At 54.4% G+C, this 118,567-nt stretch overlaps 3 protein-coding genes and 1 long non-coding RNA gene across 12 annotated transcripts; 1 reads left to right on the forward strand and 3 right to left on the reverse strand.

The window, feature by feature from the left end:
- The first annotated feature begins 624 nt into the window (after window positions 1-624).
- Window positions 625-71,439, forward strand: CPAMD8 (C3 and PZP like alpha-2-macroglobulin domain containing 8). 7 transcript variants are annotated; one of them, XR_014305015.1, is made up of 42 exons: window positions 625-896; window positions 4,963-5,114; window positions 6,439-6,461; window positions 8,364-8,529; window positions 8,612-8,664; window positions 8,971-8,988; window positions 9,416-9,470; window positions 11,278-11,391; window positions 12,708-12,792; window positions 14,039-14,147; window positions 16,809-17,036; window positions 20,133-20,303; window positions 22,784-22,912; window positions 27,119-27,302; window positions 27,738-27,913; window positions 28,485-28,634; window positions 29,024-29,182; window positions 30,580-30,722; window positions 34,583-34,645; window positions 39,746-39,977; window positions 40,881-41,034; window positions 41,404-41,534; window positions 43,023-43,074; window positions 48,528-48,826; window positions 49,400-49,625; window positions 51,198-51,374; window positions 55,663-55,744; window positions 58,055-58,211; window positions 58,335-58,409; window positions 60,901-61,066; window positions 62,182-62,268; window positions 62,353-62,489; window positions 62,903-63,058; window positions 63,155-63,217; window positions 63,869-64,053; window positions 65,710-65,797; window positions 66,666-66,740; window positions 67,336-67,441; window positions 67,530-67,640; window positions 68,426-68,635; window positions 69,254-69,372; window positions 70,408-71,439. XR_014305015.1 is itself a non-coding variant. In XM_082707932.1 (42 exons), the coding sequence occupies exons 1-42, from the start codon at window positions 667-669 to the stop codon at window positions 70,427-70,429; spliced, it is 5,523 nt and encodes a 1,840-aa protein (XP_082564058.1). In that variant the 5' UTR covers window positions 625-666; the 3' UTR covers window positions 70,430-71,439. The 7 variants fall into 7 exon arrangements, 5 of the variants coding, with proteins under 5 accessions (XP_082564058.1, XP_082564060.1, XP_082564061.1 ...); XM_082707932.1 differs by having other exon boundaries at window positions 69,249-69,372; XM_082707934.1 differs by having other exon boundaries at window positions 49,400-49,508; window positions 69,249-69,372.
- Window positions 71,440-72,556: 1,117 nt separating this feature from the next.
- On the reverse strand, window positions 72,557-74,632 carry F2RL3 (F2R like thrombin or trypsin receptor 3). Of its 2 annotated transcripts, XM_082691604.1 has the most exons (3): window positions 74,327-74,625; window positions 73,088-74,058; window positions 72,557-72,768 (listed from the first exon to the last, which is right to left on the reverse strand). In XM_082691604.1, exons 1-3 carry the CDS (start codon window positions 74,433-74,435, stop codon window positions 72,694-72,696), a joined length of 1,155 nt encoding a protein of 384 aa, XP_082547730.1. In that variant the 5' UTR covers window positions 74,436-74,625; the 3' UTR covers window positions 72,557-72,693. The 2 variants fall into 2 exon arrangements, with proteins under 2 accessions (XP_082547730.1, XP_082547729.1); XM_082691603.1 differs by lacking the exon at window positions 72,557-72,768 and having other exon boundaries at window positions 72,860-74,058; window positions 74,327-74,632.
- A 4,417-nt stretch (window positions 74,633-79,049) lies between these two features.
- On the reverse strand, window positions 79,050-113,971 carry SIN3B (SIN3 transcription regulator family member B). Of its 2 annotated transcripts, XM_082744990.1 has the most exons (19): window positions 113,821-113,971; window positions 113,471-113,577; window positions 112,025-112,178; window positions 105,361-105,561; window positions 103,329-103,472; window positions 97,787-97,909; window positions 97,060-97,149; window positions 96,383-96,501; window positions 91,870-92,077; window positions 90,927-91,043; window positions 89,402-89,640; window positions 88,495-88,678; window positions 85,932-86,541; window positions 85,567-85,736; window positions 83,002-83,175; window positions 82,695-82,787; window positions 81,563-81,657; window positions 81,120-81,324; window positions 79,050-80,942 (listed from the first exon to the last, which is right to left on the reverse strand). In XM_082744990.1, exons 1-19 carry the CDS (start codon window positions 113,950-113,952, stop codon window positions 80,712-80,714), a joined length of 3,396 nt encoding a protein of 1,131 aa, XP_082601116.1. In that variant the 5' UTR covers window positions 113,953-113,971; the 3' UTR covers window positions 79,050-80,711. The 2 variants fall into 2 exon arrangements, with proteins under 2 accessions (XP_082601116.1, XP_082601117.1); XM_082744991.1 differs by lacking the exons at window positions 79,050-80,942; window positions 81,120-81,324; window positions 81,563-81,657; window positions 82,695-82,787; window positions 83,002-83,175 and adding an exon at window positions 83,183-84,618.
- Window positions 108,111-110,921, reverse strand: LOC309871710. The gene is made up of 2 exons (XR_014315455.1): window positions 109,330-110,921; window positions 108,111-109,201 (listed from the first exon to the last, which is right to left on the reverse strand). It is a non-coding gene; the product is annotated as an uncharacterized lncRNA (long non-coding RNA).
- Window positions 113,972-118,567: the final 4,596 nt, after the last annotated feature.

Here is a 118,567-nt window from a genome sequence, read left to right on the forward strand (position 1 = left end):
GGGCGGCGGGGGCGGGGGCGGGGCGAGTCCGCAGAGGGGGCCTTGCGGGGGCGACTGGGGAGGCGGCTGGAGAGGAGACAGGGGAGGTCCGGTGAGGCGGCAGCCCCGAGAGGAAATGGGTCCCCGGAGGATGACGACCTGGGCTAAGAGGAGAGCGGAGGCTGGGGGGAAGGAGAAGGAAAGGACAGCTCGGGTCCGAGGAACCGGGAGAACTTGGGCCTGGTTTGGGGGTGGGTCCAGGGTGGGTCAGGCCCGGGCAGGGGGCGGGGTGAATCCGGAGAGAGTCCTCGGAGGCGCCGAGTCCCGAGAAGGGAACGGGGGTGGGTCGGGGTCCGGAAAGGGGGCGGGGCGGGCGGCCTGGCCGGGAGGATGGGAGGGGAGCGGTGCCGGGAGTGGGCGGGGGGAATAGGGGCCGGGTAGGGTCGGAGGAGCCGGGAGGGCGTGGGCAGGGTCTGGGGGTGATCCGCCCAGGGGTCCGGGAAGGGGGCGGGGCGGGCGTCCCGGCTGGGGTTGGGGGAAAGTGCTTGGAGGGGATGAGTCCCGGGAGAAGCGCGGGGCGGGGCGGGCGGGACCGGGAGGGGGCGGGGCGGGCCCGGGGACAGGGCGGGTCCGGGGAGGGGGCTGGTCCGGGGCTGCCCCAGCTCGGCCGGCCTCGGAGCGGGGCGCATGGCGCCGAGCGCACGGCGCGGGGGCTGCGAACAAAGGGCCCCCGGCGGCTCAGGGGGCACTGCCGAGCTCGGATCCCGACCCTGGCCCAGCCCCGGCCCGGCCCCCTCCCTGGGCGCGGCACCCCCGCGGAGCCGAAAAATGTGGGGCGCCCTGCTCGTCCCGCTGCTGTGGCGCTTGCTTCTGCTGCTATCGCCGCGGGACGGCGTGTGCGCTGCGCCCCAGGCCCCGTGAGTTGCTCTGGGCGACGGAGGAGGTTGGCTGTCTTCTCGGGGAGGGGGTCCCGGGGATCCGCGCAGAGAGGTGCAGCGACCTGGCCAAGGCTACATAGCCTCCGCGCGCCGGGCGGGACCTAGAGTCGTGTCCGCTGACTCCCAGGGGTCGGACCGGGAAGGGGGCACTGCGAACCTTCAGAGGTGGCCACACGGAGGTGCAGGGAGTCCCCACAGCTAAGGCTGCGAGGCTAGCGCCTCCTCCTAATTCACCACCTTGGTGTGACGCGGGGGGGGGGGGGCTGTCGTCTTGGGTGGCGATTTCAAGTTGTCCGAGGCGTGGAGGCAAGAGGTGCGTGTCTTGGCTGGGAAACAGGAGAGACCCACCGTTCCGTTTTCCTTGGGAGGGCGTGGTGGCAGGGAGGAAGTGTTTGTTTTGCTTCCACATTTTTCTTGAAGTTTGACTACAGAGCTTCTGGTGAGTTGACACAGTGAGGAGGTGAACTAACTAGCTGCCAGGGAGAATTTCCCATGAGCTGGCTTCACCGGGAATATTTCCAGACCTGCCAAGTTGGGGTGAGCCCTGCAAGGCTGTTGGATTCGGGGTGGCCTCCTGGAGCTGCCCAAGCTCAGTAGGGTAGTCTGGCCTTGGCCTTGTTGAGGAGGCTTGTTCAGGAGGCCCTTGCTTAGCAGTTTCCAGAAAACATACCCACCGTGGGACCAGGTGGGTGGGGTCGCTTTGGGAATCACAGTTTGAAAAGTAAGACCCTCTTCGCTTTAAGCAGTGGGATTTACCTCCCCTGGGCCTTGTGAAATTGGAATCCAGAAAATTTTTGTCCTGATCTTTCCAAGTAGGCATCCTTTAAAATGGAGGTTTTCGTCCAGGTGGGGGGGTGGGCTTGTTTCCCTGGGCTCATTGGGCAATTCTAGGGACATTTTTGGTCTAGATCGAGGGGGAGTCAGTGCTGCTGAAATATACAGAGTCGAGGCCAGGGATGCTGCGAAACATCTGAGCATCTGCAGGTCCACCCCCGCCACAAAGCTTGACTGGGCCCTAAATTACAGACCCACCTTATAAAGACCAAGTTTAGTTAGAGTCTCTGGGTTGCAGAGTTTCCAACGGTTCTCAAGAGTGTTTGCCTCTGACTAAAGTCATCCTGGGATATTACCTTCTGCCAAGGGAAATGGAATCCTTGTGTTGGGGGAGATGTGCTGGGAAGGGAAGTTGCAAAATTACTAACCTGGGTTTCTAGATTAGCCTGCCTCTAAGCCAGACATAGACCACCCACTAGAGGGATTCCAGTTTAGGAATAGCCCCTATTTCTATAGGATACCCACTTCTGTGACCCTTATGATTAAAAAAAAGAAGATTAAGAGAGCGCGCGCGCACGAGCTGGGGGAGAGGCAGAGGGAGAGGTAGAAGCAGGCTCCCCACTGAGCAGGAGCCTGATTTGGGGGGCTCCATCTCAGGACCCTGGCATCATGACCTGAGACAAAGGCAGACGCTTAACTGACTGAGGCACCCAGGCGCCCCGACCCATGTGATTTTTGCGTGAGGAATCCCTGACCCCAGAAAGCAACATGGATTTGCACATTATCATAAAACCAGTACTGTCTGGGGCTCCTGGGTGACATGGTCAGTTGGGCATCTGCCTTCGGCTGAGGTCATGATCCCAGAGTCTGGAATTGGGTCCCACATCGGGCTCCCTCCTGCATGGGGAGTCTGCCTCTCCCTCTGGTTGGTGCCGGGGCCAGCAGACACTACACATCACGGACAAAGCACGGAACGTGCTTGAGGCAGTATGTGTTTCTCCCCACTGTCGCTGAGTGACACCCCATTTGCATGAGAAGCTGAGAGAAGGCATAAGACCCAGGATCAGTATATATTCTGGTCAGTGCTGGATCTGGACAGTGCATTCATGAACCCCAGGGTCACTGTGTGCTCCAGATGTTGCTGTCACATGCCCAGGATGAATGCATGCTCTGTGCATGGCCGAGGCCGGGAGCTGCGCGCAGAAACTCTGTCATTGCGGGTGGTTGTTGGTGCTGGCGTTACCGGTTCCGGTCATTGCTAGATCTGGGCTGCATACCTATAAAACAAGGGTCTTTGCACATTCCCATTGGTGCTGGAGTTACCTAGGAAGTACACGGTATGTCCTGAGGTCCTGGCAGGCTCTGGGCAGTCCTGAAGTAGGGCAGTCCACGTAGAAAACCAGAGTGTGTGAACTTTGGCCACTGTTCAAGCTGGACAGAGCACAGCGGGCTCCCAGGGTCAGTGCTGTGGCTGGACAGTATCCAACAGGAGCCCAGTGTGTCTTCTGAAATGTCAGATTTTTCATGGGTTGTTTTTTTTTTTTAAGATTTTATTGATTTATTTTACAGAGATCACAAGTAGGCAGAGAGGCAGGCAGAGAGACAGGGGGGTATCAGGCTCCCTGCCAAGCAGAGAGCCCGGTGCGGGGCTCGATTCCAGGACCCTGAGATCATGACCTGAGCCGAAGGCAGAGGCTTAACCACTGAGCCACCCAGGTGCCCCTTTCATGAGGTTTTAATGAAGTCCACTTTATCAATGATTTCTTTGATGGGTTGTCCTTTTGCTATCTCATGCATGAAATGTTTGCCTAACCCCAGCTCCCAAAGCCTTTCTCCTGTTTTCTTCCAGGGTTTTTAGAGTTTTATACTTATTAGATCTCTGACCCAGTTTGAGTTCACCTCAGTGCACAGTGTTCAGTCAGGGTCTAAATTTGTCTGTTTGTGTGGGGATGTCCGAGTGTCCTGGAGAGAATTTTTGAGACACGAAAATCTCCCCTACTCTCATTGCCTGGCCTGGCTTCTCTTTCGCCTGTTTCTTTCTGGTGCCTGTAGTTCTCCGCACGGCTGGGTTTTTGCTGCCTTTGCTATCTGGGCTCTTGGTTCTTTGCTGTTGCACTGTGAGCGGTTTTCATCGTTAAAGTTGAATGAGACTTTCTGACGATCCATGGAAGGTTGTAGAATACCAGAGGCAGAAGCCCAGGTGGAGAGGACCCGTGCCTTAGGTCAGCTGCCCTAAGGGCACCCCAAAGCTTTCCCCGGTGTGACTGTGGGACCTGTGGCATGTTCCTTCTTCTTCTGGAGCGACACCCTGCCCATCTGGAAAGTAAGAAATTGTTCTCTATCTTCCAGGAGAGGCCCGTTTGGGTGCCACTGTTCACAGAGTTTTCTTGTTTCAGGCCATTTCAGGTTCATTTTCAGGGTTTTGTTCGTAAGATTAGTTCTTAAGATTTGATTTTTTTTCTTTTCTTTTCTTTTTTTTTTTAAGATTTTGTTTATTTATTTGACAGAGAGAGAGAGAGAGATAGATATCACAAGTAGGTAGAGAGGCAGGCAGAGAGAGAGGAGGAAGCAGGTTCCCTGCTAAGCAGAGAGCCCGATGCGGGGCTGGATCCCAGGACCCTGAGACCATGACCTGAGACGAAGGCAGAGGCTTAACCCACTGAGCCACGCAGGCGCCCCTTAAGATTTGTTCTTAAGAATGAATTTAGGTCTTAGATTTGTTCTTAAGAACAAATTTAGTTCTTAGATTTGTTCTTAAGATTAATGCTGCAGGAAGCTCCTTGTTTTTTTCCACTGGGTTTTGGAGTCTGGCTGCCTGGGTTTGAATCCTGGTCTCTTACTGGCTTGGGCACGTGACTTGGCTTTCCAGCGCTTAATCTCTGACTCTGTAAATGGCTTTTTGGCACTTGTCACAGAGTGGCTGTGAGGATGAAGTGGGATCCTGCCAGTTATTCAGGAGAGTGGTTCAGTGTTGGTGTGGCACTTACAAAGGTCCTGTGGCAGAATGCACTGACTACAAAGGCCAGAGGCCAGAACATGGATGTTGGAAGGGGTGTGGTGCTGGATAGATCCAGAAGGGGCTTCAGAGATGAATGAGCTAGCCCCTGGTCACAGGGAGCTCACAGGTCGGTGGGGGACACACAGACACAAAATGACAGTGTCTTCACGGTGTGGGCAGGCGTAGGTGGAAGACCACACAGGGAGCACTGTGACGCGGCCAGAGGTGGGTCAGACAGCCTTTGGCCTTCACTGAGGTTTTCCTCTCCTACAGGGCCTACTTGATTGCTGCACCCTCTGTCTTCCGCTCGGGAGTGGAGGAAGTCATCAGTGTGACCATCTTTAATTCCCCCCGGGAAGTCATGGTCCAGGCTCAGCTGGTGGCCCAGGGCGAGGCGGTGGCATGGAGCCAGGGAGCTATCCTGGGTAGGTCCCTGGGGTGCCTGACCAGGGCTTCCTCTCCCTCGGCAAAGTGGTCTTTGGGGCTCAGGCCCCCAGCCAGCTTCTACCCTGCTGTCCTTGGACAGCAGATAACAACAGGGCGGGCCTCCTGGACACAGGTGGTGAGAGCAGAGGGCTGCCTCAGGGCCTGTAGTCCAGCAGGGCAGACACCTGATTCCTCACGAAGAGTGGGATTTGGCCACAGGAGGCACAGAGAGAGAAGTCGGGACTCTAAGGCCAGCAAGTCAGCTCCTATCCCCCAGAGAGAAGAGGGAGAGGCTGGCCTTGAATGGAAACCAGAAGAGGGCTTGGGTAGGCAAGAGTGCAGGCCGTCCTGACTCTGGGGCTACCCCAAAACCCACATCAGGTTGGCTTCAGCAACAGTGTCTATGGGCTGTCATAACTGGGAAAGTCCACTGGCATCACTGGCTGTTGATTCCCAGCGCCACTTCTGAATGGGACTGTGTCTCCCCCAAGCTGATGGAGTGACAGGTTCACCAGACCAATGAGAAATGTCCCAGCATCCTCTGATTGGCCTAACTTGGGTCATGTGCTCAATCCTGACCCAACCCCTCTGAGCAGGGGAGAGGCCTATGCTGATTGGCCCACTTTGGGTCATGTGCTCAGATCTGAACCAATCACTGCGGTGGGGGAGGGCCTATGTAGATGTGCATAGAGCAGAAGAGAGATGGGTGGAGCCACACCAAACCTCCCGATATGGGATCTGGGCAGGTGACTTTCCTGAGGAATTTGGGGTTTTGCCAGTAAAAAATGGGGAATGGATACTGGGAAGCAAAAACAGTAGATGCTAAATCAAGTCTTAGAGGCTGGAAAGCCAGAGAGGTGTTACTATGGTAAATGATTCAGCTTGGGTCAAGAGAGAGGTGATGGGAAAGCAGTTAGATTACTGGAGGGAGGTCCACTGGGGACCTCAATCTCCTCTTTTTTCTCTTTACCCCCTTCTTGTTCCACTCCCAAAGAGAATTTTCTTTGCTCCCTTCACAGCTTACCTTGGGTTTAGGGCTAGGAATGAAGGGAATTATTAAGTGCGCAGGCTGGCCAACTTTCCCCTGAGTAGCTTGGCTTCGTCTATCCCCTCTGGCCTTCAGGCTCTCACCAGCTTGGAGGAAACCTCTCACTTTTCCCAATCCCAACCCAGCCCAGGCCAGATCAGAATGACCCAGTGTGTGTGTTTGTCCACAGACAATCCCTCTAGGTTGAGAAGGCCCCAGTTATATGGCGGCAACTCAGGGAGGCAGGCAAACTCAGCTCCCAATTTAACTGTTTTCATTTAATTTTTATTTTTTAGACAAAGGGACAATCAAACTGAAGGTAAGCTTTGAATTTTTAACATCTTCATGAACCCTACCTTGGCAGTAATTGATTTGGAATGGAATAAGAGAAGTTTCATGTGTGGTGGTAAAAATCATTAACAGTGATGTCAACAGTGAATAACGAAGAAAAAATTGAGAAAGGGAGAAGATTGACTTGTAATCCCATCTCTTCATACTTTTCGCTCTCTCCTGTTTCCCCATAAATCCTCATCCACGTAAAGACATTTCTTTCAAGTTGCAATTAGATGGTAGACCCCTTTGTGCCATTTTTTCTTAGCACACTGTGTAAACATGCTTCCATGTGTTGAAATCTCTATAATTGTCTTTTGCCTTCTATTGTTAACCACAGCCCATTTCGTCTCTTTTATGTACTAGTTTACTAACCCTTTCCACCTCGTACATGCTTAGATTTTTTCAAAGATTGTTTTCAGGGTTTTGATAACGTAATCCAAACATCGCTAGCATCTCTGTGCATAAAGATGACTTAGCATTCTCTTTTGCTGAAGACTTTATCTATCTGTTTGAGAGAGTGGGAGAGAGTGCGTGCATGCCTGAGTGGGGGTGGGGGGAAAGAGGGAGAGCCCGTTGTGGGGCTCGATCCTGGGACTCCAAGATCATGACCTGAGCCAGTGGCAGACGCTTCACCGTTTGAGCCATCCAGGCACCCCAAAGATGTCTTAGCATTCTGAAAGCTTGCCTTAGACTGAACACCACAAAAGAAGATTGACCAGGTTAGGAACCAAGCCTCTTCCTTGGTCCTGCTTTGTCTTTGAAGACACAGCAGTGCCCCTTCACAGCACCACCTGTGACATGGTAGAGACCCAATTTCCCACAGCTTCACCGGCATTGAATATTACTACTTTAAAATTATTTTATGAACCAAACCACATCATAGACAATTCTCTCATGTGGGTTTTTAAACTGGAGTCCTTGGATTTCAAGGGGCTCACCAGCCCTGAAATTGTAGGCGTTTTCTGAGTTAGCTGTTCCTTAACTTTTCTCAGACACTCCAAGGAGTCCTGGAATGAATGGGCGACATGGAGAGTCATCCTGAATGACAGCATGTCCTCCCCCAGTGATCCGTACAAAGTCCCAGAAGCGGTTCCTCTCCCCTGCAGGGTGTCCCTAGTGCCTGAGAGCTGTGGGACAGAGGCTTTCCTGCCTTATCGATGATGGGAGAACCTTTTCTCTAAGGCAGCAGCTCTCACCTGGTGGAGAGGTTTGCCTTCTCCCCAGACCGCAGCCCTAGGACATCGGGCAGTGTCTGAAGACCTGTTTGGTTGTCACAACTGGGGAAGGCACCTCATGGGTGCTGAGCACCCCACAGTGCTCAGGACAGGCCCCATGACCAGGAGAGAGCCAGTCCCAGCTGTCCGTAGTTGGGAAGCCCTTGGTAAGTCCCCTAGAGCTGCCCTTAGAGCAGGTCGGCTTGCTTGCGAATCAGAAAGCAGGGCCGCGCTGGACAGGGGTTAAGATTACGCCGGATCCCTGGCGGCTGCACGTCGGAAGCACTCTTTCCGGGATCAGTGCCGTGGATTTGCAGACCAGACCCAGGAAGGGCTGTATAATTCTAGGAGAGGGAGCCGGGGGGTCTTCAAACTAGATGAGAGACTCCAAGAAAGGTCTTGGGATCCTTAACTCTTAGAATAGCTCCTGATGAGCAGTTCTCAGCTTGGGTAAGGGGGCATTCTGGCCCCTCAGGGAACACTGGCAGTGGCTGGAGACATTTGGTGTTGGGGGGAGTCCTACCGGCATCTGGTGGGTGGAGGCCAGGAATGCCACTCAACACGATGCAATGAGGGGGTGCCCCCACCGCAAAGAATGATCCGGTCCTAAGTGTCCATGGTGCCAACGTTGAGAAACACTCTGTTGCTCGCAAGGCTCTGTGGTCTGCCTGCAGGTGCCCACGGGCCTCCGGGGCCAGGCCCTCCTGCAGGTGTGGGGCCGCAGCGGGTGGGCGGAGGAGCGCCCCCTCTTCCACAACCAGACCTCCGTGACGGTGGACAGCCGGGGTGCCTCCGTGTTCATCCAGACCGACAAGCCGGTGTACAAGCCGCGACACCGAGGTGGGCGGCTCACGCGGGAGTGGGGGGAGGGGAGGGCCAGCCGTGGCCGGGGCTGCCGTGCGATTGTCTCCTTCCTTTCCAGTGCTCATAAGCATCTTCACTGTCACTCCGAACCTGAGGCCCGTCAGCCAGAAGGTGAGATCGGCTTCTCAAACCCTGGGAAACCCTGGGCCTGGAACACACCTGCCCGGGGCCACCTGGCCTGGGGCTCTGCCACCAACTGGTCTTCCTTCCCGCACCCAGTCTCCTGCTGATCTCATTCCTTCCAGTTTTGACCTCTGGTCTGGGTTTTGGCCTGTGGCTCTGAGTCCCCTGGGGGACCAGGGGGAGGTCTGTGGGACAGAGGGAGGCTAGAGCACTGGTGGTGGGCGGGTGGCGTGTGCTCGCAGGGCTGAGGACCCGCAGGGGGCCGTGCTCACTGCCTGTCTGTCTGTGTTGCAGCTGGAAGCATACATTCTGGTAAGTGGCCTGTAACCCCCTCTGCTCTGACTCGGGGGCCCGTTTGCCTGCTCTCCGTCTTCCCCCACCGTCTGCTGCCAAGGTAGCCTGTGCCTGTCCCAGCCCCTCACGAGGCTTGGGCTAGGTGCATCCCAGGCCCTGGGACTGGGTGCATTACCCTGGGACAGGCTAAGTGCATGTCTGTCTATCTCTGTAGATTTGCACACAGCTCCCTAAAGGAGGAGCAGATCTGGCCCCTTTTGTCCCCATGTCCTCAGACCAGTCCCTTCTGTGCCCCAGCTCTCATTTGCTCCCGTGTACATGGCTCATCTGGGGGGGCATGCCCTCCACGCTTGTCCCACCGTAGAGAGAGGGCTCGGAGCGTGCACACATGTGCCGGGCATATACTGGGTGGCCTGAGTTGACTATGGGGGTTCGTCCCCCGCAGGACCCCAGGGGCTCGAGGATGATGGAGTGGAGACACTTGGAGCCATTCTGCTGTGGTAAGCCTCTTCCCAGCCCCTCCCCTTTCTCCTTTTGCAGTTTTGGGGGCTGCACCTTTGGGTGGCAGACGCAGTAAAGCTTCCAGGAGACTAGAATGTGCTCCGGATGCACCCCTTCCCTACAGCATCACACCCCACCCAGGGTTCTCTAGTCCCGGCGTCCGGCTGAGGCTCCTGCGTATGACAGGAGGCCTTTTGGGGGAACATTGGGTTTTGTTTGCCGGCACCCCCGTCATCTTCCTCCCACTGAAGATCTTCTGCCCCATCACCCACTTGGGGGCTCCTGGACCCCGAGTGCCTATGTGAGTTCAGGGCCACTAGGAGGCAGGTGGATCATGCGGGTTTGTGCGATGTCACACTTCCGGGTCCCCTGGCCCGGCCTTGAACCCTCTTTCTGGTTCTGAGATGCTCAGGGGGGCTGACAAGCAGGGACAGGGCTTGTGTGCGTGACTGTCCTTCCTGGAGTTCTGAGCCCGGGGCTGTGGGGCCTCCGGTGGAGCCAAGGACAGTACTCTGACTCTCTTGGCGATCCATCCCACATTCTTGCTGGGCACTCAGCCTGCTTTCCCCTTCTCCACCCTTCCCATCAGCCCCTTTCCCTCCCTCTCACTAACTCCTATCTCCTGGGCACCGAAGTAGATGCTGACAAAGGGGGAACTTTCCGCCCAGTGTGGGAAACAGACTTTAAACCACATGATAACATCTGCTGTGATGAGAGCTAAGAAGGAGAAGTACAGACTCAGAGAGGGCAAAATGGAGTTCTTGCCCAGCCTGGGACAGCAGAGGCAATCCTAGAAGGCTGCCTGGAGGAAAAGGCCTTTCCAGCAACGAAGTGGAGAAAGAGCAGACATTAGCGGGGCCAAGTGAGGGGCCAGGGAACGTGTTCCAGAGAAAGGCCCAGCATGCAGGAGGCCCAGTGGATGGCAGGGAGAGTCAGGTTGGGCTCAGGAAGGAGGCCCCATGTGTCAGGAATGCTGATACGAGAAGCAACAGTGAGACCCGAGGGCCTCTCAGGCTCCAGGGAGGTGCATGGACTTGATCTTCAGAACACAGAGGAAGGGAATGAGCAGTCCCCCATTTAAAAAACTTGGAATATGTGTGGACCAGAGGTTCTCAACTGGTGCGATTTTGCTCCCGGGCTGGGGGTGGGTGGTGTCTGGTAATGTTAGCCACGGGCTAATGAGGCCCCATAGAAAATGTATGTTGGTGACAGCCCCCCCCCCAAACCTCTTCTGACCATCAAAGGCTCTGAATATGTGAGGGAAGAGACAGTTGGCCAGCATGTTTTCCAATTCCTTAGTGACGGAGAGAAGCGGTGGGGACTGTTGTAGTCTCTGGGTGTTCTCCGGAGTCCTGCTGAGCTGCTCGCACGATGTCCCTGTTGGGGACAGGCACAGCAAGTCCCACTCGGGACTGACAGATCCCCAACTCTTCTCCCAGCATGAAAACAGTTCCTGCGGGGTTCTGACGAATGGACCCAAAGCCAAGGCTTCCTCCTCTCTCTGCCTGAGACTGGTGCATTTCCTGGTGCCCAACGGCAGGGAGAGTGGTGTTTTGTCTCGAAGCCTGTTCGGGATCTGTGCTGGATTTGGGCAGCCGTTAGGGTTCTGCCCCGAGGTCCCAGCATTATATGGGAATATTTGGGGTTGCCATGACTTGTGGGGGAGGAGCTAGAGGCATCGAGTGGGTGTGGGCTCAGTGTCCTGGGATGCACAGGGCAGCCCACAGCCAAGGAGTAGGATCAGGCCTGGCTGACTCTCCACACACGCTCTTGCCCCAGGATGACCGGGTGTCTCTCTGCACACAGGTGTGGCCAACATGACCTTCCCCCTGTCTGACCAGCCGGTGCTGGGAGAGTGGTTCATTTTTGTCGAAATGCAAGGCCACGTGTACAACAAGTCCTTCGAAGTTCAGAAGTATGGTAAGCCAGAGACTCTTAGGGGTTCACCTCTGGGCGAGACCACAGACCCGGCGACGACACTTGATGATGGGAGAGGTTGGCGGCAGCCCCATTTGCTGGACACTTCGTTGTTTCTCTTTTATGAGAATTGTCATAAAACACACATAACAAATTTGGCCAGCTTTGTTATTTGTAAGTCTACAGTTGTGCAGCATTAAGGGCTTTTGGGTTGTTGGGTAGACACACCATCGCCCATTTCCAGAATTTTTGCATCTTCCTAGACTGAAACTCAGTCCCCACTAAACTCCAACTCCCTGCCCCCTCCCCAGCCCTGGGCCAGCCTGCCGGCCTACTTCCTGTTTCTAGGACTCTGACTCGGCCAGGTGCTTCGTGGAAGTGGGACTGTACAGTGTTTGTTCTTTTGCGTCTGGTGTATTTCACTCAGGATGATGTCCTCCAGGTTCATCCGGGTCATAGCCTGGGTCAGAATTCCCTTCCTTTTTATTATTTTTATTGTTTTTTTTTTTTTTTAAGATTTTATTTATTTATTTGACAGAGAGTGTGCACAAGGAGGAGAGCAGCCAGTAGAGGGAGAGGGAGAAGCAGGCTTCCTGCTGAGCAGGGAGCCCAATGCGGGGCTTGATCCTAGGACCCCAGGATCATGACCTGAACCGAAGGCAGACACTTAACTGACAGAGCCACCCGGGCACCCCCTTCCCTTCCTTTTTAAGTCCATTTCTTTCAACCTCATCCCAACCCTGTGCAAAGATGGGGGAGCTGAGAAGTTGAGAGGCATTTAGGAAATAGCTCAAGTAACAGAAGCTGGGGAGCAAACGGACCAGAGGAGGAAAGGCTGTAGAGGACAGGGATGTTGGTCGCAAGTGACAAGCCCAGTGCAAACTCTGGAAGTAAAAGGAAGGGAATTTATGGCCTTGCGTTGCAAACTCGAAGGACCGGCTTCTTCGCGTTTCCTCCGTGCAGCTTCTGGGTGTCGGTGTCCATCCCTCCTCCCCAAGCTGCCCGGCATGGTCAGATGGCTGGAGCACCTCTGGGCCGGCCTGCACTCAGAGCGCGTGGCCTAAAAGTGATGAAATGTGGGACTCTGGGGAGAAAAAGAGTGTGCTTCCCCCCCCAAATAGGAAATAATTGTGGGCCAGCAAAATCCCCAGAAAGCTGCCCGCGATCAACGAAGGATGGGGTTGTGGATTCCTGTGGTGTTGCCTCCGGGTGGCCCTGGGCTGCGGCCTTGCTGGTATCCCTCCCACAGTGCCAAGACCTTCTGAGGCCACCCCAGCGGTGCAAGTTGCCTCTCCCGCCTCTTCCCTCTCTCCTTTCAGCGCTGCCGAAATTTGAGCTCCTTATTGACCCGCCCCAGTATATCCGGGACCTGGACGCTTGTGAGAAGGGCACTGTGCAGGCCAGGTGAGAAAAAAGTGGTCAGCATGGGCGAGCCCCGCCCCTTGCAGACACGCCCCTCCCCTTGCGGACACGCCCCTCCCCGGACACACCCTCCTGGGGCACGCCCTCCCCCATGGGCCTGCGCTTCCTCCCTCGGACTCGTCCCCTTGGTGGGATATCCCCCTCTTCCCACATTGTTTTCCCCCTGGGTGGGGGGGGACACCCGTCTCGCTCCCCTTCCTGTGTCACCCTCTTCCTTGCAAACACCCCCCACAGGGAATGGGGTGACCCGCAAGGGATTTCTTGAAGGGGTTGCCTGTCTCATGACCAGGCTTATCACCAGCTCCAAAGTGAGGGTTGACCAGAGGGCGTCCAGAGACACTGTCCCTTTCTGGGGTCCCCCAGGGAGAGTGCTCCAAGGCCTGTGTTCCCGCTCAGCTCTCTCACCTGGAGCTTGTGGTTGAGGCCGTTCGCTTGCCCTCTGCTCCTCCAGCTGTGTGGGTTCTTTTTTGTTTTTTTTCTTCTTTTAAGTAATCTGTACCCCTAACGTGGGGCTGAGATCAAGAGTGCCCCACTCTATGACCGAGCCATCCAGGTGCCCCTGCCACGTGTGTTTTAAAATCCAAGGATGTTGTCAACTATACTCAAATTAAAAAAAAAAAAAAAAATCCACACACCTTTTCTATAGTCTAGAAAATATTATCGAAACGGCTGGTGTTATTTTTTTATTCACTGTGATCTGCCGTCTTGCTCCTGGGCCCCTGTAAGCAGGTGTCTCCTCTGCCCAAGGCTTGACAAACATACATTTAAGTCTTACCGGCACCTCTGAAAGGATAATTTTATTTCCATTCTCTGGGTGACGAAACCAAGCAGTATGATCCCTGATTCAAAGTTGAATTCATCAGAGCACTTAGGCCCAGGCTTCCCTGATGCCCACAGTTGTTCAATCCTCTGCTGTCCTGCTTCAACAAGTGCCAGGACCAGTGGTGGTCTCACATACCCTCCTGCTCTGGGGTCCAGAGTTCCTCTCTGACCCTTGGTCTCTTTTTCTGTCAAATACAAGTTCCAGTGCAGAGGATTGCAGGTGCCGATGCTGGTCTGTCTGTGCTGACTCTGGGCTGTGGGAAGGGCTGTAAGCTCAGCATGTAGGATGGGGGAAGTATTCTGAGATCAGCTGGTCACATCCCACAGGGGCTTGGCCTTCCTGAGACCGGCCCCTCCCGTCCCCTGCTGCTCCTGTGTGAAATTAACCCCCTTTGTTTTGTTCCAGGTATACCTTTGGAAAACCTGTCTCAGGGACCTTAACGATCAATATGACTGTAAATGGCGTGGGGTACTACAGCCAGGAGGTGGGGCGCCCCGTCCTCAGGACCACAAAGGTGAGGAGCAGGGACTTCCATGCTGCTCTTCCAGTGGATCCCTTCCTGCCGGGCCTGCTCCGTGATCATTTACCTTATTTTACTTTCTAAAACAGTTTATACGGTGAGGATTTTCCCAGTGATAAAATTCTTGCAGGCTGATCATGGAGATTTTTAAAAATATTAAAAAAAAAAGAAGAAGAAGAAATAAAGGTGATTTCTTCTCTGACAGACAAAACCACTATTGATAGGTTGATATATGTCCTCCCCGGATAGTATGTGCAAAGTCTTTTAAAGAAATCGTTTTATTAAGATATAATTCACAGGGGCGCCTGGGTGGCTCAGTGGGTTAAGCTGCTGCCTTCGGCTCAGGTCATGATCTCACGGTCCTGGGATCGAGTCCCGCATCGGGCTCTCTGCTCAGCAGGGAGCCTGCTTTCCTCTCTCTCTCTCTGCCTGCCTCTCCATCTACTTGTGATTTCTCTCTGTCAAATAAATACATAAAATCTTAAAAAAAAAAAGATATAATTCACAGACCATGCAATTCAAATACACACATAGAACCTAGGATTTGGGGTTCATAGGATTCAGCCATCACAGGCCAGAGTTTGGGTATTTCCACCATCCTCCCCAAGTCCCTCACATCCTTTTGTAATCTGTCTATTACCATCTCCAGCCCCAGGCGACCACTGATCGATCTGCTTTCTGTCTCTATGAATGTGCCCGGTTTAGATGTTCTATATACATGGAATCGTATGCTATAGGGTCTTTTGTGTCCGGCTTCTTTCGCCCAGCACGATGTCTCAAAGCTCATCCCCCTCATAGCAGGTGTCCGAGCTTGGTTCCTTTTTTACAGCCGAGTAATAGTCCATTGTATGGACGGACCACATTTGGTTTTTCCGTTTACCCATCGATGGATATTTGAGTTTTTCCCACTTTTTGGGCATTCTAGATACTGCTGCTCTGAACATTTCACATACAGGTTTGTGTGAGGCCAGACGTGTTCGTTTCTCTTGGATGTGGCATCCCTGGGTTGTGTGGTGTGGAATTAAATAGACTGCCCGCATAAGAATGAGCAAAGGGTATTTTTTCGGAGCTCGCTGTAGTAAAGGGAGTCAGCCACCGTCACCCCCAGTTGGCAGACTTGAAGCTTTATTGTGAGATAGACGGAAGGCTTCAGGCGTGTCCCTGCTGGAGCCTGTTGGCACCTAGAAGGGAAGCATTCCATAAGATCGGTTAGGGATGCGTTCTTGGTTTTCTCAGTCGGTTCTAAGAAGTAAGGGCAAAATGGGACACCTGGTTGGCTCAGTAGGTAGAGCGTGAGACTCTTGTTCTTGGAGTCATGAGTTTGAGCCCCACCTTGGAGGTAGAGTTTACTTAAATTTTTTTTTTCTTAAAAAGGGGTGCCTAGGGGTACCTGGGTGGCACAGTCGGTTGGGCATCTGACTCTTGTTTTTTTTTTTTTAAGATTTTATTTATTTACTTGAGAGAGAGACAGTGAGAGAGAGCATGAGCGAGGAGAAGGTCAGAGAGCGAAACAGACTCCCCATGGAGCTGGGAGCCTGATGTGGGACTCGATCCCGGGATTCCGGGATCATGACCTGAGCCGAAGGCAGTTGTCCAACCAACTGAGCCACCCAGGTGTCCCTTGACTCTTGGTTTTGACTCAAGTTGGGATCTTGTGGTCATGGGATTGAGCCCCGCATCAGGCTCTGCACTCAGCCCAGAGTCTGCTTGAGAGGCTCTCTCTCTCTCTCCCCCTCTGCTCCTCCTGCTAGTGTGCACATGCTCTCTCTCTGTCTTTCTGAAATAAATAAATAAATCTTTAATAAAATAAAATAAAAAGCGGTGCCTGGCTGGCTCAGTCAATAGAGTAAGCGACTCTTGATTTTGGGCTCGTGAGGTGGAACCCCACGTTGGGCATAACGAAGACTTAAATCTTGAAAAGAAAAAGAAGTAGGGACGAAAATCAGAGAAACTGTCTATTATTAACCCAGTTCTAGCCATTTGGGTTTGGTTGTTATGGGGCTGACTTCCTACTAGCTGCTGGACCTCGGGGTCAGACTTCCTTTGCGGCTCGTTGATCATGGGTTGGCCATTTTTCTATATGGTCCTGCCATGGTCTGTTTAGGGGTAACTGAGTTTAGCCATTTGAGAAATTCCCAGACTGTTTTCCCAAGCGGCTGCATGACTTCACAGTCCTGTGTCTGTAAAGCCTAGAGGTCCTCTGCCTCTGTGGCCTCCAGCCCTGGACCCTGTCATCCCTTCCACTGGCGGCGGCCCTTGCCTTGATTCTCTGGCTTACTGAGTAGTGGTCTCCAAAGCGGTTTCTGGAAGGGGCTTGTTTGCCAGGCCTCTCTCTGGCTGGGTCCTGAGATAGGGGTCAAATGGGGGCGTTCTGTGCCCTGGGAGTGGGAGTGGAGTGAGTGCGCCAAAGGGGGGAGGGTGATGGTTCAAATTCCTGCCCCGCTGCCTGCTGAGGGCCAACATCTTAGTCCCCGGAACATGCTGTATCTCCAGCCAGGGATGCAGTGACCCACGACGCAGGTTGGCCGTGTCCCCGCGTGTCCCCCCAGCCCTCCCACAGCTGGAACGTCCTGCGCTTCACATGGGGTTTGGAGACTCGTGCCTTGAAGCCCTTCCAACCCCAAGTGAGCACATTGTGTGCGCTTCTGCCTCCAGATCCACGGCTCCCAGGACTTTGACATCTGTGTGAAGGACATGATCCCTGCCGATGTCCCCGAACACTTCCGGGGCACCGTCAGCATCTGGGCCACAGTGACCAGTGTGGACGGGATCCAGCAGGTAGTGTTTGATGCCTCCACCCCCGTCCAGAGGCAGCTGGTGGACGTCCGCTACTCCAAGGACACCAGGAAGCAGTTCAAGCCAGGCCTGTCCTACGTGGGGAAGGTAAGCACTGGGGGGACAGCGCCCGGTGGGGGGCCATTGGAGCACGCGGGCTCTGCACTGCCTGCCCCCCAGCTCCGCTCAAGGACCACGGTGAAGCCTCTGTGGAGACACAGTGGGTCCACAGTGGGTACACCGCCGAAGACGGGGTCCTTTAATTACACTGTGTAACTTTGGCTTTTGGTGTCCGAGGGCTGCATTGCAGAGAGTGGCAAGAGCCGGTACTCCAGAGTGAGGGACTCTGGACATTTTGTTCTGCCTGAAAGGATATTCTCCAGACCAAGACTTGGCATAGCCATTTATTAAGTCAGTTTCTCGAAGACAGTGCCTTTCTTACTTGGGTTGACCTTTTTTCTGGAGGAACTAGCATCCAAAAGAATGCTCCCCGCCCAAAGCAGATCTTCTGCCCCTGAGACAACTGACTCAGATCCCCGGGGGGAAAGTGACATTCTGAATAGACTCCCACGTCCTACCCACCCACCATGCCATGCTTAGACACCATTAGGTTTTAGGTGACCAGAAACCCAAGATCCTTATCCTAACTGTTGCACTGGGCATTTGTGTCCTGTGGAGGCAAGGCCATTGGCGCCTAGTGTCACCCCAGAGGGAGGGAAGCTGGTGGCACCCCTGACCTCAGCCTTGCCCACTGCCTGCATCTCTGGCCCCTTTTGCCCTCTGTGGGTTACTCACAGGATCCTGCTGGTCTGTCCCCATGCTGTGTCCTGCTACTCCCGCTCTGTTCTGAGATCTCCTTCCTCTCTGTGCCCGGATCCCAGTCCCTCCTGTCTGCACACAGAGACATGCCTGTGTGCCCCTGGCTTTGAGGGTCCCGGCTCGTAAAGAAGCTAAAGCCCAAAGAGCAGGGTCAGAATGTGCATGAAGGAAGGGCTTGGGGGGCGCCTGGGTGGCTCAGTGGGTTAAGCCGCTGCCTTCAGCTCAGGTCATGATCTCAGGGTCCTGGGATCGAGTCCCACATCAGGCTCTCTGCTCAGCAGGGAGCCTGTTTCCCTCTCTCTCTCTGCCTGCCTCTCCATCTACTTGTGATTTCTCTCTGTCAAATAAATAAATAAAATCTTTAAAAAAAAAAAAAAGAAAAGAAAAGAAAGGGTTTGGGCTGTCAGATCAATGAAGGGGAGCATTTCACGTACAGCCGGGAGATCCTCCACCATCGGCATTAAAGACCAGAGCTGTAAGTGGGGATCATGCAGGCAGAAGCCCCTGTCACTCTGTCACCAAGTATCTAGACAAGTGAGGGACCAATATAGGGTCCTTTGGGGCCCACGGACTATATTTCTTTCACACCATTCCTGTCTTTTTTTCTTTAAAGGCTTTATTTATTTGAGAGAGAGGGAGAGCACGCACATGTGCAGAGGGGAGGAGTTGAGGGAGAGGGAAAAGCAGGCTTCCCGCTGAGCGGAGAGCCCAACTGGGAGCTCGATCCCAGAGACCCGGGATCATGACCTGAGCCAAAGGCAGACGCTTCATCCACTGAGCCCCCCAGGCATCCAATCCACTGAGCCCCCCAGGCACCCAATCCACTGAGCCCCCAAGGCACCCCACCATCCCAGTCTTTGAACCCCTTGTTCTGACTCCCTTAACTGCCTGTCTGAACGAGGTCTGAGCATCACATGGAACGTTCGTAGCATTGCCCGTGCTGTTCCTACCCCGGCGTGGCCCCAGGCCAATGGCCAGCACGTGGTGATTCCTACACTGTGATTTGAACACGGAGACCAGTGGGCTAGAATTCAGAGTGCAGAAATAAATCCACACCCCAGATGGATACGGAGCCCCCAGATGCTCCCCTCACCGAGTGCCTGGGATACCCTGCTTCTGGTTAGCTGTCTACAGCTTCTCCACACCAGTAGCCTCCAATTGGGACACACCTGAAGCCTTCCCTCTTTCTCGCTCTAAGGCTTTCCCACTTCACCTGCTTTTCAGCCTCAGCCAACACCAGCGGTGTTGGCTGTGACTCTCTTCCTGCAGCAGGCTCCGAGTAAATAGCCTTTACCCATTCTGTGTCAGGTGGTCTTCATTTAATTCCACATCACGTGGCCCAGGAGGTCTACTTCACCACGTGGCCCCGGGGCTAGCAGCCAGCACATGGTGGCTTCTACCTTGTGACTCATTTGCCAAGTCCAAGGTTGTGATGGTCCTCCCACCCCGCCCACCCATCTCTAAGTGATTCAAAGTTCTAGTTCTTCATGTTAGGTCTATGATCCATTTTTAACTTTTGTAGATGGGGTGAGGTGGGGGTTCACTTTCATTCTTTCACAAGTGGGTTTCCAGTCGTCCCAGCCCAATTTGCTGAGGAAACTGTTCTTTCCCCACTGGATGGTCTTGGCACCCCTGTTGAAAACCAATTTACCATGGATGTGTGGGTTTGTGTCTAGAATCTCAGTTCTGTCCCATTGATTGCTATGTCTCTTCTATGCCAATACCACGTTGTCTTGATTATTGTACCTTCCTAGTGAGTTTTGAAAATTGAGACACAAGGGCTCCTGGGTGGCTCAGTCAGTTAAGTGACTGCCTTCAGCTCAGATCATGATCCCGGGGTCCTGGGATTGAGCCCCACATAAGGCTCCCTGCTCGGTGGACAGCTTGCTTCTCCCTCTCTGCCTGCCGCTCTGCCTAGTTGTGATCTCTCTATCTCTCTGTCAAATAAGTAAATAAAATCTTAAAAAATAAAAAAATAAAAAAATACAATTTAAAAAAAGGAGGCGCCTGGGTAGCTCAGTGGGTAAAGCCTCTGCCTTCGGCTCAGGTCATGGTCTCAGGGTCCTGGGATCGAGTCCCACATCGGGCTCTCTGCTCAGCAAAGAGCCTGCTTCCCCCTCCCTCTCTGCCAGCCTCTGCCTACTTGTGGTCTCTCTCTTAAATAAATAAATAAAATCTCAGGAAAAAAAAAAAGAAGAAAATTGGGACATGTGAGTTCTCCTTGGTTCCTCTTTTGCTTGATTATTTTGGTTATCTGGGGACCCGTGCAATTCCCTGTGAGTTTTAGTGTCAGCTTGACTTCTCAGGGGAAGTTGGCTGGGGGATTAGATCAGTTTGGGGAGCAGAGCTGCCTTGACCGTGTTGAATCTTTGGTGACCCTTCCAGGTGGAGCTGTCCTACCCAGATGGCAGCCCAGCCGAGGGGGTGACGGTCCAAATCAGAGCAGAGCTGACACCAAAGGACAACATCTACACCGTCGAATCTGTGTCCCGGGGAGGTCTGGTGGGGTTTGAAATCCCCTTTATCCCCATGTCAGCGCAACACGTGTGGCTGGAGGTGGGTGAGTTGCTTGGACCTGTGTCATTCAGCCACTAGACACAGCCTTGGTGCGTTCCCCAGTCCATGCTTGGGCACCATCTTGGTGGACCTGTGGCCTACAGTTGCCCTGAGGGAGTTTACAGCCTTTGAGGGGAGTCTGGAGGATGGATAACCAGCCCATCCCAGGGCAAGACGGGAGGTCAAGGACAGGTGAGTGCTCCTGGCTCTGTCATGCTGAAGGTGGCTGGATCTCATCCTGTGGACTCCTGACCTTGAGCCTGGAGGGTGGGATGGCATGCAGAAGCCAGAGGCCAGGCTGAGTCCTTTGGGAAGTTTTGGAGGAGGAGGGAGCTGGCAGGGTGCCCCTGACCTCACCAGGGTACTTGGGATTTACTCAGAAGGCAGCATCAGGGGGACAGAGTGATCTGACTTTGAATACCCAGTGGTTGCTCTGGTAACCATCCTGGGAGGGTACCTGGGAGTAGCACAGGTAGGCGGACAGGACACAATGACAGAGAGGCCACCAAGCCTGGAGCTGTGAAGGTAGAATGGGCAGAACAGGAGGTCGCATTGTCAGGGGAGGGAGGAGCAGGAGTGCTAGAAGATGGTGTCCCAGTACCTCCCGCCCTGGCTCTGTGGCGGCCTCACGGGCTCTGGGTGGCAGGGAAGGGGTGGGAGGCAGCCTGGAGTAAATGTGTAGGTGGCAGCCGAGGACACTTGGGGTGACTGTGTCCTCTGTGGGGCGGCATGTCCTTACAGACTTTTAACCATCCAAGTTGCACATTCAGGGGTCTCCAGGCTACAGCTCTCCAATGGGCTACAAATTCGTTACTACAATTACAGCTTTTTTTGTTCAGTGATCAAAAGACACCCCTTTGTTTCCATTAGTCCCCTAGCAATTAAGTTGCAGCAAAGCCCCAAAATACTACAAATACCAGGATTAGCTGAATAATTTTCTGTCTCATAGATACATGTCTAAAAATTAGCTTTTCCCCCAAATGGCACTTTAATAGAAAGGTTAATGTTATTAAATACTGCTTAGGAAAAGGTCTTTAATTCTTTTAGACAGAAAACGAATGGTAACTGTTAATGATTTTTACTTTCTTTGTTTTTTAAAAGATGTATTGATTTATTTAGCATGAGTGGAGGGGAGGGGCAGAGGGAGAGGAACAAGCTGATGTGGGGCTCTATCCCAGGACCTTGAGATCACGACCTGAGCCAAAATCAATTCGGACGCTTAAGGGACAGCGCCACCCAGGTGCCGCTAATTACTTTTTAACTGAGTGTAACTGACACATCGCTCTATGTTGGTTTCGGGTGGACGCCTGAGTCCGTCCATATTCCCTCCTGCCATGAAACAGTCACCACGGTAGGTGTGCTCCACAGCCCATGTCACACATCGTTATACACTTTCTTTTCTCCTTGTGAGAAATTTGGAGATCTACTCTTTGCAACTTTCCAAATATATAGTACGATATTGTTAACTATGGTCACCACGCTGGACATGGGATCCCCGAGGCTTATTTTTTCACTGGAGATTTGTGTCTTTGGCAATCACAGTTTTATTACAGTGAAGTGACAAATTAGGACCAAAGAGAGTGAGGCAAGGGCCCCTGGGTGCCTCAGTGGGTTAAGCGTCTGCCTTTGGCTCAGGTCATGATCCCAGAGTTCTGGCATCAAGCCCTGTGTCAGGTTCCCTGCTAGTGGGGAGCCTGTTTCTCCTTCTCCCTCTACTCTCCCTGCTTCTGCCCTGTCAAATAAATAAGTAAAACCTTTAAGAAAACACAGCTCTCATCAGTTGGGAGACCCCGGGGCCTTTAAAGTCTACCTCCTAGAAACTAGAGACAAAGTGAACCAACTTCTTTATTCCTGATCCCACAGAAATCTTCGACTTCTGTCCTCTCCCTATGTTGCTCTCTAGTCTTTCAGCAGCACGTGAAGGGAACAGGCTCAAAGCCCACGGGAACAAGAGCCATGTAACCACAGGGCTTAGCGGGGTGGAGGGTTGGGTGGGGGTGGAGGGGAAGGGCTTGAGCTCAGGGAGCATCAGGGTCCAGAGCCCCGGGGCTGCTGTCCCACAAGGCTGCTCCTTCTGTCTACCTTCTCTGTGGTCCCTTTCCAGGCCTGTTATCCCCTCTGAGAAGCCACCAGGGCCACCAGCAAGTCAGAGAAGGGGTAGGGGATGGGGAGGGCTTCCTAATATGCCCGTGATGAAACTGGCTCTTGGTGGCCTCACGAGTGACCTGAGTCTGCCTGAGCGCCCTCTCCCCACCCCAACACCCTGGGACCAGTCTTGGTCACTTGCTTCCTGGAGCTGAGAAACAGCACATTAAAGCACATTGGACCCTAGTCTCTGAGAACTGGGGAGAGGGGGTCCCCAAAGGCAAATGGGAACATGAGAGGGTCTTGCTGCAGGCCAGAGCAGGCAGAGGCATTCCCCAAGACCCTCTTCCTCCACCAAGCCCCCAGGCCTTGACCAAGTACCCTTGTTTCTTCAGACCAAGGTGACGGCACTCCATGGAAAGCCCGTGGGGGCCCACTACCTGCCCAGCTACTTGTCTCTCAGCAGTTGGTACTCCCCCAGCCAGTGCTACCTGCAGCTGCAGCCGCCTTCGCGCCCCCTGCAGGTAAGGCTTGCAGGTGTGTCCTCCCCCAGCCCTGCCCCCCCAGAGCGGGAAGCGGGGGGGGGGGGGGGGGGGGGGGGGGCAATGAGCAGGGCCCTGGGACTGATGCCGAAGCCCCGCCTCCTTCCAGCAAGGGCGGAATTCCTCGGGATGAATGCCCGCCCGTCATTTCATTATGGTGAACACTTAGGCTGTGGCCCGGGGTTTACCGTGATAAACCTGGCCCTCGGGGTGCTGTCCCTGAAGATTAGCAGCTTGCCTTATGGGGTGGCACGCCTGTTACAGTCAATGAGCCACTGTCCACACGTCCATTGGATTCACGGCAGTCTGCAGGGCACGTTAGGAACCTCTCCTGGCATTGTAGGTTCCGTGGGTTTGGACAAATGTAGAATGACACGCATCCAGCATTATAGTATCATACAGAATGGACTCAGTGCCCTGAAAATCCTCTGGACTCCCCCTCCCCCCACCTGTTCATTCATCCCTCCCTCCCCGCCAGCCCCTGGCAACCTCCCGTCTTTTCACCGTCTTGATCTTTCTGCCTCTTCCAGAATGTCATATCATGTTGGGAGAAGTGAAACCCCCTGGGGTTGTGTTTGGGTTGGAGGCACAGTTTCGATACACACGCACATAGGAAGTCAGGTCACGAGATTTATATACAGATCGCAGAGTGGGGTGGGTGGGTGTGCAGTGAGCTCGGCGGGTTGGGGGAGGGTAGGCCTTTGCCCCAGGTCCCAAGTGAGCAGGAGACGGACAGCAGGGCAGCAAAGCGCCTGTGTCTCATAGGTGGCTGAGGAGGAGGTCACTAACATTTTGGGCATCAGTGCTAAGTGGTTATTGCGGGGAAAATGATGGGGCCAGAATCCCAAGCTCGGGTCCTCATCCGAATGTCCAGACTCAGCGTGTGAGCAGCTGGTCAGGCCATCAGATGCTCAGGCAGCAACTCAGAACAGCTGTTTTCCATCCGACGTAGACAGTCATCTCCCCCTTATCCGTGGGGATACATCCCTACATTCCCAGTGGCTCCCCGATACGGCGCATAGTACCAAACCCTAGCTGTATGTTCTTTCCTATACATACGTGACTACGACACAGATTGACTTACAAATCAGGCACAGTGAGATGATTACCAACAATAATTCATGATAAAACAGAACCACCGTAATAATATACTGTAATAAGAGTCACAGGACTGTGGCTTCTGTCTCCCAAAATACACTGTACTGTGCCCAGCCTGCTTGTGATCCCACCGTGGTGTAAGGTCTACACCAGGGGATGAAGGAGGGCGTTGTGACGTGGCGTTCAGCAGCCCCTGACCTTCCCATGACATGTCAGAAGGAGCATCTACTTCCAGACCCCCGTGGATGGCGGGTAACCGAAACCATGGATAAGGGGAGTGGCTGTAGTCGGAACCATACAGCACGCAGCTTTCTGCTTTCTGATGAAAGCATTGCTGCTTTCACTTAACAACATGCATAGAGGGTTCTGCCCTGTCTGTCTGTTGTATGGTATGGACGAATGGTGGTTGGTTTACGCCCTCTTCTCTTTGAGGGTAGATGGGTCATAAAGCACCCTCTGAGCTCCCTTAGCTGAGAGTCCTCTCGACCTTGCTCCCAGGCCTCGCCAGCCCCGTAGACCTCTGGCGCTCCCTTTCCGAGAGTCGCTGCCCGGAGCTGAGGCAGCTGGGATACAGCTCAGAGGAATCATGGCACCAGGGCTGCCCATTTTGGGGGCTTAATGGTCCTCTGCAGGGGTTATGAGAATGAGAAACTCGGATGAGATTGTGCCTGGCTGGGCTGGACATGCTGTTCTTGTTGTAACGCTATTTAAGCAGCAGCGCGTTGTGGGGGTGCTGACCTTGGCGGCTGTCCTGCGGGGGCGGGGATTAGCCTGTCCCCAGGTGCCAGGACTGCAGTTCCTGCTAAGCAGGGACTTGGCTGGGCCACTCAGACTTTCCTCTCGGAGGGACATCTTCGTCCTGCCTGAGTGGGGTCAGCAGGCTTCGGCCCCCTCACCCCCACGACTGTCACCAAGGGGCCCTGGGCACAACTGCAAGGCATTGAGACAAGAGTGGCCCTGCTGGGTCCCGCCTGGGCTCTGGTTTCCCCTTCCTTCAGCTCCGAAGCGCAAGCCAGTCTTTCAGGATTACTGTGATGCCATGCTTTTTTTCTCTTTTCCGACATCTGAAACCCAAGGGGACTTTTGTTGAGGTGTCCTTTTATAAAGTGGATATATACAAACTTAGAAATAATAAAAAATGGTATAACCACATGCCTTTCACCTAGATTTATGAATTAACATTTTGCCTCTGTCATCCATCCTCCCACTCACCACTCACTTGTCCACCTACCCACCCACCCAGCCGTCCACCTGTCCGTCCATCCACACCTCCCCCCACTCAGCCCCCTACCCATCCACCCGCCATCCATCTATTCCCTTAGACTTTTTTTTTTTTTTTTTTTTTGCTGCAACATTGGAAAATAAGTTAGATATCATGATGCTTCACTCTGAAATACTTGAGCATAACATGTCCTAAAAGTGACATTCTTCAGCATGATCTCAAGGCTCTTGTCGTATCTAAGAAAATTATGTTAACTCATGATGCGGTTTAATTGACAGGCAATATTCCCATTTTCGAAGATGTCCCCAAGATGTAACTTATAGCTTGCGTGTGAACACTCGTGCACGACTACACAGTCTTGTGCACACATGTGTAAGTGTGCCACTATTTGCATGTGCCTCTGGGAATGAGCGTGTGTGTGTGTGCGTGTGTGTGCGTGTGCGTGCGTGTGTGCGTGTATGTGTGTGCATGTGTGCACGTGTATGTGCATGCATTTTAGGATCCATTGACGTGTTGCGTTGGGCTCTCCTGTGTCCATAGTTGCTCTTGATCGGGAACAGTCCCTGCCTCTGCTTTTTCATTGCCTTGACTTTTGTGAAGAATTCAGGCCCGTGGTCTTGTAGAGGATCCCACATTCTGCATTAGAATCAGGCAGAATGGCTACATCTGTGCTGCTCTCGTGGGGTCCCGGCAAGAGGCACAGATTGAGAACGCACCACCGTTGCTGGAGCTGATTTTCCTCCGGGGTGTGGTCTGATTCCTCCCGCTCTTTCCCCTTGCGGGGGAGACTGCTGAGTAATCGGGGTGACCATCTGAGATCCGAGCCACAATGTCCTGAGGCCCCAGCAAACTCCTTCTCACCCCCCTGCTGTGCCTTTAGCGTCACTGACAATTCATTGCTATAGTCCATTATCGCCAGAGGCGCTGCGTGATGGCGGCTCTGAATTCTGTCCTTCCTTCTGCGTTTATTAGCCGGTGTTCCTCTGTACAAAGAAAGAACTTTCTGTCCCTCCTCCCTACGGTTGTTTTTGTTGCTGTGCAGTGGTTCAGGGTATGTTATTGACTTAGGGACTTAAAAAAAAATTGCTCAATATGTTCTAATTTGTTACCCTACTTTCTTTATTTTAAATTTTGGAATAATTTAAGGTTTTTAGAAGAGTTGCTCAGACAGTGCAGGGAGATCCTGCATATCCTACTGTCAGCTTCCCTGCTGATTTTAAGTTTTAGGAAATTGTCTTTTCACTGTTGCATTGTGAGAGTTTTTTTATGTGTTCTGGACCCTAGATCCTTAGCAGATCTGTGAGCAGGGATGCTCAGGGTCTGGGGTTTTTATTGGGGGGCAGGGATGGGCCGTTGCAAAGCCCTGGCTGACCACCTGCATAGCTGACCTCAGTCCTAGTCCCTCCAGACGTGACACTGATACAATGTGATGTAGCACCCCTGCCCCAGCTCTCATAAATTATATTATCAGTATCTGGTGTGGCCTTAGGCCTTGGGTAGACAAAGATGCTTACCAGGCAGGGCATTTCAGAGACTTAGAGATCTCCTCTGGGGGGTGAGGGGATGGGTTGGGGGACAAAGGCCAGACCTCTCTTTGGGCCAGGTTCACTTCTTTGCTGCACCCCACCCCGTCGAGAGCTTCCACACTGGTGGTATGCTCCGTCCTTCTACAGCCCTGGTCGCAGAGCCACGGCTAAGGCTGCCACGGGGGCACGGCCACTGCCCACTGCCACGATGCCCCATTCTCGGCTCGGAGGCCAGAGCCCCTGCCCCAGCCATGTCCTGGCCTCCCCGTGGCCCCAGAGCAGCTATCTGTCCCAGGCTGTGGGGTGCCAGGCAGGGCTCCCCATGCTGCGTGTCTCCCCCAGGTCGGAGAGGAAGCGCATTTCGCCGTGAAGTCCACGTGTCCCTGCAACTTCACCCTGTACTACGAGGTGGCTGCGCGGGGCAACATCGTGCTCTCGGGCCAGCAGCCCGCCCCCATCACTCTGCAGAGAAGCCGGCGTGCGGCCCCAGGGGCCCCCATTCGCGTAATGCACCTTTCTGAGACAGGTGAGCCCGGACCCCGGCAGGAGTTTCTCGTTCCTTCTGAACCACTGAGACAGGGGCAGGTCACCCCAGAAAGGAGGGATAAGCGGGGCTCAGCTGGATCACTCTCCCGGCGCTCTGCAGGGGGCTGAGTAGCACCTGGCCCCGCCCACTAGATGCACTCCCAAATCGTGACAGCCCAAAGTGTCCCCTGGGGCGGCAGCACGGCCCTGGCTGAGAACTGGTGACCAGCGGAATCCTATCCGCCCCCATCCTTGTAGGTTTCCATTCCCTTCTAGGTGAAGTAATGGGGGTGTGAGTATCCATGGAGCTCTTGCCCGGGGGCCAGCCCCTCCCCCTGCGGTGCCCCATGTCCCCTTCAGGGCAGCCTGGGGCATTGGTGGTCCCATCATGGGCTGCTGGATTCTCATGCCTCTCCCCACCTTTGACTGGTCCTAGAGCCTCCTCCTGCTGCCCCTGCAGCCGAGGTCAACGTGTGTGTGACCTCCCTCCGGCTGGCCGTGAGCCCCAGCATGGTCCCCCTGGGCCGCCTGCTCGTCTTCTACGTCAGGGAGAATGGAGAAGGGGTTGCCGACAGCCTCCAGTTTGCCGTTGAGACCTTCTTTGAAAACCGGGTAGAGCATGGGGAACTAGCCAGGGAAGCAGGGGGGGCGGGGACAGGGAAGCGCTGTCCGGGGGTGTCTGTGCCCAGTTGGGCTGCATATGGCTGCCTTTGGGATCCCAGAGGGTGTCCGAGGCGGGATTGCAAGGGCTGCCCTGCCTTCAGGAGTAATTATGACACAAGTTGCCATAAGTTGAGGAAAGTTCCCCAGAGGGGGATTGCATTAAACCCACAAAGGGAAAGCGGTCCACTGTTCTCTGTCCCCACTGGGTTCCAAACCTAAGGGACACTGCTCCAGTCCCCAGCAATGGGCTCAGCCTTCTGCCCCACCTCTCTGCATCCTTTGAGAATGGCTGCCCTAAGCCCTCAGCCAGCACCTGTCTCCCCCACCTCTCCCCTCCTCTCCCATCCTCTGCATAGAATGTTCCAGTTCCACCTGCCTTGTTCCTAGCACTCTGCCACCTGGCCTTGTCCTTGCCTGGGCAGCAAGGCCATGGTCCCCACTGAGCTGGTGAGGGCCAGCGCTCATTGGCAGGTGGAGAGGTTGGCCAAGTTCTGGATTTCTCTGCTATGTTTGGGTCCAGGTTTCACTGACGTATTCGGCAAACGAGACCCAGCCTGGGGAGGTTGTGGACCTGAGGGTCAGGGCTGCGAGGGGCAGCTGTGTGTGTGTCACTGTGGTGGACAAGAGCGTCTATCTGCTCAGGTCTGGATTCCAGCTGACTCCGGCGCAGGTGCGTGGGGGCCCTCGAGCATGGGTCTAGCACCCCCACAGCGGGGTGGGGGGGCGGTTCTCCCTTTCCAGTAAATGAAGGGCCTCAGATGAGTCTAGATTCTTTCTTTCACTGGGGAGCCCAGTCCCTGATGGATTCTTTGTGAGTTGAAAGATCTCGGAGTTAAATTCATCAGATTCTTGCGATGTAACATCGTCCAGGCTTTACCTCTCCAGCCCCTCTGCCCGTCTTTAGAAGGGGCCGGTGACACCAGTGCCCAACACCTAAGATGGTCTCCGAGTGATATTCGTGGAAGGAGGTTGAGATAGGAACACACCAGACCCCCGAGACCCGGTTGGGGTTGACAAGAAACCTCCAGTCAACCAGGCCCTCTCTCCCTTTGCCTGTAGGTCTTCCGGGACTTGGAAGAGTATGATGTTTCTGATGCCTTCGGGGCATCCCAGGATGATGGGTCTTTCTGGTGGGCCGGACTGGCGGCCCGACGCCGGCGCTCCTCCATCTTCCCATGGCCCTGGGGCAGCACCAAGGACTCCGGGTCTGCCTTCGCTGTAAGGACAGGTGGTTTTAGATCCACCACCCCCTTCCAAGTGCCTCTCACTATGGAACACAGAAGGGACACAGAGATCGTCAGGGGGGGTGTTTCCAAATTTTTATTGGGGCAGCACTAATGTTTGACTTTCCTAGATGGAGCCTCCCAGTTTGCACAGCAGACGGGGTGCAGAACGGTATGAGTGTTGACCGATAACTTGAACTTGGGAAGGAGCAAAGACCTTAGGGTGCTTTGCTGGAAGGAAAACCTTCACCCTGGGAGCAGACAGGCGCCTACCCCAACATTTGTAGCTCACATCCGTCCTCCTCCTTCTGAGCTGTGGGGGCTGGGGACCCCAAGGGTTGCAAGCATCATTCTTGATCATGCCGGGAGCCCGCTGGCCGTCTCCACTCGAATGCACGGCCCATTGCGGCTGCTTTTCATCCCAGTTTTACAATCATTTAAAATGCATCCTTTTTCTCCTGTTTTTATTATGGAAGATACTCAGAGAAAAGTTTGAACAAATTAACAACACCTGTATGCCCACCACCCAGATTCCACAATTAACATTTTGCTACTGTAGCTAGAAAGTGCATTCCACATCTCTGTATCTGTATTGACATGCGTATCAGCCACACATTTGATGAAAGCTGGCAGCTTTTGGAATTAACAGATGATGCCTCAGACTTTACATTCCCTGTTCCCGAAGGAGAGCTGGCCAGCAATTGAGTTGCTCTCAGTATTTTTTTTAAAGATTTTATTTATTTGAGACAGAGATAAAAAGAGAGAGAGAGAGAGAAAACATGTGTGCACAAGTAAGGGGAGGGGCGGAGGGAGAAGCAGTTTCCCCGCTGAGCAGGGAGTCCCACGCAGGACTCGATCCCAGGACAGGGCTGGATCCCAGAACCCTGGGATTGTGACCTGAGCTGAAGGCAGACGCTTAATGACTGAGCCACCCATGTGCCCCCAAATGAACCATTTTAAAGTGGGCAATTGGGTGGCATTTAGGACACTTACAATGTTGTGCAAGCAGCACCTCTGTCTAATTCCAGAACATTTTCATCCCCTCAAGAGGAAACTCCATCCCCACGAGCGGTCACTCCCTGCCCCCGGCAACCACGAATATGCTTTTTGTCTCTATGGATTTGCCTGTTCTGGATGTCTCCGGTAAACGGAGTCCTATATGTGGCTCTTTGTCTGGGTCGTGGATGTGCTGGACTCCCTGCTGCTCTGCTCTGCACAGTCGCTGGGTCCCATGATCCCTTCAGCCTGGTCACCAAGCCCAGAGCAGAGCCCTGACTCCCCCAGAGCCACAATGCAGTGGTGATGTTGGGCTGGGAGCCCCAAATGGATGGAACCGTTGGGGCCGTCCTGTCCGCTTGCCCACCTGGGTTCTGGGCATTGTCTGTTGCTTAGGAAACAGGCCTGGTGGTGATGACCGACCTGGTGAGCCTGAACCACCGCCAGGATGGCGGCCTGTACACCGACGAGGCTGTCCCTGCCTTCCAGCCCCACACAGGGAGCCTGGGGGCTGCAGGCTCCTCTAGGCAACCCCCCAGGTAATTGCCACCTCACGCAGGGCTGTCTGACCTCGTCCTGTGGACCTCGGGGGCTGGATGGTTATAGCACCCCTTTCCCTTGGTTGTTATAATGGAAAATGTCTTCAGAGAATGCTTGCTGTCCCCTGGGGGCAAAGTCACTACTGACCATACCTGGCCACACCTGACTATGTAGGGGGTGGGGGTGCAGAGGAAGGTGCATCAGGAGCAGAGCTCCCTGGGACAGAGGGTTTGGGGTGGAGAGGTAAGGTGGGGTTTGACCCTCCCTCTCCCAGGGATTCTGCTTAGAAAATTCTTTCTATTTACCTCTTTCCTCCACCTAGTCCCCCCTCTCCCTTCTCCTCCTCTCTCTTCCCTTTTTTCCTTCAAGTTTCTGCTTTTTTGAGTTGGACACCAAGTAATGCTTTTCAGTGTCTTGTTTTAACTCAACACATTTAAGCCTTTCGAAGGTTATGAATTTCCCTCAGAGTGCCGCTGTAGCAGCACCCAAGTTGTGCTGTGAAGCATTTCCATTCCGGCTTGGTTCCAAAGAGGTGCTAACTTTTTTTGCACAGGGACTTATCCAGAAGTGGATCTGTTTTAAACTTTCAGAGTGATATTTAAATTATTTTTAATTTGTTTTATAAATTTGTGTCAATCATGCATTATGGCCGGTGAATGTGGTCTTTGTTATCCACTGTCTGGTTCTTCCTTTGGAGGCTTTTTGTGTGGCCAGATTTTGTAAAGACTTGTGTCTTCTTGAAAAGAAGACCCCAGGCCCCATCCACTCTGCACAAGGCTCCTCATGCATACTTGAGTCAAGCCTACAGATGGGGAAGCCCAGATCTTTCATGTTCTTCTTACTTCTCATTTGTCTGTTTGCTGACTTCTCGATGACAGAGAGAGGGGTTCACATCTCCCCTTAAGATTTGTGGCTTTGTCCTTGAAGTCCTGGAAAGCTTTGTTTTGCAGGTGGTGGTGTGTTTCTCCTCTCTCCTGTCTCATCTTTCTCCCTCCCTTCTCTCCCACCCCCTTCTTCGGCTGCCTCTCTCACTCCCTTCTCAAGCCCAGCTGTCAGCCAGCGAGCTGGGGAAGGGGGAGTGTTCTGAAGACATTGACTCCACACTGTCGCTGGCTTTAGGGACTGGCATGGGGGAGGCAGGGCTTGGCTTTACTCCTTCCTGCCCACTCCTGCAAGAGGGATGCAGAACCAAGGGGCTGGGGCTGGGGTCTGTGTGGACAGTAGTGCCACAGGATCTGGTATCTCTGGAGACCCTGAGGTTAGGCCCCACATTCCTCAGTCCTTGTTCTGAGCCAGAAGTGGCCTGGGGACCCCCCACCCTGGCAGGCCTGTCCACAAAAGCCCTCTCCATCTTTCACACCCTCTCCATCTAGACTGAGGTCCTGGATACTTTGTTCTCCTGGGTTCTTCCTGCCTGGGCTTCACACTTAGCAAGAGTGTGGCAGGCCTATGAGGGTCCTAGTTTCTAAACTCCACATCATGGCATGGGCAGGCCAGTCTCCCCATTGGGTACTTGGGATACATATGGAGGCATTTCTAGTACGTAGTTGGGTGAGGGCCTTCACCCTCCAGACACCGCCTCGGGGTCCCTGCCCTCTTATGGCAGGTACCCCAAGAGCTTGGCCTAGAGTGGGCATGAAAGTAATTTTCTGAAACCTCAAACCACGAAGGCAATTGTAAATCCCAGTGCAGAAAGGCATAAGATATGCCTTTAAAAGGAAGTGTCCATGCATTTTTGTAATTGGTTTACACATCCATACATCCGTATTCTGAGGACAAGATATTTTTCTTAACCACGTGCATTGGTTGAAACTTTTTAAGCAGTGTGAAGTTTACATAATTAAATATAAGTCTCTCTCCTGCCTCTGGATCCTCCATTCCCTTGTTTAGAGACAACCATGGTCAATAATTTCTTAGATTTCTAGAAATTTTCTGTGCATACACAAGGATATTTTTAAAGATTTATTTATTTATTTTAGAAAGAGAGAGAGCGAGAGAGTGTGCATGAGCAGGAGGGGCAGAGGGAGAGGGAGGGAGAATCCCAAGCAGACTCAGAGCTCAGTGTGGGGCCTGATGCAGGGCTTGATCCCAGGACCCTGAGATCATGGCCTGAGCCAAAACTAAGAGTCTGATGCTTAACTATGTCACCCAAGTGCCCCTATATGAGGATTTTTAAAAAAGATTTTATTTATTTATTTGACAAAGATCACAAGTTGGCAGAAAGGCAGGTGGGAGGAGGGGGAGGCAGGTTTCTTGCTGAGCAGAGATCCTGATTTGGGGCTCTATCCCAGGACCCTGGGATCATGACCTGAGCCAAAGGCAGAGGCTTAACCCACTGAGCCAACCAAGCATCCCAGGATTTTTTTTTAAGGCAATGAGAGATGGGACGCCTGGGTGGTTCAGTTGATTATGTGTCTGCCTTTGGCTTGAGTCATGGTCCCAGGGTCTTGGGCTCAAGCCCCACATTTGGCTCCCCGCTTAGTGGGGAGCCTGCTTCTTCCTCTCCCTCTACCCGCTGCTCCCCTGCTGTTCTCTCTCTGTGTCAAATAAATAAATAAAGTCTTTAAAAAAAAAACAAAAGCAATGAGAGAACACTATAGGACTGTTCTGAGCCTTCCTTTTCAAAGTCAATGATAAGTCTTGGAAATGGATCCATCTCAGTGCACCTCCGCTGACCTCACTCCCTTAGACTGACATGTAGCATTCTGCAGCATGAACGTACTACCAGCCAATTAACCTGGTCACCCTCCTGATGGAGATTTTTGGCTGCTTGCCGCCACAAACCAGCCCTTTGTCCTGCAGCCTGTGTCCATGAGTATTTCCAGGGCGCAGTCCTTGGAGAGATCCTGCAGGTTGAAAGGATGTGGAGCATTTTTAATTTTGAGAAGTTCTGCCAAATTTCAAGTAAGGCTCGGTTTTATTATTGTTTTTATTTTTAAAGATTTTATTTATTTGCCAGAGAGAGAGCACAAGCAGGGGAGTGGCAGGCAGAGGGAGAAGGAGAAGCAGGCTCCCCACTGATCAGGGAGCCCAATGCGGGATTTGATCCCAGGACTCTGGGATCATCACCTGAGCTGGAGACAGATGCTTAACCAACCGAGACACCTGGGCATCCTATTATTATTTTTTTCTAATTATTATTTTAAAGAAGAAGACAGTGCTTGAGGAAGGTGGGCTGTGAGGCTCCTGTGAATGAACCCAGGTGCTCTTTAGGAAACAGGGAGGGGCTGGGGGCTCAAAGTGAGATATGGAAAAACATGGCAAACCCGGGGCAGGGGGGAATTTAGCAAAGGGGAGGATGCTGGCAGGGGGGTCCCTGTGACTCTTCTTACCTTCTAAACTCAGGATGTGAAGTGCCACTGTTGAGTAAGGGTGATTCTGTCAAACCTTTGATGCACCACTTGTTCAAATCCTTATCAAGTAGAATGTTAACCCTGCCAGGTAAAAGAATTAGTGGGTTTGGGGCACCTGGGTGATTCAGTGGGTTAAGCCTCTGCCTTCGGCCCAGGTCATGATTTCAGAGTCCTGGGATTGACCCCCGCATTGGGCTCTCTGCTTAGCAGGGAGCCTGCTTTCCCCTCTCTCTTTGCCTGCCTTTCTGCCTACTTGTGATCTCTGTCAAATAAACTAACAAAATCTTAAAAAAAAAAAAAAGAACTGGCAGGTTCTGTCCTAATCAACTAGAGTGTTAATTGACAACCAAGAGAATTAAGCCACGACTCTGTAACCAAGTCCAGTGTTAACCTTTCCAGGTAAGACTTCCTGTGTTATCTTTTACTTGGGTAGAAGTTTACCTGTCCGGTATGGAATTAAGGTAGGTCCCACGACACTTTCTCATTTCTTTTCTAATTTTTCATAGAGCAGAGAAGAGGAAAAGGACCTTCTTCCCCGAAACATGGATTTGGCATTGTCTGAACATCAGGTACAGTGAGCTTTTCTTTTTTCTTACAGTAAGATGCCGTTTCTTCGCTGTGTTTGCGGGCTGACTCAGAGGCACTCAGGCAAGTCCAGATCATTCCCAATGGGTTTGCTTTCAGATCTGACATCAGCATCTGAGTCAGACTTTGGGCATCCTTTTCCAACACATAAAACTCAACGCCATGAAGTCAGCCCCAAATCCCGCTGTGGCCTTGGACATCTGCTCAGGAAATATGAAATGCAGGGTCTTTGTGCCTCTTACAACTCCCACTTGGGGTAACTCTATCTGCTCTGTTTGCATAACGAGCTCATTAGAACGATTACAGTTCCCTGGAACATGAATTTGACCCCCCCCAACACCCCGCTCACTCCTCAGGGAACTCGGGCTCCTGCCCACTAAACAGGCTGCTTTTCTCAGCATATTTCCTTTCCACTTTTCCCCCCCATTTCAGTCCTTTCTGAAGACGCCCTGCTGTGTCAAATTCCTGCCAGATGCCGTTGGCTTATTTTTTTCTTTCAATGCTCATGATTCGTGTCAGAACACCAATGTACCAGTAGAAGGTCATGGTAGCTTGCCCTGGGAAACTGGTTAGGCGGGAAGGTCAGAGGCCCTTCTGGTCCGTGGGTGGGCTTACTGCTGAGCTGGGCCCCCTTTCTAGGCACCATGGCATGAGGGCATCACAGAACTGAGCTCCCAGTGGGGGGCTCCTGAGTCTGCTTTCAAAAAGATGTGTGTGTCGCCATTATGGGAAGACTTCTCATGGTCAGAACAGATCCAGAGGACGGAGTTCCATTCTAGGGGTCTAAATCTAAGACGGGCTGTCCATTACCTTTCAGAGGTATCAGATGTATCTACGTTTTCTGGGGGCCGATGTTTTTGGTGCTGGGTGATGTTTTTGGTACCAGGGTTGACACCTGGAACAAGGTGGACACTCGGGTTGCTTCCACCTTTTGGCGCAGATAAATAACCCTGCTGTGAACACAGGTGTGCAAGGATTTCTTTGAGACCCTGCTTGCAGTTCTTTGGGGTGGATACACAGAAGTGAAATTGTTGGCTCATATGGTAATTCTATGTGTAATTGTTTGAGGAACCACCATCCCGTTTTCCACAATGGGTGCACTGTTTTACACTCCCACTAACAGTGCACTAGGGTTCTTCTTTGAATATTTGATAGGTTTTGGGGCACCTGGGTAGCTCATTTGGTTAAGCGTCCAACTCTTGGTTTTGGCGCAGGTCGTGATCTCAGAGTTATGGGATCAAGTTCCACATTTGGCTCCAAGCTTGGCTTGGAGTCTGCTTGGGACTCTCTCTTTCTCTCTCTCTCTCTGCCCATCCCCCTCACCACTAAAATAAAATAAAGATTAAAAAAATTTTTTTTAAATGTTTGGTAGAATTCACCAGTGAAGCCATCAGGTGCAGGGCTTTTTTTAGTAAAGAGATTTTTGGTTATTGATTCAGTCTCCTCACAGGTCTGTTCAGCTCTAGGTCTGTTCAGATTTTCTGTTTTCTTTGTAATTTGGCCTTGATTGGTTTTTGCATTTCTAGGAATTTGCCCATTTCAACTAGTTTATCCAAGTTCTTGGTGTACAGTTGTTCATGTACTTTTTAATAATCTTTTTATTTCTGAGAATGGGTAGTAATGTCTCCACCTTCATATTTTAGTAATGTGAGTCTTCTTTTTATCCTTTGTCTAATTAAAAGTTGGTCAGTTCCATTGATCTTTTCAAAGAACCAACTTTTGGTTTTGCTGATGCTCTATTTTTTTATATGTTCTTCATTTATCTCTGCTCCAATCTTTGTTACTTCCTTCTGTTAGCTTTGGGTTTAGTTTGTTTTTCTTTTTCTAGTTCTCTAAACTGTGAAATAAGGTTGTATATTTGAGATCTTTCTTCTTTTTTAATGACCATATAACTATAAATTTCCCACTTTAACATGGCTTTTGCTGCATCCCATAAGTTTTGAGATGTTATGTTTTGTTTTCATTCATCTCTGGGTATTTTACAATTTCTTTTGTGATCTTTTCTTGGATCCATTGGTGAATTAAGAATATATTATTTAGTTTTCACAAATTTGTAAATTTTCCAGCTTTCCTTTTCTTACTGACTACTGAGACTTCATTTGTGGCCTAATACACGGTCTGTCTTGAAGACTGTCCCTTGTGCACTTGAGAAGAACGTGTGTACTGTTGTTGGGTAGACTGTTGTGTGAATGTCTGCTGGATCTAGTTACTTTATTGTGTTAAGTCTTCTACTTGCTTACTTATCTTCTGTCTGGTTGTTCTGTCTGTTCAGAACGAGATGTTGAAGTCTCCCATTTATTACTGGAGAGCTATTTATTTCTTGTTGAGTTCCATTTACGTTTACTTCATATATCTCAGTGGTCTCTTATTAGGTGCATACATGTTCATAATTGTTATATTTTTTCACTGTACTGAAGCTTTAATTAATTAATATATTATGTTCTTCTTGGTCTCTTTTAGCCCTTTTTGACTTAATATCCATTATGTCTGATATCAGGCTAGCCGTACCTGCTCATGTTTGGTTACTATTGACCTGGCATATTTTTTCCATCCTTTCACTTTCAACCTACTTTTGTCTTTACACTTTCAACCTACTTTTGCCTTTGAGCTAAAGTGAGTCTCTTGTGGACAGCAGATAGTCAGGTCATGTTTTTTAACCCACTCTGTTGATCTCTGCTTTTTGATTGGAAAGTTTAATCCATTTACATTTAATGTAATTACTCATAAGGAGGGCCTCACATCTGTCATTGTGCTGTTTGTTTTCTCTGTGATTTATGGCAGTTTTGAGATGACAACACAGTGCAGGGGACCTAGCTCAGTCTACACCGAGGGGATCAGGGATGGCATTCTGGTTCCAGCACCCAGGATGTTCTGTCCTCTGCTCTGCCCACCTCCCCTCTGTGAGTTTTTGGGGGTAGTCATAGTGCACCTTGTAGCTCCCTGTCCATAGCAAGAGCCCAGCCAGGCTGGCAGGCAGCTCCCATTCTTGTGGTTGTTTCTTGGTTATTTCCAGCAGAGGGAATAGCCAGAGCTTGGTGGGCAGAGCCAGGTGTGGTGTGGGTGAGAAAGCAGTGGGTAACCCTGAGCAGTTGGGCTAGGCTCAAGGGTCAGGATGCCATAAAGTGGGATAGGCTGGAGCTTTCAAGAGCTCAGCTGAGCTGGAGAGAGGGAGAGCTGAGCTGTCAGGTGTCAGAGTGGCCAATTCAAGCAAGACAAGGAGTTGCAGTGAGTGTAATGGTGAAATCTTTCATGATGGCCATGAGAGTATAGCCAGACTCCTCCTGTTCTGCTTTCCCTACAGAATGTCACACCTCACAGGTGGGTCAGACATGGGGTTGTCTTGCTGCAGAGGGAGCCTTGGGCAAAAGGCAGTTTTATGGACCCTGGCATCGGAGGAATGGAGGGAGGAGGGCGGGCTCAGAGTGGGAAAGTACTGGGTGCTGAGCCAAAGAGGCAAGAAATGCCTTCAAGATTTCCTCCCACTGATAAGGAGACCTTGGCCATGGTCTTCAGACCTAATGACCTTGGGGCCTAGGCAGGTCCCTTCAGAGGCCACAGTTCACTGGCTGTGCCACGAGCCTTCGATGGGGAAGGCAGCGTCCCCTGGTGGCTGCCAGAGAAAAGCCTTTGTAATGGCCTGTGGTCAGGCCTCAAAGAATCAAAGTGTTTTTAACTGGGAGTTGAGCTCCATTGGGGCTGTGGGACAGGGAGGCTGGAACAGGGTGAGTGGGTGTCCCCTGGGTGGGGGGTGGGCGGGGGTAGGGTGGTAGCATCCAGTGTCCACAGAGAAGTGAGCTGTGACCATATGAAACTTAAAAATGTCCTTCCTTAAGGACCAAAAAACAATAGCGGGTGATCTTCATAGAGGGGAGGATGGAGGCCCTAGGCTCTGGGGGTTGCTGTGTGCCTTGGGCTGGGGGTGGGGTCTGGCCACCCAATGAGGGCCACCTGGGTCAGGCTCCTGGGAAGCAGACGGAGGCCAGGCAGGTGAGTAAGAGACAGCCGGACCCCTGCTAGGCCGGGAGCTGTCTGGGCTTTACGTCTCCCCCCAAGGACTCTTATACCAAATACTAAGATAAGTCTCAAAAGGCCGTTCTGGAAATGCAAAGGAGACCACAGAGTTTGTCCTCCTGAGCCATTCCGGAGTGATCAGGGGTGCCCCTGGCGGGGGGTAGGGGGATCCTTGGGCCATGAGTGCTAAGAAAAAGAGGCCACGAGCCGCATATGGAATTTCTGATCCCTCGTGCCCCGTGACAAAGGGTGAAAAGAAACAGGCAGAGTGCACTCGGATCATGTATGTTACTTAACCCGATAGGTAGCCGCAAACGTTATCGTTTCCACGGGCGATCGATCTAAAAATTCTTGATAATTTTGCCTTTGTTTTGTGCGGCGTGAGTTTCTGATAGCTGCTGTCACTAAGAGCCGCGGACTGGGTGACTCAGAACAGAGACTGATTCTCTCACTGTTCTGGAGGCCAGACGTCTGAGATGCAGCTGTGGGCAGGGCTGTGCGCCCTCCGAAAGCTCGAGGGGAGAATCCCTCCGGGCCTCTTCTGGCTTCCGGGGGCTCTGGCATCCCCCCAGCTTGTAGCTACATCCCTCGCCTCTCCGCCTCCGTCTTCTCCTCTGCCATTGCCTTCTGAGAAGGATACCCATCATGAGATTGGGGCCCCCCTTCCTCCAGCCTGATCTTCCAACTAATTTCATGTGCAAAGGCCCTATTTGCAAATAAGTTCACGTTCTCAAGTACTGGGGGTTAGGGCTTGGACGCATCTTTCTAGGAGACACAAGCATGTCTCAAATGACCGGTCCCCTCAATTCAGTGTCTTTTTCCTCCTGAACCGGGTGGGGCGTGCACTACCAGAGTCGCCACAGCTGAACCCCCGTGGCCCGTGGTCTTGTGTCTCCAGCTGTCCTGAGGGCCATTCGTGTTTCTGATTCTATGAGTGGTGCATAAATGCTTTTTTCCCAGTTCCCCGGCCACCTCCCGCCCCCCCTCCCCCGGCCTTGCTATAGACCCCAGCCCCTCCTGGCTGCCTCGGCCTGGCCCTAGAGAAGGGCCCATGGTTGTTCATCCTTCTGCAGTGACCCATCCGGCGAGGAGACGCTCAGCGTGCAGGTCCCAGACTCCATCACCAGCTGGGTGGGTGAGGCCGTGGGTCTGTCCGAGGCCTGGGGTCTGGGGGTCGCCGCACCTGCCCTGCTGAAGACCTTCAAGCCCTTCTTTGTCGACTTCACGCTGCCCCTCCACGTGGTCCGCGGGGAGCAGGCCAAGATCCCGCTCAGCGTCTACAACTACATGGGCACCTGTGCCGAGGTACTAAACCCGCCCTTCCCCCCACAGCCTTCCCTGTGCCTGGGGGTCTGGGTGGGGGGCGGGGCACCCATGATGTCAGGAGGCCAGGATCCGGGGGGCTCAGCCTCAGCGGCTTGGAAGGGGACAGAGCATCTCTGTAACTGGGGAGGGGACCGTGGGAGGGGCAGCAGCTGCGTTTTCGGGGAGGCAGGGGCCAGAAACCCCGGAGGTCCGCAAAGCAGGCACTCACCATCCCCGTTTGCACACGCACACTTGCCGATACTGCCACGTTCCACCTGTTGGTGTTTCGGTGTCCACAAACATCAGGGACAGTGGAGTCACAGCGGTTACGGGTTGAATGGGTCAGCACATGCCAAGAACAGTGTCCACAGAAGCGCCACCGCCCTTGCTGATGCTGTGGGGGCTGGGGGAACCAAGCAGGGACCCCAGGCTTCTCCCGAAGGAAGTGGAAAAGGCCACTCTCTCCGCCTCTTGGAGCTGCCGTAACAAAGCGGCGTGATCTGGGAGGCTGAGAACCATAGACATGGATTCACTCACAGGTCTGGAGGCCAGAGTCCCAGGCCTCGGCATGGGTAGGGCGCGTTCCTCCCCGCGGCTCTGCGGGAGCTCCCTCCCGGGCCTCCCACTGCCCAGCTCCAGTCTGTCTGCGTGTGGCCTTCCCTCACGTGTCTTCCCTCCGTGGACATCTTGTCTGTGGGTCCTCTTCGAAAGATCCCAGTCCTGTTGGAGTAGGTAGAGCCTAACCTCACTGTGCAGAGACCCTGTTTACAAGTAGGATCACGTCGACAGGTGCCCGGAGTTTAGGACTTCAAAATACCTTCTGGGAGCCACCCTTGAACCCATAACAGCTACCCTGAGGGGATGGGCTCAGGGCTGACCTTGAAGGGCTGTACACCCCTGCAGGTGTACGTGAAGATCTCGGTTCCCAAGGGCATCCGGTTTGTTGGGCATCCTGGCAAACGCCACCTGACCAAGAAGATGTGTGTGGCCTCTGGGGAGATGGAGCCCACCTGGGTGGTTCTGTCCTTCAGTGACCTGGGATCCAGCAATGTCACAGGTGAGGCCCCGTGCTGCGTCACGCCTCTCCCGCTCCGGGCCACCAAGGCGTCCGCGAGCTGAGCCCAGGCACAGGTGAGGGGTGGGCAGGGCAGCAGACGAGCTCAGGAAGGCAGCTGGGGAAGCAGGCTGGGGGGCAGGTACTGGTCAGGGCAGTCAGGGCACAGGGTGGGGCGGTCCCCCGGGTGGGACCCGAAGCTTCACCTGGGGGGAGCTGAGCTTAGGTGCCACACCAGCTAGTGCGCATATATGCACACAACATGCCTGCACATGCAATCACGTGGCCTGAGGGGGAGGGACGATACGGTTCCCTGGGACGGGGGTGGGCGCCTGTTCTGACCGCACGCCCTGAGCGCTCCGATCTCCACAGCCAAAGCCCTAGCTTACGGAGAGGTGAGCTGCTGCCGGGAAGGGAAGGCCCTCAGACACCTGGAGGAGAGCTTCGGTGACAGGCGGGTCCCTGCTGGGAGGGATCACATCAAGCGCAGTGTGATGGTTGAGGTAAGTCCATGTCCTTGCTGAGGACCCTTCGCCAGGGCCTGATTCCATCAACCATGGTGTGTCGGCTTCACTGGGGTGTATGGTCCCCGCCCAGGGCTGGGGCAGCCCCCGTGGGTCCTGCTCTCAGTCTGGGGGTGGGTGAGGGGTCTCTGCATCTCCTCGCTGGGGGGCTGCAGCGTCTGGCCCTCCTCCCGTGTGGAGTGGGGCTTGGCAGAGCGGCCTGGGACTGGCAAGGGCTGTGGGGAAATGTCCTCTGACCCCCACGTTGACCATCTTAGAGGACAGTGTGCCTCAGTCTCCGACTTCCTGTTTGTCACAGTCAATTATGGGGGTTGTGACCTGGTATCTGGAGGGCTGTCACTGGAACGCCCGTGCAGAAAGGACACAGAGCCTAGAGCGGAGGGGCCCAGGGATTGGGGTCTTACTGACACCCCCCACCCCGGCTGGGAATCTAGGATCTGCCACTTAGTGTGGGCTGGGCACCTGTCTTGATATTCCAGCGCCGCTCCCGAAGTCGGGGGTGCTCACACTCAGCCCGCAGCGTGGCGGGGGGTCGGGGGCTCGGGGAGAACGCATATGATCCCTCGCAGTGCTGGGTGTGCGGTAGCAGCGATGCGCCGTATTTTGGGTGCTGCTTGGACACATCGGGACTCTCTCGCTACACCGAGAGTGCCCAGCAGTGCCAATAAAGCTCCTCAGCATGTCTGCCCCTCCCCTGTGGCCCAGCTGCAAACAGCTGCCCTCCCTTCTGCCTGTGGTCCGGGCAGCACGCAGCACACGCCATTTCGGCACACGCCCTTTCCCTCGGCCCTTCCTCCCGTTCACGCCGCTGGGCAGCCTGCTTTCTCTGCAGCATCTGCTGGTACAACCTGTGCAGGCCGTTCTGGGCACAGGAGGTGACATTGAAGCATCAGAAGACCTGAGAGGTCAATGCCAATAACTGAAGCGTGAACCGGAAAAATGGATTTCTGAAGCAGGAGGTGGCCGATGTGTGGCTCGATAAAGCGGCAAAAACCCTTCTCCCGCCCCTCCCCGCAGGAGAGCTCCGGGTGCATGGGTGGTTTGCTGGATCGGTTATTTGGCGGACACTCGTGCGACACTGCCTGCCATCTGCCGGGGAGGAAAGTGCAGATGACAGCAGCGTACAGTGGGGGAGCAGGTGACAGTTGGGACCTACGGGATGGAGGAGGAGCCAGGCTCCGCAGTTAGCCCGGGAGACGGGGAGGGCCAGGTCCGAGTGTGCGGCAAGCATGATGAATTTAGGAGCAATTGGCACATTGGTTTGACTGGAGCCTAGAGAAGGAGAATGAGACTCAGTTTCCCCACCTGGGCCTGGGAGGTAGGCAGCCTGATACCTGGTACCGTGTACATGTGACATCAGCATCACCTTGCAGGGTCCAGACTTGGAGCCGCTGGCGTGGGAAGGCGGCCGCTCCCCTGTGCCAACCACCCCTCCAGCACTCAGTTCTCCCCGTCTCTCTGTTACAGCCGGAAGGAGCCCCCCGTGTGTACACCTACAGTGCTTTCTTCTGTCCCAACGGTGAGTCCCTGCACCCGCCCTGCCGAGGACTTTGGCCCTTATCCCCACACTGTCACAGCTCTCCCCTTATTCAGCAGATGCCCGCCCTTCCTGGGCTCAGAAGACACAGCAGTGGAGAACTGAGATGTCCGGGCTGGTGACAAGCACGAGCCAGAGTGAGGGCTGGGCATCCCCCCGCAGAAAGTCCATGAATGTGGACTGGAGGCACCAGTGAGAAGATAGCAGGCAGGAATAAGGCTGTCTGTAGGGCCCTGGGTGAGGGGCCTAGGATCCAGGCAAGGGAGGTCTTAAAGTCACATCACGGGAGAGCTATGGGAAGCAAGGCTGACCCAGAATCCGGGGCCTTAGAGAAAATAGGAAATTAAAGCGGGTTCTAGAAGGTGTGGGATTTGGAGTCTGCTTCATTCCCCTGAAATCAACATTGTACTTGCACCTGATCCATGAAAAGGAAATGGTAACAGAGTGCCCAGTGCACTCCCCTGCCTTGGTGGAGTCAGGGAAATGCTAAGCAGAACGTGATCCCAGGCTGCCAGTGGGAGGGCCTGCCCTCTCCCTGTCCAGTCCCTCCCAGAGGAACCATTTAGCTTGGAGCTCAGGCTTGGCCTGGCACGGGGCAGTCACCCAGCAGGCTTTGGCAGGGGACAGAGCTGAGGATGTGAGCTGGAGTCTCTGGGGGTCACCATTGCCAAAGTTATTTAGCACAACAGGTCCGGCGACCACCCACTCTGGACACAGACTTCCTCCTTGACCTGTTCCCCTTTTTTTATATTAAATAACAATATGATACATATATGCTCAAATGATTTTTGACAGAGGTGCAAAGGCGATTTAATGAAGGAAGGATAGCCTTTTCCACAAACAGTGCTGGAGTAGTTGGACATCTATCGGCAAAACCATGAACTTTGACCTCAAGGTCCCACTTTATAAAAGAATTAACTCAAATGGATTGTGGACTTAAATGTCAAACTATACAATTTTTAGGGAAAGAATTGGGAGAAAATCTTTGGGCTCTAAGGCTAGGCATAGGGTTTTTAGATATGATATCAAAAAGCATGACCCATAAAAGGAAACTGATGAATGACCCTCATCAGAATTAAAAACTGCTTTGCAAGGGGCACCTGGATGACTCAGTCGGTTAAGCATCTGACTCTTGATCTCAGCTCAGGTCTTGATCTCAGGGTCATGAGTCCAAGCCCTCTGGTGGGCTCCATGCTGGGTGTGGAGCCTACTTAAAAGGAAAAAAACTACTTAGCGAAAGATGCTGTTAAGAGGAAGAAGATACAAGCTACAGACTTGTAGGAGAAAATCTTTCCAAACCCAGATCTGACAAAGGACTAGTATTTCGAATATATAAAGAACACAATCCAATTAGAAAGTGGGAGTTGGCTCAGTCAGTGGAGCATGTGACTCTTAATCTCAGGGTTGTCAGTTTGAACCCCATGTTGGGTGTAGAGATTATTTAAGAATAAAATCTTTTTTTTTTTCATTGTTGACAAGGTTTACTTGAGTTGTAGAAATTTCCCTCATTTTAGCCTGTACTCCCCTATTCAATCTTGACTTCCACAGTGACACAGACAGAAAGTGTGAGGATTTTTTTTCTTGCATCTCTAGTGGAAACCTTAGCAGCAAAGAATAAAATCTTAAAAAAAAGAAAGGGGGGAAAAGAAATAAACAGTTCACCCAAGAAGATATATCGGTGGCAAATAAGCACATGGAAAGGTGTTCAAATCGTTAATCATTAGCAAAATGCAAAGTAAAGCACCATGAGTTATCAATGCACACTTACCTTAAAATTTACTTAAAATTTTAAAAGGTGACCACAGTAAATGATGGCTGGGATGTGGAGAAAAGGGACCATTCATACTTTGCTGGTGGGAATTGTAAAATGGTATGGCTACTGCCAGTAGTTTCTTAAAAAGCTAGACATGCTCCAAGCGTTGCACTCAGACATTGCACTACTAGGCATTTTTCCCAGAGAAATGAAGATTTCTGTTCACATAAAACCAGTACACAGACATTCATGTCAGCTTTATTTGTAATAGCCCCAAACTGGAAATAGCCTAGGTATCCTTCAGCAGATGAATGGTTATACAAATTATGGTTCATTCATACCTTGGAGTGCTAGTCACTGGTAAAAAGAAATAAACTAATGATTTATGCAGCAACTTAGATGAAGGGGATTGAGGGAAAAAAAAAAACCTTCAATCCCCAAAGAGTCCATAAATGATTCCATTTATGATATTTTTGAAATGACAAAATTTTAGAAATAGAGGTCATATTAGTCTTTGCTGAGATGGGGAGGAAGGTTGGGGATATGGTGATCAAGGACAACAGGAGGGACTCTGTACAAATAAAATTGGGGAAATCTGAAGAAGATTGGATGATGGATTGTATCAAGGTCAATATCCCAGTTGTGATACTGTGGTAGAATTTTGTGAGATACCACTGAGGGAAACTGGCTCAGGAAGACACAGATCTTTCCATATTATTTCTTACAATTGTCTGTGAATCTATAATTAAAATTTAAATTAAAAACATTTTTTAAAGTGATACTGGTGTGGGGCACCTGGGTGACTCAGTCTGTTAAGCATCCAGCTCTTGATTTTGGCTCAGGTCATGATCTCAGGGTTGTGAGATTGAGCCCTAAATCAGGATTCTCTCCCCCCATATGCCCCTTCCCACATCGCTCTCTAAAACAACAACAACAACTATGACAAAAAGTGATACATGTGTACAATTACTTTATGATTGCACTCTTATGAGGTTTTTAGAGAAGTCAGAATCATAGAGACAGAAAATGGAATGGTGGGAGCTGGGGCTTTGGGGAGGAGTTGGCAACTTAGTGTTTAATGGGGACAGAGTTTCGTTTTGCAAGATGAAAAGAGTTCTGGAGGTGGACAGTGCTGACATTTGCACAACATGACTGTAATTGATATCACTGAATTGTACACTTAAAAAATGGTTAAGATGACAAACTTTAAATTATGTATATTTTACCACAATTTAAAAAATTGGGAAAAGACAAAGCAATACCTTTGTAATACAGGGAACTTAGACAGAAGGAAAAAATATCTCTTCTTGTGACATTTTGTTGTATTTGGTTTCATAGGGTTGATTGTTGTTTGTTGTAACATAGTTGTAACTCATGAACTATATAATTCTGTGTTCTGCCTTGTTCATTTAACACATCCCAAGCCCTTTCCCTTGTTATTATAGAGTCTTTATAAACAGCATTTCAAAACAGTTTCAGTATGTTCTATCAAACAACTGCTCCCAGGGCACTTGGGTGACCCAGTCAGTTAATCGTTTGCCTTGGACTCAGGTCATGATCCCGGGGTCCTGAGATCGAGTCTCGCATCAGGCTCCCTGCTCAGTGGGGAGCCTGCTTCTCCCTCTGTGTGCTGCTCCCCCTGCTTGTGCACTCTTTCTCTGTCAAGTAAATATATAAAAATCTTAAAACAAAACAAAACAACAACAATAACAAAAGACTGCTTGATAATTTGATCATTATGGAATATTTTGAAATGTTGGACACTTATATATATGGTTTCTATTTTCACATCATAATTTATGCTAGGCTGAATATATATTTGTATTTGAAGTAAAGTCGGCAGTATTTTTAACATCTTTATGGAGGTATAATTGACTACAATAACTCACACGTATTTTAAGTGTACAGCTGGTAATTGTTAGCATGTGTGTACATCTGGGAAACCATCACAACTAAGTTAAACCCAAAGTTATGCTCCCTTGTCATCATTCACCCCTGTCTACACTTGTCACTAAGGAACTACTGACCTGCCTTCTGTCTCTATAGGTTACTTTGCTCTTTCTAGACTTTTATATAAATGGAATCATATGAATGTACTCTTTTTATCTGGTTCCTTTCACTGAGCATAAAAATTTTGAGAGGCAACCATGTTGTGTGTATCAATAATTCAGTCATTTTAAGGCTAAGTGGGACTCCGAAGAATGGATGCTTTGCACTTTCTTTATTCATTGACCTGTTGGTGGACATTTGAGCTATTTCCAGTTTGGGGCTGTTTCCAATAAAGCTGCTATGAATATTTGTGGACAAGTTTTTGTATGAGTAATATGTTTTTCTTTCTCTTAAATCAGTATCTGTGAGTGGAATAGTGAAATCAAACAGTAGGTATGCATTCAACCTTTTAAGAAACTGTTGCAGTTTTCCAAAGTGGTAGTACCATTTTGCATTCTCGCCAGCAGTGTGTGAGAATCACTTCCTCATTCTCCTCACCCACACTTGGGGTTGTCCGTCTGATTAATTTTAGCCCTTCTAATAGGTGTCTGATGGTATCTCGTTGTGGTTTTAATGTGCATTTCCATCATTCAAGCATCTTTTCATGTGCCTGTTTACTATTGGTGTATAGATATATTTTTTTCAGTATAGTGCCTGTTCAGATCTTTTAACATTTATTTCAATGAGTCTTGGAAGTTTTAAAAAAATATATTCTGGATACAAGTCCTTTCCCAGATAAACGCTTCACAAAGACATTTCTCCCAGTGTGTGGCTTGTCTTTTCTTTCACTTAATAGTGTCCTTCAAAGAACAGAAGTTTCTCATGTTGATGTGGTCCAGTTGATTAATCTGTCTTTTTATAGATTATGCTTTTGTTGTACCTAAGAAATCTCCAAGTCCTACGTTCTCTCCTCAGAGTTTGTAGTATTAGGTTTTATGCTTATAAAATGGCTCTGATCCATTTTGAGTTGATATTTGGGGACCATGCAAGGTATGGATTGGAGTTCCCTTTTCTGCTTCTGGGTAACTAGCTGTTCCAGCACCATTCGATGGAAAGATTTTTGCTATTGAATTGCCTTCATGCCTTTGTTGTGGATCAATTGTTCATGCACATGTGGGTCCCATTCTGGACTCCCTACTCTGTCCTGTTGAGCACCTGCTGTGTTAACACCAGTACCACACTGTAGTGATTTCTGCAGCTTTCCATCAAGTTTCAATGTCAGAGGTGTGAGTCCTTCGACTTGGTTCTTTATCAGAGTTGTTTTGACTCTTCTAGATTCCTGAAGTTTTCATATAAATTGTGGAATCAGCTTTGTGATTTCCCCCAAAAGACCCTGCTGTGTTTTGATTGGGATTGCAGTGAATCTGAACATTAGTTTGGCGAGTAATGAATGCATTTGCTGTGTCTTCTGACCCACAGACGTGGTCTAACTCTCCTCCGATTTAGGTCTTCATCAGTTTCAAGAGTCTTTTGCAGTCTCCTCCTGCATACAGTCTTTGCACATCTTTTGTAGGATTTAACCCTGTGAGCATTTCATCTTTTGCATGTTGTTGGCAGAGCTGTCATTAAGCCAACTCTGTTTGCTGTTCCTCAGGCCCCCTGTGGTCCTGATTCTAAGCTCTGGGCACAGACAGGGAGAAGCAGGATGCCTCCAGGGGCGCCCTCAAACCCCTCTCTCCTTCCCTCCATCCAGAGAGAGTCCACATCTCCACACCCAACAAGTACGAGTTCCAGTACGTGCAGCGGCCATTGTGTCTCACCCATTTTGATGTGGCTGTGCGAGCCCACAATGATGCCCGCGTGGCCTTGTCTGCTGGGCCCCAGGACACAGCAGGCATGATAGAGATCGTCCTGGGGGGGCACCAGAATACCAGATCCTGGATCTCCACCAGCAAGATGGGCGACCCTGTGGCCAGCACACATACGGCAAAGATCCTCTCCTGGGATGAATTCAGAACATTCTGGATCAGCTGGCATGGCGGGTTCATCCAGGCACGGCTGGGCTCACGGGGGTGGACGTGGGAACCTCATGCTCCCATTTGCTGCCTCCTGCTCTGTCCAGCTGTGACAGGGGGTGGAGAGGAAGCAGGGTAAACACAGGGCACCACCTCAGGCTGCTCACAGTCTGCCTGGAGTCACTTATAGGAATGTAGGGATCTGGGATCTGGGGGATGATGGGTGGTCATGGAGAAGGAAAGTGGATATAAGCAGGTAAAACGGGGGCTGGTGTATTTTAGGGGCCAAGCAAAGGCGACATAAAGAAGGAGCAGCTCACACAGCTTCCTAGAGGAGGGACATAGTCAGACGGGGTTTTGAAACATGAATAGTTCACCAGGCAAATTGGGGATTGGAGGATGTTCCAGGCAGAGAGAATAGCATGTACTAAGGCCCAGAGATTCCTGGGAGCCCGAGGACTTTGGAACCTATAGATGCCATAGTTGTGTCTCTGTTGTTCATTGAATGTGTGAAGTGACCTTCAGTTTCCCTGTAGCCCGTGTCCCTGCTGCCTGAGCACCACTGTGTGCTTCCTTCCAGCAATCCAGCAGCCTTGGCCTCTTTTTCCAGGTTGGCCATGGTCCAGAGCCTTCCAATGAGTCTGTCATCATGGCCTGGACCCTCCCCAGGCCACCAGAGGTCCGATTCATCGGCTTTTCCACTGGCTGGGGCTCCGTGGGTGAGTTCCGCATCTGGAAGAAGGTGGAGGTGGACGAGAGCTACAGTGAGGCCTTTACCCTGGGAGTCCCGCACAGCGCCATCCCTGGGTCTGAGCGGGCAGTGGCCTCCGTCATAGGTGCGTCTGCCCTATAGCCTGGCTGGGGGAGAATGGGGGCAAGGACTCAGGCCATGGGGCAAGGTGTCCACTCCAAACTTGGCTTCGCCATCAGCCTCTACAGGGGATCTGCTTCCAGCCCCATACCCACTCACCCGATAAGCAGCTTCTGGTGCTTTCTCCATGCTGGGGCAGATGCAGAGATGACGCCAGCCCTGTCTTTGAGGCCTTGTCAGTCTGCCTGAGGCTGGTCCAGACCCAGCCTGACCAAAGCCTGTGTGAGGCAACCCCAAGGGGTGGGTAGTGGATTCTGTGAGGACAGTGAGTGTGGGTGATGGGTGAGAAAGCAGAAAGTCTGGGTGAAGTCAGTGAGGTGCATGGTGGAAAGTGGGGGTCCTGGTGAGGGGGCAGATATCCAGAATGTTTGCTGAGCAGGAATAAGTGGCTATGACTGGGAGTCTGTAGGGTGTGGTTGTCTCCTGTACCCCAGGAATGGAAAGTGGGGACTGCGTGGTCAAAACAGTGCTGGGTATTGGAAGAGTGAAGAGAGGGCAAGAGGCCGGGAGGGGCACACATACCTGAATGTGGGGGTCTTGGGTCTCTCTGAGATCAGAGGACAGAAGCCCTGGGGCTCAGACAGGTTGGTGGTTGTAGCCAGATTAGAGGCTGTGGGAGTTTGTGATTTCTGAGGTAGGAGATCAAGTAAGAGATGGCTTCAGGGGTCAGTGGCCTGAGTAGTGGCATAGAAGAGCAAGCAGATGGGCAGGGATGGAGATCGGGCAAAGGCCAGGACCCCTGTGCTAGTGCTTTCAGCACAGTGGGATGGAAGGTGGAAAATAAGCTGGGAAGCCCAGAGGAAAGTGATGAGAAAGTAGGCAGGATCTGCCATGGATGGAGGCTGCAGGAGCAGTGGAAGCCTTGGTGGGGCAGGAGGAAAAGCCAAGGAAGGAAGAGAGGTGTGATCAGGGAACAGCAGTTCTGGAGAGCCCATCAGCCATGTAGGGTGCAGAGAAGCCAAGAAGAGGAACACAGAGTGCTGAAGGGAGGAAAGCACAGGAGAAATAAAAAAGAAAAAAGGAACTGAAAAATATACCAACAATGTAATTTGTATGGAAACTTAAAAAAAAATCTAAATACTCGTGGTTGAAGAGAAAATCACATTTCCTGTTGGAAATTAGATTAAAAAAATATTTAAAATGGAACCATAATGGCTGGGTTGATCTATCAATATTTGTGGGATGCAACCAAAGTTGTACTTAGAGGAGAATGTATAGCTTTAAATGCACCTGTTTTAAAAGCCACAAAGAAATGAGCATTCAGCATAATGAAGCAGTAGAGAAAGAACACCAAGTTGAGACTAAAGAACAGAGAGGGAGGTGTGTAGGAGAGTTCCAGGGGATGGCTGCCAAAGCCAGGGTCCCCTGTGGGCTTAGTGGGCACGGGGAACGGTCTGGTCCCGAAGGCAGCACCCGCGGTCAGAGAGTGGGTGGCCGGTGTTGGGCGTTAGGCCGCCCTGGGGAAAGCTGTCGCCAGGGCAGCCAGGGCCCCAGCTGAGGCTGGCCCACAGTCCAGCTCTTGTTTCCTCCCCTCCAGGAGATGTCATGGGGCCAACCCTGAACCACCTCAGCAACCTCCTGCGCCTGCCCTTTGGCTGCGGAGAGCAAAACATGATTCACTTTGCACCCAACATCTTTGTCCTAAAGTATCTGCAGAAAACCCGGCAGCTCAGCCCCGAGGTGGAGCAAGAGACCACGGACTACCTGGTACAAGGTACCAGGGGTTGGGTGGGGGGGGTGCTGCCGGGGTGGGGGGGGGGGCATGGGGAGGGAGGCAGCCCACGTGCCCGGCACAGCAGATGTGGAAGGGACCCAAGTGGGTGAAAGACGCCACTCGGGGTGGCCCTGTCTGGTCACTGTTAGCAGGAACCCAGTGTCTGCCCCGGTTGGGACACAGCTCTGAGTGCCAGGAGTCAGCAATGGAGAGAGAAATGGCGTCTATTAGAAATGCAGATTTTTTTTTTTTTTTAAACAAGAAGAGCAGCATAGGATGCCTCAGTGGCTCGGTTGGTGAAAGGGGTGCCTTTGGCTCAGGTCATGATCCTGGGATCCTGGGATCAAGCCCCATGTCGGGCTCCCTGCTTAGCGGTGAGCTTGCTTCTCCCTCTCCCTCTGCCACTCCCCCTGCTTGTGCTCTCTCTTTCTCTGTGTGTGTCAAAGAAATAAATTAAAAAATCTTTAAACAAAAAAGCAATATAAGCACTATAAAAAACATTTAGAAAAGAAAAATAATTTCCTATAATTGCATCCTGTCCCTGTGCCTGGTGAAAACATCTGAATTTCTGTGGCGTGGGGGTCCAGAGGTGAAATCGCTGGGTCAGGATGTGCTCACAGTCATTTTCCAGGCTACACTCTTTGTCCATCACTTACATTTACGGAAAACTTTTCTCTTGAAGGTGGAGGGGGTATTACTAGTTTTTCTCCCCTACAAAATGCACCATTGAAAATCTTCAGCGATCAACAATACAGCACCGAACCTCTTCAGAAATAAATAAGACAGCACGGAACATCCTCAGAAATCATGCAGCATCAAATATCTTCCATCACCAGGAATCAGAGCCTTAAGATGGGGTACAGCTACAAGTGTGTGGTGTAAGACCTCTTGAGTGCCCTGACCTGTCCCCTCTGCCATGTCTTGGCCCCATAGGAGGGGCACCCGGGAGGCTGTGGCCTCACCTCTGTCATGGACACCTGTTGTACGTCCTCAGGTAGAGCCTGTTCTCAGGGCCTCGGTTTCCTATCTGTGTAGCAAGGGAATTCATCAGTTCATGCCAAGGTCCTGAGGCCTCCAGAGGTTTGCTTCTGGCCTTGGGCAGGAGCTGGAGCAAAGGGGAGGAAGGCGAGTGTTTGATCCAGCTGTGAAGCTGGTGGTCACAGCAGGCACATGCATCTCCACCGTGTGGCCCCAAGACGTCCTCCCAACAACCCCCAGGCTAATAGTTCTCATTTCCCACAGGAGCCAAGTGAGGCTCCTGGAAGCAGCCAGCCTGGGGTCCTGCAGGGGCGAGTGGTGGGGTCTTCTGGGACCCCAGGCTTGCCTGGATGGGATTGGCTGGCCAGGGCACTAGGTCCCAGCCAGAGTGAGAGGAGAGCCTACAGGCACCACCTTGGAAATTTTTGCCTTCAAGAAGGACCAGAGTGTGCCCGACTCAGAGGATGTCAGGTCCTTCCCAGATGGGGAAACTGAGGCAAGCGAGAGCCTTGATACCTGAGGCGAGTCTGGAGTTCCTCCCTCCTGGCCTGTCAAGATACCCTGTAGAAGATCTCCAAAAGCAGTCCTGATGATCCAGAACCATCCGTTCTCAATGGGGAAAGGAAAGCGCAAGAGCTCATGGGGAATGTGGAAACTCTTGGATGGAAAGGCAAAGGCAGGGGTTGCCATGGGCCCCAAATCTGACTTGATAAAGGCTCACCAGAGACTGCTAGGAACCCCAAGAAGCCCACGTGGTCTGTGGCTGGGGACGCTCAGGTTGCTGAACCCATCTGGGCTCCGGCCTTGAACGCCGCCCCCAGTCTGATGACTCCCTAGTCGTCCATGGCAGCCAGGCGCTCCCTCAACAGCCAGATGCTGTGCCCTTCAGCCAGTGGGCATTTCAGATTCTACAAGTTTCCCATCAAGCCTCCTTTCCCGGTTTTCTGCCAGGCTTGCTAGTGTTCGTTTCCTGGGGTTGCGGTAACAAACACAGGCATGGCTTCTTGGAGTGCACTTCGCAGACGGGGCTTTTTTTTTTTTTTTTTCTTCCCCAAATTTGAGGTCTCTGGCAACCCTGCGTGCAAGCCTATCAGCTTCATGTTCCAAACAGCATTTGCTCACTTCCTGTTTCTATTGTCACATTTTGGTAATTTCCTCAATATTCCAAGCTTTGAAATTCTTTTTTTTTTAAGATTTTATTTATTTATTTGACAGAGAGAGATCACAAGCAGGCAGAGAGGCAGGCACAAAGAGAGGGAGAAGCGGGCTTCCCGCTGAGCAGAGAGCCCTACGTGGGGCTCAATCCCAGGACCCTGAGATCAAGACCTGAGCCTAAAGCAGAGGTTTAACCCACGGAGCCACCCAGACACCCCCCAAGCTTTGAAATTCTTACTTTATTTGAATTGTTGTGATCTCATGCTAGAACTTGAACAAAGGGGCCATTGCTTCTTATGCATGAACAAAAAAAGGTGGTTTCTTGAGCTGGAATCTCCTCCTGGTGAAGATGCTCTGAAGATTGTTGAAATGACCACCAAGGGTTTAGAATATTCCAGAAATGGAGCTGATAAGGCAGCCTCAGGGTGTGAGAGGCCTGAGTCTTATTTTATAAGAAACTGCCACAGTGGCCAGCCCCCTAGTGGGTCAGCAGACAGCATGTGGAGCCGGGACCCTCCACCAGTTAAAAAAAAAAAAAAAAAATCAATGATTCAGGGAGTCGCAGTGGCTCAGTGGGTTAAGCCTCTGCCTTCAGCTCAGGTCATGATCTCAGGGTCCTGGAACTGAGCCCTGCATCAGGCTTTCTGCTCAGTGAGGAGCCTGCTTCCTCCTCTCCCTCTACCTGCCTCTCTGCCTACTTGTGATCTCTCTCTCTCTGTGTGTCAAATAAATAAATAAATAATACAAAAAAAAAAAAAAGATCAGGACTCACTGAAAGCTGCTATGATGATTAGCAATTTTTAACCATAATATTTTCAAGTGAATTAAGGTGCCTAGATTGTTATTTTAGATGTGATGCTTTTGCAAACGTAACAGACCACAGTATAGCGTGAGCGTAACTTTACACATACTGGAAAACCCAGACGTTTGTTCGGCACAATTTATCGCAAGTTGACCTGGACCCAGACCCACAGCATTTCCCATGTTATGTCAGTACCACAAACTGCGTGGCTTAGAACAACGAGACTGTACCTGCTCATAGCTCTGGAGGCCAGAAGTCCACAATCAAGGCTCCAGGGTTGGTTCCATCTGGAGGCTCTGAGGGACACGGTCCTGGGCCTCTGTCTCTCCTGAATTCTGGGGCTCCAGGCATTCCTCCGCTTGGAGATGTGTCCCTCCCACCCTTCCCTGCCTCCACCTTCATGGGACTTCCTCCCGCATCCGCTTCTGCGCTTCTGCGCTTCTGCGCTTCTGCGCTTTTGCGGTCTCCTCTCTTCTAAGGACCCTGGTCATTGGATTTAGGCCCCACCTCATTTCAGGATGAACTCATCTGGAAGTCTTCAGCATGATCACAAGTGCAAAGACCCTTATTCCCATAAGGTCCCATTTTGAGGTTTCAGGTGGACATGAACTTGCGGGGGTGGGGGGGTCACTGTCCACCTACCACCTACACAGAGCTCCTTCAGCTGCTTTTGCCATCTCCGGGGGCAGAGCACCATCCATCCAGCAGGTAAGTTGCAAACCTTGGTGCCCTCTGGATCTTTCTTTCCTCCTAGACCTGGCCCAGCTAAGCAGCTCTGCCCATACTGCAGAAAACCTCCCTACCCGTTACCGCTCTGCCATACAGGCCCATCGTCGTTGCTTGTCTAGACGGTGCCCACCTCCCATTTACCCTGCTTCCTCCCCAGACCCTACAGACCACCCACTACATATGTCCCCTCACAGCCCTCCCCAACTTACCCAGCCCATGCTCCCTGCTGGCCTCACAATAAGGCTGAACACCCAGTGTGGCCTGGGTGGGCGCCTCACCTCTCTCCCCTGCCCCCTGGTTCTTCTGCTCTGGCCTTTCTGGTGCCCTCTGTTTTCAGAGCACACCAGGCTCTCGTGGAGTAGTCCCCACTTGTGGGGACAGAGGGTGCTGCCTCGAGATGGTGCAGGTCACTGACCCCCGTGACTGAGGGCCTGTGTGTGACCAGGAGTTACAGAGAGGCCAGGTCAGGAAATGAGAGGAACAAAGTAGAGGTTTCATCCACACTCTTGGTGGAGCGCACTTTCCAAACTCCAGATGTGGGCGACCCGGGATATGAGTATTGCGTCACGGGGTGGGGGTCACAGGGACAGCCCCAGATCACTGATCCCTCTGCCTCCCCCACAGGCTACCAGCGGCAGCTGACCTACAGGCACCCAGACGGCTCCTACAGCGCATTCGGGGAGCGGGACGCCTCGGGGAGCATGTGGTGAGTCCCCATCCAGGGCCACGGCCACGGCCACGGCGGCTCTCCAACCTGAAGCCGCAGCCTCCCATGATGCACCACATGGCCAAGAAGCTGGGGGCCAGATCCCTAGGGTGACCAGGAGACTGCCATAGTCCCAGCCCCGCCCCCGGAATTCAGAGGGCTGGATGTGGGCAGCTCTGCTGGGCTCTGAGGGTGGCAATGGGGGGAGTAGGGGTGGCCGGGACAGTGACGATTTCTCATAGTTGTCTTTCTGGTGCTGTTGCTACACTGCCCCAAATAGAAGCTTTGCTCTCCTTCCTCTCGGGAGCCGGTCCTGGGTGCCTTGGGGCCTCTTCAAAGCTCAATGGATCTAGAAACAGGGGTGACCGCAAGTAGGAGGAGACGGGAAAGGCCGTACCACTGCCCGGAGGCTGAGGTCTGGGGAGCGTGTGGGCAGAGCAGCCCGGAGTCTGGTTTCTCTTGCAAGTGGCTCCCTTTGGCTTTTGGGGTGACCAGGCCAGGGAGGGCCCGGTGTGGGGCTGCATGCCCCTGGGTCTTGTTCCCTGGGATCCTCAGAGGCCGGCAGTTCGCGTGATAGTGGATTTGCCATATCCATGTTGGGGCCTGCAGATACTGTGGGGGCACCCCAACTCCTGTCCCCAGATGGGGTTTTTCTTCCCTTGTGCCATCCCGGGAGCTCCTGCGGGGTCTGTGGGCCTGCAAACTGCCCTCCCCATCGTGAAGCTGACGCAGTGTCCACCGCACAGCAGCAGCGACACAGCTGGCTGAGCCCCGACGTGTGCCGTGATGCTCACCAGGATCTAGAAAGCCGAACTGCCCAGAGACAGCATAGACACAGCGTGGGGATTCCACGGTCCCCGCGCTCCGTCGCGGGCCCCCCCCATCCCCCCGCCCGCTCCGTCGTGGCCTCCCCGCCCTGGGCTGCCTGCGCTTGCGCACGGTGTTTGGCCCCGCCCTCTGGCTGAGGGGCTGGGCGTGCTCGGGAGGTGGGAGCCAGTGCTCTGGCAGATGCAGGTGCCCCAAGGGCAAGAGAAAGGATGGGTTTGGGGATCCGGGATGGAAGTGCCCGGGATGAGCAGACCCTTGGGATAGGTGCATGCAGCCTCGGGGTTATGGGCTGTTTCACATTTTGGCAATTCACTGAAACAGAGCCTTGATTTTCATTCTCTTAACTTCTTTGTTGTTTTGGGGTTTTTTGTTGTTGGTGTTGAAGTAAGTATAACATAAGGTTTATCATTTTCACCACTTTTTAAAGTTTTTAAAATCTATGAGAGAGAGGAAGCACAAGCAGGGGGAGGAGCAGAGGGAGAGGGAGAAGGAGGATCCCTGCTGAGCTCCGTCCCAGGACCCTGGGGTCATGACCTGAGCACAAGGCAGACGCTTAACTGACAGCCACCCAGGTGCCCTCATCTTCACCATTTTCAAGTGTCCATTCTGGTGGCATTCAGCACATTCACGCGGTTGGGCAGGTGTCACCACTGTATGTCCCCAGAACTCTTTTTAATGTCGTAAATCTGAAACTCTGTCTATTACACGCATGGACTCCCCACCTCTAGCTCCACCCCCACCCCCACCCCACCCCCCCCCCCCCCGCCCAGGCACCCCTGTTCTAGTTTCTGTCCCTTTGAGTTTCGGGACCTCACGTGAGTGCTGAGTGCGATCCTAGCATTCTTTCCTGCCCAGCGTGCTTCTCCGCTCACAGTGCGCTCAAGGTTCGCGCCTGCCGGAGCAGGGGTCAGTGTTTCTCCCCCTTAAGGCTGAATGATATCCCAGTGTGTGGAGGCACCCCGTCTTGTGAAGTTCTTCATCAGTCTAGACACTCGGGTCGGCTCACTCTGTCCAGTTAGGACCACAGAAGGGTCCAAGGATCTAAACATCTGGCTGCAGGGTCCCAGGAAAGACTGGAGATCTGCAAGGCAGAGGATCCCTTGGGTATTGGCAGTGGAGAGGCGACAAGGAACGTCTTCTGCACGAGGCAGGGGAGGCAGAGCTGGACCAGCTCCCAGGAAGGCCTTGAGCTCCAGACAGGGGCGCTGCCAGGGAACGGGGAGGGTCCAGGCAGGGAGGCTGGTCTCTGCCATTGGGTCCTGCTGGGTGCCCAGACACTTCCCTGGAGCACTCACAGCAGCCCTTCGAGGACATGCTGACCCCTCCCGTGTCACAGGTGAGGAGGCGGAGACTCGGGGCCCTGTAGGGAGCAGGCACAACTCCTCAGGGGGCAGGCGGGAGGTGACCTTCTCCGCACAACCTCTCCAGCCCCTGGCCCTCCCAGCCCCTGGCCCTCCCAGCCCCTGCCTCGTCCCATTTCAGGCTCACAGCCTTTGTCCTGAAGTCCTTTGCGCAGGCGCGCAGCTTCATCTTCATCGACCCGCAGGAGCTGGCGGCCGCCAAGGGCTGGATCGTCAGGCAGCAGCGGGTGGACGGCTCCTTCCCGGCCGTGGGCAGGATTCTGAACAAGGACATCCAGGTGAGTGGCTCCTCGGCCCTGCTTGTGGCACCTTAGCCCTGCTCCCCGCTGCTGTCTGGGGCCCGTGGGGGGCCGGGGGCGGTCCCCTCTGGCTCAGGGTGAGGCTCAAGCGTCCTCTCGCAGGGTGGGGTTCATGGCACCGTCCCGCTGACCGCCTACGTGGTGGCTGCGCTCCTGGAGACTGGCCCGGCCTCGGAGGTGAGCACACCGCGGCTGGGGAGCGGTAGGCGGCTTTCCCCTGCAGGCTGGGCTTTATTTCTTCCTTGATGCCCTCCTGCTTCTCCTTCTCTTGCTTTTCCATGGTTCCTGAATGTCTCCCTCCCTGCAGCCTGAGCACTGAGAGATTCCTGTGGTAATTGTAGGGGATTTGGGGGAGCCGTACCCTGAGATCTCCCAGGACGATCTGATGCCTCCATCCCTGTTTGGGCAGTCATCTGGGGCTTGAGCGGGGTCCTGGCTGGTCAGGGAGTCCTATATAAAAACTTGGGAAAGTTTTTGGGAGAAGGGTTCTAGAACCTTCATTTTCAGTTGGTACTGGAGCCAGTCAAGGTTTAGGTGTCCCGGGGGACTTGGGAGCCATTGTTGCTTCTGTGAAGCAGGGGTGTGGGAAGCATGTTCCGCCTGCTGTAGGGGTGTCCATGGTGGACTTCAGCCCTGGGGGTAAGGACCCTAGCATTCCTAACAGCAGTGTCAGTTCTGCATCCTATGATGATGAATTATGAGTAATAACATTTCTCAGCCATTCTTGGCTTCCCAATCCAGATTTAATCCCTGGGTCTGGGGTTTGCCGAGGATCCCAAGATCCTCCATGCCCCATGCACTTTGCCTAGAGGGCCCCTTGCCCTGTGGTTAAAGGACTCAATTGTGTCTTCCTTTCCTATCCTATCCTGTCCTATCCTATCCTATCCTATCCTATCCTATCCCTATCCTATCCTCAAATCCTAATCCTTATCTTAGCTCAGATCAGCTTGGGCCACCATAATGAAACATTACAGTCTGGGTGGCTTACACAACAGACATTTAATTCTCATGGTTCTAGAAACTGGGAAATCCAAGTCCACGTTCTGTTTGATTCAGTTCTTGGGGAGGACTCTCTTCCTGGCTTGAAGACCGCCACCTTCCTGCTGTGTCCACACAAGGCCTTTTCCTTGGTACATACATGTGGAGAGAGAGCGAGTTCTGGTGTGTCTCTTCTTCAAGGAAGGACCGTAATCCCATGTGGGGACTTCACCTCACCTAAACCCGATCACATCCCCAAGGCCCCACCTCCTAATATCACACTGGGGTTAGGGCTTCAACATATTGTGGGGGGGGGGGCGCTGGCATTCAGTCCATAGGACCCCAGTACCTTGGAATGTGAGCATATATGGAAATAGGACCTTTAAAGAGATAATCAAGTTAAAATGAGGCCGTTAGGATGGGTTCTAATCCAGTATGACTAGTGTCCATATAAAAGGGGGCCGTTGGACACAGGTACACACAGAGGGAAGACAGCCAGACACAAGCCCAGGGGAAAGGCCCGGAAAAGGGCCCTTGGAAGGAGCCAACGCTGCCCACACCTTGATCTCGGATTTCCATAAGACAATACGTTTTTACTTTTTAAGCCTCCCTCTTTGTGGAACTTTGTTACACAGCCCAAGCAAACCCATATACCCTGCCTCTGAGATGACCAGCTGCTCTGGTTGGCCGGGTCAGAGGGGGTCCCAGGATGTGGGGCCAGTGGGGTCCTGCCCCTCTGAGCTTCAGGGACCTGGGTCCCTCAACATTCCTGAGGCGGCCCTCTCCTCCATGCTCTGGTAGTGGTTTTTATTTCAATGATATGGACATTCTGGTCATTCTGACCCTGTCACATGTTTAGAGCTGGGCCATGCTTGTCTTCGTTCACTCAAGAATTTGAAGGCTCCTGGATTCAGGTCCGGGGCTGCTGTCACCAGAACCACAAACAACGGCTTACGACCACGGTTTATTCTGTCCCAGTTTGGGAAGCCAGGGGTCTGAAGTCAAGGTGCCAGCAAGGCTTAGAGCTCTCAAGGCTCGAAGGGAAAATCCTTCTAGGCCTCTTCAGTTCCTGGGGAGCTCCTGGCGTTTCTCATCTCCTGGCCGTGTTGCTCCAGCCTCTCCATGACCTCGTGCCTGCGTCTCTGTGTTCACTCTTCTTAGGGGGACCTCAGTCCTTACTGCAACGGTGCGGCCCCGTGCCGGGGCTGGGCTTGTGTGGGCCCAGCCAGGGATCTGCTGGACCTGCTCTGTCATGTCTGGTTTCTGTCCTCCAGTGGGTCACAGGGGGTTGGGGGAAAGTGTGGTCAGAGTTGGTGGACTTCCTGGAGGTGGTGACCATCGAGGTGAGGCCTAGAGGGTGAGGTGGGAATGGGCAGGGGGTCTCAGAAGCCAACTCAGTGATGGAGTAGTTGGAACAGGGCGGTCAGGGCTCTGCCAACTTCCCCCGGAACTCCTCTGAGCTGATCTGCTGTTCTCAGACCCCATTTGGAAAAAGTTGGCCCCAACACGAAGGGGATGGTCTTTTGAAAGCCAGGTCTAAGGCTGTGGGAGCCCCCGAGGGACGCAAAATGAGAGTCTGTGAGCCAGGCAGCCTCACCCTTGGTGTGCCCTGGGAATCTGTGGGTGGGCGGGTGGGGGGGGGGAACAGAGCAGCCTCCCAGGGCTCCACTACCCCCCCTCCATCCTGCAGGAGGAGAGGAGCGCCATTGCCAGAGCGCAGCATTTCCTGGAGTCCAGTGCGCCCCTGGCCACGGACCCCTACAGCAGCGCCCTCACCACCTACGCGCTGACCCTGCTCCGCAGCCCAGCAGCCCCCGCGGCCCTGCGGAAGCTCCGCAGCCTGGCCATCACGCAGGGTAGGGCCCCCCACCGCCACCCCGGAGGCCACTATGGGGCCGGCCCACGGTGCACCCAGGAGGCAGCTCACGGACACATGCTTGGTTCTAAGGAGGCACACTTTGCTCACTCTGTTCGGTTTGTTACTCGTCACATCTCCTTAGTGGCTCCGTTTGATGAAATGACTTGAGCCCGAATGTCATTTTTCTCCCTTGTAAAATAAGGGGTGGCAACCCCCGCCCCAGGGAGGGCCCCCGCCCTCCACCGTTGGGTGAGCCTTGAGAAACCTTTTCCATCTTCAAGATGTCAGTCTCCCCATCGACCAAATGACTACCCACTATGTTTGGGGAGCCCCGGGTCGCAGAGACTTCTCAGACGGAGCCTCTTCCCTCCCACCTCCGGCCCTCATCACACTCCCCACCTTCCCCAGCAGCTTCTCGGCTTATGATGTCACCTGAAGAATGCTTGCATTGCCAGGAAGAAAAAAAAATTAAGCAAAATTCTAAAACCACCCAATTGGATGACAGTGCCTAGGAGTCCCTGCTCGGCCAGGGGAGCGCTGATCTCTCTGGGGTCTCAGGGACTTCTACACTCACATGAGCTCAGAATCCTTGGAGCCTTTGCAAGTAGCAAGTGGCTTCCTCGGTCCTGAGTAAGGACAGCTGGAGCCCCATCAGGGCCCGTCAGGAGAGAGGCCGCTGATGTCTGCCAGCAATGCGGGAGGGATGGGGTCTGTCATGGAATTGCAGATGGGAGACAGCCCTAAGGCCCTTCTCTAATTTCATTTATTTATTTGACAGAGAGAACGAGAGAGGGAATGCACATGGGAGGAGTGGGAGAGGGAGAAACAGGCTTCCTGCTGAGCAGGGAGCCAGACTCGGGGCTCGATCCCAGGACCCTGGGATCATGACCTGAGCTGAAGGCAGACGATTAACGACTGAGCCACCCAGGCGCCCCAACCCTAAGGCCCTTCTTGCCCCAGGCCTCTGCCCCTGGCACCCTCCTCCCCTGGTGTCCATCCCACCTGCGCCCCCGAGGTCTCTTCTTGAGGCCATATGCACTGACCCTCCCCAAGGGATGCCAGGACGCAAGCTGAACTGAGTCGTGGCCCCTGACCAGTCCTGGCCCCCTACAGATGGGGTCACCCACTGGAGCCTGACGGGTTCCCGGGACACGGACAAGGATGCATTCCTGAGCTTCAGCGATGGGGTCTCTCGGTCAGGTACCAGCTCACTGCTTTGGGTACTGGGTGCTGGGTCCCGGGTCCCAGCACTGAGAGGGCCCCAGGCAGCCTCGTCTGTTGCAGTGGTCTCGGCTGAGGTGGAAATGACAGCTTACGCGCTGCTGACTTACACCCTCCTGGGTGATGTGGCCACCGCCCTGCCCGTGGTGAAGTGGCTGTCCCAGCAGCGGAATGCGCTTGGGGGCTTCTCCTCCACTCAGGTAAGTTGAGCAGGGCCCAAGGATGGGGCTCAGCTCCCAGCGGGGTCACTGAGGTTCAGGCTCGAGGCTCAGAGCTCACCAGGAAGCCACTGCCTGCTTTAGGTCCCAGGGTGACTCCTGGGGGACATGGAGTCCAGGGGAAGGCAGAGGATGGAGCCTGAGGGTCTGATGCACTGGCGTTGGGACGGGGACCCAGCTTCTGCCTCTGCGGAGTTGCCAACCCATCATTAGGACCCCCAGTCCACGGATGTCTGCACCAGACTCACCCTCCATTCCAGCCACAAGGGTCTCTGGCTGTCAGAGAGGGTCCACGCCTGGTGCCTCCAGTTTGGGCCAGATGTCCCAGGATGGGGCCAGGGGGCCGCGGGCTGACCTGTCCCCGGGGCTGTCAGCACCTCCTTGTCTACCCCCAGGACACCTGCGTGGCTCTGCAGGCCCTGGCGGAGTATGCCATCTTGTCCCATGCTGGCAGTGTCAACCTCACCATCTCCCTGGCCTCCACCAACCTGGACTACCAGGAGACCTTCGAGCTTCATAGGGCCAACCAGAAGGTTCTGCAGACGGCGGCGGTGTGTATTCCTGGACCGGACGTTGGGGGCCCCTCCCCACTGCCCTCCCTCTCCGGTGTGTCTGCGGAGGGCATCATGATGTCCTCGCTCTTACAGATCCCCAGCCTCCCCACGGGGCTGTTCGTGAGCGCCAGGGGAGAAGGCTGCTGCCTGATGCAGGTGAGTCTGTGGGGACACTGGTGCTCGTGGGGACATCTGGAACCTGGGGGTTCCAGGCTCAGACTGTGCCCCCCGCCATGCAGCTGTGGCTGTACCTCCTCTTGGGTGTGGCCCCCCCACAAAAATCCACCTGACCGGCACTTGATCCAGGGGTCTCCGACCATAAGCAGACACCCTCCCCCACCCCCGGAATTGGCCCATGTTTACTCTCCCTGCTGCTGCCCCGACCAGGACGCCTCCCCCAGGCACCCTCCCTCAGTCCCTGGTCCAGGATGCCTGAGCCTCGCCCTCCCTGCAGCCACCCAGTCGCCAGGCCCTGGGACTTAAGCTGCATTCTGGTCTTGTGGGCTCCGGCTAGAGGGCAGAGGGCAAGTCGGCTTGGAGACCCCGGAAGCCTCAGCTTCTCCATCTCGAAAACAGGAGCCAAGACAACACGGTGGCTAGGTGGTGCGTGACCTGGGCTTGACAAGCGTGCAAAGGGGATGGCAGTCAGATCTACACTTGCTTGGGCAGTTGTAGGGCAAAATGAAGTGAACAGTAGTCCCCATGTCTGTCGCGGATACCGCTTCCATCTTTATTCTGGCCATGCTGCTGCCTCTCCCCTCCCCCCACCCCGGGTTCCCTAAGCCTCGGTCCTCGCACACTCCCCAGATTGATGTCACCTACCACGTGCCGGACCCAGTGACCAAGCCAGCCTTCCAGCTGTTCGTGAGCCTGCAGGAGCCTGAGGCTGAACCGCGACGGACCCCCGCTCCCGCCTCCTCCGCTGATGATGATGACCCGGCAGCCGATCAGCATCAGCAGGAGTACCAGGTGACCCTGGAGGTGTGCACCAGGTAAGGCCGCCTCCCCACTGGCCAACACCACTGCCTGGGCCTCTAAGGAGGGCCATGTTTGAGGAACATGGCCTCCAGGGACCGAGGCGCTGAGCAGATGCTCAGTCTGAGCCTGTGGATTGTGATGCTGTCAGCTAGAATGTCCGCGGCACGGCTCTGGCCCACTGTGGTGGCTGGACCAGCCCTGGTGGTTCCTGCTGTGGTTGCAAGATATGTCAGCAAGAGCCATCAGGGGACCTTGAGGGACGGGGTTCCATATCCACTGCTCCTGGAGGATACCGGGCACACCCGGGGCTACACAGCGAGGTCACAGGCAGAAAGTCTGGACCTGGGTGGGGCTTTGCCTTTTATTGGGGCAGAGAGTGGGGGCCTAGGGTTTCACCAGTCCCCTCTTATTGGCAAAATTTTAAAAAGATATACACAGGAATGAGGGAGCGGGAAGGGAAAAGCGGGTCAGTTATCTCGGGACCCAGGGTTTTCTAAAAGGGGAACTTCATGGCGGCAGCGGGCGGGGGCACCTGGCTCCCTTGTCTAGGTGCTTATCTGTAGCTGGATCACACAGCTGGCAATATGTTGACCAAGATGGATGTGTTTGGGATGCATACTTTTGCAATCAAATGCTTACTGTCAGGCACTTAGATCGTAGATGGGTTTTGAAATGAGGAGGGAGATGGAAACTTCCAGATTGATGCAGCAGACCCCAGTGACAGGTGAGGCAGGTGGCCCAGGCGGGGACCGCTGTTTGTGGCCTCTGCCTGATATGCCAGACCAAGGCTCCTGGGTTCCCTGACGGTGACCCAGGGACGAGGCCACAGAGGGTCTTAGGGGAGGGCACGGGCAGCTGCCCTTAGAGGATGCTTGTTACCTTGGTGACGATTTGGGAGCCCAGAGGTGGATGGTTGTCATGGCATCCAAAGCCCATTGGAGCTGCCAAGGCTGCCCTCCTTTGCCATGACCTTCAACCTGCCATCAACTGGGGTAGGGGGAGCAGGAAGCAGCCGGGCTGGCCCCAGCTCTCTGGCCCCATCAGGCCTGCTGGGGACGTCTTTATCCCTCTCTCAGATGTTTCAGAAAGAACCCCTGTGTGCCATCCAGTTATGGGCGTGCTCAGGCCACACCCCCACAGGAAGCCTCCCGAGGGGCTGTGGCTGCCATGGCCCTTGGGCCCACAGTCTGGAAGTCCCTCTGTGAAGGTCAGCCACCCTCCTTGTCACCAGCACCTGGCACCAGGAGGGCCTGGCCCGGAGCAAGCCCCAGAGGCCGTTATGCACACCCCATGCCACAGAAGGGGACATGGAGGGCTGTCCCTGGGCAGTGACGGGGGATCCCCGTTCACCGCGGCTCCCGTGGCCCCACAGAGCCGCTTCCTGTGCTGGGGACATAGCGTAGGGTTCGGGGCAAGCACAGCCCAGAGTCAGCAGGCCTCGGTCAGGCTCAGAGCCCTCCGCAAAGCCCTCTCCTTACGGTCTTAGGGTCTCGGGTGTGAAATGGGCTGACCGGTCACCCAGCCAGCTGTGTTTGTACTGATGGGCCACATGGCCAGGCCCAGGGTGTGCTCCCTAGGACTTCAGCTGTGGGGATTATGAGTGTCAGAGGGGACTGTGAGTTCCATCTCGGGGCTTGAGCTCCAGGGCCTGTCTCTCCTCTCATTGGAAGGTGGCTGCATGCGGGGTCCTCCAATATGGCCGTCCTGGAGGTGCCCCTACTCTCGGGCTTCCGGGTGGACCGCGAGAGCCTGGAGCAGGTGAGGTGGCGCCGGTAGGCGGGAGCCCGGCAGTCTCTAGCTGATTGCCCTGTCCAGGTTGCAAATTCCCAGCCCTTCATAATTTTTTTTTTTTGGCCTTTCTGGGCAGAGTTGGTTCTTTGAGGCCAGTCACCCGCTGAGGGGTAGGTGGGGAGGAATGGGATGCAGGTGGAGGAGGGGGGATTCAGCAAACATGGGTGAGCTGTAGGGACAACACCCTGGTTCTCCAGAAACCTGCCACTGCCCTCAAATTCCAGGGAGACCAGTCCCATGTCCCCTTTTGTGTGTGGGAGGCACAAAGAGGGCGGTGCTGTCTTGCCCCAGGCCGGAGGAGGTCTGCAGTGTGGGGAGGATGGAGAAGGAAAGGCTGCTCCTGGGGGCTGGGGGTGATCAGGGAGGCTGGGCAGAGCACCAGGGTAAGGAGAGGGGCCCGCACAGAGGACTTGGGTTTTTACATCAAAAATGGGGATGTCCCAGGCTGGATGGTGGCTGAATGTCGCGGCTGAGGTCAAAGCAGGTGGCCTGGCTCAGCCAGGCACTAGAGCTGGGGATGGCCACAGGGAGGCTGCAGGAAGGGAAGGGGAGGGGAGGGGAGGCAGGAGCTCGGGGAAGGGTAACCAGCCTCACATCCCCTCTCCCCGGCCCTGGGTGGGCTGTCAAGTTCTGGGGAGCTTTGACCGCCATCCCTTGGCCCCGGCCCCGACCCCCATGGGGACTTGCTGGATGACCACAGGCAAGTCGCCAGCCTCTGGGGCCTTGGCCTACCTCCCACTGACCAGTGCAGGCCCCGCAGAGGCGGGGGGGGGGGGGAGGAAGCTGGCCCTGGGGGAGGGCCTGGGTGCACCCTGACCTCTGGCTTCCTTGCCAGCTGCTCTTTGACAAGCATTTCACGCTGAAAAGGTACGAGGTGGCCGGACGCAGAGTGCTCTTCTACTTTGATGAGGTACTGTTCTGGGGTGGGGGCGCAGGCAGGGGTGGAGGCTTCTACAGTACCCACGTGGGTGAGGGTAGAGAGCTGTCAGGGCGGTTCTGGCAACCATCTCATAGCGTGAAAAAGAAACGGGGACAATCCATCCAGGTAGAGATGGCGCAGCTGGTGGCTTAGTGCCCCAGCCAGCTCACCTGGGTGGAAAAAGTTGGGAGGGGAGGGGATAGTGTTCAGACACAAAGAAGGAATGCAGAGCGGATGCATATAGATGAACCTGGAAAACATGTGGAGTGAAAGAAGCCAGACGCAAAAGGCTTCGTGTATATGAAATGTCCAGAACAGGTAAATCCATAGAGACACACCGCAAATTGGTGGGGGGAGGGGACGGAAGTGGGGAGTCCAAGACCAGCAGAGATGTTTTCCCAGGTAGGATGGAAGGACCCACGGGATTGAGTGGAATCAGGTTTCTGTGTTTCACGCCTCCTGGGTACCCCGAAATCGGCCAGTTCTGGGGGCCCGTGCTTTGATGCATAGCAGAGCATAGGGGCTGTAGCTTATCCCTGAACCCAGTGGCCCCAGCCAGGTCCGAGCCGGTCTGCTAACCCCGCAGATCCCCAGCCGGTGCCTGACCTGCGTGCGGTTCCGGGCGCTGCGTGAACATGTGGTGGGCAGGATATCCGCGCTGCCCGTCTCTGTGTACGACTACTATGAGCCTGGTAGGCCCGCGCTCACCCGCACCCCCAGCTCGGTTCCTCATCTTGTCACCCCATCACTTGGTCGCTCATCCCCTGCCTCGTCCCGCAGCCTTCGAAGCCACGCGCTTCTACAACGTCAGTGCCCGAAGTCCGCTTGCCCAGGAGCTGTGCGCGGGACCGGCGTGCAACGAGGTGGAGCGCGCTCCGGCCCAGGGCCCGGGTGAGTGCGCGGGCCACTGCCTCCCCTACCACCAGCCACCTCGACCGTCCTCTTGGAGCTCAGATCAGAGCGGGGAAGCAGGGTCCCCAAGCCGAGGAGGACAGCTTGGTAAAGGCAGGAGGACAGACCTCCGTCAAGGGAGCACACTTTGGGGGCGGGGCCGAGAGGGGCGGGGTCGGGAGGTGGGCAGGGGCGGGCCGAGAGGGCTGTGGGCGGATAGTGGGAGGGGGCGGGGCCAGGAAGGGGCAGGGGGCGGACCGAACGGACTGTGGGAGAACAGCGGGAAGGGGCGGGGCCGAGTAAGATGTGGGCGGGCAGTGGGAAGGGGCGTGGTCGAGCGGGCTGTGGGCGGGCGGTGAGGAGGGACAGGGCAGAGCCCGGGGGCACGTGAGACTGGGAGAGGGTGGGGCCGATTGGGGTGGGAGCACTTCCAGAGCAGAACCCGTGGTGCCCCTTCTTCCACGAACCAGAGGTGTAGGAACTGCAGGTCCCTGGCCATGAAGTGAGTGAGTGGCCACAGCAAAGTTCTGGGTGGGACTGGGGCCCTATTCTTTATTTTTTAAACATTTGAAATAAGTTTAGACTGCCTTCGTTGATAACTTTTATTTGTTTTCGCAAATAGTAGGCAAATACTTTGCATGAAATTCCACCAGATCAGGGCTCAGGGACTCCAGTAACTGTCGCGCCCCAGTCCCCACCCTGTGAAAGGTGGTAATCCCTGCTCCAGCGCCGACCAGCTGGGGGTTGGGGTCCCGAAGACCCTGCCGACTTCGCTTCGCCCCTAGGCTGGTCCCCGCTTGAGCGGGGTCCTGTGGCCTCCCCAGAGGAGGGGGCGAAGATTACGCGCTGTGGCTGCGCCCGTGACTGTAGCGCCGGTGGGGACCCGGTGTGCGGCTCCAATGGAGTCGTCTACACCAGCGCCTGCCACCTGCAGGAGGCTGCCTGCCTAGGCCGCGCCAGATTGGAGCCCGTGTCCCCTAGCCACTGTGCCCTCGGTGAGGACCCACCTTGGGTCTGGCCTCTGGGACCCCAGCTCCCCCTGGACATAGTGCACTGCCCTATCTTCTTCATCACCTCTCCCTCCTGCCTATGGCCTCCTCCCCATCACCTCCTCCTCCTCTTCTCTAACACCTTCTCCCCTTCCTCCCCATCACCTCCTCCCTCCTGTCTAGCATCACTCTCTCCTTTCTCTCCTCTCCCCTTACCCCCACCCCTCCCTCTCTCACAGCCCTAGATTCCCTTTCCCTGGTCCTCCCAGCTTTCCCCACAACGGTGGCCCCAGCATCTCTCCTCCAGGCTCTGTCTTTCTGTCTCTGTTCCTTAAGCTTTGTGTCCTCCCCCATCTCTGGTTCCTTGTGTCTGCGTTTCTGTGGCTCCTCAGTCTTGCTGAGTCTCTCCCCTCCCCCACCCAAAGTTTGTGCCTTTCTGCATCTACCCCCATCTCTGAGCTCTGTGTCCCCTTCCCTCACTCTTGTGACCTCCCACTTCCTGTCTGTTGCTCTGGGACACGTCATCTCCTTTTCACAGTCTCTCCCCGTCCCCCCCCCCCCCCACCAGGCTGTGTCCCTCCAGGGCGCTCCTACCGACCTAGCCCCACCTTCCTTCCAGAGCAGCTGACACCAGCCTCTGCCTCCTACAGCTATGACTATGACCCAGCTCTCCCAGATGCTGGGCACCTGGCAGCCGGCCATGGCCATGAGGTGATGGACTTGGAAGGGGAGGCAGAGGACAGGTGAGAACCAAGCCCCCCCACCAGCGCCTTCCCCCTGCTTGCCCTGGACCTAACAGGGAGTGACAGTGACCATTAGGTCAGCCTGCAGGTTTCCAGGAACAACCAATGGGGGATCCATTCTCTCTTCTCCCCACAGTCCAACACACATCAGAGAACAGCCTGTATGAGCATGGTGAGGCTGAGTCTCCCGAGGACACAACCCCAGGACACACCTTCCCAAGGGACCCTGGGACCCCGTTAAAGAAAAATTATTCGCGATGCTTGTTAAGATGGCAGGGAAGACTGTTCAAGGGAGGGGACTGGAGATAGGAAGCAGGATCCTGCGGTGGGGTCTAGCAATAGAGAGGAAGACAGGACCCAGCTCTGAATACTACAAGAAAACGTGGGGGTTTATAGCCAAGGGCCAGGGGAGGGGGTGTCCGGCACTTGGTCCGTGTGTATTTAAGATAATTACGGGTAGAACTGGGCTGATGGCTATTGTTTCAGTATTTGTACCATTTTTTCTTTCACGTGCCCCTTTTGCACTTATGGAATACTTTTGTAGCATTTCGTTTTGATTCAGTTCCGGGGATTAGAATATACACCCTTCACGTTTGCAGTTTACTTTGTTCATTTCCCCGCTGTCACAACTGAGTCTGCAGCTTCCCCCCACGGAGAGCTTTGGGTCATCACCACCATAGACAAGATATGCAACAGCTGCCCTTTGAAAGCCGCACCCCCCCTTCCCCAACCCTACCAGAGAGTCTGTCGTTCTGAGAATGCTGTGTAAAGGGAATCCTCTTGAGATTGGCTTTTCTTACTTAGCGTTCCCGTGCCATCCACGCACGTTGTGCGGGTCAGAAGTGAATAAGCTGTCCCAGCACTGTGACCCGGTAGGGGTGGGCAGGGTCCTGAGTGTCCTCTCCAGGGCGGATGCATCTGTTCCAATGGGCAAAGGCAGCCAGGCTGGGCCACTGACGTGGAGTTTAGCAGAGGGCATGTCGGTGCCCCGCAGGCCTGACAGCCCACGCTGTCTTTCTCTTTTCCTCTCTCCAGTCAGAGCGGCTTCTCTTCCTAACGCTCTGAGCAGGAGGACTTGACCTGGCTGCATCCTGTCCCTGTCGGCACTCCCAGAAGGGGGCCACTGATGGAAGAACTCCCTTGACTCTGCCCCTGGTGACCCTGGCTTCCAAATGAACCTGATGCCCAGAACGCAAAGACCTGCCTCGATGGATGACGGGTCTCCTCCGGCCCTCTGTCAACAGCAGGGTCGGCCTCAACCCTCCCCCCACCCGCCTCCCCAGCTGCACTTGGGGCTGGGCAACCCCCTTCTCGGGCCAGAGCAGCTCCCGCTCCAGGAGATGGGATGTTCCTGAGAAGGACCCGTGGCCAAAGGCCTCTGATGGAAGAGACACGATGACATTTAACCAAATCAGGAACATAGATGGCATCCATCCCCTTATCACCAACTTCGAAGTGAAACAGGCCACCTTTCTCCAAAATGCAAAGCTTAGGCTCCCTTTGGGGCACCTGGGCTGATGAGCCCCTGGACCTAGACCTCGAATTGTCCCCTAATGATCACAGTCCCCACACCCCTCCATCTTACCCCAGGGGTCCCCGAATGTTTGATGCTGACAGCACCAGGCCCTCAGGGAAAGCCTCAGGGCCTCAACCCCTGAGCCCCTGACTTCCTGGCGTCCCACATGGGGACTGCTCTCTCCCAGCATCCCGGAGGGGGAGCCCAGCTCTGCAACCAGACCTGCCTTCTGCCGGGGGTGGGGGGTGGGGGTGGGGGGGGTTGTGCCTCTCAGCTGTGGTCCATTCCTCTTTGTGATCCTCAGGGGATGACTGTTTCTGGTCCCGCAATGGCATGGCCTGTCTTCTCCCCTGTGCGGTGGTATTTATTGCTGCCAACGCTGCTCATCTCTGACCTCCAGCAGGGACAGCACAGAAACCCTGAGGGCACTACCCAGCCACTGGGTCCCTGGTGTGCCACCCCGGCCACTTCCCGCTTCCCTTACCCCCACCCGCACCCCTGCTCCCTGTGGAGGCCACTCCCGTAATAAAAGCTCCCGTAATAAAAGCTCACTCCCAGAGTCACAGACAGGCTTCGGCCTGGGGGAGGGGCAGCCCAGAGGGTGGGAGCCCCAGCTCCCATCAGGCCCCTCAGCACCTCTGTTCTCCAGTCTCCAGCTCAGCCTTTCGGAGCGGGTGGAGAGGAGTGTTTCAAATACCTGCACTCCAACATAATCGTAGGCTCCTATGCATTTGTAAGAAATTATGCCAGTACAGAGAGGTCCCGGGTACTGTTCACCCAGCCGCCCCCCCACCTGCGGTGACATCTTGGAAAACTCCGACTTGGTCAACCACGCTGTTGACATGGATACACTGCGCTGATCTTACACTTCCCCAGGCTCGCCGGCACGTGCGTGTGTCCTAGGGCTCCCTGCCCACTGGCTCATTTTTTCCCTAAGCCAGATACATATGGGCCCTGATGGGGAGCCCAAGAATGGCCCCCACTTCCCTCTGTCTTGGGGAAGCCTGCTTACTCCCACAGTTGATGCCTCCATGACTCTGGACACAGTGCTCAATGCTGTTCTCCAGGGTGGGGTCAGTGGCTCCCCTTCCCCACGTGGTAGGTACCCTTCCCCTGCATTCAGAACAGCTCAGACCCAGGGTAAACAGCTCGGGGTGGGGGGCGCGGGGCTGTAGCCCTCTCTCCCACCAGGCCCACCCATCCACTCTGCAGTTGCCCACCCACCTGGTCCTGGGGTGGTGGGGGACATTAACATAAAGAAGAGTCAGACCTTGGGTTAGGAGGAAGAGGTACTGTCCTGCCGCCAGGGTGACAGAGGGTGACAGTCCTGTGTGTCCCAATGACAGGCCACACCAGGCCTTGGGGAGAAGAATGAGGGCTTCTACAGTGATTGTCCAGGAGATGCCCCACGCCCTGAAGCCCATCCCAGAGCTAGACCCTGGGCTATGGGGAAGGAGGACTGCCAACCAGCCTCCTGGTCACCTGGGCCATGAGGGAGTGGGGGCCCAAGCCTTCTCCTGAGAGGGGTCCTGCACCTGGTGCACACGAGCATCAGCCCTGCCTCCACCCCACCTCCGACGCAAGGGAGCAGGCTGGTCCTGGGAATATGCATTTCACCCCCATATTAATTTTTTTTTGCACTGCTCTAACCAAAAAACACAAAACAGGTGACTTAAAACAACAAATTTATTCTCTGACAGTTCTGGAGGCCATAAGCTTGAGATCAAGGTGTGAGCAGGGTTCGCTTCTGCGGGGGGACTCCGAGGGAGGGTGTCTCAGGCTGCCCACCTGGCTTCTGGTGGCTGCTAGCAGTCGTCCTGTTTCCTGGCTGCGGCTGCGTCACCCCCATGTCTGCCTTCGGATTCAGATGACCTCCTTCCCTGTGTGTATGTGTGGCCTCTCCTTATAAGGACACTGGTCACAGGGGATTTAGGGTCTCCCCCTACGCCAGTGTGACCAAATTGTAATAACACCTGCAAAGGGACCCTATTTCCAGATAAGCTCCCATTCAAGGGTTCCCCATAGATGTGAATTGGGAGGGAGATCCCCCGCTCCACCCCCTGCAACCCACCTCTCCATTTGCCCCGCCTTCTGGAGGGGGGGGCGTCACACGAGTGAGGTGGACCGTGTGCCCTGGGTTCCCCCCTCCCTGGAGGCTGTGGAGGCGCCCTGAGCCCCGCAGAGCAGCCCCTCCCGCACCTTGTCCCTGAACTCCACAGACACGTAGTAGTAGATGAAGGGGTCCACGCAGCTGTTGAGGGTGCTGAGAGCCAGGCTGGGCACGTAGGCGGCGTACAGGTCGCCCCAGGCGTCGGGGCGCGGGTCAGAGTAGTGCAGCAGCAGCAGGACGTTGCTGGGCACGAAGAAGGCCAGGGCCGAGGCCAGCACGAGCGCGGTGAGCATCCGCGCGTGCCCGTAGCGCGGGCCCCCGGCCGCCAGCGCACACAGGGTGGCCCCGTAGCTCAGCAGCATCACCAGCAGCGGCAGGAAGCAGCCGAGCACCGCCAGGCAGAGGAAGGCGGGTCGCCAGTAGGAGGCCTGAGCACCCAGGGGCAGCGCGTCGTGGCACAGCACGTGGTCCGAGTGCGACAAGCGGAAGGTCTGCTGCTGCAGCGCCAGGGGCAGCGCCAGGGCGACGGCCACCACCCAGGCCGCGGCGCAGAGCCCGGTGGCCAGGCGCCAGCCTCGCAGGGTGAGGGCGCGGAAGGGGTGCACCACGCCGAGGTAGCGGTCCAGACTGACGGCCACCAGCAGCAGCACCGAGCCGTACATGTGGCCGTAAAGCGCGGCGGTGGTCGCGCGGCAGGCGGCCTCGCCGAACGGCCAGTGCTGGTTCTGCAGGTGGTAGGCGACTCGCAGCGGCAGCGTCAAAGCCAGCAGGAGGTCAGCGGCCGCCAGGTTCATCAGCAGCATGGTGGAGGGCAGCCGCGGCACCCGGGTGGCCAGCACCCACAGCGCCAGACCGTTGGCGGGCAGCCCCACCAGCAGGGTCAGCCCGTAGAGCGCGGGCACCAGCCTCGTGGACACCCAGCCCAGCAGCAGTGCCCGAGAGCTGTCTGGGAGCTCCAGAATGTTGCTGTTGTTGGCCCAGAGCTGACCCGGGAAGCTGCGTGGGTGGGGGGAGTGAGGGGTCTCCTCCTGGGGCCCGGTGAAGGGCCCCAGTGTGCCATCTGGGGGAAAGGGGATACAGGTGTTGAGAGTCTGGGAGTTTCCTCCACCTACACTGCCCCCAAACCCCTGATGCTTCCTTGGGCGGGCGGGGGGGGGGCTACAGTCCAGGCCCCAACTCTCAGGAGCCCTCAGCTTGGTGGATTAGAGCCGGACACAGTCCTGTGGGCTCAGGACTGGGCTGGAGGAACCCCCCTCCCCAATTCCCTGTCTCCTACTCCTCAACTGTAGGCCTCCCTCCAGTTCCAAGACAGGCCCAAGGTCACTCACCATTATCTCCTCCTGCGCTCCCCATCTCATCGTAGGTGAGAGTGTTCTGGCTGTCATCTTCCAGGCTGAACCCCAGCACCATGGGCCACAGCAGTGCAAGTGCCCACATGCTGTCAAAGCTCGGCACAGCCAGCTGCTCTGGGCTATGGCCGCTGACCTCAGGCTTCCTGCCGGGCTGACCCCCACCCCCAGCTTCCTGACTGCCAGTGGAGGAGTGGACAGGGCCCAGGGAGATAAACCAACCCCTGCCCCCAACAAGCCTGTGGCAGGCCCGTGGTATGGGCTGAGGAGGCCTGGTGACTAGAGTCATACACAACGCGAGGTCCGGGTGCTGGGCCGGCGAGATGGGGGAGGAAGTTCCAGGCTGCAGTTCCCTCCTTCAGCCTTTGTCCAGCCCAGAAAGCCTCTATGGGCCAAGTGGCTGCTTCCTGCTGCCCAGTCGTGTCTGCAGCCCCTGTTCCCATGACAGCCCGCCAGGTCACGTACTCAGGGATTCTTGGCCCTTCCTGAAACCTCTCCCCATCTCCTGTCTGTGCCTGCCTGGATCACAGCCCTGCCTCCCAGGTCATAGATCAGAGCACGTGACTGATCTCTCCCTGTCCGAGCACCCCAGGTCCCCTCGGGGGCCGCCTGCCTTATTGTGGCCTCCCTCATTCCCCAGCACGCTGCCCTGGGCGGGCAGGCCCAAAGCGAGGTGCAGAGAGGGGAGGCACTTTGTGAGGCTGCAGTCCGCTGAAGGTGTCTGAAGAGGTCTTGGTCCTCGGCCCGGACCCCTGATGCTGACCTATGCTATCCTGGGAGTGGAGAGGAGCCCCTTCGGCTCCCTTCAGTCCTGGCTCCATCCTCAGCCCGGGGCTGCTGGGAATGGTCATGGCCACACCTCAGCCTGAGAGTGGTGGTCAGGTCAGCCCAGGACAGAGGGCACAGAGGGCCGCTGAGCCACCACCACCCTCCTCTGGGCCCTCCACTTCCCTGCACTCAGATGGGGCTGCTGTGTAGCTGGAAAAAAGCCAAGGGTCCTCAGAGGGCCTCTGTCTTCTGCACACAATCCCCTCTGATGTCCCTCTGGGGAGAGGCCTTGAGTATCTTGCCCTGGAGGTTCTCAACCAGTATGGTCAGGGTTGGGTCACGGTGGCGGTGGGGGAGGGGGACCTGAGAGCAGGAGGACCCTGAGGGGGCGGTGGGGGGTCAAGGAAGGAGAAATGAACTAGGGGTGGTAGAAGGAGAGTGATGTGGCCATGTCCTGCTTCTGGGAGCCTTAATCTAGCCACACACTCAAGGTCACAGGGACCAGCCAGGAAGTGACCGAGCAGTCCTGGACAGAGTCAGTGCAGCTGAGGGTGAGACACCGAGGTCCCTGCCCCCAGCCCAGGGTTGGGGGACCAAGGCCTAGAGTTCCGGCTGAGACAGGGTCCTAGCCAGGAGCCTCCCACATTTCTGGACTGTTTCTACCAGCACTTGCGACAAATTCAGCCACACCTCTGTCTTTTGGCAGCTTGTGGCCAAGGTCACTCTCAGCACACAGGGGAACCCAGATGAGGACCCCCTGCTGCTGTCCAGGAGTGGAACAGGGAATCTGTGCAGGGAAGGCTGGGGGGCTAGCAGCTGGGCAACTCTGGGGCAGGGTGGACAGGAGCCCCCCCCCCCCCCCGGGAGGATGGTTTGACTGAAGAGTCCCGCGTCTGGGAATTGCCAGCAGGTACATGTGCACAGGAAATCACTCATATAGGGGTATTCCCCTTGCACAGAGGTGGGGATGCCTGTCAACCGCCCCATCACAGAAATCACCCTGTGCCAGCCGGTGGGGGGGACCCCAACACTGGAGGCACAGGGTGACCTGTCATGGCGAGGCAGTTCCTGCAGGATGCTGGGGGCAGCTGCCTTTGGGGAGAGGTACTTGGGTGCCTACTTCTCTCAGTTTTTTTTTTTTTTTTTGTACTATTGGGATTTTCTATATCATCCATTACTTTAATAAAAACTCACATTTTATTTACTTATTTAGCTCCATGCCCAACATGGAACCCAATGTGGGGCTTGAACTCACCATGCTGACATCAAGACCTGAGCTGAGATCGAGAGCCAGACACTCAAACCAACCAAGCCACCCAGGTGTCCCAAAAACTCACATTAAGGGGGAAAAAAAAAAGGCAGAATAGTAGCTTTAAAAAGGAGGGAAAACCTGATACAAACTCGTCCATGATAGGATATCATAATGGGAGTGAGATAAGCCAGTCACGAAAGCATCAGAACTATAAAGCCCCTTGAGGGGTCATATGCTCAGGGACAGGAAGGAGACGGGGCAGGGGTGGGAGGGGGTGCCAGGGGCTGGGGGCGGAGGTGGGGAGTCCGTGTTTCATAGGGACAGAGTTGCAGTTTGGAAGATGCTGAATCCTGGAGATGAATGGTGGGGACAGGAGATGAAGTACCTTCTTCACCAACCATGTGAAGGTACTTAAAGCCACCGAACTGGCTGCTTAGAATGGCTCAATTTTATGTGTATTTTAACACCATTAAAAACTTACTTAAGGGGGAAAAAAAAAAAAACTTACTTAAGGGGTGCCTGGGTAGCTCAGTGGGTTAAAGCCTCTGCCTTCAGCTCAGGTCGTGATCCCAGGGTCCGGGGATCGAGCCCCACGTCGGGCTCTCTGCTCTGCAGGGAGCCTGCTTCCTCCTCTCTCTCAGCCCACCTCTCTGCCTACTTGTGATTTCTCTCTCTCTGTCAAATAAATAAAATCTTCAAAAAAACCCCAAACAAACTTATTTAAAAGGGTGGGGGAAAAGGGCAATCAGATCCGAGTCAGCAGCTAATGCTGGGTTCCCTCGGCTTGCAGCCTCACTTGAATGCCTCCGCCCCAAGTCCCCGGAGTCCATCCTGGTCCACCTCACTGTCTCCAGTGTTAGATGGAGGTTGGAGCACCAGGTAGCGCCTCCTCGAGTCCTTCCAGTATGACATCTCTCGGGGTCCCGTCTTCGTGGAGATTATGATTTCCTTCTGATGTCTTCTGAAGGCAGGTGGACTCCCACCACCGTGCCTCCACCTCCCCTTACTCCCCGGCTGGGCCCCAGCCAGCGAGCAGGGACATGAACCCACTTCTGGCCAAGAGGAGGTTGTTCTGACCCCATCCGGGTTTGAGGTCCGGCTCTCCCAACTCCAGATGGCCCATACCTCCTCCCTAGGACCTCTGTCCAAGCTGCTGCACCGGGCCATGTGCGGGAGCTCGGGGACACTGGGCGGTGAGACAAGGTGCTGGAGACTCTCGGGCGAGCTGCCAGTGGTTCGATGGTTTGGGTCTCACTCCACACCCACGGCCCTTGGCCTTCTACTGAGAGGTCCCAATCCCCCAGTCCCCACCCCACGCCCTCCTGCGACTGCCTTGAGGTCAGCTGGTTGTTCAGAACAGGTGGCCTCCTTCCTAGCCAGAACGTCAAGGGTAAGGTGCGGTTATACTTTGCAAAAGGTGTAACAGGATAACAGAAGAGAGAAGTAATACAATAGTAACATAATAATAATGGAACGAATGTGCACCAGGCCCTCCTGGAAGCCCCCACCCCCTCACCTCCCCAGGCACCACACGCGGGCTGCCTCCACCACCCTGGGGAGGGGAGGGCCACCTGTCTGGTCCTGTGGCTTGGTCCCTCCCCAAACTTGGAGGAGGGAGGAAGGGAGGTGCATGGTGGGGAGGAGGGAGGACTGCTGTGTTCATCAGGGCCGTTCATTGTGTGGCGATCAACTGCAGCAGACGGTGGCTTGGCACTATAGGCCCTTAGGATCCGGGAGCTCTGTGGGTAAGCCCAGGCCCAGCAGGCTGGTCCCCTGCTCAGCGCCTCGCCAGGCTGCAGGCCTGGTGTCCACAGGGCCAGGTCATGTCCCCTTCCCAACAGGACCAGCAGGTGACCCTCCTTCCCATTTATCATCACAGCCACAGGCCCCGCCCACTCTTCAGACCGATGCCCTTCCCTTTCAGGAGGCTGCCTGGGCAGGGCCAGCTCCCCAGGACACCCCTCCCAGTATTTCCAAGCAGGCCAGTCTGTGAGGACACAGGGCCCTGAGACCCATCCTCAATGTGGGCTCGAGGCAAGGAAGAATCTGGGACAGAACTGAGCCTCATTCACCGAACTCCCTGGGAGGCCCGGACTCTCTGTGGAGGGGAAAGTGTGTACAACCAGGGGGCACTGTGTGTGTGGGGGTGCCCATGGATGACAGGGTCCCTGGAAGGCAGCAGGGGCCACTTGGGGGAGATTGAGGACCACAGGCCCAATGGGCAGGAAGGCCAGCCAGGAGCCTCACGGGGTATCTGCTAAGGGGACCCTAAGAAGAGCTGTGGTCTCCTACTTCCCTGGAGGTGGGGCCCGAGTGAGTTCAGAGGGGTGAAGACGAAGTCACAGGAGGTGTGTTGAGAAGGGGGGCCGGGCTGGGAGCAGGGGTCAGGGAGCATGGAGGGAGGGTGGCTTTGTGGGCTGCGGGAGGGAAAGACCCCGTGTTGCGCAGGCGGAGAAAGCTCGGAGCCAACAGCAGTCTTTAAATTGGGTTTCCCACGGGCAACATCTCTCCTTCCTACTGAAAATAAAAGCTGAGCTGAAAATGAACATTCCAGAAAACTGTGGGTGGGGACAGGACCCTCCTGTAGAGGCGTGGGGTCGCCACTTGGGGGTCTGGGAATCGCGAGGGCGCAGGTGCATATGGGGATTCAGAGACAAGCAACGACCAAGAGACCTCACGGAGTTAGGTCAATATTTAATTTTTAACTTTAATGTGCAAATAAATAGAAAAGGAAAACTACATTCAAAACAGCTGCAAAGGAAGTACAAGCCCCAGAACAGAAATTCTTCAAAAACAGAAGAGAGGCTCCCTAGAAGCATGCAGGGTGGGGCTCGGTGGGGCGTGGCCCGCACCCCAGGCCCACACGGAGGCACGGCAGGGGCCACGGGCTCCCGAGGATGGCGCCGGGAGGGTCTGGTTCAGGAATTCCGGTAGGTTCCCTTCTTACAAAACAAGGATGTGGACAAAGTGCCTGGTAGACTTGAGCAAACACGGGCTAGGAGACCCTGGGCAGGGCACACTAGCCCTATTATAATCACCCAGACCCCAAGTCAAAAGCTTTGCAAATCTTGAGTTCCACAGGTAACTTCTAGAAAACTTCTAGAAACATGTCTCCACTTCCCAGAACCGCGGATTTGGCACAGCTCAGTTTTTGGGAGGGTGAGGGCTGCCACTGGGTGGGCGGGAGGAAGGCTGCACGCGAGGATGGTTCTGGGCCCCCCGTTGGTCGATCCTGGGCCAGGAGCCCAGCTAGGGCCTCTCAGGGTGCAAGAATTCTAAAGAGCTGGTCCCCCGCCCGAACCGCTTGGCATTCTTGGCATAGAAAGCCTTGCACACCTCTGTGTGACAGTTGCCTCAGCCCCTCACGCCCACACCGTCCAGGAACGGCAACATCAAGGGCAGGTCTGCAGAGTCCCACGAAGGCTCTCACTGCCCAAGGAACCAGGGGACTTGGCTGTTACAGAAGTTACAACCACTAAGAGAGCTTATGAATAAATATGTGTGCATATATGTATTTCTAGAATGTCCTTCTTAGGTACAGGGCACCCCTGGGCCCTCTCAGTGTGGGCTGTTTGAGCTCACTGGGAGTTTCAGGCTGAGCCCCCTCCCCTTGAGAGGCCAGGAAAATACAGGTTTGGAGTCTCCTTTTTTCCAGAGCGGGGTCTCCTCGACAGTTCTAGTGCTGCCTGCCCACTCCACATCTTGACAACGGAGCAGAATCTCAACAGTTTGGCTGAAAGGGCCCCTCCTGCTTTCAAAGTGACCAAGGATCCCAAGCATCAGCTTAACTTGGCCCATGCCCCAATGATCAGATGCAGGCAGGGCCCATCTCGGGAAGTTTCCAGAAGCTTTCAGAACCATTCAGGAAGGACATGCTTTTCAAGCAGATCCACCCCGGCCCGACTCCTTCAATGTTGGGGTCTCCTGAACGCCGACCCCCAACCAAGCACGTGGTTCAGCACAGACTTTTCCAGACACTGTATGCACAAAGGGACCAATGGTGCCCCCGTCTTGGGATTTGGCACGTGTGACGAAAGCGGCCCAACAGGTACATAAAGGCGATCGCTTGCTCCTGGGCCAGTGTGTGGCGCCTCCTCCTTCCAGCAGGGAGTGGGCCCCCAGAGGTCAAGGGCAGGAGGGGCTCAGGTTTGGCACAGGACAGGCCCAAAGGGAAGCAGGGAAGCCGAAAGGGATGGCGGCACAGGGCCACAAGCCAACACGACTCCATCGCGCTCCGGCGCTCGCAGCCTGTGGCAGCAAGGCTGGGGGACACACTGCTCCCCTCGGGTTGTTCGTGAAAAGGCCCCGGGGCTGCTCCGGGCCGAGGCGGTAGCCACGCGGGGGTTAGGGTGAGGCTGGGCGGCGGCCGTACTGCACACGGTAGCGGGTCACGGGCAGCCCGTGCACGCGCGCGGTCTCGCAGAGCGTCTTGCAGGGTACCATGTCCTCGTCCTCCTCGCCCATCAGCCAGTCCTGCACCAGGCCGGCCGCCTCCACCGTCACGTTGTCCTCCAGCCAGCGGCCGTGCCACTCCTCGAAGTGCTGGTGGTGGCGCAGCAGGACCAGGGGCTGTACCTGAGGGGGGACGGGTGTGGAGTCAGGGCAGCCCCAGATGGCGGGGGGGGGGGGGTCAGTGGGAACCCGGGAGCGCACCCCTCCTAGATGGCTGGGGATGGGAACCTGGGGGCACACTCCCTCCCTGAGGCCCATGGCCAGACCCCAGGCTTCCGGGCCGCGGAGCCAGGCGGGCACCTGCTTGGCCCGGCAGAGGGTCCCGCGGCGGTACATATAGTCCTCGGAGTTGACGATGAACAGCATCTTGTGGGTGCTGAGCTTGAAGCGGCAGTCCACGTTGCAGGCGCTCTCCACCCCGACCAGCCGCTTCCAGGAGCTCTTGGCCTCGCCGCGCAGAGCGCGCACCTGCTCACACTGCCACCTGCGGAACTTCTTGAGGTTCCTGGGGGAGAGGAGGAGCAGCAGACTGGGAAATCCTCATGGCCCGTAAGCATCGGGAAGGCATCCCACGTCCCCGGGGTCGGAGAAAGGCAAGCAGAAGCAGTGGCAATCTCCACCCAAACCCCTCCACCAGCGCCACGGGAAACCCAGTTAGACCCCCAGTCAGACCCCGTGCTGCCGGCGGCCGGAGGGGCCTCCCTGGGCCCGCGGGGAGGAACCGCGTCTGTGGGTCCTCTTACCTCTGCAGGAACACGGGCTTCAGGAGGAAGCCCTCGGTGGGCGAGCTGGACGCCCCCTCGGTCCCCACGTACTGCTCCACGTAGCGAGCCAGGTGCTGTGGGGCCGGAGGGAGACAGGCCTGTGTTTTCATCCCCACTCCCCAAAGCTCTAGGAGGATGGCGGCCACGGAGGAGGGATGCGAAACCGAAACCCCCAGACGGCCGCTCTGGACGGAGCGCCGGTCCACAGCCCGGAGTTCGACAGCTGTGGCCCTTGGCGAGCCCTACCACTCCCTTGTACCACCCGCACGTGACAAGCGCCCACGGGGAACAGGGCCCCCGCACAGAGAGCCGGATCGGAGAGCAGGAACGACACCAGGGCCCATGCAGCAGGGCAAGGCCAGGGAGGGGATGGGGGTGAGCAGAAGGCGGGGCTGGCAGGGGCTGCCCAGGGCTGGGGTGGGGACGGCCTGCAGCGTCCGGGGGACGCTTCACCTGCTTGCCACCCTCCGAAAGCCAGAGGCTCCTCCAGACTCACGCCTAACCAAACCACATTTGCTGGAAACTTCTGGAAGGGGCAGGATGTACAGACCCCGACCCACACTCGTCTTGGAAAGCACTTCATGTGTGGGGAGCCCTGAAGCACGCAGGGAAGGATGCGGTGGGGGGGCCCACTGGCTGGGGGCTGAAGCCCCAGGACCCCAGGCGGACTGTGTATCTCGGAGTGCGGGCTGGGGGAGTTCCCCAACTCAAGAGAGTTACAGAACTCTTCCAGGGCAGCATGACCGGAAGCCAGGGCTCTGAGCTTTGCGCCTGGGCAGTGCGAGGTCACACACCCCAGGGGGACATCACAGAGTTGGCGGCAGGAACAGGGCTGTGGGGGGAGGGCGGCCTGGCTCTCACATGGCCTCCTGCCCCGGGACACCCCCAGTGGCTCCTGGGGCGCACGTGCAGCTGCTGTCCCCTGTCAGGCTTCCATAGACAGCGCTGGGGCTGCCAAGTGAGGCTGCTCCGGGTGGGACATTCTGTAGCCTGTACTCCGGCAGCGTGTGCCCAGGGCTTGTGGCGGGTGGGGAGCCCCCCAGGGCTGCCTGTGGCTGCTCCTGACCCCCACAGTGTGTTCAAGGTGCAGAGTCTGGATGGGGGTTCTCACCTGGACCTCCACGGGGTCCTCAGTCTGGGCCTCCTCGGTGTCTAGAAGCTCGATGGTCATGATCACCTGCCCCTTGCGCTGGAGGAACATGACCTGGGGAAGGGAGGGGTGAGCAGCTGAAGCCGCAGGGGGAGCCGGGGGGAGCCAGGCGGAGGCTGACAGGTCCTCTACGACCGCCTTCCCCAGCCTGCAGGGGCCCAGTAAGAGGAGCGGGGGTACCGCATCGAGCGAGGCCGCTCCTCCCGCGTCGCGGGTGCCCTCCTTGCAGCCCCAGCCTCGTGGGGGGCAGAGAGCAGCACCCCCTCACCTTGAAGCAGTTCTCATCTGCCATGCAACGCTCGGCCTTCCACTGGTAGCTGGTCTCCCTGGCGGCGCGGACGCAGCGGGAGGAGAGGTTCCCCCCGGCGGCACCCCGCTTCTTCTCGTTCAGGTAGAGCTCCACCACCTTCAGACAGACGTCGTCACTCACGAGGTGGTGCAGCTGTGGGGAGCGAGAGCCAGTTGGTGCCCCGCATGCATGCCCCCTGGGAGGGGGGAGGCATCGCTGCTGCCCACCTCTCGCCGGAGAGGAGGTCAGCCAAGGCCTCGAGGGACGGTCGGTCCGCGGGGCCGCGCCAGGGGCTGATGGCACCAGACCAGATCAGAAAGCAGCGCAGACCCCAGCAGACCGGACTAGACCAGCAGGCCCTGCCTGGGCGTGAGGAACGCACAGAGAAAGTACTAGAGCAAAGTGCCAGAACAGGAACGGCGACCGCCTAAAGACAGTAACGTGGCAAGTACCTTCTCCCTAGGTGTTGGGCTGTAAACACAATTCCTGTAATCCCTGCAAACGCAGACCCAGGAAGAGAGCAGCGAGGGAGCCGGGCAGCGGGGTCAGGCTGAGCAGGCGGGAGTCGACACCCCTGGGCACCGCCTGTGGCCCCACGACAGGCTCCTGCAGACCCAGGGCCTTCCCTGTGGCTGCTCTGGTGAATAAACACAATGTGTGGCCACTCGGCGAGATCCCAGTAAGCACTGGCTGCTGTCACCAAAAAGAAGAAATGCTCAACAAATAGGCTGAAAGAAGCAGAGTGCGACAGCTCGGCCCTGCAGGCTGCCGATGGCACCACGGATGGGGCCCCGCAAGCATCTGGCCTGCTGGAAAGTGGAGAGCTAAGGGCAGGGCATCCTGGCCCAACCAGGGCTTCAGCTAAATAGCTCCATTTTTCTTTAAAAAATAAAAAAAAGACTTCTCGGGGTGTCTGCGTGGCCCAGTCAGTTGTGTCTGCCTTCGGCTCATGTCATGATCTCAGGGTCCTAGGATCGAGTCCCATATTAGGCTCTTTGCTCAGAAGAGAATTTGCTCCTCTCTCTGCCTCTTGCAAATAAATAAAAATCAAATCAAATATATAAAAATGAGTTCTAGGGTGCCTAGGTGGCTCGGCTCAGTGGGTTGGGCCTCTGCCTTCAGCTCAGGTCATGATCTCAGGGTCCTGGGATCGAGTCCCGCTTTGGGCTCTCTGCTCATCCGAGAGCCTGATTCCCCCCCTCTCTCTGCCTGCCTCTCTACTTGTGATTTCTCTCTCTGTGTGTCAAATAAATAAATAAAATCTTAAAAAAAAAAAAAATTGAGATCTATAGGAGATATTTGTGGAAAAGGGAATTAAAAAGAAAAAACAACGTTCATCAGAGTGTCCGATCTGGTCCAACTGTCGGGGTGCTACAGACGAAGCTGCCATCCCCAGAATGGGGCCCCACTGGGGGCACACTGGACGCCCAGCCCCATAACAGCTGGTGCACAGGGGAGTGTCCCCGTGCCAGAGACCAGGCTGCAGGGGCCTGCCGGCGGGGAGGGCTGGAAGGAGGCAGGGCTGGGGCTGTCTGGGAAGACCCACCGAGCTGCACGCTCCTGTGTGTTTCTGCCTTGATGAGAAGTCTGTGAAACCTGAAAGGAAATGCCATTTCTAGCAGCTGTACCTGGGTGGGAGAGTTAGGACACTACTCTTTCCTCGGCTTTTTTGCTTTACGGTGAATAGCCTTCCTAGGTAAACAGGAAACCGAGTCAGGCTGAACAGTGCAACTCTGGTGACCAAGCAGGACTCACATCCCCAGACCACGTCTGCCTCATCAGAGGCTTTGCTGTTTATAATAACGCGACTGAGTCACGTGCCTGATTTCCTCCTGTGGACACAGCTGTGGTATCTCCTGTTCTCAGCAATGCGGGTAACCGGCCGACAGTCTCCCTCCAGGAGGAGCGGGCTACGGCTCCTTACATGTTGCTACCCTCGACAATGGTGTGTCGACAAGGAGCCAAATGAATCCTTGTATGGTCGCCAAAAGGTGGCAACAACCACGTGCCCGTCCGCAGGTGAGTGGATGAGCCAATGGGGTCCATCCACATGATGGCGTGGGAGTTGGCCACAGAAGACGATGAACTTCTGACAAGGCTAGATGTGGGTCAACCTTGGAAATAGCATACTGAGCTCGAGAGGAGTCAGACTGGAAAGGCTACACGCGGCTGGGACTCCATTTATGTGAAATGTCCAGAACAGGCCAATCCGTAAGACAAAAGACAGACTGGCGGCTGCCAGGGGCTGGGGGAGGAGAATGAGGGAGGGGTGACAGCGCATGGGGACAGGGTCTCCTCTGAGGCAACGGAAATGTTCTAGAACTAGATACAGGCATGACAATGCCACTGCACTGCTTTTCACTTGAAAACGGTGAATTCTGTGTTACATGAATTCTATTTTCATTAAAAGAATGAAAAAAACATGGGGGCCCTGGGGCCCTCTGCATAGCACGGGCTGCGGGCAGGGCCGGGGCAGGCAGGGTCTCTCCCGGAGGGGCTCGAGGCCTCCCCCCGCCCCGCTCACCGCCTGGCCGGCGCGCTCACCTGCCTGGCGATGCTCTGCACCAGCTTGTCCATGGTGAAGCCCACGTACGCGTGGATGGTGAACATCTCGCGCAGCGTGTCCTCGTACTGCGTGGGGTCGATGCTGCCCTCCAGCAGGCTCCGCACCATGTCCAGGAAGGCCGGGTAGTACTCCTCCAGCTCCACCTCACCTGAGGGGCGGGCACAGCGGTCACCCAGGGCCAGAGACACGCGTGGCCCTCCCCGGGATGAATCCGAATCTCCGTGGCACGCCGCCTCCCGCCACAGACGTCCTTGTTCTCGGCCCAAGGTTCCGGCACCTGCGTCCCCGCCCAGCCGGTGGAGGGGAGCCCCCGTGCGTCACCCCCGGGGGCCCGAGGCCTTACTTGGCTGCTTCAGCCGCAGCTCCATGGCAGGGTCGTTGCCTTTCTCCCGGCGGCCCTCGCAGAGCAGTTTCTCCCTCTCCTTCTCCGTCCGGTACTCGAGCAGCTGCTTCTGCGCCTGGCGGTAGATCTTCAGGAGCCTGGAGCACAGGGTCTGGTGGAGGCGCAGGAAGAAGTACCAGTTGTTGTTGGCGAAGAAGAGGCTGTACACGTCATCCAGGGGCTTGTGCGGCGGCGGCGGCGGTGGCTGCTCGGCGGCCGGTGTCTCGCCCACGGCCCCCTTCTCCTCCGGGGGGCTGCTCTGCGGCCCCGGTGCTGGCTTCTTTCGGTCGCCAGCATCGGCACCCTGACCCTGGGGGCTCCCCCGGCCCTCGTCAGCGGAGTCCTCAGACGCCCCCAGGTCCAACTGCTGGGAGAAGAAGAGGCTGGGCACAAACTGGTGCACCAGCTGGTGGATGGTGCCCTGGTCCTCCTTCTGGATGGCTGGTTGCCGCTTCACGTAGTAGCTGATGAGGGCGGCCGCGTCCTCCAGGATCTGTCTGTCCTCGTACACAAAGATGAGGTGTGGCTCGCTGGAGGGGGCACTCCGGCCCTCAGAGTGCTGCTCCTGGTGCTGGGGGGTGGGGGAGAGGGGGACAGGCAGCCATTAGGCACAAATGACCAGCTGGGAGAAGTCCAAGAGATGGGAGCCCCAAGGCCACAGGGCTCTAAAAGCATCACACTCTGGTCCTGGGTGCAGCCCAGAGCCTCCCACCTGGTCCCATTCCCTGGCCTCCTCCAACCACTATCCTCTCTGGGTCTAGAGTGATTTGACTTAAAGGAGCACGGTAACCCCTACTGCAGCCCCTAAACCTTCCTGCACTGCTCAAGATAGGACCCCAGTCCCTGGCATGTCATCCTGCAGCTCCCAAACCTGGCTTCTTTCAATGCTTTAGGGCTGCTGAGCTCCCTCCTGCTGCGTGCAGGACCTTTGCACGTGTCCCTCTGCTCTTTGGCCCTGGAAAACCACAGCCTCTGCTCAGTCTTTATCCAGCTCATGACTTTGCTTCCTATGAACCTGTAGATGATCATGTTCCCTCCAGACTACCCTGAACTGCCTGCTGAAGTCAGGCTGGATGACGCTCTCTCCTGGGTGGCACCGATCACCAGCACCAGGCACGAGGCTACACACACCCACTTTGGGAAAGGTGAGCGTGGATGCCATCCCCACAGGCGGGGAGCTCGCAGGAGCAGGGCCAGGTCTCCATCACCCCTCAGTGACCAGCCCAGAGCACAGCACTTAGGGAACTCCTCCAATAGTCACGAAAGGAGTGACCGACAGAAAACAGGCGCAAGGCCAGGGCCTCGGCTTTCTGGGGTAGGCGACTCTTTCTACCAGAGATCGTGCTCCCTCAGCGACGCTGAATTCTGCTGCAGCCGGAGACCTCCTTCCCTGCAGGCGGGGAGTCCGGAGGGCCGGCATGTCCGGCTCCTGGCTCTGGCGTGACCTCCTCTTTCCTACTGCTTTCTGAGTTCCCATCTCCCTTGGGCAACAAATGCCCTTGAAAACCTTGTTAAGTCCTTTCCTCAGAGCAAGTTCTGCGGCACAGAATCCAGAGCTGTGCACTGCTAACGGCCAATGGCGAGGGGCTCACTTCCCTATGCGCAAAGGACTTGCATGTGCAGGTCTCGCCAGGCTGATGGGCTAAGGTCTGGCCCCAAACAGTACTGTGCCCCTTTCCTCTTGGCTCCCATGAAAAAGGAACTCAGTGGTGACCATGGAGGGCCTCATGGGTCACGTCACCGACTCTCATTCTGATCATATCCCACAGACTCTAGCTGGGGGAGTGGCGGTGGCGCTCTCAGGCCTGGACCACTGACTCGAGGATTCAAGTGAAGAAACCAATTAGCGGCAGGTGGGCCCTGCAGGGCTGAGGGTGGCCGGCGGCAGGGAGGCAGGAGGGAAGGGGCTTCCTATCACAGGCTCTCGCAAGTAGCTCACTCCCTGCACGCATTTTTCGAAGCCTAAATCCTCACAGCCTGGCCCCAGTTCTGTGGTTCAGGCCCCAAGAGCCTGACTGTGTCAAAGTTGGCAAGAAGGTGCAGGGCGTGGCTAGAGGCAGAGCCCTAGGGTACGGAGCCCTGGTCTCCTGTAACTGGCCTCGGCAAGTGGCCACGTCTTGGACCTGTTTCATCGCTGCTAAACCCAGGACGCTGGTGCCACATAACAAGGTCTTGTCAGTATGGGTCAGATGGAACATTCCTTCTCAGGGTCTACCTGTGCCGGGCACACAGCTGGCGGCGGAGAAATGAAAGCTGAAGTCACTGGAAGGAAGGTCCATCAAGGCCCCGGGGGTAAGCAGGGAGGGGAGAGCCCCCACCAGCCACAGGGGAACCGCTACAATCCTCCCCCTGGACCCGCTCAAAGCTGAGTGCCACAGAAACATCCCCTCGACCCCAATGTAGCCCTGCAAGACAGATGCTGGGGAAACAGAGGCACAGACAGCCAGCAGCCTGCCTGAAGCTGGGAGAGCCAGAGGTGGAGCCAGGATCCTTGGTAAGCTCTGTCCTGGGCAGAGAGCCTCACCTCGTCGTAGACGCTCTCGATCTCATTGAGTAAGCTCTTGGAGCGAAGGGCCTTGGTGTCGTTCTGTTTGAAGTTTACGGCCTGATGGTCCAGGGACTTGAGATAGGCCTTCTCGTACTGCTCCCGCCAAATCTTGTTGAAGCCCTGCTGGGCCTCCCGCCACTCCTCCTCTTTAGCCTTCAGCCTGCAGGGTCAGAGGGGCTCAGCATGGGGACAACCCCAGGCCCCCACCCGTCATCCCTGCACGGGTAGCCTGTCATCCACCCACAGGCCCTGCCAAGCGCATTCCAAACTCGGGACAGCCAGTGCCCAGCCTGGCCCATGGGCTCCGTGCTGAAGAAAAGAGGGAGGGAGGGAGCGGTGGCTCTGTAGAACCAATGTCTGGTTTAGTTTCTCAAATATCACTGCCCTCATCCCTGGCCTGGCCCATGGCACTGACACACTCTGGTAGGTACTGGATCCATCACTAGGCTTAATCGCTTGACTGCAAGCCCCACAAAAAAGGGACTATGTCAGCCTGGCTCAGCTCTGCAACCCCAGGGCTGAGGACAGTGCATGGTCAAAGGCAGCCACTTAATTAATAATTAATACCTGCTCACTAGCACAAAAGATTCCCACAATGTGTCACTAAGTAAATGGCAAGCTAGGACAATACTATTTGTGCTTTAAAATAGTTACTTTTCATGTTCAGATAGGATTATGTGCACAGTGGAAAGTTCTAGAAGGACACAGACAGTTGCTCAGTCATGCTTTTCTTTTGGGAGTAGAATGGGGCAATGAAGAAGGACTGGAAACCACACTAAGCCAGCCTGAGGTCCCGGGGACCCCCTCCCAATCACACTGTGACAAACAGCACTAATGAGCTCCACGGGGTTTGCCCATGGCAGGTGGGGCATCTGGAGGACACCTTTTCAAGACGACAGGGACGGCAGTGACCGGATTCTTCTTGAGGCTCTCGATGATCTCTGGTGCCTTGTCACCGTAAATGCGGTGGATGGCGCGGCGCTGGATCACCTCCGACGTGCCCCCCAAACAGTCGTCCAGCCGGAACTTCTCCTGGTCTTCAGGCGCCATCCGCGAGAGCTTCTTCTGCACACTTTCCAACACGCGGATCGTGGCCAGGTTGGTCTCCAGGACGACATCTAACTATGGAAAGGAAGGCAGGGGCCAGCTGTTGGGGGGCAGTGGGGCCCTGGGGACCGGCCCGAGGTGGCAGAAGAGATGTGTGGACAGAACTGAGTAACTTCTGTGTCCCTGAGGGGATGATGGTGGATGCCAGGCCATGGCAGCCCTGATGCGGCAGCTCTGGGGGCCCTTAGCGAGCACGGCTGGTTACAGGGCTGGACTTGTGGGTTCCTTACCACTGCACAGACATCCAGCGGCCAGAACACAGATGGACCCATCTGGGGAGGGCAATGGGCCCCAGGCTGACCCACTTTGTAGGTATCGATGGCATTTATAAAAAGGAAGGAGTCGTGGTATTCGCAGCCCTGAGGATGACTCCACAGGGCTGATGGGGAGCGGTCCCCAAAGGTAACACACTGGAATTCCACTTATGACAAAGTGACAGAGATGGAGGACAGGTAGTTGCCAGGGGTCAGCAGGGAGGCAGGGAGGGCCACCAAGGGCGGCAGGAGGGATCCCAGGGGGTGGGGGAGCAGTGCGGTATCTTGGTGGTGGAGAATACCACACACACGTGGACACATGCGCACACACAAATATAAGTTCAACTGTGAAGATGAGAATAAGATCTCAGGGTGTGTCACTGTGCCCGTGATTTTACAAGCTGTGACCATTGGGAAGAAGGCTCCCCGGGATCACTTGCTGCGTGTAAATATACAAGACCTCAATAAGCATTCCGATGGAAAAATAAATAGGCCTATTTAAAATGGAAACAAATAGGGGCGTCTGGGTGGCTCAGTGGGTTAAGCCTCTGCCTTCAGCTCGGGTCATGATCTCGGGGTCCTGGGATCAAGCCCCGCATCGGGCTGTCTGCTCAGCAGGGAGCCTGCTTCCCCCACTCCCTCTCTCTCTGCCTGCCTCTGCCTGCTTGTGATCTCTGTCTGTCAAATAAATAAAATCTTAAAAAAATAATAATAAATAAAATAAAATAAAACGGAAACAAATAGTACCACTGCCTAGCCAGCCTGAAGGCTAGCAATTCGGAAAAGGGACACTTTTGGTCACTGAAAAAAAAAAAAAATGTTTGGTAGAATTTGCCTACTAAAAAAAAAGGGGCGGGGGATACTTTTGGTGCTGCCCCCTGCTGGAAAGTGCTGGAATCCCAGATACTCGAAAAGATTCTGGGGGAGGGTGGGTGGGGAGGATGATGGGGGTACAACCAGGGGTGGAGAGAGAGAGAGTAAACTGGAGAAGAGGGGACAGGCTCGGACCCCACGCCTCCCTCATCCCAGCAACACCAGCACACACACCTCAAAACGCTCGTCCTCACAGCGGTGCAGCTGCTCTTCGTAGGGTGTCTTCTTGGAGCTGACGAAAGTGGAGTCCTCTGACCACGAGGGGAAGGAGACCCAGGTGTCATTCAGAACCTGCACCAAGAGGAAATGCTATGACCAGTGCAGTAGGCTTCAGTGGCTAGAACCATTTACTGTGCCGTCCATCATAAAAGATATGAAGACAAGTCATATAATCCGGATTTTACAGGAAATTAGCTTCTCAAACCAAGAGCAACCTTAGTTTTAAAGTAGTTTAAGGAGAAAACAGGACTTTGGTCAAGTAAACAAATTGTACTATTTCCGGGGTTGGCCAGCTTTCTCTGTAAAGGGCTAGATAATAAGTATTTTAGGTTTTGTGGGCCAACCCCCTGTCGGCAGACTATCCAACTCTGCCTTTGTCCTGGCAAAGCAGCCACAGGCACTATGTAAATGAACGAGCATACGTATGTGCCAATAAGACTTTATTTACAAATACAGGCATAGGGTTGGATTTTAGTTTGCTGACCCCTGGACTACGTATCCTGAAATCCAGCAAGAACTCTTGAATTCTGGAAACAGAGTAACAGCCTGTCTATTAACCCTGAAAAGGTATTCAAATGGTCAAGCTAAACGGAGACATACCAAGGGCACCAAATCTGGGACAGAGCAGGCTCCTAGCAGAAATACATGTAAACCTAGAGGGAGGAGTAGGCCAAAGCCAAGGCTCTGTGGTTTGCCAAAGCTACCAGCAGGGTAAGAAGCCATCGTCTCAGCTCAGGCATTTTGTCTGCTACCACATCCCAGCACCTACTAGTCAGTATTTGGGGTGTGGGGTGGGGTCGCGGCTTAGTTCTTTCATGTAAAACATGGGTGATGGGGTTTTTGCAGCGTGGGGGGTGATGCACCATGTAAGCTGACAGGAGCCGCAGGGGAGCACTACCTCCTTGCAGATGGCCGTCCTCCCACTGCACTTGGGCTGCTGGTAGGTTTTGGGGAGTGCTCGGTAGCTGGATCCAATGCGCTTGCAAGACGCGTAGTCAATTTCCCGGCTTATTCCATCCCCGGATCTGTCGCTCATGGGCGGGGCGAATGACAGCTCTTTCACCCCCAGGAAGGACTTGAACTGTGCAAAGAGTTCTGGAAATTTCCTTCAGAAACAAAGACAAACAGTAAGTTGGCTTCCCTGGGGCTTTCTGGGAGGGACCTAGCGATTTGAGAATGGCTTCCTGCAGACACCTGCCAATGGTCGTCAGGGGCGAGGGGGAACCGAGCATCAGGTGTGTGTCCTATGCTCAAATATGTGAGTAAATTTGCCTCTCACCCCTCCGTCACCTGCCACGTGCCAACACTAACGGGCGAGCCTTGAAACATGCTGGAATAGACAACTTAGACTGGCAGAAGCTGGGATTAGTGAGGTTTTTTTCACTGAAAAGGGCCAGGCATCAGGCTGGGGGTCGGTAAGCTACTACCAAGCTGCCCGTGCCTGTCCTTGCAAATAAAGTTTTATTGGTACACCACTGTGTCCATTTGCTTAGTATTGCCTGTGGCTGCTTTTGCACAACAAGGCCAGGGTTCAGTAGTACTGCCCCTTGGCCCTCGACAGATAAAAGTCCACCAACTCTTGCTCCGGAATCTTCCTCCCTGAGGGAGATCCTTCCCAGGAAAACCCCCTGCAGATGCGATCTCACAAGTCACAATGTCATGGCCATGCAATGGGAAGGTCTTCATACAACTGCTCCCCAATGTCACCTGGATTTGTGATTAAAGGAGTATCAAATCCTACTGAGAGGCACCTGGCTGGCTCCATCGGTGGAGCGTGTGGCTCTGGATTTGGGGGTTGTGAGTTCGAGCCCCACACTGGGTACAGAGATTACTTAAAACAATCTCAAAAAAATAAAAAAATCCCACTGCAAGGATGCATTACTTTGACGGGGCACAGCGATCCTGCCACCCGCAGCTCCCTTCCTTCGTGCACTGTAAGGCCCCCTCCTGAGATGGCTGTCCACTGTGCCCTGGCCGTAGGGACCCCCTGCCAACTTCACTCCTGAGGAAAACCCACGAGCAAACGGAAACGCACGGTGGAAAGACATCAACAAACCCATGCAGACGACATCTGACGCTGCAGCTGTGATAAACGCCAACTGTCAATGCTCCAAGGGGGAACAGTCCCTCCGACACAGCCCACTCCAGTCCTGACCCTGGCTGTGCCGTCGGCAGGTGGCCGATCTCTAGACCCCCTTTCCTGGCTGCCCCTGGGCGCGCAGACCCAGATGGAGGTTCACACTGCGAGAAGAGGCCTTGTGAGGGTGACTGTTAGCCCAGCCAGGCGTCACAAAGAGGCCCGCTGTAGTTCTTCGCTGCACACCCCTGGGGCCCTCCCCCCACACCGCTCTCGGCATGTGGAAATGGGAATCGCGGACCCCAACCCAACACTGCCCCCCTGCTCAGCACCTGAAATTCCGAGCTCCTTCATTCTTCTCCCTTAATCATCACCCCTGCCCCTGCCAACTGCAGGAGGTAGTGCTGGCCATTCTGCAAACAAAGAAACTCTGATGTGCTAATAGGAAGCAGGGTCCCAATCCAGACTTGGGGCTAGTGATGCACCCAACTGGGCACGCCCGCCCCGCACAGGCGTCCCTAGGCCCCTCGCCCACCACAGCATGTCCTCTTTCCAGCAACCGCGCCCACTCCTCGGCCAGGACCCACACCCAGGGTTCTGATTCTGAGCTCACACACACTGCTGAGGGGAAGGAGCACATAATCCAAGTCCACACAAAAAGCCAGCCACGGTTCAGCCAAGGGTGAGTAATGGCGCTGTGCTGCTGGGGCCGTTTTTCAGAGTGTCAGGAGATCCTCACTAGCCTGGGAGAGTGAACCCAAGGAAAAGGGACACCCTGACGTGTGTACCCCCTCTGGATCTCAGGAAGCACTGCCTGACGACCCTAACTTGACCTCTGAGTATCCCAACCTATGGAGCATGACCGTAGCACTGACTGTAGAAACTGAAGACAAAGTCCTTCATTACAGACCCTGCTGAGAAAACCTCGATTTGTACAAGCGAGGGAATAGCACGCAGTCGCTACGAATCACATAGGCTCACGGCTGACACCAAAAGACATCCAAGAAAAACATCCAAGATATACCGAATTAAAAAGAAAAAAAAAAGAGGCTGCTGCAGCCCAGCCTGACAGCATCTTGTCCTGAGGGCAGAGGATGGGCGGAGCGCCGGCTTCTGGGCTGGGCCACCCTAGATTCACCCATCACCACGGCGAAGCTCTCTCTGAAGAGCGGTCTCTCAGCAAAGTGAGAAGTATTCACTCTGGGCCTTAGCCTCCCCATCCTTAAAATACACTAAAAAAACCAGGGCGCCTGGGTGGTGCAGTTGGTCAGGCATCCGACTCCATTCTTGGTTTTGGCTTGGGTTGTGATCTCGGGGTCCTGGGATCAAGCCCCGAGTCAGGCTCTGCGCTCAGCAGGGAGTCTGCTTGAGTCTCTCTCTCTGCCCCTCCCACTCATGCTCTAATAAATTAAAAAAAAAAAATCTTAAAAAAAAATAAAAAATATATGAAAGCACATCAAATGTGTCCATGAGCCCACATGATGCTTTAAGAAAAAAAAGAATCGGGACGCCTGGGTGGCTCAGTTGGTTGGACGACTGCCTTCGGCTCAGGTCATGATCCCGGAATCCCGGGATCGAGTCCCGCATCAGGCTCCCAGCTCCACGGGGAGTCTGCTTCTCCCTCTGACCTTCTCCTCGCTCATGCTCTCTCTCACTGTCTCTCTCTTAAATAAATAAAATCTTTAAAAAAAAAAAAAAAAAAAAAAAAAAGAAAAAAAAGAAAAAAAAGAATCGATCTGAATAGGACAGGAGTGTGACTCGTCAACCAGCCATTATAATAAAGGGAGAAATCAAACATCTACTCTGGGCCGCCAGAAGGTGAAAAATGCTGTTGAGGTTCTCTCTTTTGCAACTCGCAGAGAACATATAAATACACGATGGAGCCACAGAAAGAATGTGGACACCACCGCCCCCTGACGGACAGAGGGACATGGAGGACAGGACTGCAGGGGCGGGGCGTGCCAGCACAGAGACAGCAGGCAATCAAGTGGGAGGGAGAGACTCACAGACATGTTCTAAAACCAAACCAAACCCAGACAAGGCGGCCAGAGCGAGCCCTGTGCTGGACAGCACCTGAGCCAACCTCAGTGGGGAGAGGTGCTCACTTCCAAGGGATCCTTTTGAGGGGGGAGGGAGCGTGATGTGACAGCATAGGAAGGGGCTCCCTGGGGGTGGCGAAGGTCCGTGTGGGACTTGGGTGGTGGGCACAAGGGGCTTTGCCTAAAAATGACTGAAGTCATCCGTCATTCGGATTCCTGGACCTGTGCTTTATTTTATATTTAAAAAGAAAACTTAAAAAACTTTTCCTAATTAACAGTAAAGGGGTCAGGAAGCACCTGTCCCTGAGGATGACTTTAGGGCTGAATAAAGCTCCTACAGTCATTACATACCATGCACGCACCACATTCCAGACACTGTTTTAAAGGTCTTACGTGTAGGGCCCGCTTGCAGCGTTCTGAAGCTGTGTGTGGTAGCTCTAGAAATCCCCATTTCACAACAGGAAAACTAAGACTGTCTAAGAAACTCGTCCAACATGTGAGAGCTGAGGAGCAGGAGGCGGTGCTGGGGCCTCTCCCTTCTTAGAGCGCACGGTGCCCGTGCATCTGCCTCCCGGAAAACTTCTGCACCCCCAGCAGCCGCCCCAGCCCCCGGGGTCTGTCCACGTGCTCACACCCCACGGCACAGGCTACCGGCAGCAGGCTGCTGACCGGGTGACCACGGCTTCTCTCTGGCCCGCAGGGGTGCCGAGTGGCTGCTTCTTTTTTCCTGGCAGTTTCTGATTGGCAGAATTTTTAAAAGCACATATCAAAGGGAATCTCTAGAGGATTATTCTGGGTGAAGAAAACCCAGTCCACGACAGTTATGTACGGTGTGATTCCTCCCACGGAACACTTCCGTTGGTTAAGTTTCAGAGCTGGAGCGCAGATCAGAGGTTTGCCAGGGGTGTGGGACCCAGATCCGGGTGGCACGCAGGACAGACGGACACGGGTGTGGCTATTATAGGTCAACACAAGCATCCCTGTGCTGCTGAAGCCGTATCTTGACCGATGGGGTGGACGCAGGAACTCTGCACGCAAGGGGAAAACCTGACAAGACGGGCGGACTCTGCAGCATCAGCATCCGGGCCGCCACGGTGGGAGAACAGGGCCAGGACCTGTCTGTGTTCTTTCTCTCTCTACTGCGGCTCAATCTAGAATGGCCTCCACCACCACAGCAATTTACAAACAGAAATCAAAGAAAGCATTTACTGTTTTCCACAAGCAACAAGCAACAGAAGGGTAAACAGAGCTTACGGACACACACCTGCGTGGAAGCCCTGGCAAGGGTCACTCACCCCAGAAACGGGCTGACGAGCTGGAGGAGCTCGGAACCGGACACGAGCTCCTGGTTGAAGAGCGCGATGCAGCGCAGGAAGTTCTCGTAGACCTCCTGGCTCTTCAGCACCCTGCGCACCTGCGGGGAGAGCAGATGAGGGGACCCTCCAGGGCCAGCCCCACCCGCACTCCTCACCCCCTGCCCTCACTTGGCTCAGGCCCCACTAGGTGAACACGGAGTCACCGAGGCACGTGCTCTCAAGTGACGGGCTGCGGTCAGCAGGGCAATGGTCTCCAGACAACTAATTCACAGAGGCACGTGCTCTCAAGTGACGGGCTGCGGTCAGCAGGGCAATGGTCTCCAGACAACTAATTCACAGCCTGGAGGGAATGTGCGTGAGACTAGCTCGCTGGCTCCTGTTAGCTATTGGGGTCAACTAGCTATTGACCCCGGGCGGGAGCCCCACAGCCACCGGCCTTTAGAAAAGCCACACAGCTTCAGGGAGACCAAAGTGTGCCTTCACATCTGCGTGGGCCCCAAGCTCTGCTGCCTCCTGCTGGTACCGCCTCCCACCGTGCGAGCTGGTGCCAGCCCCTTGTCCCCAGCCTGCCCCAGCCACTGCCCAGCCTACCAGGTCCCTCCCCAGGGGCTCCCGTCCTACACACCAAGCTGTTGAGGCCAGCCTCGACGGCTCACCTTGTCGAAGAAGGAGAACTCCTGCAGGGTGCCGTACTTCCCCACGGCAGCAATGGACAGGTCTTTGGTACCTCGGAGTTTCATTTTCTTCTGTGGAGAGAAACTCTGTGCTGTGAAGGCCCGAGGGACTGGCTGGGGTCTGCCCGGGACCCCTGTGGAGGAAATCTCTAAATTTTGGCAGTTTAGGGCTTTGGTATTAGGCAGGAGCCTTATGAAGTTGGGAGAGGAAGGGAGTGGTATCCCTTGAAGAAGGATCAGAAACCTCTCCCCCTGCCTGTTTTGTCCTGTAAGCTCTGACAGTGGTGGCAGGGGCAAGAACAGGAGGAGAACAAGATGAGCCCAGAGAAACTTTGGTTTTAAATCTTGTGAAGAGTTCTGTCTCTAAGCTGGACTCAGACCAGAACCTGGCTGCTTGCTCGAGGCACTGAAGACCCTACAAAAACCATCTCCCAATGCAAGGCCTATATCTAGAGGACACAGAAGCCAGCTCGAGGGGGTTCCACCGGCCAAATCTGAGCCAGTTTAGACGCCAAGATGAACAACAAGTCACGGATTACAACCCAGAGTAGGTCACCCAATAAAAAGAGACGAAGAAAAAGCTCTTCTTCAGGGTAGAAAGCCAACTAGTATTACAGCTCCTGCACACTGCTCCCTAGGTCATCTACAGACAGGGGAGGCTGCTGGGGGTCCACAGAGGGGAACATCTATGTGCACAGCTGACGGTTACCTTGGCTGGTGCAGATACCGGACGGAGAAGCGAGGGCCGAGAGCGCTTTTTGCTGTGTTCCAGGTTCTTCTCATGCTCACTCTTATGGACACTGTTCATTTCGCATGGCCCATTTCCTGTGAACTAAGAACACAAACACGGGAGGTGATTAGTGTTGGAGAGATACAGCTGGGCCCCTCAGTACTGGCTCTTGGTGCATATGGGTGTGCAAAACCACCTCGGGCTCGGCCCATGGCCCCAGTGAATGCTGCCTGCCACAGGCTGGGACCCTGTCTGCATGTGAGGCGACTCTGGCTCTTGAGATGTCCATGTTGATGAAGGGAGAGACCCGGATACTCAGATTATCAGTTTCCCTGACACTTCTGACAGTTCTTACTTTTTATGATTCCATGTCCCCACTTGTAAACGTGTGAGCTAGATGGATCCTCAAAGACCCTTTGGGCAGGGGCGGACATATACACCATGCTGGGCCCGTTATCGTAAATAAAGTTTTATTGGCACATAGCCATGCCCACAAGCCAAAGGGGCTTTCCCACGATAACCATGCAGCCAAGTCTTTGTAACAGAGATCCGATGGCTGCAAAGCCTAAGGCACTTACCATCAGGCCCTCTACAAAGCAAAAAAGTTTGTCAACTCCGACTTAGGCCAAGTGGTCCTGTTTAATTAGGACAGTATCAAATTTCATCTTTGGTTTCTTTTTCCTACTTTTTTTTTTTTTTTAAGATTTTATTTATTTGCCAGAGAGAGAAAAGGTGAGCACAAGCAAGGGGAGCTGCAGGCAGAGGAGAAGCAGGGTCTCTGCTGAGCAGGGAGCCCGACGCAGGGCTCGATCGTAGGACCCCAGGATCATGATCTGAGCCGAAGGTAGATGCTAAACCGACTGAGCCCCCCGATGTCCCTTTTTCCTGCTGTTTTAATAGAACTTCAAGTTTTAATATAAAGGGCAGTGAAAAAAAGCTCAAATTATACAACAGATTCTATGTGAGTGTTTTAAAAATTTAAAAATTAAAATCAATTTTTTAAAAATTGATTCAATCGCTTAAAACATCCAAGATGCTCCAGTCAACGCACTCTGCTGAACTGGTAACAGGCGCTACTTCGAGAAACTGAGCGGTGGGAGCTTTTCTGAGGGGGAGACCCGTTTTTCCTGGGCCGGCCCTGCCAGGGTCCAGCCTCGCAAGTGCAGGGTGTCCAGCAGGGGGCGCAGCGACCACAGCAATCAGAGAATAGCCGGCCCCAGCTGCCCCCCCTGCGGCGGCACCCTGGCCACCACTGATAGGAAAACTCCAGAGGGAATTAAGTAAGGCTGCCCTTGGAGCAGGCCCCGCAGAGCTCCCAAGCCTGAGTATCTGCTGTACACGGCCCCCCACAGCTGTGGCGGAAGGTGCTCTGCGCTCAGCCCGCCTCACCCAGGCCAACCACTGCTGACTGGGCTCAAGAAAAGAGCGCCACCAGAGGCTGCAGCTGGGATGGCGTGTTTGGGGCTTGTCTGACCGTGGTGCCCTTGGATCTACCTCTTACATCCCAGCATGGGAGATGGGCAGCCCCCCGGGGAAAGAAAGGCCCGGCCAAGTCCAGGCCAGCTTTCCCCTCTTTGGCAGAGATCAGGGGCCAGCAGCGTGTCCTTTCTCCACACCCCAAGGAGGCTGGAGACTGCAGCCCTGCCTGGACAGGAGGTGGGGGTGGGCAGCCGTCGGAGCAAGGGTGCATGGTTGAGGCACCTCCCTGAGCCTCAGTTTCTCCTCTCACAGTCAGGGCCAGGCGGCATGTGGCGCCATGCAGCTCCAGCTCCTGGGGGACACGGAGGGAGGCCTGAGGGCCCGCAACCCACACAAGGGTGCGTGGCAGGCAGGAGGCAGTGAGAGTCCTCCGCTCCTCGTCTCTGTGACCCTGGAGCCTGCAAGGAGGCTCTCTGGCAAGCAGAGAAAGAAATGGGAGTGACGCCAGGGCGGCACAGAACATTATTTGGGAAAAGGAGGCCAAGCCCAAGGAGGGACACTGTGCTTCGGGGCTGGGTTTGGAAGGGAAGGGGGCTGAGAGTGGACGTGAGCGTGGGGACATGAGGAGTTAGGCTCAGCTGGAAGTGCAGCCACCTCTGGTGGAGGTGAGCTCCCTGCCCCCCCGGGGAGGGGGTCGGGAAATCCACACTAGGGCTTTGCTCAGCCCTCCCCAGGTACTCCCCAGGGGCCTCCCACAGGCTGACTGGTCCTGGGGAAGCAGAGGGAGGCCTTGCGACTTGGGTGGACACTCGGGGAGGGCAAGGGGGGAATGGACAACACTGGCACTAGGAGGGGATGGGGACAGTCCATCTGGATCCTCCGCCTGATTTTCCTGAACATTCCCAGCTGTTCTTTCTGGAGCACTGCACACGTGCTGGGCTGCACGCAAAAGCACTTAGAGGATGACGGCTTGCCGAGTCGGAGCAGGAAGGCCTTCATCCCCATGTGAAAGAGAAGGAAACCAGGCCTGGGACATGAGTGAGGGCATTGGCTCAAGCCCTCCTGAGCGCATGCGGACACAGAGTGAGTGTCTCAACCTGGGCTGTGTGCTCCCGGGGCCCTGCCTAGCCCTCCAGCCCCAGAGGACATACAAAACTCCAGGCAGGGTAAAGGGACAGGCGACAGCTCCAGGACCAGACGTCAACCCTATGGAGAGAGACAGAGCTTCTCTGATTTTGAGTCAGGAAGTATTTCCAGGTGGCATCCTGACTTTGAGGTGGCATTGATGGGCGCTGGAAGGCCAAGTAATTCTTGATGATCCAAACCCAGACCCCTGTACACACTCACCAAGCCTCTCCTGCTGCTCCCCAGCCCTGCCCACCCCCCCCCCCACTGCATCCTCCTTTAGAAGCAGAACCAGGAGAGGTGGTAGTGATGCACTTGGGCCGGCGTTAGTGGGGGAGGACCGCTCGTGTGCACAGGACCCAAGCCACCATCCAAAGCAGAGAAGAACAAAAGGAGGAAAAGGAGTAGCCAATAAACTCGAATAGAAGCGTGTTTCTTCCATCTGACAAAGGGGTGTTTACGAAAAGCCCACAGCTCCCAGACACTCAGGTGGAAGATGGAAAGCTTTTCCCCTAAGATTAGGAACAAGACAAGAATGCCTCCTCTCACCACTTCTATTCAGCTCAGTAATAAAGGCTCCACTGCAGCGATTAGGCCAAGACAAGGAACGAAAAGACATTCACAATGGAAAAGAAAGAAAACCATCTCTATTAGCAGATGGCATGGTAACATGCATATAAAAAAATCCTCGTGAATATACAAAGGCTATTAAAGCTGATAAACAGACTCAGCAAAGTCGCAGGAAGCAAAATACACAAAAATCAGTGGTATTTGTATACACTCATGATGCACAATCCAAAAATGAAATTAAGAAAAAAAAAAGAATAAGATATTTGGGATAAATTTAACCTAAGAGGTGCAAGACAAGTACATCAAAAACCACGAATGTTGCTGAAAGAAATTAAAGATTTAAATAAATGCAAAGAAATCTTATGCTCACGGATCAGAAGACTTAACATTATCAAGATGGCAATATTCCCCAAAGCAATCTAAAGATTCAAGGCAATTCCTATCAAAATCCCAATGGCTTTTTTCCCTTTTTTTGCAGAAATGGAAAAGCTGATCTTCAAGTTTATATGGAATTCCAAGGGGCCCTGACTAGCTAAAATAATCTTGAAAAAGAACACAACTCAAATCGCATTCTGAACTTAGGGCAAAGTTACAGTAATCCAGACAGTGTGGTGCTGCCCTCACAATAGACATGTGGGGGTTGGTCGATGGATTGGAACTGAACAGTCCAGAAATAAATCCATACAACTATGCTCAACTGGTTTTCAACAATGGTGCGAGGACCATTCAATGGGAACAGAAAAGTCGTTTCAATAAACTGTGCTGGGAAGACTGGCTCTCCCCTCAGGAAAGAATGGAGTTGGATCCCTACCTCACACCATACACACAAAAAAATTAAATCAAAATGCACCAATGACCTAACTATGAAAGCTAAAATTATAGAAACTTTTAGAGGAAAATACAGGAGGAAACCTTCCTGTCCTCAGATATGGCAGAGATTCTGAGACACTAAAAGCATAAGCAACAAAAGAAAAAACAGGTAACTGGATTTGATCAGAACTAAAAACCTGTGTATGTTGAAGGACACTGGAAATAAAAAGACAACCTACAAAAAGGAGAAAAATTTTTAATAAGAGCCTGGTATCCAGAATATATATATATATATATATAAAACACTTATAGCTTAATAATAAAAAGATAAACTAAAAAATAGGCAAAGGAGAGACATTTCTCCAAAGATACACAAAAGGCCAAAAGGCATACAAGATACTCAGTATCCTTAGTCATCAGGGAAATGGAAATCCAAACCACAATGAGATACAACTTCACAACGACAAGGCCATAACTGAAAAACAGACCCAAACACCCAGCGTCGGTGACACTGTGGAGCACCCTGCTGGTGAGAACAGAAGATGGCGCAGCTGCTGTGAAACAGTCCGGCACTTCCTCAACAAGTGAAACACAGTCACCCGTTGACTCAGCAATTCCACTCCTAGGTACAGACTCCAAAGACCTGGAAACACGGACTCCAACACACCCTCCCACACGAACATTCACAGCAGGCTCACCCACAACCACCAAGAAGAAACCACCCAAATGAACGCAAATGGATGGCAGGATATGCAAATTGTGGTCCGTCCGCACAGCGGAGGAGGACTCGGCCGTGAAAAGGAACGTGATGCCGATGCACGCCGTGCCACGGGTGAACCCTCCAACAGCCCGCTAAGTGAAGGCCAGTCACTAAGGCTACATGGTGTAGGATCCCCCGTGTGTGACCTGTGGAGAACAGGTGCAGATTCATGGCTGCCAGGAACTAGGGGAGGGGGAATGGAGAGTGACTGCTCCCAGGGACAGGGTCTCCTTTATGGTGATGAAAACGGTGTGGAACTAGACAGAAGTGCCGGTTGCACAACACGGTGAATGTACCAAATGCCGCTGACCTATACCCTTTATCCTTTCATGGTGTGTTTCATGTTATGTGAATTTCGCTTCTACTTCTAAGAAAGCCTTATGGAGAAAATACAAGGGAAAGGATAGGGAAAGCACAACCCAGCAGGCCTCAGGCCATGATGGTGGGGGGGCACGAGGCTGATGATGCAGCCTGCACCCTCGACCCCCCTACCCCAGACCCCTCCTCATCCTCTCTGCCCTCACTGGCAAGCCTCACAGTGCCCGACAGGCATGTTCCCACAGGGCACTGGTTACAGACAGGTCTCCTCCCAGCTGGCCCTCACCCCCCCGAACACTGTCTGAAAGAGGAGCCCCCCTCAGGATCTGCTCCAACAGGACGTGGCGGTGAGCCTGCACAGGGGGCCTAGGGGTGTCTGCACGCTGTGTGGCTTCTGGGGGAAGCCGGCATGTCCCGGGCACAAATAAGCCCAGCCTGGTCTTCGGGGCTGCACTGAGAAACAGGGTCCCAGCTGAGAGGAAGGTGGCCCTCAGGCCAGGGTGGGCCCTCTATACTCACCAGGGACCGCTTGGCTTCAGGCAGGAACTGTCCAAACTCGGACAGCAGGTCCTCCTGGCCCCGGAAGAGGTTGGCTACCTCGGTAAACACTTCCTCTTCGGACATGCCTCGGAAAGGCCGCCCCTTCGTGCTCAGTTGCTCCTTCTGCCAATTCAGGAAAGGGAAAATGAGCAGTTAGCCAAGGATAGAGGCACGCCAGGCTGCTGACCTTCAGGCATCCCACTGTGGAGACCGAGGGACGACTCACGAAACAAAAAATGGGCTGGCAGAGCCCATGCCTGCTATCACTAGGAGAAAGGAACCCAGTCCACCACCCTGCTAACAGCTTGGGGTGCCCGGCACGATCTGTTCTCGTCCCACCCCACAACACAGCCTGAGCCCTGGCCAGGGATGGGGCTTACAAGGGAGTATAGAGGGGATGATGGAAGGGGCAGAGTCATGGAATGGTCTGGCCTCAGTCCTTGCATGTCCTCAAACAAAGGCTGGGGAAGTACAAGGTCAGTACAAGGGAGAAGAAGGCCCTTTTTTGCGGACAGGGCGCAGGGAGTGTGGAGCTGGTGGTGGGCCTTGAAAGAAACAGGGTGACGGGGGAAGGAAAGGAGTACTGGGACAGGGACCTGTCCACCCAGAGTCAGAAAGACCCCAAAAGTTGAAGGAAGATGGCCTAATCCAGAGCTTAAAGCACCAAGATGAAGACCAAAGGGGACCCAGGTTAGGAGGACAGGAACTCAGGATGGAAGTCCCTGTCAACTTTAGAAGTAAGTCCCTGTCAGCTTCACACCGGAGAATGTGACAGAGCACGAGGTGGTGGAGGCTGGGACTCGAGCACACAGCTCAGGCTTCCCACTCCACGGCTGTAAAGGGAATGAGACGACCCATCAAGGGACCATAATATTGCCCTCCCCTTCCTCAGGTCCCCGGAAGCTGGCTGTCTACTCTGACCCCCGGGACTTTGCACAGGATGTTCCCAGCACTAAAGAAAGTCCACCCTTTGTCTATACTCATCTGCCTGATGGCTCTGCCTGATTTCTTGGGACTCAGGCCAACGCTGCCCTTCCTGACACCCTGCAGTCCGCGGTCAGGGCTGGCAATCTGGGCAGGCTTCTACCCGCTTCCCTTTCTTCCTACCCCACCCCTCTTAAGTCTCTTCCACCGCCAGACTGAACTAAGCAGCAACCATTCATCTTTGCTGCCCCACTGCCTGGCATGGAGCCCACTTGTAATCCACTTGTAATCAGCATCAACAGAGGGCTGCTGTGTTGTCAAAACACCGGCGAAGCCATCTTACAAAGAGAAGACCATCTTCTCAGGTTCTTTTTAAATCCCCGTACCGTGCGTTTCCTAGTACTTCCTGGGATGCAGGGGTGCCTCACAGAGCAAATTAAAATCCTGAAAAAACCGAACTCCAACAGGTATTTGGATGCCCGTGTTCACAGAAGCATTATTCCCAAGAGCCAAAATCATGGGAGCAACCCTGGTGCCCACCCGTGGAGGAACAGATAAACACACGTGGTACATGCACGCCACAGAATGTTCTCCAGCCTTAAAAAGGAAGGATGTTCTGGCCCAGGATACAGCCTGGATGAACCCTGAGTACATCACAGTGAGTGAAAGAATCCAGACACAAAGAGACAAGTACTGTATGCTTCCACTTATAGGAGGTCCCTCGAGTTGTCAAATTCAGAGAGACAGGAAGTGGGATGGTGGGTGCCAGGGGCTGGGGGAGGTACTGTCTCATGGGGATGGAGTCTTGGTTTTGCACGATGAACAAGTTTTGGGGGTGGATGGTAGGGAAGGTTGCACAATGTGAAAGTACTTAATGCCACGGAATGCGACACTTAAAAAGGGTTAAAATGTAAGTTTCAGATTATGTACAATTTATCACAGTAAAGAAAAAACAAACAGGCTAAATAAAAAACGCATCGGAATTGTACAGGATTTCATGAATTCAGACCAGAAAATGTGAATGCCACTGACGCACCCTGAAAGTGGGCGCCACCGGCACCCGGCCAGGGTCACGTGGGCCTCTTACCTGGTAAGTGTGCAGTATCTCCAGGAATGACCTATAGATCTCTGGGTGGTCTAGAAAACGGGTCTTAATCTTGTTCACGTAGCTGATGGCGTTGTTGAACTCCACGGAATCCGACTCCAAGGGCACCTGGGGCTTGTCCTCCTTATACAGCATCTGCGGCTTGAAGTTCTCCGCACAGTCGCTGTGGTTGTGCGAATTCTCCTGACAACGGCACGACAGTGAGTTATTGGCAGTCCTGACCCCGAGAACAGATGTGAGAAATGCTGGACAGAGCCCTGGCCCACCTGGGAGCAAGCGGCACCCAGCACAGAGCCAAGGTTTTTAATGAGATGCAGGAGAACGTTCCTTGTGGGGGCCTGGAGGGAGGGAAGTTGGGGAGGTGGTCACACACACACACACACAGGCAGATGATGCCTCCCTCACCACACTGTGTGTCTGCACTGTCCTGGGGGAGTCTCACCAGCCCACCTCCACCTGATCCAAGACCATGAAGTTCGAATGACACCCAACACCTTGAAAAATGAGCAGACGGTAGAAATACACGGCAAGTGGATTGTTTAATCCCCCTGGAGTGGAGTTTGGGGCTCCTGCTGTCAGCAGTGCCGGGCCAAGTGGGGACCCTGGAGGTGAGTGAGGCCACCACCAACCAGGTTGTCCAGGACCATGGGACTCGCAGTGCTAAATCAGGGGTAGCCACCGGAGAGAAGAGACAGGCGCTGACTGGTCATCGTGCTTGCCCTCCCTCTGCAGTCTTTTCTAGCCACACAAAGACAGAAAACAGACACACACTTCTCTCTCCTAGACACCCCGAATTCTGATCTGGCGTGGGACTGACCCCACTATCCCTGAAGGAGGGGGTGTTTGTTTCTAAACTGAAACATCATGTGTGGTTCTAATGACTCCCTGCAAACCACAACTGGGCTGTCAGGGGTGCCTCCCACCTCCCGCAGTATCCTGCGGGTCCAACACACACAGGGGCTGGTTCTGGAGCAGGCCAGGGACCCTCCAGCACAGCTCCAGGGGTCTGTTAGAGGGCACCTTCTCAGCAAGTCTTCCAGAACGATCTGCACCAAACCAAAATGGCCTCCATTTGCCAGCACGCCGAGCCCCTTTCTTGCTCCACCTTCCTCTGTGGCACATGTCACCTTCTCACACACACATATTTTGTCTTCATCTTATCTACCCCTGACCAGACGGCAAATATCCACACTGTTCACTGCCATAGCCCAGGTGCCCAGAACGGTGTTTGGAACAGAGTGGGCCCCAGCCACTGCTGGGAATCATCAGACGCACGGATGAAGGAACAAACAGCTTGGTGTTTCCATTCGTGCTTGGAAGGCACAGGGCACCAAGTTCAGACCCGAAGGCTCCAGCAGGATGGGGAACGGCAGGCACAAAGGAGCAGGGCCGTCATCAGGACAGATGCACTCGCTGGGCACACTCGCTCTCACCGTGGTGGGTGTGTACTGCTGTGCTCGGGCTGCCACAAGGAAACACCACAGACCGGGCAGCTTACACGACAGAAATGTATTTCCTCACAGTCCTGGAGGCTGAAGTCCAAGATCAAGGTTCAGCAGAGGTGGCTTGTGGGCGGTCATCTTGTGTGTCCTCACATGGTTGTCCCTCTGCTGGAGGGTCGGGTCGGTCCATGTGTCCAAATGTCCTCTTCTTGTAAGGACACCCGTCGGACTGGATCAGGGGACACCCTAAGGGGCTCATTTTACATTAATGACCTCTGTGAAGGTCTCAAAAAACCATCACATTCTGAGTACTGAAGGTTAGGACTTCAACATATGAACCGGGATTGGGGGCGGTGGTTGGGGAGAGGGCACAATTCAGCCTGAACTGTGGGTACAGAGACGTTCTAGAAAAATCTGAGGCAAGACAAGCAGAGACACAAAAGACCCACAGCAGCTACAACTCTGAACACCACCTCTCCCTGGCAGTGGGATACATCCTAAGGCCCTCTGGGGACTGTCTTGCTGATTACCACATTCCTTCCAGGTGTGCTGGCCTGGCAGCAGAAGGAGCTAGAAGGAGCCAGGGAGAGGTGGGAGAGGGAGCAGCCCTGGGGTGGAGATTTGTTTCAGAGGAGGCTGAGAGCTCATTGGAGCTCCCCACCCCTCCTCGGGGGGCATTTTCAAGCTCCGCGTACCCCTCTCCCACACCCTGGACCGAAGCGTGGGGACAAGATGGAGAAGCCTCCGCACGGCCAGGGCTTGGCAACGAGGACCCGACGGTAATGGGGCAGCTGCTCTGGCCAGCAGCCTGGCGGTTCCTCTGTAAGTTAAACATAGTTACCACGTGACCCGGCAACTCCGCTTTCAGGTATGGACCCAAGATTCGCAAACAGCCATGCAAACGACTCAAACGGCTACCGGGAATGGATAAACACACGTGCAGCATCGCTGCGATGGACATTTCTTTAACTACAGAAAGGAATGTAGCTCGGACACAGGCCACAGTGAGGGTGAACCTCGACACCGTGACGCTGAGCAGAGGAACCCAGACACAAGAAGTTACATAGGATTCCACTGAAACGAAATGTCCAGAACAGGCAAGTCTGCAAAGACAAAGTGGATTAGTGGTTGCCAGGGGCTGCTGGGAGAGGAGAACTGTGAGATACAGTTTCTTTCCGGGGTGATAAAAATGTTCCGGGATTGAGGGGGGGATGGTTGTAAGATAAGTATGCGCAAACCCGCCGAATTATATACTTCAGTTACAAAAAAATCCATTTATGTTATCATGAATCTTGTCACAATTTAAAAACATTTTTAATATAATCTCTGGAATATGTAAAAACCATTCTCCATACAGATATAAGCTGGCTTTGGCTCCTGGGCCAAACCCTGCTCTAAACCTTCCAGAATAATCCAGATTTTTCTCATCTGTGCCTGCCGGGAGTGGCTTCATTCAGGCATAGTCTGGTATAGTCCTACTAGACACCAGGGAGCAACCCTGCACAGACCACCCTCTGAGTGGCTACAGCCCCACCTGGATGCGTGTGAGACCCCTCATCAAAGAGCACATTCCAAACGCAGAGCAGCTTCCCTGCCGCCCCCACTGCTCCTAGGCCTCCCTCACCGCAGGTGCTGCCACCTTCACCCAGAGGCTGAGGCATCCTGGAATCTCCCTGCACTTCCCACTCTCACGGACTCCTCGTCCCCAGGGCCACAACGCTGCCCACTGCCTGGATCACCAAGGACCCCTCCCTGGCCCCCAGATCCTCTCTTGCCCCCCAGTCCACTTCTGGCACCCCAGCCAGAGTGGCCTTTCTGGAACTCTCCACAGGTTCCAGACTCCTGACTCTCCCTCCTACACTCACCCCTGTATCCCCCTCTCCCCCCAACCTCACAGGCTCCCTGGCTGTTTCTTAAGCACTCACTCATCACCTCAGGCCTTCAGACCTGACCTGGGAAACCCCTGCCCCAAGACACAGGCAGGGTTCTGATCTCTCCCGTGGCCTCTGCCCTCAGCCCCTCAAGCCCTGGCCCCCTTCCCTCACTAAAGTCCCTCGTGTATGTCTCGTCTGTCTACCTGTATCTTTTTTTTTTTTTTTTTTTTTTGACAGACAGAGATCACAAGTAGGCAGAGACAGGCAGAGAGAGAGGAAGCAGGCTCCCTGCTGAACGGAGAGCCTGATGTGGGGCTTGATCCCAGGACCTTGGGATCACGACCCGAGCCAAAGGCAGAGGCTTTGACCCACTGAGCCACCCAGGTGCCCCATGTCTACCTGTATCTCGAGGGTCCCTGCTTTGATGTGCGCATGCCCAAGAGCAGGGACTCTGGATAAAACCCGGCCTGAAGCAGAAGAGGTGGTTGACACCTGCTCCGTGAGGGACTAAGACACAAATACAAGAGGTGACCCAATAGGGACTCACTGAACTTCCAGATGACCCTCCCCATGGCAGGCCAGCCTCTGAATGTAAAGGGGTCACTTATCATACGAGCTAAGGGTTTAACCTTTACCTGTGTTCAAGCTGGCTGCTGCTGCAGCCGACCCTGAGGGGGCGGGCTCCCAGGAGGCAGGGGTGGCTCTGAACGGAACCCCGGAGCTGAGAGTCGTCACCTTCCCACTGACACGCTGCGTCTTGCTCCTCCAACACTTGCCACACACCACCCCAGAATAGGGACATGGTTGTGAAGCAGCCAGACAAGGGTCCTGCCTGATCTGGACTCAGTCTGCAGGGCAAGCCAGATTAAGACACAGCAGGTTTTGAATTTCAAACCCGGGCTTTGCCATTTTACAATATACAAAACTGGGTGACATGAGAACAACCGGGGATGGGAGCAGAGGGGCCTCTGGGGAGTGATGTTACAACGGAGGCCCGCTTTACCAGCTCCAAGAGGATGCTGACTCAGAAGGCTGTAACTCCAGCAAGGGGACATTCTTCCCACCATGCCACCCTGGCCTTCCTGGGGGCACACACCCCACATCATGGCACACGTCTGTCTTCCTCTTAGACTTGTGTTCTCAGTGAGGCTGATTCGGTCCCGCAGTGGGCACTTAGCGATGTGCGGAGACACTTCCAGGTTGACACACGGTGTAGGGCAGAGGCGGCCGGGGTTGCTGCTCAGCCCCATACAGGGCACAGGACAGCCTGCTCCAGAAAAGAACAATCTGGTCCCACGGGCAACAGAGCAAATGCTGAGAAACCTGCACCAAGGGCTCCTCACAGCCGGGGACTCCCCTGACTTCTCTTCCTCTGTACCTTAGAGCTACTCCCTCCCTGCCTGGAGTTGATAGGACTCACCAGGACATGAGAAATGAAAAATAAAAAACATCGAAGGTGTACATCGAAACACAGAAGCTAGAAAAACCAGTAAAACAAAACAAAACAAAAGTCACTGGGGCGTGGCACGTAGGGAGGCCTGAGAAGTTCTCGGGCTACTGTGGCCTCTCCAAGGACTCCCAGACATCTCATCTATGCCTGGCAGGAAGGAGTGCTGAAAGCAGGGCAGGAAAACCAGCAGGTCAACTGATGTGGACAGAAATGGAGTGGGCAGCAGGAAACAGGGGCCCTAGACGTCATGGCTTTGGGGCTTTGGCAAGACCACATGGCTGTGTGGTGAAGTCAGGGGGAGACGGGGCTGGTCCCGTCTCGCTGTGTCCGTAGCATGTCTCCATGGAGTGAGCACAACAGCAGGGGCCTTGTGGCTACTGACCGGAAAACGAGACCTCGGAGCAGTCTGCGTTGAGATCCAGCCCCGCAAGCTGAGTTACTCCAACAGCTGGGGACCGAGCAAGGCAATTTCCACAAGTGAGGTCTCTGACCTCGGCTCTTTCTTAGGGAGCGATGGTCATGACCCACGCGTGTACAGACTCGACTCGTCCAAGCACAGCCCCGCAGCCCTGCGCACCGCTGCCAAGAAGCCTGCTCTTCTTCCCAGACACCATGGTTCCGCAGGTGAACCCCGCTAAGGCTGCTGATCTTCTGGAGCAAAGAGCCCTACATCTGGATTGTGGCGCTCCACTTGTAAATGTGAAATGGAAGCAGCTCTTTGGAGGTCAGCAGCCACGCGCTTCCGATTTCCTTTTCAAAACGGAGATGCTCTCCTTGGCTTTAATGAGGCAACATGCTGGTAGCGGAGCTTGCCTTGCATAGAGAGAAGGCAGAATTTACATGCAGGTCCCTCTGAGAGAGGGGGCGGTCACAGTCACACTGCCTCTGGCCATTCTCCTTCCAAAATTGACTCCTGCATTGATAGGAAACCGCTATCTCCTTCATCAGAGGCCAAATGGACAGAACGCTTCCTGGGGTAGGCTTTTTTAATATTCCCCGCTAAAACCCAAAGCCCTGGAGCAGAGACAGATGAGGCTGAAAGAGCTGGTTCACGGAGACTAGGGGCTCTAGATGGGGGCGATGTGGTTCCCAGGAGTCATCTGGCAATGTCTGGGGATGCATCAGCTGCCATCGCGGGGCCAGGGCCTTGTGGGTGGAGTCAGGGATGCTGTACACATCTCCAGGCGCACTGGATGGCCGCCCCACCCCCAACAGCATTTCGGCAACGGGGCCAAGGGGGAGGAAAGGCAGTGGCTACTTTGTTAAGAGTAAAGCTCACACAGACTTCTGTTTTCTCAGGGGCTCTGGTGGGCTTGGGCAAGAAGGGACTGCACGGACAGAGGAAGCAGTAAGCCGCCACTTGAGACAGAAGAAACCAAAGCCACAAGCCGAAGCTGAGCCAAGGACCCTACTGGCAACGAAATGTAGCCCAGCAATGACAAAACGGCTATCCTCACATACATCTCAACTGCTTTATTGTATGGCTGGTACCTGGGATGATCAGAGAGACCCCACGCCCGAGTCCGAGTGCGGCTTGCCTGGCGCGCTCACAGGGAGAGCATCAGGGTAAGAGCCTGATGACCGTGGGTGGTTATTTTGACAGGACATAGAACTGTTAAGACAATGCCCCCCAGACACAAACAACCACATCCACTCTTGATCTGAATCCTCCAAAGGGATTGGTGTGGGGTAAACAGGTGGCTGGGTAGGGACTCTGATCTATTTTGACCTGCATTAGAAGCGAGCACTGTGTCTAGACAAAGATTGGATCTTCACTGCCTTTCCGGCAGTAAGACACAGACGGGCTGCCTGAGCTAGGTAACTGAGTACCAGGGCTGAAGTGTCAGGACCACATCCCTCAGACCACCAGAGCGGCATACCTGGCTAGACAGAGGCGACTGTATGTTTAACTTGCCGTTCTTGGGAATGTCTATTCTGTACCCGAGGGGAAGGAAAGCGTTGAATCCAACAATGAGGTCAGGGTGTTCGTGGAAGAGCTGCGACACGCGTCGGATGACTCCAGGCGTATCGATGCTGGAAGGAAAAAGAGGGAGAGTGGGCAGAAGTGTCCTGGGGAGCACATGGAAAGCCAAATCTACTCCCAACTCGCTTGGCAGTGCCACCTAATGAGCTTCTTGAAGGACAACAAAGCACCCTGCAACGTGACCAGTGTGATTCAGCCAATGTGTCATCTACTTCCCCAGCTGCCAGGCTCGGGCTCCCTGTGCCTTCCTAGCGATAACCACAGGACATTTGCATGGCACATCTCCCCCAAACACTCCAAGCACACCCACCCTCAGTTCTGAAAATGCCAGGAGACCAAGGGAAAGGCCGGGACTCCAAGTAGTGGCAGGAGGCCCTCTAAGCAAGGTGATGAACTATGACACAGGCATTAATCCCAGCAAGTGACAGCAAGGCATAAATATCAAAGGCCCCGCAAGCAGGGGTTGCACAACAATGCCAGTGGTCTCCCTTATGGCTGTAGGGGAGACCCCTCTCAAGGCTTTAGCTTATCTCTCCTGGAAGGAAACCAGGCCAGCCCTGCCATGTTTCCTCAGAGTGTGTGGGGGTGGGGGGGGGAAGCAGCCGGATTGGGGATGTGACCACTGAGAATCTAAGAGTCAGAGTGCCCATGTCTAGTCCTGACCGCCCCTAAGATTGGTCTGGGCAAGCAGCTGGCCCACTCTAAGCCTAAGTGAGCCTCCTGTCAGATGATCTCCCCCATCATGCCTAGTTAGAACTAGGTCCCCCACCTAGTTCTAACCCTCCTGACTGTGTGCCTACAAAATCAGCCAATGTGTTTTAAACCCCTTCTATGTGCCAGGCCCCTTACAGAGCATTTTATGCGCATTACTGTCCAACAGGCCAGGCACTAGGGTGCCCCTGGGTGAGGCACTCAGCTTGCTGACAAGATTTAAGGGGGAGAGAGCGCCAAAACACTCAATACTCAAGACAAATAACATTCTGATGTAGTGCTTAAACAAATTAAAATTAATTTTAAAAGATCCTTGGTGAACAAAATTCCTTTAAAAATCATTTTGAGTAAAGACAGAACCAGACTCTCTTGCTTGCGGACTTCTCTCTCTCTTGCTCTCTCCTCACCCCATCCCTGCTCTTCTTCCAGGAATCCCCACAACAGCTCCACAGGGGGGTACTCTCCACTCCCGTTCTTCAGAAAGAACTGAGGCTCTGAGAGGTTCCACGACCTGCGCAAGGTCACCCGACTGGGGCGGAGAAGCAGCCGGGATGGGGGTTCCCACTCCGCTCAGCCGGATCGCGGCCCAGGGCGCCCCCCCCCGCGGGGTGAGGAGGGGTCCCGCGGGTACCTCTGGCTTTTGAACTCCTTCATGATCTCCAGGAAGCCGTTGTAGGTGGCAGGGTCGCTGCCGAAGCGGATCTTCACCTGGTCCAGGTAGGTGAGGGCGTCCTCCACCTGCGGGGAGCGGGAGGGTCCCGATGGGCGGGGGTCGGCGGAGGAGGAGACGGAGGACAAGGGTCCCTGGCGGGGAGGGAAACGGGCCGAGCCTCCGAGGAGCTGAGGTAAGGGGTCAGGGGTCTGGGGTCCGGGGCCGTGCGGAGCGGAGGCCGAGGCGGGGCCGGGCGGGGCCCGGGCGAGGGGCATCGGCCCGGGGGCGAGACGACAGGGTTCCTGAGGGAGGGTGGGGGCAGCACTCACGTGCACCGGCAGTTTCTCGTGGCCCGCGGAGCCCGAGCGACCCCAGCGGGCGCCGCTCAAACCCCGGCCCGCGGGGCCACCACCTCCGCCACCGCCGCCGCCACCGCCGCCGCCGCCGCCAGCGTGCGCCATGTTGGAAGTCGGAGCCGCGGCCCGCTCCGCCCCCGCTCGAGGGCCGGCCGCGCACGCGCAGGCTCCGCCCCGTGGGGCGGGGCTTGATTATGTCATGAGGGGGCGTGGCTCCTTGTAGGACTTGCTCTGGGATCTTACTCCCAAAATTGAAATGCTAACCAATTCCTTATATAGTGCAACTGAGCAAACTGAGACCTGCCCTTTGCTCTTGCCCAGCTCCACTAGCGAACTCATAACGGTCTTCACATTTTTTAAAGATAGAAAAATTTCAAAAGAGAAGACTATTTCGTGACACGTGAAATCTCTGAAATTCAAATTTCGGTGTCTAAAATAATATTGGAACACAGGCGCATCCACTTGTGTACCTACTTTTGCACTATGAGAGCAAGGAGAGTAGCTGTGACAGATCCTAAGATGTGCAGACCCTGATATATTTACTGAAAAATATTTGTGGATCCCTGGTTTATAGGGTTGATCTGACAACGGGCCAGGGGCACACAGCACTACAGAGGGCCTTGCCAAGTGCACTTTTTGCTAACTGGCTCTAGACTTAGTTCCCTTCTCCTATCTTCACTTCATTAGCCCTGATCACATCATTTCCCCAGTGGACCAGTTCAGGAGCCTCTTAAGAAGAAAAATTACTAAATTTCTCAAATACTTAAAGCCCATTGACAAGTCCTTGAAACAGGCAGAGTGAACTTCCTCTAGGAACTCAACTGCTCAATGTTACTACTTTGTTAAGGGCAAAAAGCAGTCTTAGCCTGATCCCCAGGATCCTGTAAATCTACTTTAACATATAAAAATTCCTTTGGAAACTTCCTTTATCTTTAACCCCCAAGATACAGGTAGGCAATCATCCCAAGCATATGACCCACCAATATACATCTGAAGGGTCTCATGACTCAGATTCTATTAGATGTAATAAATGACTTTCCCAGCAATAGCCAGCCCTCTCAAGGTCCTGGAAAACTTGCTTCCAAAAATTCCTTAGAGACTTATGCTATCCCTAACCCCTTCCCAACCTGGAAGTATATAATCAGCCACTCCTCCTGGCCCGGAGGGCAGCTCTTTCTGCCCATGGGTCCCGCCCCATGCTTTAATAAACTCACCTGTTTTGCACCAAAGCTGTCTCAAGAATTATTTCTTGGGAGAGGGAGAAGCAGGCTCCCTTGTGTTCCCTCTCTCACTCTCTCTCTCTCTCTCTGTCAAATAAATAAATGAATAAAATCTTAAAAAAAAGAAAAATTCTTTCTTGAACCCTAACATCTTTCCCACATCAGCAGGACCCTGGCCCTTACAAACCTTTTCTTATGGAATTTTCCACATACCCTCTCTGCCTGCCCAGCGTGACTGCTCCCTGGCCCCATCGGTCAGCACACACCATTTCCCTTGTCAGAAGCCCTGTCCTATGCATTCTTCAAAGCACAGCTTAATTTACTCCCCCCGCCCTTGCCACCCTCCCCAGTACATCACTTTCTTCTTCTTCTTCTTCTTTTTTTTAAGGTTTTATTTATTTGACACAGAGACACAGTGAGAGAGGGAACACAAGCAGGGGGAGTGTGAGAGGAAGAAGCAGGCCTCCCGGGGAGCAGGGAGCCCCGATGCGGGACTTGATCCCAGCACCCTGCGATCAGGACCAGAGCCAAACGCAGACGCCCAACGACTGAGCCACCCAGGCGCCCCACCCCCATCACCTCCTTTTTGTGCTTCAACTCTAACACAGATTCCTGATAGAGAGCTACAACTGTGAACATTTATCAAATGAATGCACTTTCACACAATGACCAAATGGCATTTCTTTTTATACGTGAGGAAGCGCGGGAAAGCTAAGAATACCTTGGCAGGGAGTGCATCGCTTGCCAAGCTCCGTGTCAGGATTGGAATGGTGAACAAAACAGGCAAGACTCTTGCCCTCATAGAGGTCTCAGTGTTTTCAGAAAGATAGGGATCAAATAGTCACACACACAAAATGCAGTTTGAACTGTAATAGCTCCTTCAAAGAAAAGATGTAAGTATTAACACTTACTTTGTTCCAGTTACTGTGGCTGAGTCCCAAACCACCCCAAGATTTAGAGGATTGAAACGACAACATTTATTTACCCTGCAATCTGCAATTTGAGCACTTGGGCAGGGAAAGCTCATGGCTCTGGTCGCTGGGTAGTTGGAAGGCTGGGGCTGGAATCTTCTGAGGGTTTGCTCCCTCACACATCTTGTCAGTTGCTGCTGGTTGTAGATTGAAACCCACACCATGGCTGTTCCCAGGAATACCTCCCTGCAAGTACCACATGCAGCCTTGAAGCGGGAGAGTGAGGTTCTTGTCTCACGGAGTCGAAGAATGAGTCTCGCTGACAAAGGAGGGTGAGCAAAGCAATCAAGTTTTATTAAGCAAAGATACAGAAAAAGCACTCAAGAGCAAGAGGGGTCCCGGTAGGGTTGCCAGTGAGGGCTTTTCATCTCTGGCCTTTTCTTAGGACTCAACCAGGAAACTTGCCAGTGGCTAGTTAGGTCAGTGGGTCTGGAGCCAGACATGACATTTATACGTTGTATGAGAGTCTTTGTTTCTTATGACATCTGGGATCTATAGATCTATTTTGCTAGGTCTGATTAATCTAACGTCTCCTTTGAGGCCTGATCATTTTTTCTGGTTAATTTCTATTTTCTGTGGTTACAGTGTAATTACTAGAAAAACATGTTACCCCTAGCAGTTGGGATAAGGGTTCTGGTTTTTCTTCCCTTATCTCTATTTTTGTTCTGTCCCAGTGTCTGGATACCTGAAATACCTTCAGAACCCAATTGGGACCCTTAGTCTTTCCCTACCTGAAGTCCCTTCCTTTCCCTTTTCAGCCTGAGCATTGTGGCAGCTGAGTTCTAAGAATGATTGTCCTGAGAGAACCTGGGTCACTGTCCTGATCCAGCCTCAGAAGTCGAATTTCCATGGTAATCTTTCCATAGTGACTGTTACAAAGTCCCTCCTAAATTCAGGGCATCTGGGTAGCTCAGTTGGTTAAGTCTATTCTTGGTTTTGGGGCGCCTGGGTGGCTCAGTGGGTTAAGCCTCTGCCTTTGGCTCAGGTCATGATCTCAGGGTCCTGGGTTCGAGCCCTGCATTGGGCTCTCTGCTCAGCGGGGAGCCTGCTTTCCTCTCTCTCTCCGCCTGCCTCTCTGCCTACTTGCGATATCTCTCTCTGTCAAATAAATAAATAAAATAAAATTTAAAAAGTCTGTTCTTGGTTTTTACTCAGGTCGTGAACTCAGGGTCGTGAGATCGCACCTCACATGGGGTTCCACACTCAGCACGCAGTTTAAGTGAGATCCTCTCTCCTCTCCTTGTACCTCCTGCTTGTGCTCTCTCTCTCTCAAATAAATAAATTTTTTAAAAAAAGGATTTCGTTTATTTGACAGACAAAAATCACAAGTGGGCAGAGAGGCAGGCAGAGAGAGAAAGGGAAGCAGGTTCCCTGCTGAGCAGAGAGTTCCATGCAGGGCTCAATCCCAGGACCCTGGGATCATGACCTCTGAAGGCAGAGGCTTAACCCACTGAGCCACTCAGGTGCCCCTCAAATAAATAAATCTTAAAAAAATAAAAAGTCAAGTACAAAAGGAGGGCAAACAGACTCCAGAACCTGAGGAATGGCCAGGTTCTGGAATAGCATAGGGGACAGAAAATACTGCCATGAGCATTTTTGGAAAATGCTACCTGCCACCTCTGGGGATTTAACCTGGTCTATCAGGGGATGAGGAAGGCTTCCCAGAGGAGGTGGCATTCTAGGTGAGTTCTGAGGGTTGTGTAGGCATTCACCATGAAAGTCAGAAGGAGTTTGGGTGCCTGGGTGGCTCAGTCAGTTAAGCATCTGCCTTCAGCTCAGGTCATGATCCCCTGGATTCTGGGATCGGGTCCCACATTGGGCTCCTTGCTCAGCAGGGAGCTTGCTTCTCCCTCTGCCCCTCCCCCTCTCAAGCTCTCGCGCTCTCTCACTCTCTCTCTCTCTCAAATAAATAAATAAAATCTTAAAAAAGAAAGAAAGGAAGAAAGAAAGTCAGAAGGAACAACTGTACGAGAGCCCTGCGAAGGGAAGCAAGGTGGTGCATTTGAGCTTAGAAAGGGCAAGACAGAGACACCAGAGTTGTGGGATGGCAGAAGAGTCCAAGGCTGGCGGTGGGGACGGGGAGGTGCAGGGTAGGGGTGCCGAGGCCAGAAGAGGCAGACCACTCATCCTTATGGGCTGAGTTAAAAATTTTGGTCTTGGCATTTAGCACCGGTAGAAACCGCGCGTGGGTTTTCTCCGAGTTGCTGTTTGAGCAGCTTTGAATTGGGAAGCAAATGCTCCGGCTACTCTGCCGGGAAGCGATTGGAGGGGGGCCAAGGAGGCTGCGGGGAGGCTGTTTCATCATTTAGAAGGATGGTGGTGGCTGAGACCAGGAGGGGGCCAGTGGAGATGGAGAGAAGGGTGGAGGAAGGGAGCAATAATCAGAAGGTAAAGCAGAGAGAGTGTGGTGCTGGGTAGATGGGGGGGGGGGGGGTGAGGAGGAAGAAAGCCTGAGGATTCGCGGCTCCCAGCCCAGAAAGGGATTCAGCTCAGTTTCAGTGCATTCCTGTATGAACATCAGCTAGGGCC

This window comes from Mustela nivalis, assembly GCF_964662115.1.
Source record: "Mustela nivalis genome assembly, chromosome: 1".
Classification (NCBI taxonomy): Eukaryota; Metazoa; Chordata; class Mammalia; order Carnivora; family Mustelidae; genus Mustela; species Mustela nivalis.

Coding starts and splice junctions, on each gene's coding strand:
- F2RL3 (XM_082691603.1), bottom strand. CDS start 74,435: ATGTGGGCACTTGCACTGCTGTGGCCCATGGTGCTGGGGTTCAGCCTG. Junction 74,059..74,326: donor GAGCGCAGGAGGAGATAATG/GTGAGTGACCTT, acceptor CCTTTCCCCCAG/ATGGCACACTGGGGCCCTTC.
- CPAMD8 (XM_082707932.1), top strand. CDS start 667: ATGGCGCCGAGCGCACGGCGCGGGGGCTGCGAACAAAGGGCCCCCGGC. Junction 41,035..41,403: donor GGGATCCAGCAATGTCACAG/GTGAGGCCCCGT, acceptor CGATCTCCACAG/CCAAAGCCCTAGCTTACGGA. Junction 64,054..65,709: donor ACCCTGGAGGTGTGCACCAG/GTAAGGCCGCCT, acceptor TCTCATTGGAAG/GTGGCTGCATGCGGGGTCCT.
- SIN3B (XM_082744990.1), bottom strand. CDS start 113,952: ATGGCGCACGCTGGCGGCGGCGGCGGCGGTGGCGGCGGCGGTGGCGGA. Junction 83,176..85,566: donor TGCAGAGCATCGCCAGGCAG/GTGAGCGCGCCG, acceptor CGCTCCCCACAG/CTGCACCACCTCGTGAGTGA. Junction 81,658..82,694: donor AGGACCCCGTGGAGGTCCAG/GTGAGAACCCCC, acceptor CCGGCCCCACAG/CACCTGGCTCGCTACGTGGA.